This window comes from Rhyacophila brunnea, unplaced genomic scaffold, assembly GCF_057557595.1.
Source record: "Rhyacophila brunnea isolate RB1 unplaced genomic scaffold, BYU_Rbru_1.0 scaffold_11, whole genome shotgun sequence".
Classification (NCBI taxonomy): domain Eukaryota; kingdom Metazoa; phylum Arthropoda; class Insecta; order Trichoptera; family Rhyacophilidae; genus Rhyacophila; species Rhyacophila brunnea.
This window is the reverse complement of record NW_028232763.1, coordinates 326,561-448,456: the sequence shown is the minus strand read 5'-3', so window position 1 is coordinate 448,456 and position 121,896 is coordinate 326,561. Positions and strand designations below refer to the sequence as shown.

Genomic DNA, 121,896 nt, shown 5'->3' with positions numbered 1-121,896 from the left:
AAATAAGCGCCATAGTTTTCTTAATTTGTACATATGTGCAGTAGCGAATCAAGTCAAGTGGAGGCCCTGAGCTGTAAAAAATTCGGGGCCCCCAAATTCAAGTTAGAAAAAAAAAGTATTATACATAGAAACTCTCATTAATTTATTAACATAAAATATAACAAAGGTTATAGAAATAAAATTTAAAAAAACATATTTCTAAATAAATTTTCGTCTTGCTTTATTTCTTGCAAATTCGTCAATTATTGATTATTTTGGCAGTGTCAATTCGGTTTAAAATTTCTTGCTCTGTATTATACAAAATGGCCATACTATTTAACATTTCTTCTACCATAGTACTTCTGAAATAATTTTTTACACACTTTAAAACAGAAAACGATCTTTTACCTGACGCATCAGATAAGGGGATTGTTAAAAAAATTCAATAATATTTGTAGATTTGGGAATGTGCAAGACATTTCTGGCGTATCTCAAAATGTATTAATTAACATAGAAGATTTAACAGGACTGTATTTTTTGTCAGGTTCGCGATGTCTAGTTTACTTTCGGTGTCCTTAGACGTCAAGTCCCTCATGACCAGCAATGACACGTGCAGATTGGCGATTTAAATTTGAATTATAGGTAGACACATAGGTACTTACCTAATTAATTCATCCAAATATTTTTACCAGTCACTTGCGAGTTTCGAAAGTTGTCAGGTGTATTTTTAAATGTATTTGAAACCGTAGACTCACATTATTGTCTATTGAAGTAGAGATGGCATTTATATTAGATTTAGTGGTATATATTGTATATTTTGTTAGTAATGTACCTATCCATACAACACATTTATTTGATATTGGAGTCATGCAAGGATGATGAAAATACTGTATAACAAAATTGGGCGGCATTTTGGCGCTCCCTAGGGGCGGCATTTTGTTTTGGGACGTCTCTGGAAATGTAGGTCTACCGATTACATCATTGAACGTCATAATTAATTAGGTAGGTACCTACGTATTTATAATATAATAATATGTTCATATGACCGGGAGATTTTTCTTTGAAAATATTTATTTCTAATATTGTTCGTGGATTCATTTACAGCAAGTATTCATTTTCATATTCAGATGCTCAATAACAGGGATAACCAAACTCAATGAGGATAGGAGCTACTTTTGTGGGTGAACTATACATACAAAATAAATGCATAATTACGAAAGTAAATCATTCTCTATATTTTAACCTCTTGTAGGTACCATGGCCCGATTTTCGTTTTAGTAATCCTTGGGCTAATAATAAATTTTGGAGCCCCAAAAGAAAAACATCAACTTAATGTGTCCATATGTAATTGTTTTAAATGTGCAAATCATTTATCGTTTCTGACTCTATTGTCATTATAACATGCACAAATATTTTTTTTATTTCTGACAATCTGGAAATCGACGTCGCATTAACAATTAGTTAAAGGTATATAGAAATATTCTAGAATTTATAATTTTTGTACATTTTTTGACTGTTCTAACTAAAATACTACAAAATTGTACAAACTCGTGATTTTCCGTCAATGTGTTTTTAGGGCCCCGTGTTCTTTGTCGATTTGGGATCCCAGGGCTTTGGGAGCCCTTTCGACGACTTATAGTAAATCCGGCGCTAGCAATAACTGACTAATTATGTACAGATGCATCAAGTATATACACAACAACAAAATATGAGAAATAATTACAAGATAAAAAGAACTTTTTATATACCACGTTTTTAAATTTTCTGTTGAATCATATAAACTTGACAATTCTATTAATAAATACTTTTTTTGTATTTGATAGAAATACTGAATAAATACAGAATACTTTTTTACATTTCATATTGATTTCCATAGTAACGCACGTATATATTAATAATTTAGTTGCTAGGACTGGACACACAAGAATACGAGCTAATAAAAACGTGGTAAAATTGAGGATTTAGTACTTTGTTACACCCATTCGAATGCAGTATTACGATGTTTAACATTTTTCTATACTTGTCATGTCACTCTCTTAAAATGTACATAATTTAAAAAAAATGAGAGTTGCCAAAAAGCTTACAAGTTGTGGTTTGACGACCACTGATGTAGATTGTGCAGTTAATCTATTTAATTTTTATGAATGTGTTACATAATATGTGTGTGAATATTTTTTCTTTATATCTATAATTATATATTTTTTTAAATTTATAATTAATGTTCTTCTTTTTATTAGCTTTGATAAGCTTTTATAAGCTATCAGTGTAACGCCAGACTGCTGTAATTGTTTCCTGAATAAATAAATATCTACATCAGGCATGGCCAACCCGCGGTCCATGGGCCGCATGCGGCCAAAATGTAGACTTTTTGCGGCCCAAGGCCCAATTAAAGTTTTCGTCTCTCTATATTTTGCATTTAGGTATTCATACAATAAAAAAAATCTTGTAAATTTACCACGTCATTTATATTATATTTTATGAAATTAGAACTTTCTTGTTGTGCTGCATGCTAGTACCTGTTTTTATGCTTATGACGGCTCCACATACTCCGAACTTAATAGTGACCGTAAAGAGTTTTTTTTTTAATATTCTAATGAAGTCACAAAATTAATTAAATAATTCGATACCAGATTTGCATTTACGCAAAAGTATGAAAAACAAGGTCAAAATATTCTTAACTCCGTTTAACGTGGAGGTGGAGTCAGCGTCTCCAAATTTACAAATGGAGTCAGTACAAAAATGTCGCGAATAACTGATTCAAATTTGAAGAATTCTCTGCTGCTCTCAGTAACAAATTTTACACCAAACATTGAAAGACTAGCGAAATCCAAACGCTCAAAACCTCTCAGTGCTCCATCCCGCTCAGAGCTCTCTCTCTCCGGCAGCTGTAGCAGCATCAGCGGGGTCCACGACAGCGATCACCCTCTCGTCCAAGAGATCATTTCTGACTATTGTAGATTGGTGCTCCAATAAACGTGTTTTTGAACTGGCATACATTAATTAATTTAATTGCGTGATTGATTTATTCCTTTTCCTCCCCTAAGCGAAGCAGATCCTACCCCTACCCCTATTTTCCAACCCCAACCGTGAACGTAAGAAGGTAGAAAAGGTGCTTGGGTTGTATGGCGCATCTGAACTCGTCTATGAAAAAAATGGCGCATGGTATGCAAAAGGTTGGCTACCCCTGGCGTATACCATCACAATTGTGGCAGTAGAGTAGCCTTACATATTTATTATATAATTGTTGGCAGGCTATCAGCAGTCAGCACGTTTGATCGAGTTAGCCAAGTTAGCGGCCGCACGAAATGTCAGCCGTCCTTTAATCGTCGTCCTGCCTTGGACGTTGTCCGCGCGCGCCATTACAGCGGACCCACTCGCCGATCGCCGTCACAAAAGGATTCTGACAATACACAACATTCAACTATCTGGCGGACCAGTTTAACTGATTTAAATTTATTATTGTGTTCTTGAGGGCACTTACAGGCATAATTATTATTGTCTGAGCGACCGTCCAACCGCGCGTCACCGGCAGTGACCAGTTGAGTGACAGGTTCTAGTGCACACGGTAGCGATGGGTCCTCCGCGCCTGCTCCCTGCTATCTTAGTTTTCCCTTGCTATTTCCTTATCATCTTCGCCAGCAATGCTTTCGCAGTCACCGGTGAGTAATCAAATCTCTCTATATCTCGTTTTATGTCACCACGTCAGTCGTCACAGGTTGGTCACATTCCAGCTTCAATCGGAATCCGGATAAAAATGTCGGTATCGCACATTTAATTTACAATAATATGAACGGCGTTCTGACTAATTAAAAAAAACTCATTTATATTATAAATGACAAAAATAATTGTTGCATAGAGCTAAAAGAGGTGATTTTTTACCTAATACACGCAACCAAACACAATGACATACTATACATATAATGTACTGTCGTAAAAAAGGATCGTAGGTGCATTCAACTTTTATACGAACGGTGCGGAATATCCAGCCTTTTGAATTTATCCATTTTTTCCAGAGCAAATCCTTTAATTTGTTCATCTTTTATGACTTTTATTTTAATATTTAAATAAATATATTTTATAATACCAAACAGTATAATTTTTATCGAATCTACATTCTCACCGTACATGACACCATTTAGTTTATAAACGACAAATACCCATCTAGAGGTTCAGCTGAATTTACGGACCCCCATGTTATATTCAAATTCCTTCTTATTACAGAAGTCGGTGAAACATTACATAATTACAGTCGAACTTGGTTATTACGAGGAAAATGGGATCGACTGAATTTGCTCGTTATAATCGGTACTCGTTATATCAGATAAAAGGTATTTTTAAATGAGCGGTCACATAACAAAAAAACTCGAAAATAAAAAAATCTGAAAACCATCGTAAAAATCCCCGAAACACAAAAAAGTTGTTTATTATAATGAACGCTGGTAGGTACCTATGGACTTCACAAACCTTGAATTTTTCAACCATGTGCGTGGATACTTTTTCATTATTGTCGACGAAAACAATAATTAGACACTTAACTAGTGTCATAAACTTAATCCGTCCCCCGGCGGCATCCTGTCCGATTGGATTGTATTGCTTAGGGTCTAAATATTTTTAAACGATCGACCCATTAACAGTACTTTAGCTCGGTATATCCGATAAGTGGCTCGTTATAACAGTGAATATATAATATACAGTGAATGTATGGAGAAAAATACATTTATGATACATTTATACGCGGTATCCTGCAAAGCTTTAGGAAGCTGTTCAAAGCCTTCGATTGAAAACGAAAAGCTCGAACAATCTTTTTTCACGATACACAGAGCCTTTAAATTGTGATATCTTAACCGAGTGGATCCCAATTTTTGGGTCACAGTACATTATTTGAAATATTTAATTTTAGCGAAACACTGAAAAACACTTAATATGTGCCCACCTAGTTTTCTTTTTACATTTTGTGAATTTTATCTAAAACAAATAATTAGATGCAATTATTTATAATTAAAGTTTTTAGTAATAGCATACTATATTGTTTATACTTTATAGAAACCATATAAAGTAAAAATTATTGTATGTTGGCAAGCAATTAATAATCATTGTGGATACAAATGTGTATTATCAGTTTATTTTAAAAGTCTGGGTCGATGCTTGATATGCTTCTTCTCTTTCCTCTGTTTCCTGGTCAACAAACAACTTAGCGAATCTAGATGGTGATCTTTCACAATATCTTGTGGCACACTCCAAATCCCTCACGCACACTGGTATGTACACCAGCGTTCCCTCTGATTTATGCAGTTCATAAAATTGTATCAAAAATACATCTTGGTGATAACCTACTTGACACACACATCGATAGTAAAGTTATGTGTTTTAAAAATAAAAATTGTATTTTATATATAATATATTAGGGGCATATCTCTAAAGCCACGTCTCACCTCACCACGCCACCAATACTATCTTCAACTTTACCTAGTGCGTTATTTACGAGAAGTTTTATGTTGTAACTTCGGAACCTTTTCAGACATCGAGATGAACTCTTCTTAATCGATATGAATAATATAGCTGTGCAAGTTTCATCAATAGTGGCCCAGTAGTTTTGACGGAATAAACAGATAGACAAAAAATAAAGAAGAACTATATATTGTGCCATGGTATCAGGGAATAGGTTGTGCTGATCGGAAGACAAATATTTAGAAATCATAGACAGACCGTTCAATTTCATTATTAGTACACATTGATTCAGTTTTTTTTTCAAATTTTAGTTTACGACAATTACAAGCCAACATATAAGAGGCTCCGCACCGTTGGGGAGTTTGGGTCTACATTCCAGCAACATTTCACCATCCTGCTTTGGTTGACGACCGTCGAGTACAGTCCAATCTCGACTAACATATAAATCAAAGTATTAGTTAATTGTTATTTACTAAGCTTACGTAAAATATGTTGGCGAAAGGCAGAACATGGGTTGCTTAGGGGTACCATATTCTAAGAAAGTTGAAAATTAAAATGAAAATAATACAACTGGTGAGTGTAGATTTTATAAAGGTGGCAAAATATGTACCTGAGACTCTAAATGTTGATGATTAAGGTCGGCCCTTCGACTGCCTACTGTACTTCATGGCTGCTATATCAATCCCTTGCAGCTTCGTTTCGGGACAAGGAAGTGTGGCACTACAATCTTTTCATTCTGACACGTTTATAACGTCATGGAAGGCGCTCGTGCACAAATCGCGACTACATGACGGGTGGAGATGGTGTAACTCAAATTATTATATATAATTAAAATATACTTATATAATTACAAAAAATATATAAAATATATACTTAATTAAATATTATCGGGGGTTCCCGAAGATTTTAAAAAATTCTTCAAGAGTTAAATAAGCCACGTAAAAAGATTGGGAATCAATGACTAGTAGCCTACAGTAGACCATTGATGCTATGATGTAGCCTACGTCATAAAAACATGTTATATTTTCTTTGAAATATATATGAGAATTTACGTATAAATATTAACAATCGCTGGTTACCAGAATATGGAAGAGATAATAATAATAAAAATATGAAATGGAATAATATATCTGAAAAAGTCCGGATAAAGACAAAAAAATCTGAACAATGTTGCCAGCCCTGGAAAATTCGGAAGTGTGACAAGCCATTCCTCATTATAATATTACCTAGTAGGTACGTATTCAGCTTATTAAAAATAATTACAAGATAAAAAGAACTTTTTATATTCAACGTTTTTAAATTTTCTGTTGAGCCATATACACTTGACTTGACTAGCTTAAACGATCAAAAAAATGTGTACTTGACATGTCATATTGATTTCCATAGTAACGCAAGTATATATTAATAATTTAGTTGCTAGGACCCCAGACCAGCAACCAATAATGGTAGGTCGAAATAACTTTTCATACAAAACAGAATTAACTGAAAATGAATTCAATTCTACTTAAAGATGGCTAAAAGTATTAAAAGAATGCATTGGCATCGTGTTCTGATATATTCTAAAAGTTACAAATGTCTAGCTAGTAAGGAAGTTAGTTAAAAATCTATTGCAAGATTTATACCGAACAAACAACCACCGGACAAATAAGAATACGAGCTAAGAAAAACGTTGTAATTAAGAAGAGCTGTAACTTTTACATATTTTCTTTTACCTACACGATGTTATATGAACAGGGTTGTGAAAATTTGAAAGCATCAAAAAAATCGTCAATGAGGCATTTTAAAATTTTAAACGTCTTATAACACATAATAATTCAGTATTTTCTTTCATTAATTAATTAATTAATCAATCAAATAATATAAGTACATATAAACTGATTTTAAAAAACAGAACAAACATCATTTTATATTTTTATCAACTGTCACTTTCATAAAAAAAATATTAAAGGGAGATTCAAATGAAAAATGTGTTAAAATATTTTATTGATTATTCAGTTAGGTAATAATTATAATGATATTATATAGATTTAAAATAATTATTTCAAAAGACGTGCGTAAAAATATACGAATTCAAATTAAACAAACTTTAGTGCGTTTATATAATATGGTTACAATACTTTCAGTGTTCACTGATTATTAATTAATATTAGAATAATTATTTAACTTCTTACAGTCCAATTCATCCACTATTGTGTCGCATCTCATCATCAGCCTGCATTACCTCAAGGACTTTTTCTTCTTCGTTAACTTCGCTGCTTATCTCTTCAGAATTAGATGTTCGTCTGTTAGCAGAAGCCGGAACCCATACTTTGTTTTCTTCTATAGATAATTTATCTGGTGCAATCTTATTTTTTGGCCGTTTATTATTTATAAAAGAAACATCATCGTTTACAGCGTACATTTGTCCACTACAAAATCTCTGCAGGCCAATATCAACGATTGTACGTGCTTTTCCCCGCATCATTCGATAAATCATCACGCATAGTCCCACAACTAATAATCCCTCTATAAGTAAAACAACTATGACTCCAGGTCTCATATAATCGCAGAATGAATAGTTTTTATTTTGATGTGTATTGAGCGAAAAGCAAAAATCATTCAAACCTTCTTTCTTCAAGGCTTCTTTAACCGGATCGATCATTGGTTCTGTTTTACTGTCGATAAGTATTTTCAACGCAGAGTTGCAAGAAGCACGGACATCATCTTCATTGACGGATTGCTTTCCATGTCTTTCCTGTGGAGATACGTGAATTTGTTGCATCGCACTATTTTCAGCAAAATTCATCATATAATCCGCGGCGCATTTTAGATGCAGGCTGTCAAACTTTGATTGCAATTTAATGGTAATATTTTGAGCCGCCCAACCAGGTTTGAAATTACTGTCTATAATCGTTGTCTCATTAGTACCATGCATCAGTTGCTCGCTCCCCAAAAACCATTTGATCTTGGATAATACTAATCCTTTTTCCACGACGCACCTCGCTTGAAGAATATCTCCGGCTTTGAAGGTTTCTCTGTTTCCATCATGGATTCAAAAATTTTCGTTGGTGATGGTTTTTTCAGAGCAAATAATTTAAAATGACCGCTATCTTTTTTACAATCCACTCTTGTCACAGTGTGTAAATATTTTCCAGTGCGAGTTTCTTCAATATATTCGATGATGATGCTGCACTGGTTTTTGTCTATTCTTATTTGTACTCCGTTTACTAGATTTGCGATAGTCACATTTGAGGCTTCAACTATATGATTCCCTGGTATTTCTACGAAGCACTTAGCAATTGGCACAATGGCGGACAAAACTATTGAAACACTTTCACCTACAATACCCTTTGTAAAAGTACTATTTGAATAATTGTTTAGAACAATACTTTCATTGGACCTGGGAACATTGACTATTATAATCGTAGCTAAAATATGGATTATGATATTTCTGAACCTGAAAACAGTCACGTTCTTCATTTTATACGAGAAGTATGTATACCAACCACTACTATATAACAATGATTCTTGAAATTAATTTCCAACAATGAAGAGTTACTCGGTATTTATAAATGAAAAAAACTGTGAAGAAGAATTAATAGACGGATGATCACTCTACAGCAGGTAGTCAACTTTTGAAATCTGACTATATACAATAAATGACATAAACGCGGAAAATTAACACAGTGCATTTAATTTGTCATCCGAATTATATTATGACTAATCCAGTGATTTCCAAACCATATCCGCGGAACCCTGGAATTCCACGAGAATTCTCAAAAGCTTGCGAAAAAGGAGAAATTGGAATCTATTTTATTGATAGTTTTAATAGGTACGCAGCTAAAAATATTCCAATGTTTTATTTTTTTTTAATACAGTTTTTTTAAAAATTCATATAAAATGTGCGTTTTTTGGTAGTCCGTTTTTTATTAGGACGTCGTATTATTTGAATAACCAGATTTACTTAATTAATACCGCCAATAATGAAACTGGAGATCCTCAAATCTCCCGGTTTTAGCATGATTATTGCAAGAAATATTATCATAAAACGAGATCCAAATTCAATATTGACCTCCCACATCCTGAAGCATCTTTGGCGAATACCTAACATATCCCTGTTAGGGATATATTATAATGCTATACAGCAGCGTTTCCCAAGCGGTATTCCGAGGAGCCCAAGCGTTAGGTTAGGTTAGGTTAAATTAAGGGCATTCCGAATATTTTTAGCAATTTACTATACATATTTTTAAAATAAATTCACTTGTATAATTAAGTTTTCACATAAAGCACTAGGACCCAACCTTTTTCGTGTCGGGAGCCCCTTTTGCTTTCTAATGAATTCACATCACAACTTGCATTACTGAAATTCACTTTTTTAATACGATTGTTTTGATGTTAAAAGCTAGGTCAATTCAATTTAATTATTGAAGTTTTGAAGAAAATCTATTAAAATTTAATTTAATTATTGATCATATCTTCAATAAATAATTTTGCGTTTAAAATTTTGTTCGTATAAATATCTAGGTAAATTATTGTATATTCTGGACCAGTTGACGATGTCCAACTAAAGTGGATGAAACCGATCCTGATTATTATTTAAACAAGTAGAATAAGTATAACATAATATTGTGTACTATTTTAATTAAAAAATGTACATAGTTAATTATCGACCCACATAATAATCAAAAATTGAAAAATACGTAGGTAGTACAACACGTCACGCAACCGCTTTTTTTATAAATATATGTGAAATAAATTACTGCCAACCGCGAATTTGTTTACCAGGCTAGAACCCTGTCAGCCTCCTCTCATTATTTCTGAGTTCCCTGCTCCCACCCCTTTATGGGGGTCATGGTGCTATTGAAGTAGGGAGTAAAATGACGTAAACGCGCGTGTTTGAACATGTGCCGTTTAAAAAATATTGGTTAGGTGCATGTTCAAACACGCGCGTTAACATCATTTTACTCCCTACTTCAATTATAGTTTGTCAATTTGTGGCTACGGCCGTATGTTGTAGCTTAACCACTGGGGAATGCCAAAATAAATTGCGTATTTCAAAAAAACACTACCTTATCTATTCTTAGGTCAATAATTATTATAAAGCAATCAGTTTTATAAATGCGTTTAAAAATTAATAAATGTAAAAATTCTTAACACCACTGCACATTTATGTACTGAAATATGACTATATTCTAAAAAATTAGAGCGAGAGGTTTAAAATAATACTATTTTATGTAATAAAAATACTTTATCTTCTTTTCTTCTTTGGCCATATCCGCCCCTTAACTGGAGCATATGGACACCACGTGGCGCCTCCAAGAATCCCTGTCGCTCGCCAGTCTTCTTGCTTCGTTCCAGGTCAAACCAGCATCCCACTCTCCTCTGTAGATTGTATTTAGCGACCTTCCAGGTCGCCGGAATCCGGTCGGCTTGAAGAACAGGCAAGCCAGGTTAAAGTTCTCTTCTGGCATCCACAGCACGTGGCCGAGCCAGGTCCAACGTCGTCTCTTCACTTTCAGCGTGATGAGAGGCTGCTTGGTGCGTTCTCTTATCTCCTCGTTGCTCCTAAAGTCATACCACCGCACACCCAGTATTCGTCGCAAACATCTGTTTTCGAAGCTCAGTATACGGTTGCTCTGAGCCTTCGTAAGGTGCCATGATTCGCTACCGTAAAGCAACACCGTCAGAATGCAAGCGTCGAATAGGCGGCATTTGGTTTTGACCGAGTACAATCGTGAACCCCAGACATTTCGCATCGAGTTGAATGTTGCTCCAGCCATTCCCATTCGGATAGCGAGCTCTTTCTGCAAAATGCCGTCTCCCGTGATGTGTACCCCCAGGTACTTGAAGCTGTCGACGCTCTCGATGTTTTGTCCATCGCTAATCAGAGGGAAATATGGATCAGGACAGGTGCTATTGCACAAGACGTTGGTTTTCTTCGCGTTGATATTCAAACCAACGCGAGAAGAATTGTTATGCAACCTGTCGATTGTCTCTTGAATGCCCTCGATTGAGTTGTCGAATAGGACAGCATCATCGGCGTATTCCAGGTCGCATAGCTTCACCGTGGGGGTAACAGGTATGCCTCGGTCGGGCGGTATTGACTTCCGTAGTATGAAGTCAAAGAGAATGATAAAGAGAAACGGTGCAAGGACACAACCCTGTCTGACTCCGGTCATGACCCCGAACCATTCCGTGACAGTGTCTCCAATTCTGACATAGCATTCGCTATTCTCGTGCAGGCTTTTGATTATGGCAATGATCTTGGGAGGGATCCCGTATGCTCCCAGTATCATCCAGAGGGAAGGGCGTTGCGGACTGTCGAAAGCCTTCTCATAATCCACAAAGCAGCAAGCCATTGGACTGTTCAGCTCATGGCTCTGCTGGAAAAGACATCGAAGGTTATGGATTTGGTCTGCACACGCTCGACCAGGTAGAAACCCGGCTTGGTTTTTCCTGAGGACGTGCATTATTGGGTCCCTTATTCTCATCAAAATGATGTTTGCCAAAATCTTTCCCGGAACACTGAGTAGTGTAATGCCTCGGTAATTGTCGCAGCTTAAAGGGTCACCTTTTTTAAGAAGTGTGATGATTTCACCGTTCACCCAGTCCCTTGGGCAGCGCTCTTCTTCCCACACATTTGTCATCAGATGAAACATAGGGTGCAGGATTGCGCTCAAGCTGTACTTGAGGAATTCAGGATGAATTCCGTCTCCTCCCGGTGCCTTTCCATTCTTGAGCCTTTTCACAGCCGATTTTATCTCGGTGTGCGTGGGCGGGCAATCGGAAATGCCGGTCGCTCAGGGAATGTCCAAAAGTAAAGCTTCCGCAGATATGTCAAAGGGATCCAAAGGGGGTAGACGGTTCAGCACTCCCCAAAAATGATTCTTCCTAATCTTCTTGACGCATTCTGCGTCAGACTCTATTGCTCCACTGGGACCACGAATTGCTCCGGGAGTTGGTGGTCGCCTGCCGCAGACTTCACGGGTGATTCGGAAGAGTTTCCTGGTGTCATTTCTGCTTGCTGCCTCCTCTGCCGCTTCAATTTGCCGGTTCATAAAATTGCGCTTGTCCAACCGCAAGGATCGTTTGACTACCCTGTCTTGGGTCTGGTAGTCAGTCCGGCGGTTCTCGGTTCGGTCGGGGTCTGTATCCTCGTCTCTCAGGGCTTTCAGCCTGGCTTGTTCACCAATTTCAACCCACGTTTCGTCAGACATCCATTTTGGCTGCTCACTCCTTCTGGTACCAAGGACGGTACGAGCCGATGACACAATCGCACTCTTTATGAGGCGCCAGTCCGCCTCAATGAGGTCGGATTCAGATTTATGCCGCTCGTAGATACGATCTATACTATCTCGTACAGCAGTTTTGAAGTCAATTCGTTCGCGCTTTGGAGGCGTCGCCTGACGACTGAGTTTTACTCGAATGTTTCCAATAAGTAACTCATGATCGCTATAGATATCGGCGCCTCTGTAAGTACGCTCGTCGAGAAGTTTCTTTGGGTGCTTCAAGCTGTACAAGAAGTGGTCAATCTGCGTCCTAGTGCGTCCTTCAGGAGACGTCCACGTATATTTGTGAATGTCTTTGTGGGGAAAAACAGTGCCTCCGATTGCGAGCTCGTTCAGAGTGGCGAATTCTACGAGCCGCTCACCATTATCGTTGGGGTCACCGAGGCCGTGTCGTCCCATCACCGTGGGGCCAAGTACCGGGTCTGCTCTTACTCTCGCATTATATTTGTAATTACAATCACGCGGTCTCTTCGGGGGATGGCGGAGACTGGCGCGTGGAGAGAATCGTAAAAAACATCCTTTATCTGCGCGTCGGCATCCTCAGTGGGGGCGTAGCACTGAAAGACGGTCAAGGAGCTACCAGGCGTCTTGAAAGAGGCACGTATCAGTCTCTCCGAGATTGGTTCCCATTTCACGAGGCAACGGGCCGCTCTCTTTGACATCAATACTGCCACCTACTGGCGATGGTATTGCTCCTGACCTGAGTAGACAAAAGAGTAACCCTCAATCAACTTTCTCCCGGCTCCTTTCCAGCGCACTTCGCTCAGCCCTAGGATGTCCACACCGTAGGTGTGCATGATGCTTGTGGCGTGCAGGTCCTTTCCGGGGGTACGCAGGGTGCGAACATTATATGTCCTAATGCGCATACTCGAGTTGTTAGAGAGGATTACTCTACCTGTTTCATTGTCCATTTCCATGCAAGGTCGTCGTTTTACAGAGCCGGTTGTCGTCCGAGGCTGCTGTGTAGGTGTTTTGTTAATCTGCTTCGTTTAAGGAGGCAAGGTGATTAGCCCAGCGCTCCCGAGGCCTGGGCCACGAGGGCCCTGAAGGTCGGCTCGACCAGGTTTTTCTGTCGGGGATGTCCTTCCCTTAGCCAGAAGGCCAGTTTTATGGCGCCGGTCACTCGTCCTTCGCCCCCTGCTGTTAGCTACAGCTTACGCTGCATTGCCCGGAGGTCGCCGCGGGGAGGCCAGCAGATGGGACTTGCTGGCAGTTTAGCATTTCCCAACATTTGCTATGAACACATCTACTGGCGTCAATGTGTCCACTTGGGGCCGACCAGCCGTTGACCGCCTTAATACTTTATGCAGTCATCAAATGTTTAAAATAAATATAAAGGATAATAAGGCTTCACAATTATATAAATAGATTATCTACAACGTTTAAGGTATGTCCAGGATCATGCTTTGAAAATAGAACAAAAGCTCCATTTTGACCTACGCTGAGCATGTCCCCCCTTAATTCGACACTTTCTGATATTAGTAAATAAATTGTCACATAAAAGTACATTGCATCTAAGTGACATTCTATATTAATTATTTTATGAATCTTTTATAATATGGAACGTTATATAGTTTCTTGTAATTAAAGCTTACATAAAATAAGTATCAGATGTTCGGAATAATTGAATCACTAATTATTATAAGATACTTAAGTCCAAAAAAGGATATTCAGAGATAATCAAAGAAAACTGTCTATTTCACAAAAAAAATGTTAAAAATATAAAAAAATTGTGAGCTAATACTTACTATAAATGAAACATATTAGATTGTATAAAAATATTTATTTAAAAAATAATCAACTAGAGAGAGCTGTTTAAAAATGCTGAACACAGGTGTTTTCATTATTAAGCAAAAAATATACTAAAATAATAACATTGATTTTACCTACATATCTTGAAAAACTACTTTATTATCATTTTTAATAATTCTTTAACACAGTGAACCTAAAACTTCGACGTCGTGTCTTTCTGTCGTTTTCCAGTTGATTATTTCATTGTAAAAATCAAGTGCAGTTAGATAAATATATTATTTTATCAAGCTTTTTTCTTGTTTATTGGTACATAACCTTGAGGATAGGCCTTAGAAGTAGGCATTGTTACTGGAATTCTGCCATCCTTCAACAAAATAAATGTTCTGCAGGACTTCCCATGAATGTTAGTCTAGGACTTGTGTTGTTTTAAAAGTCAACAGTTTTAGCATGGAACATGCTTTATCCGTAATCACCCAAGCGTAATCGTTACAAAAACATCCCAACAACGGTGACGGCGCAACGGTAACGAAAATAAGTAATAAGTCACGAAAGTAGCGGGGCTGCGGGGGGTTTCAGAGTTTAGTCGGTCGCGAACGGCGCATCCTTATATATGCGGCGCATCGGTAATGTAGTCTGTTACGCGCCCTGCAACCTCAATTACTTCGATGAAATTGTTTCTTAAAATTACGTCTAATTTCAGCTGTCATAAACCCATGTCCATTACTTCTAACGATTATGTGGAGCAAAAAGAAAATAAAATCATTTTACGTTCGGTAATTTCTTTATTCATAGTTAGGCACCAACATTACTATATGAATTCATAAATTTTAATTTTCAGAAAAGGAAAAATTGTTTGAATCATTTGGATTCGGTTACTTTGACAAATAAATTTTCTTTCGTATTTGGACAACCAGCATTCAGAGAAGCAATAGGCAAAGCGTGTTTCATGTTTAACTAACCAGGCCAAGCCGTCAGGGTTTAACTAACCATCATCTGAGGAGTCAGGGGGCGAAGCCCTCCCCCCCCCCCCCCCCCCCGCGAGTTGCAAAGCATTGAGTTTTCATTCATAATTATGAAATGTGAAAATTTAAAAAAAAAATAATGAAAAAAAAATTGAACTCATTTTGTTTTGGTTTTATAGCAAAGATATGTTTGGCTGAAGTTGTTTTACTGTAGAATGGTAGATATTTATTGAGTGAAAAAAATATTATGAAATGTGAAAAAAAATTATGAAAAAAAAATTGACCTCATTTTGATATACTTAAGTTTTTTTTGTTTTGGTTTTATACCAAATATATGTTTGGCTGAAGTTGTTTTACTGTAGAACGGTAGATATTTATTGAAAATATTTTTTTAGAATATATATATTTAGAATATAATCCGAAATATTTAATTTTGTGACTTAGATATATGTTCTTTTAATTATAAGTGATTCAATAATTACTGTATGTACTGTTGGAATAACGAAAACGGAAGTGATTACATATATATATATATATTATAACGGAAAACACCCCTTATGATTATAATATATATAAATATAGTTAAATTAAAAGTTAGTTAAATTTAGTTTTCATTTAATAATAGTTTTTCAAATCGGATTCGTTTTTACATCATGTCTATTTCATATCGTGTACCAACTAAATATAATATGTATTTTTTTTAATTAACATTTTACACTGTTTATATTTACTTACACACTTGGGTCCCAATTATTTACACTATGAGTTGAAGGTGGTCCGCATGTCTGATAAGGTTACCTACCCCTGATAATAAGATTATCTATAAAGGGTTTAGCTGTCCAGTAAAATATTTAGCTCTCACAACTGTCATCCACTCATTGACGTATTAATCGACACAGAATCTGAAAAATATAGGCGCCCTCGTAAACGACGCTGCTCATAAATTCGTCAATTATTAAGGTAATGACGTCAAAGTAGTCAGTACATTTTACCTCAGATAAGTACCTACCTAATTTTTCATTATTTGTAGCTAAAAATGTATCGTCAAGCTTTTTATTTCACAAATGCATTAAACTAAACACAATTAATTTGAAATGTAATGCACCCAAGCTTGTTGTCAAGTCATTTCATGGGTGTACATTGTACATTGTTTTCTCTTATAACACGGTTTTCAATAAAATATGGTAAAATTCTTTTGGGCAAATAAACCAATTTATTGTTCATTCAAAAGACAGTATTTTCACAATAATCCAATAATAATGAATACCTATGCATAATTTGAAAACATCTCGGGTATACAAACCAGAATTATTATTTTGTTTGACAAAAAATAAAAATTTGTTGAATAGAAGAAATAGTTTACCATAAATAATTATTATTTTTTTGAACACACATAATTTTGAAAACTTCGGAGAAAATATAATATAACTAATAGAAAAAATCTTTTTTGAAAAAATACGACACCCAGCAGGATCGAATCTGCGTCTCTCGGGATTCGCGCCCACGTACATCGACGACAATGCTATAGGCATCGTATCTAATTGCGAGAAATTTTAACTAATGGCTATTACAATACTCTCTAAAGTGCTTTCCAAATTGAGTTACTATTGGCAATCAGCTTTTGAATTTTTAAATCAAAGTAGGTATTAATTACTTTAACTACTAACCGACATCACGGATCACCTCAAGATTTTTTGTTGTAACTTACTTGAACTTGCTGATAATTTCCAATAACAGTTTTTCAAAATTATGTATGTTCAATAAAAAGAATGTTACATTCTTAAATGTTGTGAATTATTCATTAAATAAAAAATAGTTAATTATATTATTTTTATATTCAATATTGAATTTTGGTACACGAGATTTAAAGAATTTTAAATTCTTCATTTTTTTTTATTTATTAAGGAAACAGCTACATTTCGATAATTAAATTTTGATGACAAAAATATGTTTAAATAATTTTAAGATAAAAAGAACTTTTTATTTTTCTGAAGATATTAACAAGGTTATCAAATTTTATGTGTATTTTATAAACATAAGTGTGCTAGATTTTTTTATATCTTTATATGACATATCTAGCTCAGACGCTCAAATTATTTTGTCCGTGAGACGGAGCGATAACTTTACAGATTTCACGAACCGGAACGGCGCTCCGGTGCGTTCCGGTCCATTTCGATCCCTGCCTATATTACGCATTGGACAGTACGAGTTGATTGTCGATATAAACTGCTATATCCGTAGAAATGCGTTATTCGATTAATCAAAATGGCTGATGCACATCGATGCGAATCGAGATTAGAAAATGATGACAACTTCAATGTGTGCAGATTGTGAAACAAATTATATATTTTGCTCAACGTGGGTGGCTTCACAAATTAGGATTCCTGCATCCGCTGAGATAACTCGCACGCGATATCAACTTCTGTTTATAAGGACGCCCCCGCTGCACTGATTTTTTATAGGTCACCCTGTCGATGTGTTTCATTGAATGCATCACACCCAATGACATTAATAATGTCATTGATCACACCTTATATTATTATCTGTGCGGTTCGAAATCAACAATTGCCACCCTACAGTTCTTTTATGATGTTTATGAAATTATGTTTAAGGCTTAAGCCATCCTCTCATGTGAATACTCAAAAAGGACGAGACTAAAACTCCAGTACCTATCTAGCTAATGTATTTCAATGGCGGTTCGCTGACGGCAAGACTGGAATCTCTCAGTTTCAAATCGCCCGCAACCGAGGAGTCGCGACATGCTAGTCTCAGAGTCTCTCAGTTGCCAGTCACCCATTCAACAGTGGTTAGATTCGATGAAAAATCATATTTCCTTACCAACATTGGTAGCAGTGAACTGAAATACACAAATAATAATAAGTCAAGACGTCAAAATTTAAAGATCGGCGAACCAATTTTTAATTTTAAGTATGTGGCAGATATTGAGAAATACTCCTGACTGTATAATTACAGGCTGCCAGAATATTCCCGTACAGATACTCGTATTACCGAAAAAGCTTAGAATGAAGTAGAAAAGGCAATGGGTTTGACAGTTTGAGGTCATGAGATTATTGGGTTTCAGTAGCCCCGTGTGCGAAGCATCAATCATTGGCCAGTTTATGAATTCCATCATCAACCAGTTTGTCGGATTTTAGTTTCTGCGTGAGAGGATGGCTTTAGGGTAACTTAGCGACGTCCAAAAAACTACTAAACATTCCTACAAGTTCCCACAAGCAGGAATTCGCAGGTTAGGTGTACATTTTGGGGTCTATTATAATGCGGAGATATATACAGCGGCCGGTCGGTATGAGCTGCGGCGCGGCTTTAAGGGCGGACGTGCTCAGCGTGGGTCAAAATGGAGCTTTTTTCTATTTTCAAAGCATGATCCTTGATATACCTTAAACGTTGTAGATAATCTATTTACATCATTTTGAAGCCTTATTATCCGTTATATTTATTTTAAACATTTTATGACTGCATAAAGTATTTTTATTACATAAAATAGTATTCTTTTAAACCTATCGCTCTAATGTTTTAGAATAGTCATATTTCAGTACATAAATCTGCAGTGGTGTTAAGATTTTTTACATTTATTATTTTTAAACGCATTTATAAAACCATCAGTATAATTTATATTGACATTATTATAGTGAAATATTTACGATAAAAATTATATTGATAATCTCTGTGATCCCAAATTTGACAAGAATTAGGCATTTTATTTTTCAAAAAATGGGCAAGATTGACACATTTGAAGATAATTCTAAAGATAGTAAAGATACCAATTATAAGCTATGTCTTTGACCACTCAAGTGTGATAAACTTCCTACGAATAATGATTGCTTTATAATAATTATTGACCTAAGAATAAGGTAGTGTTTGTTGAAATACGCCATTTCTTTTGGCATTCCCCAGTGGTTAAGCTACAACATACGGCCGTAGCCATAAATTTTACAAACTATAATTGAAGTAGGGAGTAAAATGATGTTAACGCGCGTGTTTGAACATGTACCTAACCGAATTTTTTAAACGGTTTTAAACGGACATTCACAGAAATTAATAGTTGAAAAAATGAGTAGTTTTGTCAATAAAAAAGTACGAGGAGCAAATAAAGGAGACCATAAATTTAACTTTAAATTACGATTTAGTAAAATGTTTTTGGACCCCCCCCCAATATGCATTATCCCAAGGCCTCATCAAACGTAAATCTAATCCTGAATGTCTTAATGTCGTAACATGTAGTAGTTGTCGTGTGCACGTAGCCTTAGAGTAGCACATTGTCGTATGGAAAAGTGCTTGAAAAAGCTTGGAGCTGGAATGGAGAATAGACTCAGCTTGGAGAGGCCTTCATCCAACAGTGAATTAATACCACACCCCTTCTTTTTTTAAATGATTCAGGGGGGGCATGTATAATATATATATATATATATATGTGCATAATGTTTAGATACCTACATAATATGAATAGGCAACAGCTATGACTCAGTGACAGCAGGACTAAAACAAGGTGACTCCCTATCACCAATGCTGTTCAACTTAGCTTTAGAGAAAGCCGTTAGAGAAGCTCTGAAAGCAGAAGGTGGAGTTACCCTGAATGGGTCCCATAAAATATTGGGCTACGCAGATGATTTGGTGGTGCTCGGAGAATCTGAAGAAGAAGTCAGAGATATGTTCACTCCTCTGGAGGACACAGCGAAAAGGTTGACCCTACGAGTAAATGTGGGAAAGACCAAGTATTTGAAAATGACAAGAGGCATTGAACCCTCTGGAAACATTGGAATAAGAAACTCCTCGTTCGAGAGAACCTCTCTCTTCAAGTACTTGGGCTCCAACATTACCTCTAAAAATGAAATGTCCCTAGAGCTCGCTGACCGACTGAGAAGTGGAAATGCAGCGTACTTCGCGCTGAGTCGTCTGTTCAGGTCCAAAATGCTGTCCATCAAAACGAAATTTCGGGTGTATAACGTGGTCATCAAACCAATCGTCATGTATGGATGTGAAACGTGGGGTTTAACAGAAAAACAAGAAAAGGCGCTCCAAGTGTTTGAAAACAGAATCCTCCGGAGAATACTTGGACCCGTCAATGAGAATCACCGGTGGCGCATCCGCACAAACGCTGAGCTCTTCGACCGATACCAACCTAGAATTACTAATATTCTGAGGTCAAGAAGGCTCAGATGGGCGGGCCACGTTGTACGATCTGAAAGATCTAGAACTCTCTATAGGATTTACAAAGGCACACCAGCTGGCACTCGACCTCTTGGCCGCCCTCGACGGAGATGGGCGGACAACATTCAAAAGGATGCGGAAAGGCTGGGGATAGTCAACTGGGAAGAGAGAGCGATGGACAGAGATGCCTGGAGAAACGTTGTGCAGTCGGCCATGGACCTGAACGGCCCCTTGCGCCAGTTTAATAATAATATGACTCAGTCCTAAACGATTAAAACTAACGTTTAGCTCGCCTATTTATTGCAAAGTCCGTTTTTGGGTTGGACTATTGCCGACTCAAGTAGAAAGCCGATACATTCACAACGACTGGTCCTACTTTTTCCGACACTTCTACATCGCCTGTCATTGTTCTATAGAGTGCTCATACTGACGTGTATGTCGTGTACACATAGGGAATGGTTTGATACGGATATATGAGTTACATGATAAATAATACACTAGCATTAACACACCTACAAATTTAATGCATAGATCAATGTTACATTTTTTTTGGAAATCGATATAACTACCGGTTTTTGTGTGAAGGACTATTCTGACTTTGACAGCTGATGAATAACAGGAATGTATGTTATTTATAAATAACACTGATAGTTAAGAGGGGGTTCAAGAGAAGGAGATTGAAATATAATCTAGTATAAAAAGGACATCGGCGTCGTTTAAATCGATATTTTCGCAAAAATCACTAACCATCGGAGATTTTATTTAAAAAAAAATATATTATTGGTATTGTCGGCCGTCTTATACATTATTATTTGATAAACAACTGCACGTGTCGGCCGATCAGAAAACAGGGCTGTCAAAATATTATATGGATTAATATTTTTAAAATGTTAATTTCGTCATAGTTTTTAATCAAACCTGTAAGTACATACTGATAACTTGGGTGGATATCGTAGCAAACATACTATTGATATATCTACGGGTATATTATTATTATTACCTAATTCAAATTGAGCATAGGTTGATACTCAAATACTATTATAGTATGTTTATGATTTCGAGAAAATAATACGATGGTATATAATCCATATCAATTATTTGAAAACATTACATTTGCATGTAGGTACATGTATAATATAGTGAAAAGGTCAGATACCTGTTTAATTTGCAAGATAACATCAAAATTTGTATATACTTACCTAAATGAAGAATGACATTCATGAGTGAGCACGGCTCAAAGCTTGGAAAATGTGTTTTTTTCAATTTGAAAATATTTTAATTGTATATTATTTTATTACAGATTCATAATACATTATATAACTAATAGAACATGCTGTTTTTTTCTATGAATAAAAAAGACTAGAAGGAACATATTGTGTCACGGCAATCAAGACCGGAAAATATGGCCAACAATGCATGATACACAAACAAAATTACCTATTTAAGTTTACCGCACACGTGCAGACCACGCGATATTTGTTTACGCAAAGTCGTCGCATTCCAAAATGGCGAATTTGGTTGCCAGTTTTTATGGCGATGAATCAGTATGTTCCTTCCTGTCTTTTTTTATTCGTAGGTTTGTTTACTATGTACACCAAGAAGTTTCCATTTATAAAATCGGAAATGAGTTTTGGAATATAATGCAACTAAAACTTCAAAAATTCTATCATGGGTGTTTACTTCTTGAATTAGTTGACCCCAGAAACAACAGGTCCATTCCACTACCGTGAATCACAGTGGATATTATGCCGGGTCCACATTGGCAACATGTCGCCGGCAATCACGTTAAATTTTACGATAAGTATGATAATTATCGTAAAATTTCTTAAGCCATTATGATAATTATCGTAAAATTTATCGAGGTTGTCGCGCGACATGTTGCCAGTGTGGACCCGGCATTAGATGCACAAAACTTGAATAAAATATATTATAAATACAATTTAAAAAGTACAAAATAATTAATTGCGTCGACAGCCCTGGCGTCATTTTTTTATACGCCCGCCAGTCGGATGGACTAATAAAAAAATAATGTGTCTAGTGACTGTATGTTAATAATTATTTTTAGGCACTCATGATATAAATTATTTCGCCCATTGGCTTTATATACAATTACCTACCACTTGTTTCACTAGTATAAAAGTGAAGTTGCGCAGCCAATAAAAAGTCACTTTCTTTTTATAATAGGCAGACACTAAATTCTACGTTTTAAAAAATATGCATTAGAATTCAACAATACCTATTATTTTTAATACCTAGGTCCTAAACATTACAAATAAACACTATTCATTAGTAATGTTTTTTGGATAGCACATGAAATAAAAATGTAGGTAGATATGTATTTCAACATCCTTCGTATGTTTAGTTCTCGGACAATTTCAAGTTAAAAAGTTAATAATATATTATTAAGTTTATATCGTGGCTAACACATAATCAAAAAAAAATCATATCCATCATATCAGTTGCAATACTTCCCACCAAAGAACTGATAAACATATTGAATTTAGTAACATTTTATTAGAAAGTACTATTTTTTGGTCACCCTATAGCTTCACTTCACAAGCTTCACTTGGAGGGAGTTTATTGAGACAAACATTGGCGGCAACCTTTTATATTAATTAGTAGACCAGTTATTATGGACCACATGTAAAAAAATCATATTTTCAATTTTCAAGGCCGATTCTGTAGAGCGTCCCCTTAATATATTTGATTTGAGAATTTTTTTATAATGTAATTTGAAACGAGAAAGGGCGAATCAATATCATGCAATCTGGGATCTGATTTTGACAGCTGAATAGTGGACCACTCGTAACTTATGCAAAAAGATATGCTCATGCTTTATTAATCTATAGATGGCGCTGGTGGGGCCGAATGGGTTGGGTGAAGGCTCCATTCCACGTTAAGCAATCAATCTCCATTCTGTCCCACTAATCTCCTGCTTGTAGTAGCTTGAGATGTAGGATATAGATAGATGTTTATGTAAGTATCAAAATCATGGGTTATCGAATTAGAGAACGATTATCTAATAATTGTCGAGATATCACAGGCAATTATCTATTAGAGATGATACACTATGACTAGTGACATCCCTAAAAAGAATGCCGCCCCTAGGCAGCGCCAAAATGCCGCCTCATTCTTTATACAGTATTTTTATCATCCTTTCATGACTCCAATATCTAAGAAATGTGTTGTATGGATACATTACTAACAAAATAATATAGACTGTAATTATTCGCAAATCTGCTCTTGTCGTTTTTGGTCACCGCGGATGCCGAAGGGCAACGGAAGTAAACTAGACATCGCGAACCCAACAAAATTATTACAGTCCTGTAAAACCTTTCATGGTAATTAATACATTTTGTTTTCAACTGGTACGCTGAATTTTTAATGGTATTTTCGTTATTACTTAGTTTAGGTAGCTATTTCTCCTCGCTTTGCCGCCCTTCGAGTAACTGCCGCCCCAAGCGACGCTCAATCTGCCTATCTCCACGAGACGTCACTGACTATAGCGTATTTACTTTATGCACTATTTACGTATATGTCAAGAATTGTTATTAAAATGTCGGCTGATAAGTAGGCGCACTTTGTCGCGAAAGGGCTTCTCTTTTTTGACACTCTAGGCATTCTAGGGCTAGTTGCTGACTAACTGTTATCTTTTTCATGAAGCCACGCGTATGTGAAACTGTACTTCTTTCAAAATTCGTGGATTTTTTTTTATTAATGCGCCAGCTAGACGGCAGCGACTTGCCTGCGCGGTATAGACTTTTACAGCGCTTTTTGGTTTGCGCGTGCTTCAGTTTTCCCGTCCATACACACGGGCTTCCCTATACAAACCGGTTTGCACAGGCAAGCTTGTCGTAACGTAAAGCATGAGCGTCTAGCCGGCGTTTTATCGTTCATACGTCTATCGTCCTTCAACCGTTTCGTTTCGAAGTTACAAATATTATTACAAGTTAAATAGGTACGAGTATCTCCCTAGTTCTGTCGATTGCAGAATTTAGGAATTCATTACATTAATTAGTATCAATACATAAATTTTTTAGAAAAATGGGTACAGTTCGGTTATGAGGAATACTGCGGAAAACACATTTTGAAAATACCCGATATACTGGATTATTTGTTAGTTTGGGTTAAGTTAGGTTAGGTTAGGTTAGGTTAGGTTAGGTTAGGTCAGGTTAGGTTAGGTTAGGTGAGGTCAGGTTAGGTTAGGTTTGGTTTGGTTAACCTAACAAATAATCCAGTATATCGGCTATTTTCAAAATGTGTTTGCCGCTGTATTCCTCATAACCGAACTGTACCGAAAAATGTACTTATATTATAATTTATTTATTTTAATTTCACTGCATTATTTCATACTTAAAGATTAGGTACATGTAGTTAATGTACCGATTAGTACGTCGTTCTTCTCTTAATCAGTGCATTTAAAATATTATTGAAATAAAAATTAGCAATACTATATTGTAATTATTAGTGGAGCCCACTCACCCCATGCCACTTTTCATAACCCAAGCCCTTATTTTCTCGAAAAATAAATCCATTTGATGCACATTTATATAATATGGAATCTATTGATTCAGGTTTGAGATCGAAATCGTCTTCTTCATACAAGTTAGTTTTTAATAACATTGTAGAAAGCCCGCATGTTTGGAATATCAAACCGCCTCCAAAAGTTCACAGTCATGGCCCCCACATCCTAAAGCGGGCCCTCAAGCTAGAATCTTTAAGGTTAAAGGTAGTGTGACGCACTACATGACTACATTAACGTTTTTAAAATTGTGTTTTAGGTCAAATTAAGGGTACCTATTTAGTGTATTAGCGTTTTTGTTTTCTATTTTTAATAAATCTACTTTATTCATGGAGTTGTCGAGTATCGACACACAATAATAGAAATTACATCGCACAATCATATACTTTTTTACTGTTAAAGCAAGTTTTTTATGTGTGTTTATCTCACTTATCTGGTCAAGGGCCGTGGTCACAGTATTAGCACTTGTGTACCGAATTTCAAATGTCTGGGTAGATGGAAAATATACCAAAATTGAGCTTGACAGAATTTTTTTATATTGTAGAGTATAATAGATATTAAAAATTGTAATATACACCAATAATGTCTTAATAAGTAGGTACCTATTCATTATTATTTAAATTGTTAGTAAAGAGATGACTTATTTTATTCTACCAGAATGTTCTTAATTATATTTTCAGCCGGGGTCGATCCACTGCTGGATGAAGGCCCCCTCCACTCTTCTCGATTCCTTGCTTTTTTCTGCCACGTATTTCCACCAAACCTGACAAGTTCGTCAATCCAGCGGGTTTTGGGGCGCCCCTGTGGCCGCTTAGTGCCCCTCGGGTACCACTGAATGACTGTATTCGTCCAGCGGTTCTCCGTTCGCCGTGCGATATGTCCGGCCCACCGCCTTTTCATCAGTTTGGTGACCTTTATCACATCTCCATTATCTGGACTTAATTCCAAACAATTTTTCATACTTTTAAATAGGATAGAAATGCGTTGTGGCCGAAAATATTACTACAAAATTCATTTAAGTATCATTTTTCTACCCAGACCAATTATTGATTGGGTCGCCCTCGATAAACGTAAACGAACATATATAGAGAAGGGCGTCAAAAAATCATGAGGCGGCCCTGATTACGTCATTATTGTAAGATATGATTGTGTGTTGAGGACAGATTGGGCACAAGTTGACATCAATCGTAATAAAGTCGTGGCCAAATGACAGAGCAACTTCGAAGACAGGAAGCCGCTCGTTGTTGGATTGAGACGACAATATTATCACATTGGCCCGTATTGCAAGACCTGACTAAATTAAACCCGACCCAGAGACCCGAGATGTCAGTCTTGAATCGTATCTATATATATATATATATATATATATATATCGATAAATTGAGCATACATTACACAATATAAGTAGTATTGTACCGGAACTATATGTAGGAACATTATTGAGGTATTGGATATTAAACGAGAACAAGGTGTCACAAATAATTAAAAAAATAAGTTAGGAACCATTTTCACACCACTATATATTTATAAATGAAACAGGATTCAAAAAATTACATGATTAGGTATAACTATTTTATTCCCAATACATCATGGTGTAAAAAATAATGTGCGTAGGCAGTTATTATTTTCATAGCAACCGATTACAATTTGAATATTTTGGTTTGATTGTCCTCCTTCAATTACTAAACAAATATTAACGTATAAATATTTATTTTTTGCAATGTCATGTCATGATATTTATTCATTTTCTTCAATATGTCAGTGTAATAGTTTTTTTAATAAGCTTGTGAATATTTCTGCGCGTGCAATGTAGTGTACGTCTGCAGTAGATTGTGGAGTTTTAATAATGAAAAATGCTTTTCTGTAAAATTTGCCACAAACTATTCTAAATTGTATTTTCACTTGAAAAATATTTGTGATTCGTTTTATTATTTTCAGTCAAAATATTGAATAAAATCCTGAGACTATTATTAACACAGTCGTCAATATGACAGCATTAGTTTTAGATAAATATTTTTTCATGTAGGTATATTGCTAAGCAAAGATCGTTGGAAGGGAATGTATTATTCGCGCCTCGCATATAATATATGCTCCAATTGGGCCTCGTACTTGATAGAACCGACCCTGAATGCACAACCATCGACTCATATTATGAATTACACATCAAATTATTGGCTATCTTCTATGTAATTTCCAGGCAGGAATTTCCAGTCATTTATCGAATTTTCAACGTTGCATACCATTTTAGTTGATAATATCGAAATTGCAGACGGAAATTTAACAATCACTGAGGATGAACATAAATAATTACTGCACAGCACATACAATTATCTATATATTATTATCAATTATGTTATAAATAACATTTTATGTGCAACCAATATTATTTCGCATGCATGAATAATAATGAATGTATGAAAAATCTCCTTTTTCGGCGCAGCATGGCGTCATAGTGTTATAAATCTTTCTGTAAATTTAAAACTTTTCCTCTCTGAAATATTGTAAATAATATTATTTCTCTATTCGGACCAAGTAAGTACATATACTTCGTGTTATTTAGTTCAAATAATAAGAGAAAACTTTTATAATATTATTTTTATTATCTATATTAGGGTTACCATTCATCCTATTTTTTAGCAATTGTGTCCCTTTCAATTTTGATCCGGCCGAGTTTTTGAAATATGTCAAAATGTCCTTACGTTTTTAATTTAAATATTGCTGCTGAGGTCTGCCGGTGAGTTGCACAATATGCAGTTTGTCAGTCTCTGTGGCAGGAGTGAAGGATTTACGCTTTATTAACGCTGTGCAACAATTTGAAAATCAAACAAGAAACTATACATCGATACACTCTTCAGATATATACATGTGAATGTAGAAAGACAAAATAATATTATATAGGAACTTCAATAATATGATTGTAGGTAAGTATTTAAAATATACGAGTGAGGACTTATAGTATGTTTGTTTTAGCCAAAAACTTAACCTAACGTTTACAATGTATCCTCGTATACAAATGACCAGAATAGAGAAACCCAGATAATATTATAGAAAGCCTCCACTTCATACCGCGGAGACATACAGGTCTTTGCGTTTATACTTACGTATATTATATTGTTAGCGTCATTTTAAAACTATTGACAGCGATGATTGTAATAATGCGATCAGATAATGTATAAATGCAACAAACATAATATTATCACTTAGTTTTCGTATTGTGTCGGGACCTAACGCTGTTTACCATTAGGGCTTGTTTGCACGGGCTTAGTATTAATCATTAGTGCGAGAAGTTATTACTAATGATTATCACTAAGCCCGTGTAAATAACCCTAAAACTACTGAAAGTTGACAGAAAATAGATTACGGATCTCCAACTAGGAACTTCTAAATGTAGTGTATCTTTATTTTTTTTTTATGTATCCTTAGTTTAATTATAACTCTTATATTTTTAAATGTCACGATTAATAATATTCTATTAAAATCATAACAAATTATTTAAACCAATTATTAGCTGACATAATATTTCATGCAGTCATTTACCATGTATGAAGTAAAAACGTGTAGAATTTACCTCGAATTTCCATATGAAATAATATGTTTATATATGTATATTATTGTCGGATTGTCTTAATAGTGGTTATTTTACTACAATACATAGATAGAAGAGGGTTTTGAGATAATTCCATCAACGTTATTGTGATACTACTTTTACAGATCAAACCTAATTAAATGGATCATTTCGTATAGATTTTGAATAATATATATTTTATAATAATATGTCAAAATCTAAAATTCAACATTTAAAAAAAGTGATCAGGTATCATTTTTTTTTATATAAAAATGGCCACGGATCAAAAAATAAACTATATTGTTTGTATTAATTGTTGGTGTATCAGACGCTACATCTGAATCTCAGCCTTCGCCTCCGGCTCCATGGAACGTGACGTTCACTGACACCCTGAAGAGGTCTCTGCTGGCAGGGTACGACAAGTTCGCCAGACCCTCACATCATCAGGTCGCCACCAACGTCTCCCTCGGTCTCAACTTCTACCACGTCGAGCTGGATGATGCGGCCGCCGTTATGACTCTGCACGGTTGGATTAAAATGGTTAATACCTGAAAATCTATCACAAATCCGACAATATGTTGAAACGTTTATTTTTTAATTAGTAACAAGTATTTTTGTGTAAATATATTCCTAATTAGGTGTGGGCTTACTCTGCGTCAGTTTTCACAATTTATTGTTTAGATTTGTTTTGACTTACTCTCGGATACCATGGCAGCTTTTTTGTCAAACATGATATTATAATAAATTTGCCTTCCACATCGCAGATCCACAGCCGTACCGTTGATGCTACTCCACATGTGGACATCTATTTCTAAGCATGTCAATCACGTCAGTCGTAAATTATTATTGATGCACATTTGCTATACAAAGTCGTGCGAGAAATGATTGTTTCAAGCATTATATCCTGTTTACACGTGCATGGATTTACTGTTGACAGTAAGTATTATCGCGGCCATAACAATAAAATGTTTGGAAGCTTCTGAATTTTCATGCGACAGTAGGATTTTAGGCGCCTGCGCAGTAGAACAATTGTGGCGAACCTACCGGCATAAAAATGAACTACGAACGAATTTTCAGGTTGACCAATTTTCACTACCTATCAAATGGTTCGAAATAGTACCATAAAATGACAACATCGCTTCTCGCTCACTCTTAAAGAATGAATTGGAAAGACAGTCAGCACTTTTACGTGTAAACAGTTCTTGTCACGATAGTTTAAAATACTCACTATTGCTGCCAATAAATCCATGCACGTGTACAGGCGCTATTAGTTTTACAGCCAAATCGATAGTAGATATAATAATATGACATTATTATGTATGTAGGTATTAATAACGATATGAAATATGACTATGAGCAACAACTATATAAAAATAAATTAATGCTCTTTGAATAAAATGTATCCTTGACATAATAATCAAAGAATTAAAAAATATTAATAAAAATAAATAAAAAAAAAATATTCTTGAAAGATTTTTCTGTTTATCCTTAAATTGAGTTTCAACAATTTTTAAATATGTAATAATTTTAGCTAAGTACATTTTCCTCTCAGAGATTTCAATATTTTAATAGTAATTATTTATTCTCCCTCCTTCTATCTCTAAAATGTGTATGATTTAGTTAGGTGTTATAAGTATAGTATAAATTCAAATTTACATCCATTTTTTTTATCAAATAGTTGTTAACTTTTTAAAATTCTTTTTAACTCGTCCTAGAACCCGAACACCCTGCTCTTTAAGTTAAAAGTCATCCGATGGACCGACGCCATCAATGATATCACCAATGTTTTAGGTACATGCAACATTCGAAAATAGTTAATATTAATTCACTTGATTTGAATTCACATCACTAGGTTCTAGGTGTAGGTACATCCTGGTATACATACACAGATTATATCATGCTACGGTTTTGAATATTCCAGGCATGGTTTGATGAAAAACTAACGTGGAACGCTTCAGACTACGGTGGTCTTCAGAATCTGCATCTTGCTGACCATGAAATATGGCAGCCTGATGTTGTGCAGTACAACAGGTGAGACTCAGAAGGGCTTACATTTTAATGATGCTTACTGCTCAGTTTCATGGAATCTACCATCGTGGTTGACTATCTTCACTCTGTAACTGTAATAAAATAACGATCTACGTTACGGAAACAGCAGGTAACAGAATTTTACGTTAAAGAATTCGAGAGCAATGGCTACAAAACGCAATCGACCACAATAGCACGTCTATTAAAATGACAGTCTGCCGACAGCTGTTTTTTTCTGGTTGGTTTCGTTTTTGTTTTCGGTTGGTGATTATCGACTCTAAGGCCATCCGCTCACGTGAATACTCAAAAAAGACGGGACTGAAACTCCAGTATCTAGCTAATGTATTTCAATGGCAGCTCGCTGACGGCAAGACTTGAATCTCTCAGTTACAAAACGTCCGCGACCGAAACCGAAGAGACGCGACATGCTAGTCTCCCGGTCTCTCAGTTGCTAGTCACCCATAAAACAGTGGTACCAATATCATTAGATTCGATGGAAAATCATGTTTTCTTACCAAAATTGGTAGCACTGAAACAAGCAATAATAAGTCAAGGCGTCAAAAGTGAAAGATGGGCGAACCGATTTTTAATTTAAAATATGTGGCAGATGTTGAGAAATACTCCTGCTTCTATAATTACAGGCTACCAGAATATTCCCGTAAAGATATTACGGAAAAGACTTAGAATGAAGTAGAAAAGACAATGGGTTTGACAGTTTGAGGTTATGAGATTATTGGGTTTCAGTAGCCCCGTGTGCGAATCATCAGTCACTGGCCAGTTTATGAATTCCATCAGCAACCAGTTCGTCGGATATTAGTTTCTGCGTGAGCGGGTGGCCTAATTGTATGAAATGAATATCTAACTAAATCTATTGTAATAATATTTTGCCAGCCACTGTATGCTAGTTTCGACTTAGGGCAGCAAATTTAATGCGTCGAAAAGTGTTTTTGGCTGAAAATTCAAATAGAAAAGCAGAAAACTTAAATCAATTAGGACATAAAATAGTATTGATTATTTTGATGCAAAATTGAATTTCAAAATTATTTTTTATCTATCTTTGAATATGTTTGAATATCATACTAGGGTAAAAAATAATCTTTAATGCATTTTTGTGTCATTAGATTAACCTAAAAATCAGAGAATTTCACTAGATGTGAATACCAACAGTTTCAGTATACAATACTTGATACAAATGCGACTAATAATAATATATTATTATATTCGCACTCAGAAACAGTCAATTATCGGTGGAATAGTCAAAAATATTATTCAAAAGATTAGAAAAAGTGTCATGTTTGGCAGTCAACCAAAATTAAATCAAATACAATATTTTCTAATTTAATTTATATCATTATAATATTATTCTGTGTCCGCCTGATATTTGGGACCATCGTTTATTTGTTTTTTGTACTTATTGTGATTGACCTAAATGAATTTAAAAAATATTGATAAATCCAGTTCGATAAAGTGTAATATTTACCAATTAATAGAAAAAAACTAGTAGGTAACATGTAATGTTTGTTGACTCACATGACAAAAAAATATTACAAATTCACATTCTATATAAAATGTGAGGATTGATAATCCACATAGGTAGGTATACCTAATATTTAATTTTATAATAATTTGTATGTCTCAATTATTAGAAATTCATGCTTATGTAAATGTGATAGGTGGGAAGGGTCGGAGAATACTTTCCACTTTTCAGTGGCGAAGGGTGGAGGTAGGTTGTTAAGATCCGCCATAAATAGTGCACACTAAACTTTGTCGGTCATACGTAGGTATTTGTTTTCATCGAAATAAGACTACAATTTACAGATGGTGTTGGTTAGTTTTTTTAAATTCAAGTAAACCCTGCGAAACCAAGTCATAATAGATAATAGTCAAAAAATACTCCGTCTATCTATAAATTATCTAAATTTATGCAATTAAATCATACCTAACTTTGAATATTTTATAGATAGAATAATATTTTTCATCTATTATAGTTTGATTTAGGCAGTGTTTAATAAATTTAAAAAATGAACCAACAATATGTGTAATATGTATTTTAACCCATAGGCGACCAAACACGTGTAATTCTCGTGTTTGAACATGTAGATGGTAATGTTTTTTTTTACAGTACAAAAAAATAGTACAGCATTTTAAGTATTTTTTTAAATTTTCTGTTTGTGACATCTGTTGATTGAATCTTTAGTACAATATTTCGTAAAACAGTTCCCTGCCCAGAATAAAATTACGTATTCATGTGTCTGTGATCAAAATCAGTTCAAAAATAATAATATCAAAGTTATTGACCTTTTTTTATCGGCGTCAAGAATGAACATCTGTGAAAATATGTTCAAACCTTGGAAGTGATTTTAGATACAGGATAATACAGGGAACAATTTTATTACATTATCATTTGTATTTTGAAGATCGGAACAAAAAATCGTAACTTTTGAAATTTCAGAATAAATTCGCGAAATTTCACTTATTGCTAGAAATGCGAAAAGTACGGCATTTGTCAATAATTTTCAGATATTTTATAGGTTATCATAAGAAAATAGATTACCCTATACAATACAAGCAGTTTTTTTAATCTTTAGGACGTAATTTGTTTTTTATTTATCACTAAACTTAAAATTCTGAAGAAAAATTAATGAAAGTTTTCATTTATTGGACTTTGAACCTCCCTATCTCGCTTTAAATATATTTTTTTTCTTTCATGTCTTTCAAATCATATTAGAGCATCTTTTTTTATTTATATTTAAAAAATCAAATAATTCAAACACACACTTTTTGAGTTATTAATATTTGATTGATGGAAGTCAATTTTGTATTCTATGTACAAAAATAAACTCGGTCACCAATAATGTGCACTGTTTATGTCGGATCTTACCAGCATACTTCCACCCTTCGCTACTGGTATAATATACTATATAGGGTTCGCGACTTAAGGAACATTGGGAGCATATTATCAGCTCAGTGTAATGTAGTAATATTGATACCTACAACGTTTTTGACCTATATTAAATTGGATTAAATGTATTTTTCATTTACACAAAGAATATTATGCAAACAACAAATGCGTTTGAAGCGGATATGGACATGGGCATCACTGCACCTAATCCCAATGATTGTTTGCATGTTCTATTAAATAATTTTATACGCTTTCAGTGCGTCGGGAAGTACGGTGGACCAGTATGGAAACACACACTGTATGGTGAGTGATCAAGGAGCGGTGTTTTGGGTGCCCCCCACCAAACTGACAACATTCTGCAACCTAGACCTGTCTCGTTGGCCCGAAGACGAGCACACTTGCTACTACGTCTTCGGCTCCTGGACGTACGACGGCATTCAGATCAGCTTGACAGGATCTCAGGAAGCCGAAATGGACAGCATTATCGAAGTAAGAATTTGTTATGTATATAACCATGATTTAACATAACTTAAAGTTTACAACTACATATTTATAATTAAATCGTATAAATATTTATGGTCGTATTGTATTAAAAAAAACGTCGTCTCATTTACTCAGTTCCATACAATTGCCATGTTGGCAACACTGACATTGAAGGCTCTCGACCATGACCATGACCCCCATAAGGAGACATCCTTACTTGAGAATGTACACTAAAACTGGAAAACCAATCTGAGCCATACCTATATTTAAGAATCTGAGTCTAGCCCACAGGTACATCCAGATGAACATAATCATCGTATTTGTTTTCTTGGCTAGTGTGTTCAGAGTTCTGTTAGGATAATAAATTTAATACCATACGATATACTTATACAAATAAACAAACATCGTTTTAAAACTTGGAAGTTTTTAGAAGGAAGAAAGAAAAAAAATCGAGATGAATTCTGGCCGACAATTTTAATTTAGGCAGATAAATTTATCTAGTGAAGATTTTCTTTGTAGGAAGAAAAAGCCAAAAAAGTACCTACTCAACTTTGATTCTGGGTAGATATTTTTTTTGTGACGAGAAACCATCGAGAAACCCGCTCGGACGGAAATAATGGATGAAAAGCTAATAAAAAATCTCTCGACTTTGATTTTGGACAGATTTCTCTACGACGGCGTCCTCTTTCTGATAAGAATAATCACCATTATCATCAGCTGGGGTTCATCCACTGCTGCATCTATCCATCGAACTCTATGAATTCGTCTATCCAGCGGTTGTCTACTCGATGAGCAACATGCCCAGCCCATTGCGGTTCATCTACTTAGCGACATCTATCATATCGCGTACTCTTGTTTGCATTCTTATACATATGTTTATTTTGTGGCCTTTCCACGTTACGCCCATTACAGCAGAATCAATGGGTTCCGCTGAAAATAATTTGGGAAACGCTGCTGTAGAGCAGCGCCCGGCAACCTATGCCACGCGTGCCACTATGTGGCACGCCTCGAAAATGACAAATTATTTAAATTTTCGGTACTTTAAAAATTGTACCGTAATACGAGGGTGGGTCAATAAGTCCTTAGAAAAGCCGACAGGTGGCGCGACTAGTACTGTAAGCGGTTTGTTTTCATGCAGCGGCACTACCGATTCAGTATGCTGCGAAGTTTCAATCAGATTGGTCGGGTTGTTGTGTGTTTCTCGTACAATTAAAAAAAAAATTTGCTTGTGGAAAATGGAAAAATGGAAAATGGAGAAAATTGAGTTTAGAGCTGTTATTAAACATTTTAATATAAAAGGGTTAACAGCAAAGGAAATAAAAAATGAGTTGGATTTAGTTCACGGCATATCTGCTCCTTCACTTGGAACTATTTATAACTGGTTAAATGAATTTAAACGTGGTCGTACATCAACAAAGGATGAACCACGCTCAGGACGTCCTGTAGAGGTGACTACACCAGAAATGATCAATAAAATCCACGATATGGTGTTAAGTGACCGAAGATTAAAGTTGAGTGAGATAATTGAGGTTACAGGGATCTCAAAAGGTAGCGTCATTTCTATTTTACATGACAAATTGGGCATGAAAAATATTTCTGCAAGATGGGTGCCGCGTTTGCTCACAGTCGACAATAAACGCAATAGGGTGGTGGCCTTTAAAGCCCTGTTTTCGCTCATGCAACGCAATCCGGATAAATTTTTTCGTCGCTTTGTGACTGTAGATGAAACATGGATACACCACTATACTCCCGAGACGAAAGAACAGTCAAAGCAGTGGATTGCGAAGGCAAACCATGTCCAAAGAAGGCGAAAACCGTAAAATCAGCTGGTAAGGTTATGGCTACTGTATTTTGGAATGCACGTGAAATTATTTTCGTTGACTATTTGGAAAAAGGAAAAACAATAACAGGGGATTATTATGCATCTTTATTGGACCAGCTAAAAAACAAAATTGAAGAAAAACAGCCTCATTTAAACAGGAAAAAAATCCTCTTTCATCAGGACAATGCCCGTGTTCACACATGTTTACGATCAATGGCTAAAATTGAAGAATTGAAGTTCGAATTGGTCGACCACCCACCGTATTCGCCAGATTTAGCCCCCAGTGACTTTTTCCTTTTCCCAAACTTAAAAAAATGGCTAAGTGGACAACGTTTTTTTTCAAATGAAGAAGTCATCGATCGGACAAATGCTTATTTTGAGGACCTTCCGAAAACTTATTTTTCTGACGGTTTAAAAAAAATTGAGAAACGTCTAACCAAGTGTATTGAGCTCCAAGGAGATTATGTTGAGAAATAAAAAAAAAATACAAAAATCAAAACTGTTTTAATGCTTTTTTCTAAGGAATTATTGACCCACCCTCGTATTATATTGTGATAATACACTGGTTGTCGTTTCACGAGCCGATAATTGCGGATACTAATTGAGAAACACTCACCAGTGTTTAAATATATTTTGCAGCCTGCCATTAAAGACAGTTACAAAATTGATTAAGAATATTTTGAATTATTGAACATTGAGTAGGTATGTTTATTTAGAGATAATCGAATTTAACAATTCTGAAATTTGGAAATTAAACTTCAAAACTGCTAGAGATAAAATAATGAAAAACGAAGACAATTAATTATCTTGACATGATAACCAAACTCCCAGACAGAGTTTACTGTATGAAAAAAATCGCATTTGCTCTTTTAAGTGTTTTCGGTACAACGTACTAATGTGTGCAAACATTCTCAATTATGAAATATAATAATTATAAACCTGTATCGAAATCGTTTACCAGAAGAAAATTTGGAAATGAGCACTGTGAACCAAATATTGAGGTGTTAGCTTCCAAAATTAAACCTCAAGAGAGTCACTAATGTTTAAATATTGTAATTTTTATGTAGCGTGTATTATTATAGTCAGATAAATTTGTCTTACAATAGATTTACTAGTTTATTATAGTGGCACGCTGAGTGTTCAGTATTTTGAATTACCTGTTTTGTGGCACGCCAATGCATTTGGGTTGCCGACCGCTGCTGTAGAGCATAACACTGCCCTCAACCTTAGCGATAGCCCCTCTGCATAGGGAGGGAGCGGTGCCATATAATATCGTGGCCTGGGGGCCCGCTTCAGAGTGTGAGAGCCATGATGCCATTGTAACTATTTGCTTTCACCAACATTGTAATAATTGAATTTTAATGTCAATCTTTGCTTAGAGTAGAAGAGAAGTAAAAGACATCATTTTGTTAATACTGGTTTTCCTATTCAGTCAGACCATTATATTGAGAATGCGGAATGGCAACTGGTGAACGTTTCCATTGACCGCCTGGAAAAGTACTACGCCTGCTGCGGGGACGCTCCCTATCACAGCATCGAGTACGGCGTCGTGATCAGGAGACGAGGAGGCTCGCGGGCCATGCTGCTGAGGCTTCAGGCGATGGCGGCGGTGCTTTTGGCGCTCCTGACGCACTGGCTGCCGCCCACCAAGGCCGCGCCGAAAGCTCTGCTGAGTGCGGCGCCGCCCACGATCATCGTGCTGGCACTGTTTTACTTAGCGCAGAGATTACCGCCCACTGCTCACTCGCCAAATATAGGTAGACATGCAAACTGATGAATTGCAATGTTTCTATAGTTTTCGTGCTTAGAACTCCATATAAGTATTTCAATCTTCCTATAAAACCCCTACTATATTTTTAGCATGAAACATGCTTTTTTTAATCCCAAATCGATACTAAGATAATATGACGATGTATTAACTCGCTACTAGGGAATCCAATCCCGGGATCTCGGACAATTTTTGATGCCTATGATTATTATGCGGAATTAGTAAACATAATCCCGAAACCTTCGGGACTAATTTTTTTATCAATCACAATCAATTAGTATGTGTATAAAATTATGTTAGTGAAGTGTATGTACCTGCACATGACACAGGGGGAATCGCCGGATGCTCACGGATAATAAATAACCATTTTTTGTTGTCATACGCAATCGTAAGAACATCAGAAAAATAATAAATTCGTTTATTCGTTCAGCTAGACGCCACTAACGTTCTGGCACGCGAACGGCGTCTAATCGCCGGTGCCACGGAGTGCAGGTAGGGACTTGTTGCTCGCCGAATTTTATGAATATCTTTTCTTAAATAAATTTAAAAAAAACTGTTTTTCATTCACATTATTACTTATCAATATATTACAATAATATTTACCCCATTAAACCCATGTATTTCCAAGATTGAACCTACACAATATTAACAGTAAATGTCTTAAACAGTTTAAATTATACAGAGATTTTTGACCGATTTTATCAATGCTATTTTTGTATAAATAAAAAAAATATTAGGTAGGTAACTATCAAAAAATCGCCAATCCCGGGATCGTCAAATTGTAATCCCGAAATCCCGGGATCAAATTTTTGGCTCGGGATTGGATTCCCTACTCGCTACGGTATCACACCGTTGATATAGGGCATTTCGTGGAACATTTTCAATTTTCAACAAGAACAAAAAAATGCCATTATACTTTGAGAGACTTCTTTCTTTCGTGGGTCATATAATCAATTTATTAACTAATTTTGACAAAAAATATAAGAAACCCTGCACTAGATAGAGTGTACTTCATAATCTCTTAATAATCCAAGACCTTCAGCACATTATATTGAGGTTCAGATGACTTTTTTCTATGTGCATATAGCGTTATAAATTCAATAGGAGTTAAAATAAATAAAGTGCCAAAAACAAATTTAAAATGTAGAAAAAAACTGTGTCATCGCCGAAAAATAACATAAACACATCCTTATCCCAAAGTGTAGGATATAATCAATTGAGTTAGTTACCTAGAGTCATAACTCATATTTTCCATTTTTCTCATAATGTGATTACATAGTGATTCTAAACGCATAAATCTATAAAAAATAGTTGCATATCAAAAATCACTTTTAATTATGTAAACACCATTTCCAAAAATTACTCTTTGGTAAATTATATTTTTGCCCTTAAGGTCGTTGTAACCAACCAATAATCTGTAGTTTTTCTCACACTATCATGACGAATTTTACATCTTAAGAAGGATACATAATGAGATCCATATTATAATATACTTTGAAAAAGATCAGATCGACAATTATTTCACTCATTAATATTCATGATAATACTACTAACTTACTATTTTGTGATTACAAAAAATTGTGGTCTAGTGTTTTTTGCGATTTATTCAAAACTTGATTTTTGGAGAATGTGAGTTATGACTCTTGGCCAATGCTTCTCAAACTTTTTCACACTACTACCCCCGAAATCAGAAAAAAAATCCAAGGCACCCCTCCCCAAAAATATTAGTCTTTAATGACCAACAGTACTTTATTTACCATTAATTATTATTATTTGTACATTTTTATTATAAATAATAGAACATTTCACTTACCACTTGCTAGTAAAGTAAAAAATAATTTTAAAAAAATTAACAAAAATTAACTTTAGCCTACAAAATTAATTTAAGGAGAGGGGTGTGATTGCACAATTTACATAATAAATCAATATACTGTACAATGTTTCAAATACTAATTCCCAGGGTTTGCTTCAAAGTCTCCGCTGAACAGTGATGCCAACCGTACTATAATTATAGTACAATACTATAATTTTGATTTCGCGAAAAATGTAAAATACTATAATTTTAAAGGATTCAAGACGAAAAATGTTCCTGTACTATATATTTTTCAGAAATACTATAATTTTTACGCCTTTGTACTATAATTAGCATAAAAAAATATGGCAACACTGCCGCTGAAAGACACGACCTGCGTTTATTTTTTATTACCAGTAATAATAAAAATGCTATTTCGCATAAGTATGCTGTCGAAAAAGGAATTTTGATTAACAACGCTGCTTTGGAGATTTACGGATATTCTGGATGTCGCCTTATCCAAAATTCTGCAAGACTTCTTTCATTAAATTCGATTTCAAAGGAATTATCCGATCTAATGCCAACCAATTCTTCTCGAGCTGCGCACGTAATATGAACATATTTTAAGGATTCAGCAAATCCAATTATACTCTGGTCTTCATTTAAGTTTGGAAAATATTTTCGTCCAGTTTTATGTTTTTTTTTTCAAATACCTAGATACTGAAATATTTCATGGCTCCTTGGCAGGAGCTCCAGGGCCCCCGATGGTGCCGCGCCTCCCAGTTTGAGAAGTACTAGGCGACTCAATTTACCAATGACTAAATTGTTTTTTATATGTTTGATCAGTGATGCTGTACAGTGGATGCCTGTATCTGTGTTGCGGTTCAGCTATTGTGTCAGTATGCGTGCTGAACCTGTGCCGATCTAAACGCACTCTGCCCTGGTCAGTGCGACGCGCCCTCACCTCCAAGCCTCTCCGATGGATCGCGCCGTCATCCGCCTTGCAACACGACTCCGTTAGTACATTTTGTCTCCAATGACATTACCTCACGTGTGCATTACAGATTCAGCGAAAATAATATCATAACTTATTTTAGTTGAGAATATACCTACGTATGTAATCAATCAATCCGATCATTTTCTATCGTATAGGATCGTATGGACCTCGACAGAGTGGAGGTTTGTATTAACAGAATTTTATTTTTACGAGAAATTGATGTCAGCCACTTGTTCAACCTATTAATTACATACTCTGACTCAAACACAAATTGAAAAACAATATGTGTACTTGCCAGACCCAGGATTCGAACCTGGGACCCACGAGGCTATTGGCCGACGTGAAACACTTTTAACCGGTAATTAGGTGTAAATATTTTAAAGTAGAAGTCATAATTATTAATTATCTATTTTTTCTATTCTACTTAATAATGTAACATTCTTTATTGAGCATACGTAATTTGAAAACACCTCAGATATACCTATACCGAGATAGGTCAAATAAAAAAATAACTGGAATGTTTTAAAATTATATTTATGTTCAATCAATTCAATCAATATTGTGAATTATTGATTGAACCAGTCACAATATTAGTGATAGGTACTATTTACTATTAAAAACGTACCGTTTTCTCATCGGTAAAACGTTTGAACTGACTAATAATTACTGATAATTACCGTTGGTTGATTTCAGTCTGCCAGCGAAGAGCTACAATCTGCAAGCGCTGCAGAAGGAATGGAGTCATCGACGATCCCTGACACCTTCAAGTCACCACCGGCACCGGCGTGGCTAGCCCTCGCCACCGTCATCGACAGAATCGCTTTTATTATCTTCCTGCTGATTTTCTTCATACTCCTTGCTATCTATGGATTCTGAATATACTTACAAATACTGTATATTATGTAACTACCAGTTTAGAATTACATAGAAATGAACCATAGCACGAGTATGGGCAGAGTTGATTTGTTCCGCGTGATGTTAATTCGTTTCTTTTTAATATGAGACCTGAATAGTCATATACTACATTTTTAAATGCTTGAAGCATGAATAATAATATAATGCAGTAGTTTTTTTTAATATGTTAAGTACTTAGTTGTTGATTTGGTATCTTTTTCAATAGCCCGAATGCAGGCGGCTCTCGTGGTGCAGTGGGTAAGGCGCTGGCCTTCCGCCCGAGAGATCCGGGTTCGATTCCCAGTGAGGACACAATATTTATGTATTTTTCTCAAAGCTTGGGTGTTTATGATTGTTCAAAATTACTAACAACCACCTTGTACGAAAAAGCAAGGACATGGTTATTAATAATTCTAAAAAAAAAACCCCGAATGTGGGATGGTTCTTTTCTGCTTAATTCCGCCCATGTACAAAGAGAAACAGCTTCTGCATGTGATTTTGTTTAGATTCTGTATGCACCTATATAATGTTCGTACGTGAGGCATTTTAATATGAAAATTACTCTTGAAATGTATATACTTAGTTACTAGTGTAAATATATTGCTGCGTTTCCCATAGTCAATTAAAATGTAATATGAAGTTCTTCAGAAATGAATATCTCCCGTTTTAGGGGTGTATTTTATATTGCAAAGCATGTAAATTTATTTCAATCAAGTATTTTTCAAGTAGGGTGGGTTTTAATAATATCCAAAGTACACAATTAAATATTGATAAATTACTAACACAATTAGCACATTTTATTGTCACGCTTTTCCAATAATCCCAAAAGATAACTTAGTATGTCATATAATTATGTACCTACTGATGTTCACAGAAAAAATTGCTTGTCCTTTTCTTACATCAAGAATATAAAATATTATTATCAGACATGTGCCATTTAATTGTTTCTGAAAAAATATAAATAATTTGGGATATTTTCCAACCAAAATGCAAAAATATTAATAACACTTAGCTACTACATACCTTAAAACTTAGCTCAATAATTACAATACCATTTTTAACGAACAAAACTTGCACTTTTCGTGATAGTCATGCAGCAGATCATTCTTGTAGCGCCGTTTCATTGTGAGAGAAGGACGGTGGCGACGATTTCAAACTAAATAAAGTAGCTTCTCTTTTAACAAATTATTGAAATTTTTTTACCGGAAAAAAATCCGTATGAAATGTAATGAACTAATAATAATAAACAGAGACATTGATAATAGTTATTAGTTTAAAATATTATAAAAACGATACATACTTTTGCACGGCATGAAAGAAATCTTTAAAAACGCATTGAGTTTTTGACGTTATCTTATCTATCAATTATCATTTTTGTAAATAGTTATCTCTAAATGTGATACTTTCTATTCTTCTATTCATGCATAATCATTATAGATATTTTCATCTAAGTAGTTAATTAAAATTCTGACTGTGGACTAAGTAATAAGCATGTGCAAACTTCTAATTAGGTACATACCTCCTCAACATGAATATTTTTATCGTAGTATATTCTTGGGTTTTCACCGTGTCTCCTTCTTTACTCGACGTTTCAGGCTCGTTGCAGAGGCCATTATCAAGAGATATGTTTTATGATGAAATGTAGTGTAGGTATGTGAATGTAAACGTTGCTCTTAGAATGTCAAAAGGAATCCGATTATCTAAGAGCAAACGTTGCTCAGAGTAATCTGTCAATCGTTACGACTTACGTTACGACAGATTACTCTGAGCAACGTTTGCTCTTAGATAATCGGATTCCTTTTGACATTCTAAGAGCAACGTTTACATTCACATACCTACACTACATTTCATCATAAAACATATCTCTTGATAATGGCCTCTGCAACGAGCCCGAAACGTCGAGTAAAGAAGGAAGAAGGAGACACGGTGAAAACCCAAGAATATACTACAGTAAAAAACAACCGTGAAAGCCTCATACATTATATGAATATTTTTATTTATTCATTTTTGTTCTCTACCCTTTACGACTCTTTCATAAAAAGAATGCACCTCAATCTAACCGTCAATTAAAATTTGAAAAATCTACCAGTTATCCATCTCTCACATTATTGCGATCACCACTTTTCTATAATCTTCTGAGAATTTATAATATATATTTTTTACTATTTGAAACTGGAGTAGTAACCTATAGATTTTTGTTATTCATAAGTGTAAAAATAAAATTAAAGAAATTTTATCTGTAATTCATAGGTACAAAGCAATATCATAGCAATTACCACGAAATAAATAAGTATTGAATCTATTATTTTAAAAATATGTCTACTCACTAGCAATTTTAATAACCACGAAATACGTTTTTAAACAACTCATTCTTTTTACTAGTAGTAATCTTTATCGTTATTAGAGCTTGTTTACACGGGCTTAGTACTAATCATTAGTACTCGCTACTTGAACGTCTCGCTTGCACGTCCGCTCACGTGAGTACTAAAAAAAGACGGGACTGAAACTCCAGTATCTAGCTATTTCAATGGCGGCTAGCTGACGGCAAGACTGGAATCTCTCAGTTTCAAAACGTCCGCAACTTAAACCGAGGATACGCGACATGCTAGTCTCTCAGTTGCCAGTCACCCATTAAACAGTGGTACCAATATAATCTTACCGAAATTGGTAGCAATGCACAAGAAATAACAAGCCATGACGTCAAAAGTTAAAGATCGGCGAACCGATTTATTAATTTAAAATATGTGGCAGATGTTGAGAAATACTCCTGCCTGTATAATATGAGCCGTTGCCCGGAATAACGTTGTATCCAACAATATTCTTGTTTTGAGAAAAATGGAAAAAATAAACCAGTTATGTTTTGTTACATTTTATATTTTAAATACAATAAACATACAATTATTAAGAGTTTTAAATGTAAAGTGGCTAAGAAAAGCAATTAAATTTGGATTTATTACAAAAAAATATAGTAAATTAGTGGAAAAACGTTGTATATGAAAATTTCACATACAACATTATTCTGCAAAATGTATTTTATTCATTCTGCTTCACTCAATAGTGCCTTAAAAAGGAAGTATGCTCATCTAACATGAATTCACACATGTCATTGAGGTCTTTGAGCTTAGAATTATCTTCGTCTGCTTTCTGAACATAGTGTCCGACATTCGACTCTCAATACATGTGACGAGATGACGACTTTGTCCATTGTGATTCAGTAACCTGAATGCTAATTGAATATTTGTCTTGATATTGAAATCGAAAACACATCCCGGATTAATTTTTTTTTGGCACAAACGCGACATTGCAAAATAGAACTAGGAACGATTAAGAAAAATTGAAACGGTATTAGATTAAGTTACAATATATAGAGCACTACAATGCCAGCATTATTATCAAATAACATTTCCAATAACAATATGGATACATCAATTGAATACAATCGATTAACGTTCGACATATTAATAGTATGTCGAACGTAATAATTTTATTGATGAGATCAACAGAACCGTCAAATGGTATACAACATTATTCCACAAAACTGTTTCGACGGGTAAATTGCAGGCTTAATGATATTTTTTCTGGATAAATACTCTTTTTCTACATCCTTCAGCTTCCTAGCTTTGATATTTGTCCAGTTTAAAACATTAGATGTCCGTTTTCTTCCTTTATTCAAGTGAATTATACCACGCTCCGTGATATTGACGTATGGCGACGCCATTTTGACAATAGCATATACAACGTTCTTTCACAAACCAATAACTTTAAAATGCTGCCACAAGCCTAAATATTTTTTCTTTGCCATACTACCTACCTTAAACGATGCATAAAAACATACTTAACACTATTCCATCAATAACTCAACATTGACAATTTTGTTGGATACAACATTATTCCGGGCAACGGCTCAATTACAGCCTGCCAGAATATTCGCGTAAACATATTACGGGAAAAGCTTAGAATGAAGTAGGAAATACAATGTGTTTGACAGTTTGAGGTTATGAGATTATTAGGTTTCAGTAGCGCCGTGTCATCATCACCATAGCATCAGTCACTGGTCAATTTTCAGTTTCTGCGTGAGCGGATGGCTTAATACCGACACGTGGAAACAGACCGAATACTAATGCTTATTACTATTTCGGCCCGTTTACAAGCGACGGTATTAGTGCTAGTAGTGATAACCATTAGTAATATGCCCCTTGTAAACAAGCCTTTATGTAGGTAAATAAGAATGTGTTGTTTCATGTAATGAATATATTAATCCTACATCATAATAATTGTAGTTAAATTGTAAAAAGACGATAGGTATTAGGTATCTACTTATTTATTATACGTATCTACATTTACTTTATTAAGTAATATTTTTTTGTATAATTTCTCTTGCTGTTGCTTCACATTAATTTGTTAAAAACATATTTTTTTGGTATGTGGTACTTACGACTTTTTTGTTAGTTATTCATATCTAAGTTATTTCTGAATAAGCTGTAATCGTTCAAATAAAATAATATAAAATATTGCTTTTTTCACACAAATGTTTTATTTTTCAATTTTAAACATGTTGTTATCATTACAAATAATTATTATTGATTTAAGACGTTCACAATAATGTGACATCGTAAAAATAATTATTAAATTAATTAATTACGAGGGTGGGTCAATAATTCCTTAGAAAAAACATTAAAACAGTTTTTATTTTTGTATTTTTTTTTTATTTCTCAACATAATCTCCTTGGAGCTCAATACACTTGGTTAGACGTTTCTCAATATTTTTTAAACCGTCAGAAAAATAAGTTTTCGGAAGGTCCTCAAAATAAGCATTTGTCCGATCGATGACATCTTCATTTGAAAAAAAACGTTGTCCGCTTAGCCATTTTTTTAAGTTTGGGAAAAGGAAAAAGTCACTGGGGGCTAAATCTGGCGAATACGGTGGGTGGTCGACCAATTTGAACTTCAATTCTTCAATTTTAGCCATTGATCGTAAACATGTGTGAACACGGGCATTGTCCTGATGAAAGAGGATTTTTTTCCTGTTTAAATGAGGCCGTTTTTCTTCAATTTTGTTTTTTTAGCTGGTCCAATAAAGATGCATAATAATCCCCTGTTATTTTTTTTCCTTTTTCCAAATAGTCAACGAAAATAATTTCACGTGCATCCCAAAATACAGTAGCCATAACCTTACCAGCTGATTTTACGGTTTTCGCCTTCTTTGGACATGGTTTGCCTTCGCAATCCACTGCTTTGACTGTTCTTTCGTCTCGGGAGTATAGTGGTGTATCCATGTTTTATCTACAGTTACAAAGCGACGAAAAAATTCATCCGGATTGCGTTGCATGAGCGACAACAGGGCTTTAGAGGCCACCACCCTATTGCGTTTATTGTCGACTGTGAGCAAACGCGGCACCCATCTTGCAGAAATATTTTTCATGCCCAATTTGTCATGTAAAATAGAAATGACGCTACCTTTTGAGATCCCTGTAACCTCAATTATCTCACTCAACTTTAATCTTCGGTCACTTAACACCATATCGTGGATTTTATTGATCATTTCTGGTAACACACCTCTACAGGACGTCCTGAGCGTGGTTCATCCTTTGTTGATGTACGACCACGTTTAAATTCATTTAACCAGTTATAAATAGTTGCAAGTGAAGGAGCAGATATGCCGTGAACTAAATCCAACTCATTTTTTATTTCCTTTGCTGTTAACCCTTTTATATTAAAATGTTTAATAACAGCTTTAAACTCAATTTTCTCCATTTTCCATTTTTCCATTTTCCACAAGCAAATTTTTTTTTTAAATGTACGAGAAACACACAACAACCCGACCAATCTGATTGAAACTTCGCAGCATACTGAATCGGTAGTGCCGCTGCATGAAAACAAACCGCTTACAGTACTAGTCGCGCCACCTGTCGGCTTTTCTAAGGACTTATTGACCCACCCTCGTAGTACATTTTACAAAAAATATTGGCAAACGCTCTCAGAGTTTATTTAGTTTTTTTTGTAATATGAACTGACGATACCTGCACATAATATAATATTACAGTTGTCGCCAATTGAACAAATTATTGCCTCTGAATACTTAAGCGCATGCGATTATCAAATGATTATTGAGAACACATTTGTATCGAAAACGATGACACCAAATTAGTTATCAAAGGTGTTGGCTAATGCAATGTAGTCATAATAAACGATCATTCAATCGCACAGTATGAGAAATTGGAGAAGTCTGAATTTATATTAAAGCCCTTTAGCTGCTATGATCTTTTTCAAATTCCCGGTGAGAAATTTTACGATTTATAATTTATTATTATTGTAGGTATTATTTATAATCACCTTAACATTGCGTGCGGGAGACTAATAACAATAACACCATTTGATAATAAAAATACAACCCATTTTAGAGTATTCAGCTCAAAGATTTTATCTACAAACGGTCACAATAATTATCCACTTAATGTACGATTGCCACAACACATGGACATTTTGTACAATAACAGCATTACTTATAATAATAGTATATTGTTTCAAAATCGAATTATAACTATAAAATTGAATAGAGGATTGCTTAATTGCATAAAAATTTGCCAATTGAGGGTAGATAAATCTACATTCATTCTCTGTTTACACGTGATATTATACTGTTTTTAATTTTTCACACACGTATTTTCTCTTTGCTCGACTTCGAAAGTTTATGACACGAGTCATTTAAATGATGTTAACAATAGAACAAAATAATGCAGAAACTAAATTCCCATCAGTATAATTCTGAGTTTATTTGAAAAGATAATTGTCGTTAGCCTCAGATTGTTTACTATTGATTACGTTGTTTCTGTATTTTTTTAATTTTATTATATTTAGAATATGATACAATAGTAATGTGTTGTACAATTGATGATACTAATGATCCATTAAGCGCAACTTATTAATTGAATCATCTATTGACATTTATAAGTTTTCTAATAACATGCGTGGATTTTCCAATTTATATACCTATAACTTTAATTGTCAATAAATAAATCATCTAACCCACAAAATAAGTATTAAAAAGGGTAATTGAACGTGAAAAGCAAACAGAATAGTTAGGGTAATGGTGCAGTAGGAAGTTCCCAAAATAATTTACCATTTCAATTAGTATTATGATGTCAAAAATCATTTCTTGCAGATATTATTAACAACAATAATATACGGTTCATCTGCATACAAAGGGTATTTATGGTCCATAATTCTTCGAAATTCAATAAATTAGTCACATTTTGAAACTGAGAAGTTTCGATATCAATTATTTAAATCACTCAAGTCAATATCATTAGTAATTTTTCAAACTTTTATCAATTGTATCAATTTTTCTAATTAGATTGCCTGAGTTACTCTTAAATAAAGTATGCTCTGTTCTCTTCGGCTACACATTGTTTACTTCTTTCTAAAAGACACTGTTAGCCATTGCTGACTATATCCACTTTTAAACTCAGTCTAATGTAAGTAAAATAAATTATTGTACCAATTTAGGTACTATATCAATAGTGAATAAATTAGTTTGTTTAATCAAATTGTATTAATAATGGGACGATAATAATTCTATGGTTTAATCAATTTTAATCACTGATTCTGCCAATTTTTAATATTATAGGATATATATATATATGAAGACACGATATAATTACAAGAGTTAAATGTTAAAACAATGTAAACCAAACAAAAAAAATCTATTTTTTATATATTCACTGTTTCCTTATCATCGATGATATTGTCAGTCCATCGAAGCATTAACTTTCCAACGATCTCTGCATTTCACCACTCGCGTGGTTAAAAGTGTAGACAACGGCGAAGGGTGGAGGTAGGCTGTTAAGATCCGCCATAAATGGTGCATACTAAACTTTGACAGTTATACGTATTTTTTCATATAAATAAGGCTACAATTTACAGATGATGTTTGTTAGTTTTTAAAATTCAACTAAACCCTGCGAAAACCTAGCCATAAATACCCAATAAAATATCTCAAATTCTTCCATTAAACCATACATAATGTTAGATATTTTATAGATAGAAGAATATTTTTATCAATTATGGTTTGGTTGAGACAAGGTTTCATGAATTTTAAAAAACTAACCAACACCATCCGTAATATGTATTTTTAACTAAAACAAATAAGTATGACTGAAAAAGTGTGCACTATTTTTGTCAAATCGCCTATAACATATCTAAACTATTGTGATTCGGTTTAGGCAGGGTTTCATTGAATTTCAAAAACTAACCAGAACCATCTGCAAATTGTATTCTTAATGAAAACAAATAAGCATGACTGACAAAGTTTAGTGTACACTATTAATGTCGAATCTTAACAGCCTACCTCCACCCTTCGCGATTGATGTGAAGTATTCGATTACGTACAAATAAATTTCCACGGGAAAATTATTGCAAATTATTTTACATTTACTTCTATTATAAATAAATATTAATGAATTGTATTGTGAAATTGTATTGATGCCTCTATAATGGACTTCGGTTGTCTACACTCTACATGCTACTTCAAGTCGTAAAGTACAGACGTGTTTTTCTTAACGCATTTTATAGATACGTTGCGGTACCAAGATGGCCATAGTCTACTTAGCTGCCGTCTGATTGTCAGATGGCCAAATTTTTTCCACTCGTTTTTTTGAATACTCGAAAAAAAATGCCTACTGGTCAACTTGAAGAATTATTATCGTCGTGTGAAAGAAATAATATCTGTAACTAAATAAAATCATATTAAACGGTAATGATTGGGTGCTAGATTCTACGACTCCGCCTCAGCCGCCTTGGAATGCGACCAACACGGACCTTCTGAAGCGATCTCTGCTGGCAGGATACGATAAGTTTGCCAGACCCTCTCATCATCAGATCGCCACCAACGTATCGCTCGGGCTCACCGTCTACCACGTTGACCTGGATGACGTCGCTGGCGTCATGACGGTCCACGGATGGATTAAAATGGTCAGTTAAACAGTATAATATTCTAATTAATTTAAGTTTTGTCATATTCCATTCGAATTGTTTTTAACGATCCGGATATTGGATTTTTGGAATATCATTGATTTTTAATAATGTTGCATAATAGAAAGTTCGTTACCTACCTGAACATTTCAAAACGTGGACGGTTCCTATACCTAATTAGAATAATTTTATTTATTTAAAAATTAAATGAATATGTTTATTGAATTATCATATAAGCAGTAATTACCTAATGATAATCTGCGTCTGTACCCATCCTATAATTACATACGCAGAACAATGAATCATCATAATGATCGAGTGAAACTGTTTTGTTCTCTTGCTCCTTTTAAATTAAGTTGCTCCAAAATTTACCACAAACGGATGACCATATTTTTTATTGATTTTTTTTATATTACTCGTCTTCTCTTCAAATATATATTTTTTTTAATTTTTAGTTTATTTTATTTCTCATTCTCTTATAAGCAACTAGTTACCCATGTGTTTTTCTCTTTTAATCGTTTTTAATAGTAAAGTTCTCGTACATCATTTAACGTAAATATATTAAACTTTTACATCACTAAAACGACATGCTTATAGGTACGCAAGAAAGATTATAACAATTTAAATAATGGATAAAATATGAGGGCCACGATGGCCGCGCGAATTAAGCGTCGGTTTATAGCGTCGTGGGTCCCAGGTTCGAATCCTGGGTCTGGCAAGTACACATATTGTTTTTCAATTTGTGTATGAGTCAGAGTATGGACCTAATAGGTTGAGCAAGTGGCTGACATCCATTTCTCGTAAAAACAAAAATCTTTTATTACGAACCTCCACTACGTGGAGGCCCATATGATACTATTAGAATCGGACATGGTCGAAAGAAATAATGAAGAAAATATGAGGATGTTTTTTTAAAATCAATGTTATGAAGTTATAATCCACTCTCATCTATTTGAGTATGGATAATAACTTTAATAATTATCGTAGTATATTCTTGGGTTTTCACCGTGTCTCCTTCTTCCATCTTTACTCGACGTTTCGGGCTCGTTGCCGTTGCTCGTTGATATCATCTCTTGATAATGGCCTCTGCAACGAGCCCGAAACGTCGAGTAAAGAAGGAAGAAGGAGACACGGTGAAAACCCAAGAATATACTACGATAAAAAACAACCGTGAAAGCCTCAAACATTATACTTAATAATCGTTTATTTAATTATATATTATAATATACTCAATTGAAACAAGCATACCTACATACATCGATTTAAAAATAATATCTACAGTGATATGACTAATATTTTTGGAATGCTCTACCTAGAATGTTAATAATTTTCACCGTTAAAGTTATTTCAATCGGAAATAAAATTAGGTAATATCTTTGGTATTTCTATATCACAATCTAAACAATAAAATTTAAATCATTTTGACCGATTCATGAAGTTCAAAAAAAATATTTTTTCAGTAAGTATTATAATATATTAGTGGGTATTATGAATAACTCATCATTTTTTTCATCAGCCAATCATTATTTTCACCATTAGCCTTCTGCGAGAACCAAATATATTGAAGAAACCATTTTTGCAATGCTTATTAGAGCTTTGTATATAAAAGTAATGCTATAAACGGGTTACTAAGGCGAATGATTAAATTAGACACAAGTAATTTATCATTGCAGATTTAATTATAGCAACCTTCACACAGAGCGAACGCGCAGAAATGTATTTGTCACGTTCTTAGATAAAACGTCTTGTATTCGTACTACAAGCAGCCAATAAGTTTTTAAGTAATTATTCATGTAACCATGACAAAGCGTCAAAACAGACTGCCATTTTCTTTTAATAATATTTTTTTTAATATTAGGTAGGTACTATTTCTTAATTCTTTATTAATATTATTATTTCTTAATTACGAATATATTTACAACTATTACTAAAATCGTTCTGTGAACGCTATCAAAATATTATATTATTGTAATGCCTACTTACTAATTTTTCCCCAAACTATATCAAAGGGTTATCAAATTAGTAGGTACTATATATTTTTTCTGATTCCTACCAAAATTAACATTTGTATTCAGTATTGTTTGGTAAATCATCATGGAAAGATACACAAATTGTTAAAATTTATGGTCGAAATAATTGACCTACAGACCTTACTATTCGTAATTTAATTGGGAAATTCGAATCAAATGATAATGTCTGTGGTTTAAAAAAACAAACCCTTCAAAAACGTAATTGTACTGCTAAAAATATCGATGTTGTGAATCAAAGTGTGGATAAAAATCCTGAACGATCATTTACACGTCGTTCTCAAGAACTTGGAATTTCTTATTGCACTACATGGAATATTCTTCATTAAGATCTGCATTTGAATGTGTAAAATACAGTTAATACCAGTGGCGCACCCAGGATTTAATATGGGGGGGGCTAAGGAGGAGAATGTAAATTAGTCCCATAGGCTCTTTTTCTTCTTCACAGCCTAATTTCTCATTTATCGGTCTTTTGTCTATTTCACTCGGTGTACCTATACCATGGTCCCCACATCCTGAAACGGGCCCTCAAGCTAGGATATTTGGTGGGCCCCTTACCTAGCGCTAAGATTAAAGGCAGTGTGAAACACTAAAAACAGGGCCCCCTGCCCCCCCCCCCCCTGGGTGCGCCACTGGTTAATACAAATACTTAAACAGAATGACCATTTTGACGCGTCTAAATTCTGTTTATTGGGCTTTAGAGCAACTTGATTAATTTCACAAAACAGCTCATTTTTGGTTAAATGGCTTCATAAATAAGCACAGTTGTTGCATTTGGAGTAAGTAATCAAAACCCACATACTATTCATGAAACATATTCTTTATATCCACGAATTTTTTTTTTTTTAAAAAACAGTTTAGTGTGGTTTATGATCTGGAGGTATAATTAGACCGTATTTTTTTTAAACGCAAATGGCAATGCAGTTTCTCTCAATGGAGAACGCTACAGAAACACGATTACTGATTTTTTTCTAGCATGAAATAGAATTAGATGATTTTGAGGCGGCTCTCATGTAAAATTATTATTTTGTAAATTTCTCAGGAATGGTATGATGAGAAGCTGCGATGGAACTCGTCAGACTTTGGTGGTCTGAAATCCCTTCATCTTGCCGACCACGAAATCTGGCAACCAGATGTAGTACAGTACAACAGGTATTTTTTTCATTATACTTACATTTAAATGAACCAGTTATTGATTATACATATTTTGGAGCATCTTCTTTACTTACTAAATGGAACTTGAACCCATATCCAACACGTAGCAGTCAAAGTTAATACATGGCTTAAATTTACAAAATTTGATTGCGATTATAGACGGAGATCAGGACTTTTTAGGAAAAAAATCCTGATGAAATCACATCAATCGGTAGCCCAATTTCCATAGCTTTTCGTATATACATATTTCTGAGATGGTGCCAAATATAGGTAAATCGTTTTACAGTGGCACCATGGGTACGGCAAATGCGGCTTGCAGTTGTAGTGGTATTGTTTGCTAGCATTGAAACAGGCATTGTCGCAAGCAATTCAATACACGCGCGAATCGCCTATGGTGCCACTGTAGAATGATTTACCTATACATGTATACTCAATATAGAACATTGAATTATATTTTGTGCAGTATTCAGTCCTGAATAAAAAAAAAATAGCGAACACCATGTATTTTCTTTACTTTAAGGCTGATTGTAGCAAGTAAGGTAATGTATAGGTACGCGATAAAATGAAATATATAACCATCAATTGACAGAAAAATATATTATTTGAAACAATACAACTAAGTATAGTAAATAAATAGGTTATATATAAATTGTGGTTGAGCTTTTTAAGTGGACTGTAATTATTTTAAGGGAGGTCGGATCTAGAGGTGGGGGCGACGGAACAGAGTGGCAGACACTGACCTTTGTGATGATTTATGATGGCTACGTGGTCTGGTTTCAACTTTCGCTCGCGCGGTATAGTTGTTTTGGGTCACCCGGTTCGTACACTCCCGCACTTTGTGACACAGTTTTATGGATTATATGTGAGGGTGTATGAATGATGATGATAGTTTATGAATGAGTCTGTATCTATTGAGCCAATCACTTAAGCGACGGAAAGCTATTAGAAGCCCGCACGCGTCCGCTGTTGAGATGCAACTGAATGTTCTTTGTAGTACCGTCTCTCCTGACCCGTAATTGCTTATTGATTGTCTGGTGACAATAACACTGGGGATTAGGAGGTGGGTGAGGAGATAAGGAGTGGAATGGGAACATAAATGGCCCAACCAAATTGCTTTATAAAACAATGATTATAATATTATTTTCGGCAGAGTAACTCTAATCAATTGGGTATTCATTTTAGACCATTTTAATTAGAATCACTACAATACTTATAATTAAATTAGTAATGCTATAAGCATACCACATAAGGGTGAAGTTCGATAGTTTTGATGGAAAATATGACGTAGTTAGAGTAACGCCGAGCCATAGAAAACGATGCAATAGGCTCCATGTACGGGCAGTCGGACGTAATAACGGTAATAATAATTAAATGTATCCTATGTAATTCATGCGCAGTAGAAGAAATTGTAATCTGCAGGTATCCCAAAAATTTATAAAAATAATATTGTATGTTAAGAAAAAAAAATTATATCTACCATGTACCTATTAATTTTAAGGTACTTTTCAGTAAGTATATTACGAATTGCACCTCTCAATGTGTACATCTAATATTTATATTACTTACAAACCCCCAAAACTTAAATGAAACTTTACTGTGCGTTTTTTTTTTCATTTTATCGTAAATTTTACATATCGATCATATTATCCATTTCGTTTCTCGCTCTGCATTAACTATTATCATGAGAAAAACAAAAAGTGACAAATCTATATACTGGTCATTAAAAGTCTTATAAACGTCTTACATTGTCAAGTCCATATAAATTATCAGAAGCAGATATGGAGAGATATATTTTATTATAATTCTCTGAATCCAGTATTAACATTGGGGTTTTTCCCTGTGACAGAATTATTATAATATGTTTATATTCACAATAATTATACTATAATTTACTTCCTTCATGAAGATACTGGCTATCGGTAGATTACTGGTTCAAATTCAGCGACTCCAAATAGCTAAAAACTATTATTAGTAATAAAAAGACTAGTTTTAATAAAACCACAAGCCAAAATCCTCACGAATAGTACCTAAAGCCAATGAAAGCATAAAAATTCACTTATTCAATTTTCATATTGTCTTGTCAATATTTTAAAAAGTTTAGACTTTACTCACTTTCAGTGCAAATTGATTAAAATTTCGATCAATTCTCCTGTTATACCTATAAATTCATCAGTTTATATCCTTGAATTAAGGTTTGCAGAAATTAACGTATTAATATTGACAATTGCTAAATGAGCTTTGGCGGTCTGGTATTTTTCAGTGCGTCAGGAAACACGGTGGACCAGTACGGCAACACGCACTGCATCGTGTCGGAGCAGGGTACCGTCCTCTGGGTGCCTCCGACTAAGCTGACGGCCTTCTGCAACCTGGACCTGTCTCGCTGGCCCGAGGATCGCCACACGTGCGTCTACGTCTTCGGATCTTGGACTTATGACGGCGGACAGATCCATCTCGCGGGAGATCCGGCCAGCAGTAATATTATAAGCGACGTGAGCTTCACAATTATTATTATTTGAGAAAATATCAAAGAAGTAATACGCCCAGGGCAGAATTATTAACCATAGCATTAAAGAGGATAGCCCAGGTCCCCCAAATTGCAAAGGTTCCCAGTGGTCTGAAAATAGACATGTCAAGAACCGTTGATATAAGAACGCTTACGGATAGGGGAGAGCACTCATTTTGTTAGGTTAAATTAATATAGTTATTTAAATAATTATTTATGTTCTTTGTTAGTCTTAATATTTTCCAGATTTGCTGACCTTTGTTAGTTTGGACTAGAATGTATGTTTAGTTACACATAATATTTAGTTATTATAAGTTAAACTGGTCCGAAAGCGTTCGTATGTCCATGGCAATTCTGCATATTGTGGCGTCTGTTTAATACTTGCACTTAAAAGATTTAGCAAGACGTGGCTAACACCCATTTCTCGTAAAAACAAAAACTTGTTAATACAACCTCCACTCTATGTGGAGCCACATGATTCTCTTAGGATCAGATATGGTAAAACATACATAATTTTGAAAAATACTTCTGAGAAAATATAATATTAAAACCAATAGAAAATAATTACAAGATAAAAAGAACTTTTTAAATACAACTTTTTTAAATTTTCTTTTGAATCATATAAACTTGATTTGACTAGCTTAAACGATCAAAAAAAATGTATTTGATAGAAATAATTCTGAAATGTCATTTTTACACTCATATTGATTTCCATAGTAACGCATCTATATATTAATAATTTAGTTTGCTAGGACCCCAGACCCTTAGCAACCAATAATTGTGGATTGGATTACGGATTTCTTCCGAAATAACTTTTCATACAAAACAGAATTAACTGAAAATGAATTTAATTCTACAAAGATAGCTAAGTATTAAAAAAATGCATTGGCATCGTGTTCTGATATATTCTAAAAGTTTCAAATGTGTAGTTAGTCGGGATGTTAGTTAAAAATCGATTGCAAGATTTGTACCGGACAAATAAGAATACGACCTAATAAAAACGTTGTGATGTAAAAAATAGGTAGGTATCTACTACTTTAATTACTAACCGACGTCACGGATCCTTTCCAATATTTTATGTTGTAACTTACTCGAACTTGCTAATAATCTATAATTAACTATTTCTTTTAATTCAAAGAATAATGCACAAGACTTAAGAATGTACCATTATAATTATTGAACATACATAATTTTGAAAAACTCTTCTGAGAAAATATATAATAAACATAAGAAAAAATCTTTTTTTGAAAAAAGTAAGACACCCGAGAAGTGTTTTTCAAAATTATGTATGTTCAATAATTTAAATACTTAATACTAATAATTATTTTTATCTTCATTTAGATGGAGAATTACATCGACAACACGGAATGGGAGCTGCTTAACATCTCTTACGACAGACACGTGAAGTACTACGCGTGCTGCGAAGACGCTCCGTACCACAGTGTTGAGTACACGGTTCTGGTTCAGAGACGAGGAAGCTCCAGAGCGCTGATCCTCCGACTGCAGGCGGCTGCTGCGGTTCTCCTCGCGCTGCTATCCCATTGGCTGCCGCCCACTAAAGCTGCTCCGAGGGCGCTGCTTTCTGCTGCCCCTCCCGCCATGATCGTGTTGGGGCTTTTCTATCTAGCACACAGATTTCCATCTACTCCGCATACACCAAATATCGGTAATTCTTTCTTTCGACCATGTCCGATCCTAATAGGATCACATGGGCCTCCACGGAGTGGAGGTTTGTATTAACAGATGTTGCTTTTACGAGAAATGGATGTCAGCCACTTGCTCAACCTATACGGTCCATATTCTGACTCATACACAAATTGAAAAACAATATGTGTACTTGCCAGACCCAGTATTCGAACCTGAGACCCACAACGCTATAGGCCGACGCTTAAGCCGCGCGGCCATCGTTGACAACACACAACAAATTAATTAAATAGAAATGAAAAAGCCAGTCACCATACCCAAAAGTTTTACGGCAGTCAGAGGTTATGAGATTATTATTTCAAGTGAGTTCCAGTAGCGCTGTGTGCGCAGCATCAGTCACAGGCCAGTTTAGAGTTACATCACCAACAGTTCCGACGAATTTCAGTTACTGCGTGGGAGAAGGGTCTAACAATGGAAGAAAATTTCATAGACATGGAAATCGATTCTGTGCACAAAGCCTCATTTGACTAGCTAGAGTTGTCAAAATTTTCGATTTTGGTTTAGAATCAATATCCTTGATTAGCTACTACAGTCATTAAATGTCTGTTGCATAATTATTATATTGACTATATTTGTCTGACGTATTCTCAATATTATTTAATTGATTTGTTTTATTCATATTAAATAGGTACTATATTAAATTTTTTGGAGGATTTTTATTTGATGTGCCACTAAACAAATTCCACTTCTCCAGTGTGCCGTCAGGTAAAAAAGTTTGGCAGACACTGCTCTAGAGTCTAGTGCATGCTAACAAATATTTTACGAGATTGGAATACGATGGCGTATTTCTCATATTTGATAGCGGTTACTAAACTATATTTACTAACTAATAAATTTTACTACATTTCAGTAATTCTGTACGGCGCGTGTCTGTACCTGTGCTGTACATCAGCTGTAATATCAGTGCTGGTGCTCAACTTGTGCCGGTCGAGGCGTCCTTTGCCCTGGGCAGTCCGCCGCGCCCTAGCCTCCAAGCCGCTGTGCTGCCTCGTTCCCAACAATGTCACGCAGCATGAATGTGTAAGCAAGCATTAATCCTCACATATTCTTATTTTTTTAATGGAGCTGCAAGTCGAAGATAGCATCCTCACAACACATATAAATAATTATCTGTTGGGAAAAATATCACTGTAAATTTGTATCAGCTAAGAAGTGCCGTCTAAATGGATTAAAGCGGTAGTGATCTTTATTTACTATTTGTGATTTAAGCAGATACTATACAGTAGGGAATCAAATCCCGGGATTCCGTACAATTTTCGATACCTATGAATTCCGGGATTAGTTCTAAATATAATCCCGAAACCTTCGGGATTGATTTTTTATCAATCACAAGCAATTGGTATGTGTACAAAATCATTATGCTGGTGACGTACAGTAGCGCACCCAGGATTTAATATTGGGTGGGGCCTAAGGAGGAGAATGTAAATTAGTCCTATAGGCTCGTTTTCTTCTTCACAGCCTAATTTCTCGTTTATCGGTCTTTTGTCTATTGCACTCGGTGTACCTATACCATGGTCCCCACATCCTGAAGCGGGCCCTCAGGCTAGGATATTTGGGGGGCCCCCTACCTACCGCTAAGATTAAAGGCAGTGTGAAAAACTACATTAACGTTTTTTTCAAATTGTGTTTTAATTCAAATTAAGGGTACTTATACAGTGAATTATTGGCGATTTTTAATACATCTACTTTAATAATGGATCTGTCAAGTATTGACACATAATAATCAAAAAATATATTGCACAATTATATAAATAATTGAAAATGTTCATGGACATGAAGTATAATAGCGCCGCAGGCGACTTTTTTACTATTAAAGCTAATTTATGATGTGTGTTTATCTCACTTATCTGGTCAACCTGACACGCCAGGCCCCCCACAGCCCGGGCCCCCAGACTAGAGCCCTGTCATCCCTCCCCAACCATGATCTACACCACTCCGGAATTCGGGTGGACACCGAGAATTTTTTGACAGTTCCATTAGGGATTGGGTTTCTACAAAATCCTGACAGTATTTCGAAATTTTTGTTAGAAATTAAAATCTAAGAATTTTTTCTAAAAATGGTGCTGTAGAATTATTACAAATCATTTTTTTGCCGTGTTTTTATTTGTCTAAGCCCAAAGGTATAGTTTATTGGCTTTCAATTTCAATGTATAAAATCATTCTGATAATTTTCATTTTTGGGGGGTGCCAGGGCCCCTTGCCCCCCCCCCCCCTGGGTGCGCCACTGGTGACGTGTATGTACCTGCACATGTAACAGGGTGAAAGCCCGGATGCTCACATCAGAAAAATAATAGGTACATTCGTTCATTTAACCAGCTTGACGCCACTGACGTTCTGGCACACGAACGGCGTCTAACCACCAATGCCATGGAGTGCAGGCAGGCATTTGTTTCTACTGTTATGAATTTTATCTTTTCTTAAATAAATTTAAAAAAAAAACTGTTTTACTTTCACATTATTATCTATATTACAATAATATTTACTCCATTAAACCCATGTATTTCCAAGATTTAACGTACACAATATTAACATTAAAATGTCTTAAATAGTATGAATTATACTAGCCATTTTTGACCGATTTTATCAATGCTAATTATTGTATAAATAAAAGAATAAAAAAACCAATCCCGAGACCAGTACCGGGGTCCCGGGATCGTCAAATTCTAATCCCGAGACCCCGGATCAAAATTTTGGTTCGGAATTGCATTCCCTACTATACGGGTGTTATTATGGTCAAGTTAATTTATAGTTTAACTATAAACAATGGTGATTAATATATTTTCAGTCTGCAAGCGAAGAACTACAGTCAGCTGGAGGCAGCGAACTGTGCGCAGAAAGCGGTACAGCAGCAGTGATGGACTCTTCGACGAGGGTCAACTCCTTCAAGTCGGCACCAGCCCCCGCCTGGCTCACCCTAGCCATCCTCGTCGACAGGGTTTCTTTCATTCTCTTGCTCCTCATCTTTATACTGCTTCTCTTTGTTTATGGTTTTTAGATCATCAATTTACTCTCTATTGTTTATAGATTCGATTTTACCGATTGTCTTTGATTTCCAAGGCTGGGGGAAGTTTATTTTTATATTGAATATGTGTGTTGAATATTTGTCTTTAATTTAATTTTTAATATCCCTAACTAACGCTCACATTCAGAAATTATGTTGTATTTTTTAAGTTATCCATAAAATGTTTTTATTAAATTGTGTTCAATGCCATACATTTCCTATAATATGTATGTACTGTTACTACTACCACCACATGTTGAAATCCCATATCAACAACTTTGTTAAAAAAATAATCGAAATAAATATCTCTTTAAAAAAACTTTTTTTTCCATTATATTCTATTATTTTTTAATAATTTATAAAACAACTGTAAGAAATTATAAACATCTAAGTATCCTATTTATGTGCATGAATTTTAGCAAGATGTGAAAAAGAATCTTATTACCATATATGAGATTCTTCAAAAGTTGTACGATGTATTATCATCAGCCGGGATGGATCCACTGCTGGATGAACCACTCCATCCTCTCTTATCGGTCCCTACTTATTCGCTGCCACGTATATCCTTCACATAAAACTTTATGAGTTCATCTATCTAGCGGAATTCAGAGCGTCCTTGGGTACATTTAGTACCCCTTGGGTACCTCTATATGACGTCTTTTGTCCAGCAATTGTCCGCTCGCCGAGTAGCATGTCCAGTCCATTGCCATTACCTTTGCACACACATATATTTTTTGTGTGTGTGTGTTTTGCATTTGGCTGTTATCTTCATACACATAACTAGAAATCCACGCGCAAAAATAACCACTAGACGTTGCAACAAGTTCACTAGGTACAGGGACTACGGTCTGGATCTTCCCGTGATACTCTCGATTAAGACCGAGGGTGGTACGGGGCGGGTTTGGTGGAGGGACTTTAACTTCAATGGTCTGGACATGGGATTCTGACGCGGAAATCCTGCACGCGCGGAACTTCTACACATAAGGATATAATATTATATTATGAGGAATAGCCAGTGTGTTAGAGCGTAATCTGTATATTTCACTTTCATTGTTTAAAATATTCTAAAATCTAAACTATAAAAAAACAATCTTCAACAATGTCAAATGTTTTTACCTTTTCCCAAACGTAATTCAGTTAAATAATAATGATAGCTTATTGAAATTCAAGAAATGAGAAATAAATATATCACTATATTAATCTTGCTGAGCACCTCAGGCAGCTACAAATTAGTTAAGTAATTTATTATTTTATTTCATTAGGGATAGATACATTGACTAAATTATTTTATTCCTACAACATGTATAATAAGATGATACTCTGAAATGAGTAAATATGACAGTGTCATAAAAGGTCAAGTGTTAAAAGATCGCGCAGTAAGTCTTGGTAATCACGTGGAAAGCCCCGGAAATCCTTTGCAATGAGCAAAGTCCGGCGAAGCTGTGACCGCTGTCCACTTTTCATACTCCACCACCACCTTCCATTTAACCACACCACTACCACTAAGATTATGGCCACCGATTTACGACTTCTCGCGGGCCTATCAAAGACATAGATCACCAACAGTCGGTTGACTGACTATTAAAAATATATTATTTCTAATTTCATAAACAACAGACAGATACTATTAATTTATAATAATATAGTAGTACCTAAATACCACTTGGTATTCGCCACATCTAAAATAATACGATAACGTATTTCGTTCACCTGGTAAACTTTTTTTTTTTTTTACATATAATTGCATAAAAAATTAAACAAATAAAAACTAAAGTTGTAAAAAATAAAATTGTGAAATCATCATGTACTTGAATAAAAGTATATAGTGATTTATACGGCCCCACATCCTGAAACGGGCCCCTAGTTGAGGATCTTTGGCGGGCCCTCTACCTATCACTCAGGTGAAAGGCAGTGTGACGCTCTATAGTAGCGTTTTCAAATTGTATTCGAGGTAAAATTAAGGGTATTCAGTCATTCAGTGTATCAACAAACAACCAAAAATGCAATTACACAACCGCATATTTTAAAATGTTAATACGCATGAAGGAAATTAACGCATTAGGATATTTTTATGATTAGAGCAAACTCGTGATGTGCGTTTATCTCACTGGTAAGTTGATGGTTGATCCCCCAGGCTAGAGCCCTGTTAGCCCCCCTTTGTGGGGGCCATGCTGATTTCCAAAGTTCACTCCAATTCTCGTCTGGCAAATCGTCTCGATTCCTTTTCTTCGTGTTAGGGTCTATGGCCGAATGTCTTCCACTGAGTAACCACCGATCAACGTATTTTGAAGGATCGTAAAGACAAAGTGTCAACGGTGGTCCGACTAGTTTGATGAACAAAAGTGCCGAAACTGTTTTGGTCTTCAACGAAGCTCTTATTGGGGTAATAATTTGATTCATTTGCGAAAATTCGCGTTCACATTCATTGAACTTGTACCTAGTATGTGAGCGCGAACATTGTTTGGTCTAATTGGTTTATGAAACATTAAAAATACCGTGAAAAAAGATGCCGGAACAGAACGCCGTTCCACCGCGTTACTTGATAAAAAAGCCCTGTACTTACGTAACTTTAAAGATAGTCTCTATTTTTCACGATAAACAAAGAAACTGCACTACTACTTATATATTATATATATATTAATGACTAGTAAGTGTTGATAGTTAAATAAATAAATTTCTTTAAATTCAGCCTGTGTCACCACAATATTTCTTGTCGGTTCACTAGTAAAGCACGATCAACGTCTTAAGGCCATACTTCAGTTGAGGCATGGTCTAAAAAGATCGTGGCTATGCGATGCGCGGATTGTGCAAATAACGCGTGCCGAACGAAATATAATTTGTCATAAAAATCCAACATGCGTCCATTTAATGTTATGTTTATTGTTATATTACTAATAATAATAGTACATTCATTGACATGTTTTCTTTTTTAAGTACATACCTACGTAAAGTTTTTTAGTCATCTTTACACGATTTAAGAATATTTTCATCTGACGACATGACAAAACAAATCGACGTGCGGACATCTCGACGGTCGGTCTCCGATTGGCGACTAGTGAGAAATTTCGTCGCACCTACTGTTGAAAATTATTTGCCGTTTCACTGAAGTACGCTCTTCTTAAATTTAATACTCATGAGTATTTTATAAAACTATTAATATCTGTCGTCGTCTATCTAAATATATTAATCTGAGAATAGTCTACACAGTTGTACATTTGGCGCTATTCTCATTTGACAGTGAAAATGTCTTGAACGTATCATAATAATATGAATGAATTGTTTTAAAAACAGTTTGTCGACCACTGTCATCCTAGCTAATAATAAAAAGGATGGAGAATAATTTGAGCGCCGGCCGCCCACTTGTGAGACTGCCGCCCACTTAGCAGAGCCGCACTCACTCGAATAGGCGCCGCTAAAAACATCTTTTGGCGCCTCACCAAATGACCTTCACAATACGACTGACAAATATACTTATTTTAGATGTTCTCGAATGAAACAAAACAATCATGTTTGTCTCGTTACCGAATTGAAAGACAAACAAAATTTGTGCATCCATTAGGGATAGATCACGAGTATAAGAAAGGTGGGTATTATTTTTAGTTTTACTAATGCCATCCATTATCCAAATGACACATCAAAGACCATGACACGCAATATTTCAAGGAAAATATAGGTATTTACATAATATTATAATAAAAAAAAATAATAGAACTAAGTATTCTATTCGTCAATTCCTTGCAAATATGACGTACCTACCTACCGGAAAAAATCCCTTTTTTTAAGCCGCCGGACCACACATTTCATCATCAGCCTGTATCTATCCACTGCTGCATGAAAGCCTTTCCAAGCTGATTCTACTTCTCTCGGTCCTGTGCGTTGCGTTGCCACGTACTTCCGCAGAACTTTATCATTTCATCGATCCAGTGGCCTACCTTGCGGACGTTTATTACCTCTTGGGTACTACTGGATGATTAGATTTGTCCAACGATTATCCCTTCTTTGAGCGATATGTCCAGCCCATTTTTAACCACACATTTAAAACGAATAAATGTAAAAGAATAATACGTGACATACAATAATTATTGTGTAACACAAACCATCTTTTGTCGTTTACTACAACATCAAAACATCGCTTTTTCCAATATTCAACGTAATTATGGCAAAGTTCTCTCATATTTATTTATTTCATATTTAGTGCCAATTTAGGATACCATTTGCAACTAGGCGCTGCAAATATTTATCTTTATCATAATAGTTTCCACGTCTTTCCAGGTGGTACGGAATCAAAACATCTCTCTAATTATTCCTTACTTTGATGTAGGTTTGAGAGTAGGTATGTCGATTGTTTAGGCACCGTATCCGTTGATGTACGGTCTATTGTCATTCTTAATATCGTCGTTTACATTGCAAAATTGTATAACATACAAAAATTGCATTTTCGTTGAAATTATGAAAACCTTTTTTGAATTGATTCAAATGCTATACATTTTTTAAACTGTTTTTATGCTCCCCTGAAAACTTGAGATTTTGCAGATAAACAATTTTGCGACGGAAACGACGATATTATATATTCGTAATTGTTAAATTGATAGTTTACATTATAGATGACAGACACCACTTTTGGGGTTAAACATAACACAATAATTAAGCTGGGGATACTTGGATAGTCTGAGGATGCTAGGATGTCGGTATCTTGACTAACTTGCAGCATAAATTTCCAAATCTCCTGACAAAATATATTCAGTTTATATAATATAACTATTGACTGCTTAATTTTGTGTGCACTATGGTGATTATCTTTTTAGTAGTAGTAAGTATGAATGTTGTAGATGTGTTCAACCGTTTTCGTTGCAAAATTTCTTGCCGGCGCTGTTTACCCCATATAACAGAATGCCGCCCTCTGGCGCCGGCTCCCGCGGGATTAGACCATTAACCTTATCGCAGTTCCGACCCTTCACTCCACTTAACACCTCTTTAATTCCGGGAATTATCTTCCCTCCGGATCTCCGGCCACTGTTCCGCAGCGAGAACTGAATTAAATAAAAACGGTTTGCCGGACGATAATGAAAATGCAATACGACTGACCCTTGCCCAGCACAACACATTCGCATCGCCAGAGTTATACCTATCTATGATTGCATCGTGAAAATGTACGTATAAATAGCAAATGATTCTTCTTCTTTTCAATTTATCGCTTATCTACATCAGATTTACTGTCTGTTACAGTCGAAATCTTAAAGTTATTGTTATTAATTTCTTTTATTCAACGAATTTTTCAAACGAGATTTTAAGAATGTACCATTCTAATTATTATTGAACATACATAATTTTGAAAACACTCATGAGAAAGTATAGCCAATAGAATAATTACAAGATAAAAAGAACTTTTTATGTACAAAATTTTTAAATTTTCTGTTGAATCATATAAACTTGACTTGACTAGCTTAAACGATCAAAAAAATTTGTACTTGATAGAAATAATACTGAAATGTCATTTTGACATTCATTTTGATTTCCATGGTAACGCACGTATATGTTAATAATTTAGTTGCTAGCAACCAATAATAGCGGATTGGATTACGGATTTCTTCCGAAATAACTTTTCATACAAAACAGAATTAACTGAAAATGAATTCAATTCTACTTATAGATGGCTAAACGTATTTTAAAAAAATTAGCTAGTCGGGAAGTTAGTTAAAAATCGATTGCAAGATTTGTACCGGATAAACAACCACCGGACAAATAAGAATACGACCTAATAAAAACGTTGTAAAAATTCGAACCTGCGTCTCTTGGGTAACGCGCCCTTTGAATTACTAGGTACTATGATACGACTGCCATACTTAATTGCGATAAATTTTAACTATTGGCCTTTTAATACCTGCTCATAAGCGCTCTCCAAATTGAGTTACGGTAGGCGATAGGTTTTGGTATTCTAAATTAAAGTATTTATTACTTTAATTATTTACCGACGTCACGGATCGCTTCAATATTTTCTGTTATAACTTACTTGAACTTGCTAATAATTTTAGTTAACTATTTGTTTTGTTCAACATATCAACATAATTTTGAAAATCTCTCTTGAGAAAATATAGCCAATAGAAAAACACAGGGCGCTATACCCAAGAGACGCAGGTTCGATTCCTGTCGGGTGTCTTTTTTCAAAATTATTATTGTTATTAGATAATCTTCAAATTAGTCAAGGCATCGGACCAACAGAGACATATTATGCGCGAGAATACATCATTTTCGTCATATAATTAGATATTTTAAATGAGAATACAATAGTTAGTAGGTACCTACCTACCCATATAATGTTTTTTTTTTATTTCCATTAACTTGAATAAACAATTTTGTCAGGTGTGCGAAATCGAAACGGTGGTAAGTCTTAAAAATATAAATTAGTTCAATACCTATGCCAAATTATCCGTTACGTATATTTTATTTGTTTATTTGTTTCTTTATTAAACACCACAACAGGCCGTTAACCCCAATAATAGGGGCAAAACTCCCAGGCTTGAGGAATTTACATATTAGATTATGTAAATATATTTTAACCTTACTGGGAATTGAACCCAGAACTCCGTGATGGAAGGCCAGCGCCTTGCGCACTATATACGCGCAATATACATAAATAAAAAAAACGAAAGGAAAGGGATCGAATCTATGTCTCTGAATAATTATTATTAACTGCCACATGTAGGTATAAGAGTTCCCACACAATGTGGTCCAAAATGGCTCTCTTGAAAAGTAGCGATGTTAGCATTGGCGAAGGGTGGAGGTAGACTGTTAAGATCCGCCATAAATAGTGCACACTAAGCTTTGTCGGTCATACATATTTGTTTTCATTGGAATAAGACTACAATTTACATTATGCTGTTGGTTAGTTTTTAAAATTCAATTAAACCCTGCGAAAACCATGCCATAATAGACAATAGTCAAAAAATACTCATCTATCTATAAAATATCTAAAATTATGCATTAAAATCATACATAACTTTGAATATTTTATAGATAGAATAATATGTTTTATCTATTATAATTTGGTTTAGGCAGGACTTAATGAATTTAAAAAATGAACCAACATTATGTGTAGGGGAGCGTGGGGTAATGGGAGCTTGCGGGTAATGGGAGCGACTGCAAAAGAGGTATCATCTAACACTAAAATGACTCGGAAATAACCAAAACATCTTCGTCAATCGACGGCTAAGCCCGTCGATCGCAGTCGGCTGCTTAGTGGCACGTGCACGCGCGTGGCGAGTGGAAGTGTGTTTTGGGCTAGATGCTTATATCAATTTACAATACATAAACATCAACGTAAGTACTTAAAATTTTACTTATTTTATCATATTTTGTGTCCATTGTATAGCCAGATACATGTATTTTTGTTTATTAGTTTCAGAATCAAGGTTTAAAATGGTTTGGTTGAGTTATTTATCAACCTTCAAAGTGGTTGACATTCGGGTAATTGGAGCCTAGGTGGCTCCCATTACCCCTATATAAATTTCACACCTCTTTTACTAGTAGAAAAGATTTTAATTGTTCCAGATGCCCAGAAATAGAAAGCTGACGACTTTCAAGGCTGGTTGGACGGTGACTTCGTTGGAAAATGCCCTCCGAAACCAGAAAGATTATATTTGTGTTTTTTGCTTAGTTTCATAACATGACGTATTGATTCTTTTGAAATTTTTAGTACTAGAGCATATTTTTGTTGAATTACATTAGTAAATATTTAACATTTTATTGTACCTATGTCTGTTATAATGTGTATAAGTGTTTGTAAGCAAATTAAAATATGAAGCTCCCATTACATATTTGGTAAATTTTTGGCTCTCATTACCCTACATGTGGGGTAATTGGAGCCAAATGTGTTTTTTGGGAAAACATTTTTTTTGTACCTTAGTTATAGAATTTTTGAGTGGAAATTGCAGTAATATTATTACTATGTAACCAAAGGACTCTGTTTTTTATGATCATAAAATATATCTCTTGATAATGGCCTCTGCAACGAGCCCGAAACGTCGAGTAAAGAAGGAAGAAGGAGACACGGTGAAAACCCAAGAATATACTACGATAAAAAACAACCGTGAAAGCCTCAAACATTATATTATTGTTTGGTTTTTTTTTTTGTTAAACCATGTCCGATCCTAATAAGATCATATGAGCCTCCACACAGAGGAGAAATGAAATACGAGAAATGGATGTCAGCCACTTGCTCAACCCACTGACTCACACACAAATTGAAAAACAATATGTGCATTTGCCAGACCCAGAATTCGAACCTGAGACCCACGGCGTGATAGTCCAACGCTTAAGCCGCGCGGCCACTGTGGGTGCTATGGTTTGGTTTAGGCAGGGTTTAATTTATTTTTAAAAAATTAACCAACACCATCTACAAATTGTCTTCTTAGTTCAATGAAAACAAATAAGTATGACTGACAAAGTTTAGTGTGCACTATTTATGTCGCATCCAATCAACCTATCTCCACCCCTTGTCACTGGATTGTCTTGTCTGCCTTTTCCTTTCACTTGTAAAGTTATTATAGTTGGTTTTGTGCTATCACGGTAAGCTCCTCAAATTGTTTACAATTACAACTGTGAACGTCTAAACCAACCCTGTCAGTGTGTCGAAACTCCAAGTACCTAAAACCGTCACTGCTGATGGGTCACTATCAGCGAACTCCAGACTCTCCATGTGTTGTCATATTGCTTACAAGGATGATGACAAATTGTAAAAACTCTTGGTACTCATTTGAAAAGGTCAAATCGATAATGTCAAGGGGTTTCCACTGATGAGAAGAAAATGCAGGCAAATCATCGAGTCAAACATCAGATCCTGATGAGAAAGCTTGGTATTGATATAAATTGATTTAATATTGAGGTACATATTCAGTTGTCGTGTTTAGGTGGTGTCATATCCCTCCATTTACGAAAGTGAAAAGATGCTGTTACTTTTATTCTTTTATGGTTTTTCGTCTGGGTTCGGGACTTGGAGGTGGACAAATAACACACCGGAATTGTGGTCAGAAACGACGAGTTTTATTGACGTTAATATCTACTAATGGTTACATTTATATAATTTTCTTTATGCGTAGTGCGAGTTAATAATGTTTACTCTTTGACTGTCTGCAGCGTTCTGTCCGCCATTTTATATCCCGCTCTCAGCGAGAAGCGCCGTTTTTCGACAGCGCTTTCAGCGACCTCTTCCGCTGAAAGCGGTCTACAATGGCGACGTTGCAGATATTTTTGAAACGGCTGCGATTTACAGCATTGTCGGCTTTATTATTATTTATTTTCGTGATCAACCCTTACTATTTGTCTTGGCTTGATACCGATTCGGGGTTATCCGGATTCACAGAGACATCCCCAAATGGGGACCATTTGGGAGTGTAACAGTGGGTACTTGCAAAAATAAGTACCTACATTATTTTAATATACATACATAATTTTGAAAATACTTATGAGAAAAGATAATATTTTAACCAATATTATAACTATTTTTTTTATTCAACGAATAATTCACAAGATTTAAGAATGTAACCTTCTAATTATTGAACACACAATTTTTTGAAAATAGTAGCTCAATTTGGATAGCACTTAGTGGTCTATGTGCGTGGGCGCGATACCCGAAAGATGCAGGTTCGATTCCTGCGGGTTGTCTTACTTTTTTCAAAAAAAAATCTATTGGTTTTAATATATTTTCTCAGATGTATTTTCAAAATTATGTATATTCAATAATTAGAATGCTAAATCTTGTGAATTATTTGCATAAAAAAATAGTTAACTAAAAAGATACATTGTTTCTTTATTATTTTAGAACTAAATATCACTTTCTACATCTTGATGTAAGGCCGATCTTCATCGTATCGTCTGCTATCTGGAACAATTCAGTAAATCAGCACTCTTACCAATAATGGAGGTCTTTCGCCTGACAAATGCAGCGACTTTCTTCACAACGTACCTATACAGCCAGTTTTATCTTGGATAATATGCTAAGAAATGGTGATTTCTCGTAATGTGACCGAGGTACTGTAGTGTTCCAGTTTTGCTGGGATGTCACCTTGACTATTCCAAGATAATTTGTGGATACACCCTCCATAATATTTCCTTGTTTGGCACAATAACCTACACCAATTTTTGTTATTTACTATGATATCTAGAATACAACTTCAATAAAGGAAATTTAGAAAAACGCTTCGGTCTTTATTATGTGGTTTTGACATATTTTTATTCAGCATGTGAACACGTATCTTCCCACATAAATGATTTTCTGTTCTGATTTAAGTTCTGCTCATTTTAAGCAACTCTAGTGGATAGATATAGGGATAGAATATATTTTAAATATAAAAAGAGAGATATGATTTTTTTTGAACATAGAGAAATAAAACAAACAAAATCAACATAAAATAAAAGTTTATTCAACATTGAGTAGGTACATTGTAATTGGTGGCGAATAAATTATTATAAAATTAGCTATACAATTTATTCCGTCATTTCACTTCGTCATTCACCATGCCACGTTTCGTCTTCTCTAAGGAACAAATAAAACATATTTTAATATTAAACCTAATGATTCCTACTTAAAATGACTTAAATCGAAAACTATTAACTAATTAGGTATTTAAAAAAAACATGTGATTAAATATATCTATAAATGCATACGATTTAATGTTATTTCTATCTAGATATATCATAAAATTATGTATATTATGTAGATGTATGTATATATAAAAATTCTAATGTTATTATTTTGGAGATGTTCGAAAATAATTGCGTTGAAATGCTTTATAAAGTCACAGACATATTAAAAACAGAATACAATATTATATAATATTATGGATTTCGTTCAATTTATAATAATTTATTAATATTTGAGGGGTTGAAGGCACAATTTAAATAAGTCCGCTTTCCAAAAACTTGTTTTTATATTCTCATTCAATTAATCAATACGTTTGTAAATCCAATAAGACGAATGATATTTTTATAGATATTATTATTGTCAAAATAAGCGAAGCTCGATTAAAAACAATCAACAGGATTGCAAGGGAAGATTGCATATTTTATTTATCTAGAAAAAAATATGTTTTCTTAATAAAATAAATAATAGTATTATATTGATATTTTGATTGATTTAAAAACTCTTATAATGATTTTTATTGAAAAAAAATAGAAAAAGTGTTCAGATAATATTATTAAATGATTAATTGAATGAATGCACAGTTTTTTAAAGGAAGATTATTTTGAATATAGAAAAAAAATAATTTTCTTCTTATTGCTTTTAGATACGTAGGTATGTATTGCTACATTATAATCACTCTAAAAGTATTTTTTTCTGGAAATTGTATTTAATGTCTTGATTTTTAATTACATCATAAAATGTATCTTGTGTTGTAATACTCCACACCTTAAATACCAGCATTATTTATATAGTATATTTATTAAAAGGAAATTATTTGATCGCCCGTGGACTCATTCGGGTTGTGCCGTCAAACTCCCATTCACATTTATGTAGGTATATTATAGTAAAATAATAATTCAAATCTAAATTCCTTCACATTTCTCCATAAAAGGGTGTCAAATATAAAATAATTGTTTAAATTAATTACAATATACAATACTTAAGTCGCTTTCTAGATAATTTCTAATTTACTCTAAGAGCAGTTTACAATGGGTGAAATTTGTAATAATATTATGATATAATATGATGAACGTAAAAGAAAATCGGGGTAAAAAAGATCCTAACCAAAATTATGGTTAGGTATTCGATATACATAAATACTGCACAATTACTTAAATAATTAATAAATGCCTAAATAGGAACATTTAATAAATTTGGAATTTACCTATAATACAGTAAATTATTTAAAATTTCCAAAAAAGTACGAGGTAAAGTAGGTGCACACCAGACAAACTGGACTAAAACTACGTAAAAGAGATTCACATAATATCATATTTTAAAAGGGATATTATTATGCAGGAGAGCGTTGTGTCTACAACCATACCTTCAGACCGGCTTACCTGAAGGAGTACGATTGCCTGCATGGGAAGTGAATCTAGCCTCTAAAGGTCTCAATAATGACCAAGGCGAGCAGAACAAATCATCCCTGAAGCCAGTCTTGAGTACCAAACAGACTGAGAACCATAGAATGGCACACTTAAGACAATATAATAAAATGAGCTTATCTAATGACCAAGCCTGCAAGTAGGTATACTATTTACCTGTATACCTATTTTCGTACAAGACTAACACACTAAAATTCAATTTCATCGAGATTCTATAAGCTGACTAAAATGTGTTAGATTTGTTAATCTGTGGGGCGACACCATCTAGAATCTAGATTCTAGATTCTAGACATTGAATTTAAGACAGAAGGGACAATATTTTAAGACTCAAATGAAGAAAAGAATAGCTACCTACGTTTATATGAAATCACAGTATGTACATATAAATGCAATCTATCCTTACTAACTTTATTCGAACTTTACGTTTGACTTCCGGTTTAATAACGAGGTAAAGTCCTTTAATATTTTTGTCTGATAATCGATTTTCCGGTTAAACCAAAGCAGCAATGAAAATAAACAAAACTAAACAATTATTATAATATTCTTCACCGCATGAGCTTACTGCGTCTCGTCGACAATGTAGCGAATTTATTCATCCATGTACAAAAACGATTATAATGAAAGTGTTTTGCTTTTTTTAATCAACAAGCCACCTAGTTAACATAAACCACAGTAAATTGAGAGACAACTGTATTATCTATATTTAAAGTCAGATGGTTTTTTTATTAATTTGCCAAACGCCTTGATTAAATATTATATAAATTTGTGGTGGTGATGCAATGACCAAACACACATCCGTCAGTTATGAAAATAGCGCATTTTCAGTGACGTCCCTTGGAGGTAGGCAGGTTGAGCATCACTTGGGGGCGGCAGTTACTCGAAGGGCGGCAAATTGAGGAGAATCATTTGGTATATTATATAGTATTCAGTTGAAAATGTCCCTCTGAGGCGGACGAAACCGGTCCTAATCTATTGATTAAAAGTGGAATAAGTACTACAATAAAATGCGTTTTATTAAATAAAAACAACAATACAATGCAGTTCCACCATGAATTGACAGTTAACAAAATAAAATAAATTATAGAAATAGCTAACTAAACTGAGTACTTAATAACGAAAATATGTTTTCTTTAAAAATTCCGCTCACTGGTTGGAAACAAAATGTATTAATTAACATAAAAAGTTTAACAGGACTGTATTCTTTTGTCGGATTCCCCAATGTCTAGTTTACTTCCATTGCCCTTCGACGTCCTTGGTGACCAGAAACGACACGAGCACGGATGATAAAAATATTGTAGGTATAAACAATGGGGTGGCATTATGGCACTGCCCAGGAGCGGCATTTTGTTTAGGGACGTCACTGTGCATTTTGGTTGTGTTTGTTTTTTTTTTTTATAATTATTAATAACCATGTCCTTGCTTTTTCGTACAAGGTGGTTGTTAGTAATTTTGAACAATCACAAACACCCGACCCGAAAACACATAAATATTTTTGTCATGACCGGAATCGAACCCAGAACTCTCGGGTGGAAGGCCAGCGCCTTACCCACTGCACCACGAGAGCCGCCTGGTTGTGTTTGTTAGATATCATCATTTAAACTGTACTTAATATAATTTAACTTATTCTGTTAACCTATTAAGTGAGCATAGATTTCTCTCAGCTAAGAAACATTTAATTGTATTATCCCTCAGCCCACATATAGGTAGCATCCGTAAAGCCATAGATCGTTGGGATATGGGAAGGAGGTTTCTCTATTGGAGACAATACAATATTTAACATTCGTGCATGCGTAGTGAAAAGGATAATAATGTGTGCAATCTTCTTGGGCGGGTTGACAAAGAAACCGCTTCCAAATCGAGCGACATCACAACAAGATCGGCGCAGGATCGCTCCAGGTGGAAGGTAGCTATTTAGCAACGCTTGGATTTTTATTAATAACCACCCTCAGTAATGAGGCATTGGTTATGAAAACAGAGCCCCCGCACAAGGCTAATTATTCTTGTATTAATACTTTCGACCGAAGGTACTTGATGGAATTAGAATTATTCTTGTGTTAATGTTATTGTGCAATGGATTATTTAATATTATTTGACTTGCACCGAATTCTTTATATTATCGTCCTACTATGTTAAACAGAATTCATATAACTAAACATAAACAGTGCTTTACTAACAGTTTTATTTTTCCTTTGGATCAACAATCTTATATTTAAAATTATAAGATATACCTACTTATGATAACACAAATAAAATAACATATAGCGTAATTTCTAGTATGTTGTTTTAATAGAGGAATGCGTAGTAAATGGTCCCTTATATTGTGTAAGTAAATTATCAGAGAAATCAGACTGACTTCGTAAATCGACAAACACTTAGCGATAATAATTTATAGCAGGGGTAGATAATCTCTATTACCGACGGCAAAATTTATTTGCAGCTCTTTTTCAGTTTTCATTTTATTATAGACTGTTGAAAAGCGAAACCATACAAGTTATTATTGCTAAAATTTTAATAGATTAAAAATAATGTTCTGAGTGTAATTAAAATTTGTATCCATGTGATGTATTAATTAATTGGTGAAGTTCCCAGGTGCTCTAAATTCCCAAAAAAATAGATTTAGGGGTATGTTACAGATCCAAGCCAAAGATATCTACCTATATAATTATAATGTCATATATTTTCTCATAATGTGATACAACATTTATAAAATATATTAATACCATACTTAAAACCTTTAAACACTGATCTATTCCAAATTCAGAAAAATGTTATATTTAACATCCGCGGACATACGTCGTTATATCATTTTTTCAAATTATTCTTTCGTTAAAATGCGTATTGTGCATTTTATTTAATGTTCATTTAATCATATATTACAGTAAAATGTATTCGATAAAAGTTTATACCTATTGTAGTTTACAAACGTTTTTTATGCCATAATCAATATATATATTGATTCCCAGCATACAACTAATATTTCATGGTCTACCTTAATCCGGCAAATGGGCCATTAAGTTGTGAAAATAATAACTGAATAAACATGAGGAATATTCAATGTGCTGATTTGACAGGCCAAAATATCAAACGAAATTATGAAGATCGTTCCAAAATCAAAAAAAAAAACGAAAAAAATTGCTTATGACTTTCAATTGTCGACATGATTATCACAAAACATAAACTTTACGAGTAGGTACAGAAGTATTTCGTAACATAACGATTTAGAAAAACTATTTCTTTAGTGTCTGAGTTTGTAACTAATTAAATATTTTTTCATTTTGCTCTTATTAATGTTGCAATTTTTTCCTTACATCATTTAGTTTAATATCCTCAATATAGATCCAAAGTAGAGGCTGTGAATTTTTTTAATACATTTAATTGACAAATTACATCAACGTCAACTTAATAAAAAATATCAAAATCAGTACGAAGCCCTAATATACTACTTACGTAAAACAAAATTTAACCACACATCATAATATTAAATGTGTATAATCTACTAGCAGTTTTCAATACTAACTTATTTTTATTAATGTATCGCTTGGTATTGAAACGGATAACATGGTCTAAATTAAGTACATAAACAAAAAGGTCAAAGTTTTCGTAATAATGTTTAACTTGTCCGACTTTTTAATAGCGATTTAATGACGTAAGAAAAAATAACAAATGAAGCTTCACCAACCAGAAAATAAACTCCAAGATAATTATCATGCAGGATAAGAAGTAGGTAGATAATTAGGATGTACCTACAATCATAAATCCCCAATTAGCATAGGTACATAATATTTATATTATAATCTATAATAGTATCTACGAACAAGCTAAAGCTACCGAGTGACATATTTATTTTTACAATACATTTTTTTATATCTACCCATACCTTAACGATAATTACTTAGGTACTTATATTAAAAGCCTTACAATATACGAAAATTTCATGACTGCATCGACGATAACGGCTGCTCATTATTTAAAACTAATAAGTAATATTTTCAATCTTGCTGCCAAAATTAATATCATTTGTTATTGATAACTATGTATAAGATACTGATAACAGAATCCAGCATCATGTATGTTTAATGGTTTAGTTATTAATGTAATTCTATTTATTTTGTTACCTAAGTAATTATACTTAATACATTTTAATTTCAATTGGCACTTTTCTACTATCATTTCGAAGAACTTCACGGGTATTTTTCACTATAGCGTGTACATGTTTATTTCATATACCGGGTAAACCGAAGTTACTTTACTACACTTTTCTCTAATGTTTCCTATTTAATTGTCATACAAATAAACTTTTTTTAAATATTTCATTTTTTATGTTAGCAACATTAAAGCTTATACAAACTACGAGTATGTATTTGAAACATTTATTGACATCGCCTTTTTAAAAAAAAACCTGTAGGTATATTGGGGTAAAGTAGCCCCTTGAAGGGGGTTACTCAAGATATTTACTTTTGTCATCAAAATCAGTATTTCATGCTAATTAAAAGTTACATCGGAGCTAATTAGTTTCAGTAAAGTCATCTATAAAGTAAAACTAATAGGTATTCGGTTGTATTAAGTTGGGTATCACATTAACGGGTGACGTTAAAAAATATTGTGGAGTAAAAATACCTCCACTGGAGTAAAGTAACCTCAGTTTACGTACATATTTTTCGAATTTCCAATATAAGCATTTTAACTTTTCTCCTAATGATAATGCATATATCTATCGAGGTACGTTGAATCATTTCCAATTATAAAATCATAACACATGGTAAAACATCATTTTTCATATGCATTACTATAAACTAAATCCATTTCGACAACTTTAAACTGTATTGAAATGATTATTTTTTCCATAATAATTCAAAACTGTATAAAATAATTACATTACCAACTGGAAAATTAGGTAGATAATAAATAAACAGTTACTCAATATTGTAAGAAATCACATTTAAATATGTCAGAAATCTACCTGAGTTTATCAATTCCAAAGATTTGATTTTTTTTTAATAATTTCAGAAAGCACTTTCTAATTTCGTATATGTATCTAGACCATAGAACATAATTACGTTCGGTATATTTTTAATACCACATATTTCAACACTAAACATTATTAGAAAGGATACGGATTAATAATCACCACATCATAGTTATCATAGTACGTAGATACTGACAGTGACTCAGTCCATGTGATTGATATATTAAAATAGCTACTATGTATCAATGCATTGTCATTTCCATTTGCCTCCAAGGATCTCCGTCGCTCAGCAATAATGTTGTTGCATTTTGTCAGTACACTCCATGAACTGCATTTTTGCATGAATGCATGAACTCAAACGGTTTTAACACGACGCAGATAAGATTCAGATTATCATTAGGCGTAGAGCCCAGATAATATAGTGGGGCGTTCATCCATTTTATGCATCTAAGTGAAATGGCACTGGCAATGAGAATCGTATTTTACCAAAAACAAACCTTTTTGTCATCTGAAATCTTCAACCATCTTAATCTTTTTCCAGATATAAATGTAAATATATGCCGTCGATATACTTTCTGAGATAATTAAATGCGGAATGCGGTCTCTTGCAGTGTGACTTAAGCTTCTCACAATATGATCTATCCGTCAGAATCAAACAAATTCCACAGCTCATCACGCCGCCTTCTGTGTGCTCCTGAGGCATCCATAGCATACGTCCGAGCTAGATTCGCGCTTTTATTAATTATCACATCTCAATTATAGGAGTTGGGGTGCGGCGGAAAGGAGTGCGGCTGGTAGGGCCAGTAGGGCGGCGGCAGGGTAGGGGGAGGCGGCAGCGCGAGAAGGGCGGCGTCGGCGCCGGCACCCCCCGCCCCTCCTCCCGCCGCCTGCGCCTGGCAAGCAGCCATCAGGCCGTGGAAGTCGAACTTGTACGCGTACCGTTTGCCATGCACCTTGCTCATGATGTTCTTGTCATAGTAATACCTGAAACAATATTTGTATTTAAAATAGGTATTCATCCTTTGAAACAAGGTTTTTCTGCAAGTCTACAATTTTAGAGTTCATTGAACATACATAATTTCAAAACGCTTCTGAGAAATATACAACCACTAGAAATAAGTTTTTGTGTAGGATATCACAGAAGTAGGGTTTGCAATACCGAATAAAAATACCAATACCGGTATTTCCTATTGAATACCGGTATCAATACCGGTATTTGTGAAATATATGAAAAAAACAGAAGTATCTACCCATAAATATAGATATAAAAGTCTCTTTAAAATATTAATATTTCATATCTAAACATGTACATAATAATATATTATGTAAACGTTTACAAATGATAAAATACGGTAGAGATACTGATGTTCACAAATACCTAGTAGTTGAACTATTGGTACTTTCTTCTTCGAATGATCTTTCAATAAATTTATATTATGACGTATAAGCTCCTATTTAGTGGATAAACATAAAAATTCGGCACAGGCAATTTTAGTGTATAATTATTATTCCATCATGAAATATTCGCCACTAGAGCTGAGGTCCACACAATACTGAATATAACGGTATTGTCTTATTTTTGAAACCGGTATTTCGGTAACGAAAAATAATGGAATACTGGTTTTAAAATACCGGTATTGCAATCCCTACTCAAAAGGGTTTTCTAATTATGTATGTTCAATAAAATTATGTTACATTCTTAAATCTTACGAATTATTCGTTATTATTAGAAATAATTATTTTAAAGACAGACCTAAAGACGTTCTGAAGATGAATTTTATATGCTGATTTAGCTGACAACTTCGTTATTTGAAATATGATAAAGTTCTAATTTTATATAAGAAGAATTTGTATGAAAATCATATACGTATTTTGCCGAACAATTCCCACTATCTTTGTATTATTGCTCTAAGGTTTAACGAATGGCTAATAACCACTACCTACTCCTAAAAAAGTTTAATAGTGTAACATTTATTCCTTATGCTCATACAGCTGTAATTGTTCATCACTCTCCGTTTCGATTACCAATTGTTGTTGGTTACCAAAAAGTTGTTTGGTATTTTGATTTGGTATGATGTCCAACTAGTAAGTTTAATTTTATATGGATATTGGATACAAATTGGATTAATAAACACAGAACTGTTTTATGGTTGTTTTATTGTATCCATTTGTACACTATATTACATTTTAAGGATGTATATTTTTAGATAATATTAATTTAGTTATCTATTTAAATTTAGTATTTAATAGTTTTACGTCATTCTCGGACTAACACAGTATTCGTGGAACGGTTATTCAATTGAGAGATTATTATTTGTGAACTGCTTGATTGAAAGGTTTGATATTGACAAAACATTATATCGAATACAATCTAAGTTCAAGAGTTGAGTAGGTACTTAATTATCGTCAGAGATCGTTAGTTCTATTTTATGTTGATAGACGTTACTATATGGCCCACTTCGAAAATGATAGATTTTTAATATTCAGGTAAATTCAAGTACTGCCTACATAATATACTTATTCTTTAACAGGTAATATATGTACCTAAAAAAATTGTTTGTTACGTCGTATTAAATATAGTTAAAATTGTATCTGTGATATTGATATCGTTGAAAAAAGGACTTACCTAAGCGCTCGACTCAGTTTATCATAGTTCATATTGGGTTTGGCCTTCCTCTCGCCCCAGCGCCTGGCGACTTCGTCGGGGTCTGAGAGGCGAAACTCTCCTTCAGCGCCCTCCCATGCGATGCAGCCTCCATTGGACGCATCGGCCAGCAGCTCCAGGAGGAATTGCCACAGCTGGATCTGGCCTGAGCCCTGCGCGACCAGGCGATGAGAGGCCGCATTCAGCACCTGATACGGATCTAGAGGTATAACAAACCAATCAAAAAATTAATTCAGATGTTACCGCACGTAGTTCTATTCATTTAATACTACCTATACAATATCAGATACAATATTTTAAAATAAATGCATGGTTTCTACGTTTGGCAAAAAACTATTTGTATGTGCGTGCATGGATTTGCTATAACACAAAAAGCTTAAACATAAAATCATCATGATATCAATATTTTTATATAAGAAAACATTTTTGATTGAAATCGGACAAATATTTTGCAAATACTTCCTAGATGGTAACAAATATAAAATAACAATCACCGCGAACATTAAATACTTTATGCGTCAGAAAATGCCCTACTCAAGGCGTAAGCAAAACGGGGTATATTCTACTGTATGACCCACAGTGGGTTAATCTACTATACTTACGTCAGAAGGTATCGGGATATAATGTGAGACTAATGCCAGGCTTACTCTAGCAGCTTGCCAGTATTAGAAAAGTGAGGATCATGTGATATTTCGTAACGGATTTTGATCTCACATTCACTTACTTCAGGCGTTCCTTATAGAACATAGTTTAAAAAAAATTCACTTCAAAAACTGAATGTGAGCGTTCGAAAATATAAATGCCTAGATAAAAATTAGCCTTATTACAATACATAATAAATAATCAATATCAAATCTATCAATCCTGCGCATCTAGTATATACACAAGACCCTACGGCAGCTATCTAGGGTAGGTTTGTATCAAAGTATTCGCACTTATTAGAACAATTACAATAAGTTAGCCGTCTAAACAGTCAAAACTGTCTATCTCGCTCTAAAATTTACCACAAACAAAAGAGGTGCTGCTAAAACATAGCACTTATTGTAACAATTACAACTAACTTATTGGAATTGTTACAATAAGTGCTAATACTTCGATAAAACCCTACCCTAGATAGCTGCCGTAGCGGCCGAAAGCAGTCTTGACCTTGTGTATAGAATAGATGCGCTGAATGAGTACGTAAATTACTGTAACGTTAAATACGTATATAATATACTGAAATTTCTACTACTGTAGCATATTACCTACACAAACTAATACTAAATCTTATACTATTATATATTTCAGCTTTTTTGGGCTTTCATTGGCTTAGCGTAGCAGTTCATCTCATTTCAAAAGTCAGAGGATGTAATTATGTTAAACTATAATCCACTCTTAAAAAACGTATAAAAGTTATTCGGGAACCTTATTTAAAATCCATGCTTTGATGATGCCACAACTATGCTACTCCCCAGATCGCGTTCTGGTAGGGTCAGATTTATACATGAAGAGGCCCTGGGCTAAAACGTAATAAGAACTCCAAAAGCACAACTGATCAAAACGTATTTTTTTTTAATGATGCTCAAAATTACTTGGATTTTCCGTTGATTTATTTATTCGGGCTGAGGAGTCCCTACCAATTTGTGACTCTGAGCTATAGTCCCTTTAACTCTATTGTAAATCCGGCCCTAAGTCGTTGTCTAGAGAATTATCAATGAAAATAACATATCATTGATAATTAACATTAACATAATAATTGAATTCTTAGGTTATCACCTTTCCAATCCTCTTCGTCCCTTCTCTCTACTGAGGTACGTATTTACCACGAAAGTCATAACAAGACGATAATGCATGCATTTATTATTATCTATATACAACATTCAAACGATAATCAATTAACAGTACAGATACGCAGGTTTTTCATTATTAATTAATGTATTTTTATGTTGTTTTTACGCACCATAGAAATGGTGGGGCGGCGCATGTAGGCGGCGAGCAGCCAGCCATAGGCGGCCGCTAGTCTCCGCGCCTAGCTGCATCTGCATGCCAGACACCGAAGACATCCATAGCCCCGCCCCCGCCCTCGTCGCATCCGAACTAGCAGCCCTTCGCCTATCCAAAACACCCAAGTTCAACGAAATCTCCACCGGGCATTTGTCCCTCGCAATTTTGAGGCTTCCCGATTCGATTATATCACGATTTTTCCATTTCAACCGAAAAAGACAGTCCAACAATCTTATTAAAGTGGTTCTTAGAAAAGACAATCCAAAGATATGCCTATTGCTAAAGACACCAAGTCACTTCCTTACGAACACTTTAATAACTGCGTACTAGATACAACTACCATAATACGTGGCTACTATTAATTAACATAGCATATTATTAAATACTTCACTTTTGTATCGGAGAGTATTAATTTAACTTTCTGAATTTCTTATTTACAGTAATTTCTTTAACTAAGTAATATAACGCACTTCATATTAAAACATCTGAAAAATGGCCACATCAAATGGAGAATTTTTTTAAGTATATACCTACTCATAAATACTGCAATATGTATGATCTGAATAATAAATAATATATTGAAAATAATGCTATGTAGATATTTCAAGACATAACCATCGATTATATTGGGAATGGGACAACTGGACGCCAGGACAATTGGACGCCGCACTGTCGTAGACACGTATACAGAACGTAGACGAGGAATTTTAATCAGTTTCTATCTACTACTTAGTAGTTTTAATTCATTTTACTCTTAACATAATGTTTTTTTTATTACGGATTGAGAATTACCATGCCTAAGGTTTTATATAAAATAAAAAACTCTTTTTTCGTTGGAACTTAAACATATGCACGATTAAATCATTATTTACGTGTGAATATTTAAATTCTCACCAACTATTAAATCATAATTTAATATTTTAAATATAACTAATATTATTAAATATATTTTTTTAAAGAATCTATAAGTACCTACCTAACGTCTATTTAATTTAGAACTGTGTGGCGTCCAGTTGTCCCGGCGCCAAATCGTCCTAGACTCATTATATTATGTATATTTTCCTATTGCGATTCAATATCAACCGAATATAATAAATAAAAGTGTATAAATCAATAAGTATATTACAATAATATTTTGTTTTCACGAGACTCTTTACATTTGAAAATATATATTATAAATTATGAAACACATCGTCCCTCAGAAATAAATTATTACTATTATATTTGATTGCATTTGCTTGTCGTAGAACATTCGTAGAACCAGCGTAGAAAGTAAAAAGACAGCAGTAGAATTTTAAATATATTTCACAATCACGCATTTTCATCGACGTTTACTATAGAAGATATAATAAGAATTAATGTTGTCAACTGTCACTGAATTCAATCAACCAGAATAATCTTTTCAAAATAGGTAGGTACATAATATCTTCGATAGGTATTTGACATTCGTTAAGTATTTCATTCAATATCTTGTAAACATTTCGAACGACCCAGTATTACAAATCTATGTTACGTTATATTTTTTGTTGTATATTAATGTACCTATTTCAATTACTATATACATTATTAACTTGTATTGTTTAGTAAAAACTGAAACTTTTATCAAGATTAAAACTTGTCAATAATACCTACAGGTTGTATTATTTTTTATAACTTTATAACCGATTTTACTTTAAGCGAGATATTTGTTTTCTTGGTTTATATCATCAAATTTTATAAACCACACTCCACTAACCGATGTATTTAGTTTTTTTTTAAGTTTTCATTATCACTATAAGTTGTTAAAATATTTTAAGCAAATGTTTCACTACTATCAACTTTAGAATAAAGTTAGTTGAATGTGATAGGGAGACGAGGAAAATTTGACAGCTGCTTGCGAAGTTTGGTTCCGGATGGAGATACAAATAAACCGGTAAAGTGAATCGGAAGTCGCGGCGCTTGTGACGACGTCCGGCCGCCCACTGCCGCCTTTCCGCTTTTCACATAGGCGACGCCTTTTTCCGACGCCCCCGCCCTCGTCGACAACTTCGTACAAACTAACTGTCTAATCTCAACACCTCTTTATTGTAACACTCATAAACATGGTGTTTATTTAGTATACCTATCTTTCCGTTGGATTATTTTGACTTCGTCAATAAACATTTACGCTTAAAAATTCTTTTTCAATGAACTAAAGAAACCTATAATACCCCTGTGGGTCTATTCTATACTTACCGACCGCTAAAGTGATAAATACTATCAAATTTAGGGTAGGTTTGTATCGAAGTATTAGCACTTATTGTAACAATTACAATAAGTCGGTTGTAATTGTTGCAATAAGTGCTATATTTTAACAGCATGTCTTTTGGCTGTGATAAAATTTAGAGCGAGGTTTTTGACTGTTTAGACGGCTAACTTATTGTAACAATTATAATAACTCAATACAAATATGTAATAAATACTATCACTTTAGTGGTCGATAGTCGCCTTGTGTATAGAATAGACCTGCTGTCTGCCATTTTTTGTAGCTACTAATTAAAAACTACAGGCAAATTTTATTAAATATCATTATAATTCTATATCAAATCTACTTAAAATATATACGTAATATAAGGCAGCGTTCTTCAAGAGAATCGCCTGATCAATATTAATGGAAAGATTTGCCATTAAACTCGCTAGAATGGATTATCTTTGGTTTCCATTGTATACATTTATTAATTAAAATTTAGTTGGTAATATTTCATTGAAGTGGAACTGGTCATGATAATTGTTAAATTATTTAGAATAATATGTACCAAATATAATATATTGAACATATAAAATAATGCTTCTTACAAAAAAATATGTCTTCAATAAGAATATGGTAGTTTGATATTATAATATTTACATATAATCAACATTTTTATTTCATATTCCGTTATGAAATTAAATTAAACTTTGACGATCGATATATTTATATTCTTTCACACGCATATGTGATTACGTGTGAAACATGGACCCTAAGTAAAAGAGAGATCCAGAAACTTAGAGTAGCACAACGCGGTATGAGTGGATAAGGAAACAGACAAGGGTTTGCGATATAATAGAGTTCACTAAAAACCTCAAATAGAAATGGGCTGTACACATAGCTCGAAGTAGGAACAATCGTTGGACAAGTCTAGTCTTCGAGTCTAGTCACGAGTGGTAAAAAACGTCCGCAAGGTAGACCTAGAGGCCGTTGGATCGATGAAATGATTAAGTTATGCGGAAGTACGTGGCAACGCAACACACAGGACAAGAGAGAAAGCATGGAGAGACCTTTATCCATGGTCGTATTATAGTAGTCGCCTATCTTACCAATTAAATAATATTATAGTAGCTGCCTACTAAAACGTCTTTGGGCTTTAAAATAATCTTCCAAAGAGACAGAAACTACATTATATGAAATAAATGGATACTAAGACTAATTACCTAATTAGTTGCAAGTCATTTCGTATAAAGGATACATTTCTGTGAAGTTCACGCGTTTGCGCTTTTATGAGAGTTAGAGTTAGATAAAAAAAAACGTTTATCATTAATATAACAAACGTGAATAATCAATATTTAGATGAAACTACATAAAAAAAATTATATGAATAATCCTTATAGGTATAGTTGGATGGAATGGTATGTTTTGGTACGGTTATCTAATAATATAAAATTGATTACTGTTATACATTTTACCTATTAAATTAATTCACATAAAATTTAATCGAATAAGATCGTTGGCGCCAAAAATATGTACATAACTAAGTATATGTTGAAGAACGTCTGGGTCACATTGTAATACGACGTGTTAATTAAATTATATTTTATCATGAATGCTTATATTATTTTGTCTTGTCTACGCGGATTTTTGTTTCATTTGACCAGGCGTGTTCAACCCACCATGCGGCCCAGAGCAGCTACGAGTACCTACTATCTTATCTTATCCGACCATGTCCGATCCTAATAGGATCGTATGGACCTCCACAGAGTGGAGGTTTGTATTAACAGATTTTGTTTTTTACGAGAAACGGATGTCAGCCACTTGCTCAACCTCTTAGGTCCATACTCTGACTCATACACAAATTGAAAAACAATATGTGTACTTGCCAGACCCAGGATTCGAACCTGGGACCCACGGCGTTATAGTTCAATGCTTAAGCCGCGCGGCCACCGTGGGCACGAGTAGTATAGCGGCCCAAATAAGTAAACAGGAAAAAATATGTTGCACCTTAATTCTTTATTTAAGAGGAAGGTCCTTTATTTCAGCATGGTATTTTTTTATGAAAAACACAGTTTTGTCGGTGTCTTTCTGTTTTTTCTTAAAACGTACTTTTTCGTTAAAAAAAAAAACAGAGGTTGATCTGGTATTTAGAGGGTTTTTGAGTAATCGATGTAATTAATAACCAAAAATGCCTTTTTTTAAATATTGAATGTGCGGCCCAAGTAAATTCATCTTTATTCAACGAGGCCAAGCAACTCAAAAGGTTGGACACCTATGCATTAGAATTTAGTTTAGCTTAAGAATTGTTTTTATTGTAAACGACGTCCAAACAGTATTAAAATCTAGGATTACCTTTTACAGATGTCACATTTTTTTTTCTTTTTTTCTTTTGAATGAATTTTAAATGAATCGAGTGCATTAAGTCGTCATTTTTGTTAGCAAATAGGTATTTTAATAACATAATATTATTATATATCCATAAAAGGTAGAGAGATACATTAGAATTTCAATGTATGTGTTTTATCATTTTTCTCGCTTTGCTGATAGAAAACCACATAATGGCAATTATTGTAATATCTCACTTTCAGTTTTGGCTACTAATGTATTGACATCCTAATTGGCCTTGCGATATGTCAAATACAACGTACGCGCCTTCCCTATGCGTATTCAACTAAAACCTTATTACAAATAGTAAAGCATTGAGTTTTGAAACTATAAACACAATAGTTGGCAACATCATACAAATGGCATCTCTACTCGGATCGTCCATTAAATCTTAGAATAACGCAATAAAAATGATGATGTTAGCACTTTAAAATTATATAGGTAAAGTAAAATAAAATAATATTTAATACATATTTTTTAAGATTGTCAACTCTGTGTGTATACGGCTTAACGTCAAAATTTCAAACTGTTATTATTTAGTGAATGGTTAATACAAAGGCATCAATATACTGCAGTAGCGAAGGATGGAGGTAGGCTGTTAAGATCCGCCATAAATAGTGCACACTAAAAAATACGACTAAAATTTATAAATGGTGTTGGTTAGTTTTTAAAATTAAATAATTAAACCCTGCGAAAACCAAGCCATAATAGATAATAGTCAAAAAATACTTTTTTATCTATAAAATATCTAAAATTATGCAATTAAATCATACATACTCGTAAATTTGGATACCTATCTTATAAATAGAATAATATTTTTTATCTATTACACTTTGGTTTAGGCAGGGCTTAATGAATTTAGAAAAATGAGCCAACAATAAGTGTAATATATATTCTTAATCCAACAAAAACAATGAAAAGTATGCATAATTTTGTCATATCGCCAAAATTTTACCAAAACACGGTTTAGTTTAGGCAGGGCTTAGTTGATTTTTGAAAACTAACCAACACCATCTATAAATAATTGTAGTCTCAGTTCAATAAAAAAATACGTATGACTTATAAAGTTTAATGTGCATTATTTATATCGAATCTTAACAGCCTACATCCACCCTTCGCCACTAATACAATGTTTATGTAAGTAGGTACCTTCAACGAGTGGCGCGTATTGTTATGATAGCGTTGCGATAAATAATTATTCGTCGCTTAATGAAAAGCATCCTCATCTCCATAGATATTCAGACGTCAGCAGACAAAAGTAAGCCATCATCATTCCATTGTGTCAGGGCTGAAGAGGAACGGGGGGTGGGAAAAGTTAAGCCTCGCAGCGAGATGGGGGTTGATTCACACTTTACATTAGTCAAATTATAGGAAAGATCACGACAACACTTCTCCATATACATTAAAAATTCGATACTAAATTAATATAGCTACGCATGATCTTCTAGAAAATGTTAGATTCTCCATTATTGAAAATATGTAGTTTTGAAAGTCGAACTTGATTATTACGAGGAAGATGGGACCGACTGAATTTGCTCGTTTCAAGCATGACTCGTTATATCGTTATATAACATTTTTCGCGCCACGTTCTATTTAAGCATAGAACATGAAAAAATTGAAAACCATCCTAAAAATCCCCGAAACAAGCATGGCATTCATAAACTACAAAAGAAGTTGTTTATTGTATATGGAGTGCTGAGCCGCCGGCGCTGGTAGGTACCTACTGACTTCACAAATCTTGCATTTTTACATGCGATTTCAACCATATGCGTGGATACTTTTCAATGTTGTCGGCGAAAACATCAATTTGGTACTTAGACACTTAGCTAGTGTCATAAACTAAATCCGATCTCGGCGGCATCGGTCTAGTTAACTGCCCGGTCGGATTGTATTGCTTAGGGTCGAAAATGTTGTTTTTAAGCGATCGACACATTAACAGTTTTGCTAGGTAACCTAGGTTACCCGAGAAGTAACTCGTTATACAAGTGAAAATATGTATAGAGAAAATCATATGCTAAATGTCAACGAATGTTTCCTCATTACATCCGAGATCTCCCTATTTCCGTGATCGTAATAACCATGTTCGTATTTTAGAAACATTGTTTTTACCATATCCGATCCTATGAAAATCATATTTCCTTCACAGAGTAGATATCAGTGGCGAAGGCTCCATACTAAGCGATTATTTAAAGCTTACCTTCTATTTTCAAGTTTTTAATTTAAATAAATAAATATCTATATTGTCTAGGACTAGGTTATAATAAAAATATTGATTGTCATCTATCGTCGGTATTTAGAAGTAGAGCGTTTAATTTAGTCAAGTTTCGAATCAAAAATAAATGACGGAACGTCACAACGTGAGTGCTATTTTTAGAATTATGTCGACATAATCGAAGCCGAATTTTCTACCACAATTCAGTTGCCAACTTCATACATGTCTGCGTTTTTGTTCCAGACTTGGAAGCGTTACAGGACAAGCTTACGCGCTATGTTGATTTGCTTATTGTCTATGATTATCTTTTTAAGCAAATAATAAATAATAAAGATGATTAAAAAAAATAACTATTGTGTTCGATCACATATAATTTATAAATTGTTATTAAAAACAAATATTGTATTAATTCGCGATTATTATTTAGGTTACTTCAGTCATAGAAAAACATAACATGCTATTCACAGTTCATGTCATATTAACATTTCAAAGCGGTGATAGTTTTATTTTATAATACAAAATTCAGTGTGTTACTGTGTTTTGAATGTGGATAAATTATCTCATATTGTACCGAAATCATTCGCCAGTGCTTTAAATATATAAGTATTTATTAAATTGTGTAGTGTCCCGATCGAAGATGTGCGAACGATTGCATTTTTAAAAAATCATTCCCGAGTTTGACGTTTCTTCAAAAATTAAAAATTATCAAAGCTTGACCTCTCAAGCGTTCATTTGGATTTGAATACAGCAAAAAAACTTATATTGGACATTTTCACAACAATTTATATGATAAATATTTGTTTTTAACTGGCAGTTAGGTATACATTAAACAAACTTTTTTGTTGGCGATGCGTATTGTTTGCTAAAGAAAAGTCTGCGTGGAATTCTACTGCCATAAGTGATTTAAATAATTTGACAAATTCAGCGGTGAAACCTATGACCAGTGTTTCGTTGTCATTAGTGTGCACCTATTCATCAGTAGTAATATCGTAAGTATTATCTTCTTATTTCCCGTAAGTTACCTGACAAGTGTGCTCTTTTTCTCTGATCTCCACAGCTTACCTCTTTCCAAAAGTCACCCTTCGCCACTGGTAGATATAGGTTGTATTAACAATTTTTGTTTTACCAGAAATGTGTGGTAGCCACTTGCTTAACTTATTCGGTCCATACTCTGGGTCCAAGCGCACATTGATAAACCACATGTCAATTTGATAGATGAGGGATTTAAGCACGCAACTCTCGAGAAACGAGCACTTAAGCACTAGTCCATCGTGAGCGCTTAATATAATGCCTAATGGTTGAAATTCAAATTTATTTATTTTTACATTCCGTGAACATTACAAATTATAAATTTAAGACGTTCACAACATGACTTTTAAAAACAAAGAAACAGTGTAAAGAAGAAATAAGTATATGCAGTATCACAAACACAGTATGAAAAGTAAAGCAAAGCATGGAAGCACACCGAATGAGCTAAGTGGACCATATTTTAAGAATGTATAAAACAGCGTCCACCTATAATACTCATCCTCAGGTAGGTGGAATATATCAACATCCGAAACGATTTGGTTGAACAGAGTTATTGCCCTCCCAATTGGCATCACCAATGGCGGGTTAGTTCTGCTCCTCGGGAGAACAAAAAAATGATGCTCCCGATTTCTAAGATAGTTATCAGGGATACACAAGTCCTACATCGAATAAATAAGTCGAAAAAAATTCGTGGCCAAATATTGATCTTCTAGCATTTAAATTTAAACTACAGTATGTAAGTATACCTAAGATTGCTTAATATACCTAAGTTGCACATTATACGCCCACGTTGTCCGAGCGGCTAACGCGTCAACTTATAATGTCGTGGATCCCAAGAGTCTGGAAAAATCAAATATATTCTTTTCGTGTATAGAGTATAAACGTAATAGATTGAACAAATGGCTAACAACCATTTCTCACAAAAATCTATTCATACAACCTTCACTATGTGGGGGTGTGTGTATTCACATATTATCTCCTTAGGATCGGACACGGTCAAAAAAAATGTATTTCCTAACTGGGTGCAAGTAAATGGATAGTGTATAGAAGCCACGCGGGCAGAGAGTCGTCCAGACCTCCCGCGGCGTGGCATCAGGAGTCAGAGTCCTCCGCCCTCGACGACCCCTGCATTATCATTTTATTACTTTCACCGGATTATCATATTTATGTCGTATATTGTCGAGAGCGCACCCGTCAACCAGAAAACACCACACTCAGCTAGAGGTAAACCAAACAGACATTCCACCATCTCTCCTCGCCTTATGCTACATTATTACGTGTATTTATACTCATGTAACATATTGTTTCGTTTAATTATTTGTCATAAATTACTTTTATATAAGTCGCAGTCATCGTAACATTCATAACTAACAGTGCTCCAAATTTATAATGTTTATTAAAGAATGTATGGTAAACAACTCAATCCGTGTCAGCATATTGATCGGCGATATTAAATATATATATTACCGAAATTACAAATTCTCTAATAATATCCATTTACTGGAGTGTCCAATTATGGCAAACTCAGTAGATAGCTGACTGCAATGATTGTTCCGCGATATCCATTTTTCCACATCGTCGACTATATCCGACGACGCTAACTACATATAGTAGCCGACTCAATTATAATAACAATTTCCTAAATATTCTTTTCAAGGTATTATTTTGATTGTGAGTATGTCAATAAATAGCAGAGCATAATTCATTGGACATGTCACTCGAATATAAGTTCTCGGTGTGGTAGTATCTCTCTGTGGTAGTAGCTCCGCACAACATCTCATTCTACCGAGATCGGACCTCGAAATAATATCATAAGTATGGTAACATAACTACTGTAACATACTCGTGTACCGACTGTTTACGCTGCAAATAAAAACTCGCTCCTCCATCCATCGGAGCAACCACCAAATCTCGACTTCTCATCTCCTTCTGACGACTTCATCATCAATCATCCATGGCTCCCACAAATGCTACATACCTAAATCTTGTAGGTATTATTATTCATTCCAATGCTATTTCTTTGTTTTTTCATGTCAAGTAGTGAACGCATTGAATTTTTAATTTGCAAAGTTCAGTATATGTAAATAAATAAATAAATAAATAATTCAAAGTGATAATCAGATAATAAAAATAGTTAAATTAAAAAATATTGGCGAGTACCTTACATATACGCAAAATAAAATTTAGGGTATAATCGTGACGCCGTTTAGGAATTAAGATACGTAGGGACCTGCTACCCACCGACCTATTGTTAATACATTCACTGCCAGGTTATTACTGACCAGTTAATTACCTTTTAATTACCACATTTAAATAGCATGTTAATTATATCTAATGGCCAACTACTGCAAATGCGGCAGTCACGTTGTTAGCACTAAATGAGTAGGTGATTTAAAATCATAAAAGATTCTTCTGAGGTGTTTAGAATTATGTAGGTATGTAAAATAAAAAAAATAGTTGAATTAAGTATGCAAGTACATAGCACTAAAATTAAGAGAAATCCTGATTCCATCTATGAATCAGAGTTACTATCTACTTACATTTATGTATCATCAGCTATGTATATTAGCAGTGCTATAATAGCGATGCATTTAATAATAAAAACGTACATAAAATTGATTAAGTAGATACAATCCATAGTTATAGACCATTCTATGTTCAAAAACCTCATCTCACAGAATGCATTAAAAGCCTCCGCTTAATACGACGGTCAGCGTCTGCAACACGACGCATCGACTAGTAGGTGAACTAACCACCAGACGTTTTTAATGAATAGTAATCCCTATACACCTACTTATTTTGTACTGGTTTTATAATACGACTAAATAGAAAACGAATAAATAGTTCTTTGTTTTTATCCCCATGTCATGTTGTGAAGTCTTGGATTTGTAATTTGTAAAAATGAAAATGTAACCATATGTAATACACATATACATTTGAATTTAATATAAGGAAAGTGATTAATGGACACATACTCAACGTTAAATATATAATAATTACTTATGGTCATTCATTACAAATAAATCAACCAATCAAAACGTTAGATACCATAAATTTATGTGAAAAACGATAATGAAACTTCCATCAATGCACCATGATATTGTATTTCATTAGAATTAATAAAAAAACAATATTATTAGTTGGTTGGTTTCGAATAAGAGTTTGTTTAAGTGATAATCACTGATGCCATCACATGTCTGAATGTCACTCTGATATATAATTCTTAAATTATACGGATACTACAATTCCCGATGGACATCGGTTGCATTTATTCGTGGCGTATGAGAGTTGCTAGTGAAACCCTCAACATTATACAGACGTGTGACAGTTAATACCTATTTATACATTTTAAAATCTGGAATATCAAATATTATCTAGTTAACGTAATATGTTTATTACACCTATTAAAATGTATAGTAGTTACTCTGTTAAAAATATGTAAGAGAAAAAATATTCACCATAAACATAAATAGGTAATATTTAATATGTTTAAATATTGTGATCATAATAATATTATTATGTTGATTATGCATAAGCATCATCTTATTTTTCAATATACATTTTAGCATGGATACATGCTTTTGTCTTGACCTCCCGGGCGGATTCGATACGAAAAATTGCACAGACGTAACGAAAAATAAAGTCACAAAAGTAGAGCGGCCGCGAAAGACGCTTCGGGAATGACGTGTAAACCCGCGCATTTATTTTTATTTTCTTTCGATTTTGGACAACCAGCATTCAGAGAATCAGTAGGCAAAGCATGTTCCATGTTTAATAATTTTAGCCGTCAGGGTTTAAGTGTTCTTTTTAAATATTTTTTTATTTATTTATTTAAATTAATTCCCCTTTACATTCATATCACACATGCTGACAATTTTGTGAATGTTTAAAAAAAATTAAAACAATGCAATAAAATATCTTTTATTCCATTTACCGTCCAACCTTCTACTAGTCTTCATATTATATTGAAATTAACTTCAGTTGGCAACACTGTCTGTCAATGGCTATTTTTCAATCAGAGCAGCATTACATGGGTTTCAATTGATTACGTGTATATTTTTATATATAAGCGGTCAGACGAACTGAATCAATAATACACCATATGTATCTACATGCACCTAATATGTAGGGCATAACTAAAGAAGTTGCAGAAACCCTCGCACATAGGGATACGATAATATTTTGTTTTTAATTTTCAATAAATATTTATATTTGTTTTAAAGATATGAAGAAGTCTATCACAATTAATATTATTAAACAAATATTCAGTAAGTCCATTGTATAGCAGTTTTTTTTTTGTTAAATTTATGATATTAAAGGCCCGTTTGAAAGCAAATATTACAAAGCTATTCATCGCAATGAGAACAATTTTCCCTTTATTCAATTCATTTCAATTTAATAATTTTTACATATTGTGGACATTACAAATTATAAGTTTAAGACGTTCACAACAAGAAAGTAACAAGAAAGAAAAATAAAGTAATAAAAGGGATAAAAATGAAATATAAAAAGAGAACATAGTATAACATACAAATGCAGTGAAAATACAATTATACATCCATATAAGTTCAAAGAAGTACACCGAGTTTGCTAAGGAGACCCTATTTTAAGAATTTATAAAATAGCGTCCACCTAACTCACCCTCACGCAAGTGGAATATATCAACACCCGAAGCAATTTGGTTGAACATAGTTATCGCCCTCCCAATTGGCGTTACCAGTGGCAGGTTGGTTCTGCACCTTGGGAGAATAAACAACTGATGCTCTCTATTTATAGGTACATCTCACTGATACTCTATTTCACGAATTATGCAATAGATTATCGATGAAAGAATAAATGAAAGAAAATTGGATCATAGTTACGTATTGAATTGATTGCGATTGAATTCCATGGTTAATCAAAAAAAAATATTTAAAAAACGGTTTGCTATATGAAAGATGCTTTGCGATTGTTTGCGTTACTATAACATGATAGTATCGTCCTTCTCCCCAGCTTCTAATAAAAACGCCTCACCTCGCCTCACTTCATTTCACCAAAAGTCAATAAACGAAATCCGCCTGTAAATAATTAATTCAACAGGAGAATGCGAACATTTTAGAGCGGCAAAGTTATTGTTGCGCTCCGTAGGTAAAAGTAAACCGGGAGAGCGGAGTCTGTCCTCATCAGCAAAACAATATGGCGGCGTCCCGCGGCGCTGTAATCCTTTCCCGGGACGCCGGTGACGGGCGGCGTCGGGTCGCGTCAAGCCGTCGTCGGCGTCGCCCGTAGAGGGGTGCTACGCAGCGGCCGCGGTCGCATAATTATTACAGCTAGGGTAAGCTCGGCGTAGTGCCGGCTGGCTTGTAAAGATTTGTGACCGATTGTTGGGACAATTTAATACTCTGTCTATCCAAAATAAATACTTTACAAAAATTATTCATTGTGTTAATGCCAATGAAAAAATCGAAACGTATTTTTACCTAAGTTATAAAAGTGAAGCTTCAGTAATTTATTACCTACAAGTCCTACAACAGTATAACTAATATTAATTATGTTGGTATTTATAACTTCCATACAAAGTTATGTCCTGAGACAAAGTGCCGCCCCTAGTTAGCGCCAAAAAGCCGCCCCATTTTTTATACAGTATTTTTAATCACCTCTTCATGACTCCAATATCTAAAAATGTGTTGTATGGATACATTACTCACAAAATATATAAGTACCACTAAAACATACAAAAAGCGAACAAAATATTACAAGCTAGACACTTCCTCAAGTCACAAGATCTGAGGTTTATTTGGTTGATATTTCTGACACATTTAGTTTGTACAATTTAGCAGTTTGCACATTTTGTTACCAACCAGTGAGCTGATATTTTTAATGGAAAGATATTGTCGGTCTTACTAAGTTTAAGTAGCTATTTTTATAATATATACCAAATGATTTTCTTCGATTTGCCACCCTTCGAGTAACTCCCGCCTCCATGCGACACTCTATTTGCCTACCCCACGGGACGTCACTGTCCATACCATGGCCCCCACAAGGGGGGGGTTGACAGGGCTCTAGGCTGGGGGCCCGGGCTCAGGAGGGGCCCGGCAAGGCGAGACGACCAGATATGTGAGATAAACTCACATCAAAAATTAGCTTTAATTGTAAAAAAAATTCCTCCAATAATATTATTATTTAAAGTTATGTGGTTGTACGATACAATTTTTACTCCATAATTCAAATGGATGTATTAAAATATACAATAAAACACTAAACATACACATTAATTTTACCGCGTGCACCATTTGGAAAACGCTACTGTAGAGCTTCACACTGCCTTTATCCTTAGCGATAGGTAGGGGGGACGCCAAAGATCCTAGCCTGGGAGCCCGCTCCACGATGTGGGGCCCATGGTCCATACATTAGTTATTTTGTCGATAATTACACTTACCTATTAGGTACCTAAACTTAGTAAGACCGACAATATCTTACTTTTAAAAAAATCAGTTCACAGGTTGGAAACAAAATGTGAAAACTGCTAAATTGTACAAACTAAATGCGTCAGAAATATCAACCAAATAAACGTTAATAAATGCAACATCTTCGTAAAATGAATAAATAATCTGGGAATTCATAAACGACGTTGCTTATTATTAGGTATAGATGATTTTGCTACCACATAATTCCTTCTTTCGTAAATAGATAAATTACCTTCATATTAATCTGGTTGAAAATTAACTCCACTTACATCTGGTTTCATAATTATGTTTAAAAATGAAAAATTCACCTAAATTTTGATAAGGCCGAACATTTAAAAATTTGTTTCCTCTTAAAAGTCTCTTCAACCTATTTCTTCCTAAGATTTACAGTGGTGTCCCTAGATAAAATGCCGCTCCTGGGCAGCACCAAAATGTCGCCTCATTTTGTATACATTATTTTTATCATCCTTTCATGAGCCCAATACCTAAGAAATATGTTGTATAGATTCATTACTAACAAAATATCAGACTAATTATTCGCAAATCTACACGTCATGTCGTTTTCGGTCACGAAGGACGTCGAAGGGCGACGGAAGTAAACTAGATATCGCGAACCCGACAAAATCAGTGAGCTGATTTTTTTATGGAAAGATATTTTCGCTATTACTAAGTTTAGGTAGGTAACTATTTCTATATATTCCAAATGATTTTACTCGATTTTCCGCCCTTTGAGTAACTGCCGCCCACAAGCGACGCTCAATCTGCCTACCCCTACGGGATATCACTGATTAAGATTGTTAGTACTTATCTCTCTACATTTGTATTATGTATATAGATCGGTTTCCTCATTGATTCTCAGATGAAGATTCGGTTGAAAATGGCTATTCAGTAGGAAAAACCGCGCCAAATACAAGTAAAAACTCGTCGAAGGTATTAACTATATGTTAGTGTTTTAGGTGGGTGTGAGATGTACATAAATATAAGTTTGCTGTGTCCGTAGTAAAATTAGTCATTGGAATGTTTTCTTTGAGTTTGAAAGGCTTTTGTGGAAGACAGTAGGCGGAGCTGTTAATTCTCGGGCGGAGTTAGAGAAGGCCCGCCTCTGAAAGCTCCTCCCAATTCCCTCTCGACCTCTCGCGAGCGAAATTCCCTCGCAAATAATTAATAAATTACTGTCAGCCTGAAACGTTTCATCTCATACCTGTTTGTGTTTCTTGGAAAATGTGTGGTTAGGATTTCTACTTCGCTGAGTGATAAACTAAACTGACCAGACATGCTACAGATTGTAGATAAGAAATAAAATTGAACGATAGAATTTTAATCCTATTTTTATATTCACATTAAAAAAACCTAATACCTATAAAAGCACTTTAATTAAATGGGTCTAATTCACTAGCAGGCAGGGCCGGATTCACCCAACAGGAAACCGGCACAAATCCCGGTAGGCTGATGAGTTCTAAATTATTTCTTGGTACCTAAAGACTTCTGTTATGTGCAAATAGATTCGAAATACCTATAGGTATCACATAAATTTAAAACTGTTCAATAAAATTGCGTGCAACGATTCCTGGCGCCTAGTCATGTTGTACCTATTTATTATTTTTTTTCGTACTCCGAGCCATTCAGTATTCGACAGTAGGTCATTCTAGTGACGTCTCGTGGGGGTAGGCAGATTGAGTGTCGCTTGGGGGCGGCAGTTACTCGAAGGGCGACAAATCGAGGAGAATCATATTATATATCCCTTTACTGCATAGTGTCGCAAATTTGCGACAGTTCAAACTATTTCTATATAGCCAATGTCATCTGTGTAAATTATCAAATAATATTCTTTTTTGATGTCTAAAAAACTGTTTTACCATAAACATCCTACTTTACCGATTTTGTTTGGACATTTCAAGAAATAAAGCATTTCTGCATTATAGTCTCTGCATTTCTGCTTTGACAGTTGACGAATTCGTATGTACGCGAAAATCCGCATTTGTAAATAAATAAAAAAAAATATACAGAAGATTGAAATTGGTTGAATAAAAATATCTACACATCAAATAAGGTGTGTACATTAGTTTTTTATAATTGTTTTCATTTGGTTTTGTATTTTGTCATACTAAAATGTAAGATTTCTAAATGTCGTAAATCTGCGACACCACGCAGTAACATACAAAATTTAATGAAATTTTCGAAAAATATTTTTTTTATTATTTTTCCTTCATTCACAAGGCATTTTGACACCAAGAAAAAATAAAAATTTTCCAAAAAAAAAAATCATGCAGTAAAGGGATATCCCTTATATCTGATTATATATCTGATCTGATCTGATCTTATATTAGAGCTGATATAGATATATCAGCTCACTGGTTCAAACGGTTTAACAGGACTGTAATTCTTTATCGGGTTCGCGATGTCTAGTTTACTTCCGTTGCCTTTCGACCTCCTCGGTGACCATAAACGACACGTGCAGATTTTCGAAAAATTACAGGCTGACTTATTAATCAGTGCGCACAGAAGTTGTGTTGGCCTTCAAAACTAAAGATGCACCCTCTCCTTCTGAAGCCACTGTACCTATTACCAATATCAAAAAAAAATCCCTACATTTGCGAAAAATATTTATAAATTTATATGTTGTATGTTTAAGTGGTATAAATTTTGTTAGTAATGTATCCGTACAACACATTTCTTAGATATTGGAGTTATGAAAGGATACAAATGATAGAATACTGTATTATAAAATGGGGCGGCATTTTGTCTAGGGACGTCACTGGGTCATTCATTAGCATGTCAACACTAGGTAGGTATGCCATAAGTAGATATCTACTTAACTACCTTTGTCTGTTTAATTAAATTTTGATCCGATTGATCAGAAATTTTTGGTTTCAGTCCACCAATCTTAAATACTCATATCTGAATGAATCGTAAAAACATATTATACCTACATAATTGATAAAGGCTGTGTGTGTATCTACGTGGGTACCACGTGCTTCCCTTCCACCACCCGCCACATCTCCCATACCCTTTCAAACTTACACCATTCATTAAATATTAATGAAGAACCAAGCAATTTAAATTTTGAACGGTTAGTAGGTACCAGAAGCGAAGGATAGAGGTAGGCTGTTAAGATCCGCCATAAATAGTGCACATTAAACTGTATTATTGTGCACATTAGACTTTAGTCATACGTGTATTTATTGAGCTAAGACTACAATTTACGTATGGAGTTGGTTAGTTTTTAAAAATCAATTAAACCCTAACTAAACCAAACCATAATAGTTTTGGCATATTTTGGGCGATACGACAAAATTGCGCACACTTTTTCATTCGTACTTATTTGTTTTCGTTGGATTAAGAATAGGTACTTACATCAGTGGCGCACCCAGGATTTAATATTGGGTGGGGCCCAAGGAGGAGAATGTAAATTAGTCCCATAGGCTCTTTTTCTTCTTCACAGCCTAATTTCTCGTTTATCGATCTTTTATCTATTGCACTCGGTGTACCTATACCATGGTCCCTACATCCTGAAACCGGGGCCCTCAGGCTAGGATATTTGGCGGGCCCCCTACCTACCGCTAAGATTAAAGGCAGTGTGAAACACTACATTAACGTTTTTCAAATTGTATTGTGTTTTAGTTCAAATTAAGGGTATAATTATTATGTATAGTAATAATTTTCATGTTTAGGGGGTGCCATTCCCAAAATTATCGCTCCGTCTCGTGGAAATATTAATTTGACCATCTGAGTGACATATGCCATATAATAAAAAAAATCTAACACACTTATTTTTTTAAATACATATACAATTAGATAATAATGTTAGGTAATATTTTCGTAAAAATATCGAGCGCTCCGGTTGGTTCGTAAAATTTTACATTTCGAGCGTTAGTACCTATCTACCTTCCTACCAATGTTCCAATATCTTGCGAGAAGAGTCATTATTTACATTAATTTGATGATGTTTATAGGTACTGTAAAATTGTGTTATATTGAGTGTTAAATTAAATTTATCATTAACAAATATAAATTTGGACATGAAGGTGTTAAAGGCCGTTTCTCTCGATGCAAATAATATACCGAAAGAATGTTGTTGACTCGGTTCTCACTCATTCAGACCCACGACCGACCAGAAACGCAAAAACTTCTTTCGGAGAGCATTCCTAGGCATGCGTGTACCTATTATTATTAGCCGATCTCACCGGATGCAATGGCTACATTAAATAGGTATTAACTTTGGACCATGTTTTTTTCGCAACACCTACCTACCTGAATCATTTTCAATCGAGTCTATCTCTAGCAGCTAGCAAAGCAACATTCCTCAATTTATTCTGAATCATCAAATTCATTCCCAAATGTACATTATCTTGTATGTATCGCAAGACACATGGGCGTAGCGAAGAACTTTTTTACGGATACTTAATTCAATAATCAAAAATCGGCCGTTTGGGTCATTTTTACTATGCCGTGTGGTAACTTTTTATTATCCTTAAATAACTTGTAGGTACTTCTCTAATACATACAAAACTTAAACTGCTTGATCATTTTGCTAGTTCCAAGACTCTGGGGCGATTCGGCGCCGGGACAACTGGGCGCCACGCAATGAAATGATATACCTATATAAATAATGATAGAACTGTGGATATATTTAAGTTCCAACGAGAAGAGAGTTCTTTTATTTTTATATAAAGCTTCAGACATGATAATTCTCAATCCGTAATAAAAACATTATGTTAAGAGCAAAAATATTAAAACTACTAAGTAGTAGATTAAAACTGTATAAAATTCCTCCTCTACTTTCTGTATAAAACATCTATTTATTTCATTCGACAGTGCGGCGCCCAATTACCCTGGCGGCCAATTTTCGCATTCCCAGTTCCGGAGCACATATTATGAACCCACATTGTGGTATCAGGTTTTTTACAGTAATTGTTAAGATTTCATTTTTAAGATTAAGATTTCGTTAATCATTAAGATTTTAGCAACAACAACACATTATACCTATTTAAAAAAAAAATTAAACCATCCAAGATTTTCAAACCGAATATACACTTAAAGGGTGCAAGGGCTAGTGCATATCGGATCAAAAAAATATTTATTTATTTTAAATTGTCAAAAAAACATGAGCGATGTTGAAAATTTATCTTGGTATCTTTGGGTACTATGTGAAAAAAGACTTTGACTGGACAATTAATTCATTGTTTAAGCTCCATTTAGCAAATTTATGTTCCCCTGGGATTTAACCCCTTTAGTAAATCTCTGCCTGTTGAAACAAGAGGCTAATATTCTACTTTATGCTCGATGGTGGTTGCAGCATTATTCTATTTGATAACTAAAAATCACGGTACCTCAATAATTATGTCAATTGACACATATAAAAAGAAACAGGCTCCAAACGGTGCTACGAAGCGCATCGGTTGCGGATCATGGCAATACACTAATTATTAGCCATGCCATTAATCAATTCTAACATAACTCAGCACTCGAAATGAAAAAGTTTACGAACCGGAGCGCTCGACAAATTTTCTGAAGATATTTACATAGTCATCAAATCGTATGTGTATTTTATAAAAATAAGTGTGTCAGATTTTCTATTCTATGGCCTATCTATCTCAGACGGTCAACATATTTTTTCCACGAGACGGAGCGACAATTTTACAAATTTCACGAGACGGAACGGCGCTCCGGTGCGTTCCGTTCCATTTCGAGCCCTGACATAACTGGAAAGAAAATGTACTTACATAATATTGTTAAGTATTTCATTTAAATCCTTAACGGCCCACGTGCTCGTCGTACGTCAAAATTGAGTTTTTATTGTATTTTCAAACCATGATCCTGGACACTCCTTAAACGTTTTAGATAATCTATTTATATAATTTTGAAGCCTTATTATCCTTTATTGTTAATTTTAAACATTTGATGACTGCATAAAGTATTTTTGTTACATAAAATAGTATTCTTTTAAACCTCTCGCTCTAATGTTTTAGAATATATCTAGTCATATTTCGGTACATAACTATGCAGTGGTGTTAAGATTTTTTACATTTATTAATTTTTAAACGCATTTATAAAACCATTAGTATAATTTATTACGAGATAATTTTTGTAAAATATTCACTATAAAAAATTATATTGATAATCTCTGTGATCCCAAATTTGACAAGAATTAGGCATTTTATTATTCAAAAAATCGGTAAAATTAACACATTTGAAGATAATTCTAAAGATATTTATTATAAGCTATGTCTTTGACCATTCAAGTGTGATAAACATCTTATGAATAATGATTGCTTTATAATAATTATTGACCTAAGAATAAGGTAGTGTTTTTTTTAAATACGCCATTTCTTTTGTCATTCCCCAGTGGTTAAGCTACAACATACGGCCGTAGCCATATATTGACAAACTATAATTGAAGTAGGGAGTAAAATTATATTGACGCGCGTGTTTGAACATGTACCGTTTAAAAAAAAATAAAAAAAAATTCGGTTAGGTACATGTTCAAACACGCGCGTTAACATAATTTTACTCCCTACTTTAATTATAGTTTGTCAATTTATGGCTTTGGCCGTATGTTGTAGCTTAACCATTAGGGAATGACAAAAGAAATGGCGTATTTGAAAAAAACACTACCTTATTCTTAGGTCAATAATTATTATAAAGCAATCATTATTCATAAGATGTTTATCACACTTGAATGGTCAAAGACATAGCTTATAATAAGTATCTTTAGAATCATCTTTAAATGTGTTAATCTTGCCGATTTTTTGAATAATAAAATGCCTAATTCTTGTCAAATTTGGGATCACAGAGATTATCAATATAATTTTTTATCGTGAATATTTTACAAAAAATATCTCGTAATAAATTATACTAATGGTTTTATAAATGCGTTGAAAAATTAATAAATGTAAAAAATCTTAACACCACTGCACAGTTATGTACCGAAATATGACTATATTCTAAAACATTAGAGCGAGAGGTTTAAAAGAATACTATTTTATGTAACAAAAATACTTTATGCAGTCATCAAATGTTTAAAATAACTATAAAGGATAATAAGGCTTCAAAATTATATAAATAGATTATCTACTACGTTTAAGGAGTGTCCAGAATCGTGGTTTGAAAATACAATAAAAACTCAATTTTGACCTTCGACGAGCATGTCCCCCCTTAATTAAATTGTTATTTTTATATCTCTATTGCTATAATATAAATTCTTTGCTAATTTTATGTGTCGTTTTTACATAACAAACAAAGCTTGGAATTTACGCCCACCGATTCTTTGAAAACTCGTTCATTAAAAAGTTGGATTCAGTTTGACAGCTCGAATAAAAATATTCGAGATCATAAAATAGTTGACCTTTCTTTCATTGACTCATCAAATTCTTTAGCTGCATTCGTAATAGTAGGTGTAAATGAAAAATGATAACCAAAAATTAATTATTTAAATTTAACAATAGTGTCATAAAGACAAATTGAGGGTACCTACCTATCTACTTATGCGAAATCAACTCTCGTGTTCGCAACAATGTTGCCAACTATCATTGGCAAACATATACCAGCACATCTATTCTATACTTACAAATGACTGCTTTCGGCCCGCTACGGCAGCTAAATAGGGTAGGAAAATTTCGAAATATTAACACGTATTGTAACAATTACACTAAGTTAGCCGTCTAAACTGACTATCTCGCTCTGAAAGTTATCATAGCCAAGAAAGGTGCTGTTAAAACATAGCACGTATTGTAACAATTACAACTAACGTACAGTACAATAAGTGCTAATATTTTGATACTTTCCTACCCTACAGGTAGCTTGATATAGCTGTTTTAGCAGCCGAAAGTAGTCTTGTGTATAGAATAGATGCGCAGATAGGGTAAGAAAATAATTTATAGTAGGAAGAAAGCAATGCTAGATTTTTTTCGCAATAAAAAATGTCTGAAATCTATCATTTCAAGATATTAGTCATAATTATGCATATTGTGCTAACAAAAAAAAGGTCGAAGAAGAATTTATTGTTTCGCAACTAATAAACAAGTCATAAGACTAAAAATAGAAGTAAGAAATTTTGTGATCACCGTGCGTTGTATTTATTTTAATTGTATGATATAGGGCCGCTATTTAGAAAGGGTATAAATAAGAGTAGATACATTAGCTTTTTTAAAGAAGTTTTAAGTTGTTTTAATGCTTGATACCACCATATTATAGTTAACACCATATAGCAAATGCGTGTGTCAAGCTCAAAAATTATAGATCCAGCAAGAAAAACGATAAATTGGCAACGCTTCATCGCAAAACACTGTTTCCTCAACGAATTGTTTGTAATGGCTAGAATGCAGTCACGTTCGAATTCAGTTTGATTATTTTATAATTTCGCAATATAATTAATTATACACGTATTCATTTAAATTTTCATTAAAATGGTGCATACATAACTTCAGTGGGTTGGTATTACTATATTTGTGTTGTCTGAATCGAATTTCGAAGTTTTTCAACGGTGGACTCGAACCCATAAATCACTGCGTTAGATTGCAATACCGGTATTTCAAAACCGGTATTCCAGTATTTATCAATACCGAAATACCGGTTTTAAAAATCCAAAATACCGGAATTGTCGGTATTAAGAAAGCACACTCGTTTACATTTTTTGAATATGAATTATAAGTAGTGTGCTGCCAAAATGCAAATATATTGAGTGAATCCAACAGAGGTGAAAAAATAATAAAACAATTTTCATCAAATTTATATAAGTAATTGTCGCGATGAATTATCATAATATTATTTCGAAAAAGAAAACATCCTTACAGAATTCTACCAAGTAAATGCTAACTCAATTAATAAAACATCCTTGACAAAAATGTGCAATTATTCTATAATTATTGCAATACAAGCGATGAATTTAAAAAGCTTTTCCTGCAGCCGGACTTATTTTCACTTGATGAACTTTTGAGGGCTTTAGTTAAAATTATCAATAAATATTTTTAAAGTATTTGTAAAAAATCATTAGTTCTACAATTATCATCAATACATATTTTTAAATGTCAACATAATAAATGTAGGTATGTAGGTTTTTGCTATAAGGTAATAGCTATTAAAAAGATTTTAATAGCTATATTGATTGATAAGCACCTACTTTTGTTTTTTTAATGTTTATTCAATAAGAAATACCGAAACACCGGTAATGACATTTTCATTCGGTATTGCAATCCTTAGAAAGGGCCGCTCTACGAACTACAATATGGTGGGTGATATGTAACAGTCATAATTTTAGTATATTTAAAACACATACCCATAATACATTTAAAAAAATCTTCAGCCGATTGAGATTCGAATACACAATTTTCGCTTTCCGGGTACCTAATCGGTTTATCTATTCATCTACCGAAACATTTGCTTTCTGTAAATATAAGTCAATAACTCCGAAGGTACCATCAGTTTTTATATGAATAAGTATGTACCAAATACGCTTCTAATTAAATAACTAACTCAATGTTCTGAGTTTGTGAGTTTTATGGATCGATACTTCGGCTGAATCCTAGGGATGACTCCGTTACGAACACTCAAAGTTGCATCAAGGCGTATCGTCTTGTGCGGGTGGCGGATAATATCACTGAGCGATGTTTCGGAAATGTCTTCGACAGTACAAGAATCCACCCTCCAACTTTTCAACGGTACTACAATAACGATCTGCTCATGTTTATCACAACAAATGGCGCAAGGCGTGGCACTGAACTGAAGAACATAATAAAAAGGTTAGTTGCCTTTTGCTACAATGGTAAAGCAATTAACAGTGAATAAAATTTGTACCTATAATACTTTTAAAATAATGAATATTTTTAACACACGATAAGAATAACATAGTTTTGTAAATTCATTCCCAATATACCGTTAAAAGTCACACGGACTTTAAAAATCATTACGGAAACTTTCCCAGTGAAGGAATGGAAGAAAAGTAGCGGCGCTGGCGATATCAGTAAGATAGCAAGTAAGGGGCAATAAAAGTAATGAGTCGATTTGGAGTCTGCAAGCTTAAAGCTCACCTAAAGGGCGTATAGTGGGGGCGCCCTCCTGCGAACATCCATTCTGGAAGGATCTTCCGCCGGAAGTCGAGCAACGGGGGGTGGGAGAGGATAGTTGTGAATTCAGGACATAATTGGCCCGATTAAAGCGGTGAACAATTAATAGATATTCAACATATATAATTTTGAAAAACACTTCTGAAAAAATATATTATAACCAATAGAAAAAATCTTTTTTGAAAAAAGTAAGTCACCCCGGCAGGGAATCGAACTCTGCATCTCTTGGGTTTACGCCCCGTCCGCGCATTTATCCTTTATGCTACAAGGCGACGTACTAATTGCGACAAATTTTTAACTATTGGCTTTTTTAATACCTGCTCAAAAATGATTTTTTCTATTAGTTATAATTTATAATATATTTTCTCAGAAGTGTTCTTCATAAAACATACTTACCCGCATCCTGAATAGGTTTAATAACATTTTTTGGGATAAATTGTTTAATGGTTAATAACTATTTTCTCAATTAAGTTTATTATCTGGTACAAATACCTACACATTGTTAGTTTTCCAGACGCTGGTTTTGAACATGCTACTCTCGATCTCAGAAGCGGATATTCAACCACCCGACCGGTAGACGCCTCGTTTACCTTCGTCTTTGTATAATAAACACAATTTTCTTTCGGCCGTGTCCGATCCTAATAGGATCATAAGGTTTTGTGAGGTTTTGTATTGACAGATTTTGTTTTAACGAGAAATGGATGTCAGCCACTTGCTCAACCTATTAGGTCCATACCCTGACTTATACACAGATTGAAAAACAATATGTGTACTTGTCAGACCCAGGATTCGAACCTGAGACCCGCGACGCAATAGGCCAACGTGGGTGTAATAAACACATAGTAATATGTAAACAACATGATTTATTGTCAACACTAGCGATATGAAAAAAGTTAAATGGGCATAATTGTGTAGATTTTGGCTCTGGTCATAGAGGGAGGGAAGGGAGTGACGAAGGTTAAGAATCGGGAGGTTGGAGGGAGGAAGGCAAGATCCGCATTTAAGAAAAGCTCTTGGCTCAGAGGTAAAGACATATTGAATAAATTTTAGCTACTGATGACGACCATGCCTACAAGGCTCTCTCTGAAGGGTTCATATCTTACCCAATCAAATCTAGAAATATTTCGGATATGTTTTTAAGAATTACTTACAACTGACATAAATGTTTTTTTACTTATAGACATTTTTGCAGTTTTATGAAATTACATGTAGGTACATATTGGTTTTATGATTCCCAGTTTTAGTAGTGGGTTCGAATCTTGCGGCTGGATAAAAACAACATCTTTTCGTAATTAATTCGTATTTAGTTTTTACAGATTGTATGACTCGACGAAATGGCTGACAACTAATCCTTTCAAAATTCAGTTAAAATACCTTCACACTAAGGAGCGAAAATAGTTATTTAATCGTGTATTGTAGTTTACATGATATTATTTATTATTCTATATTCGATCCTATTAAGGTCATATTGACCTCCATAGATTGGGGGTTGATTCAACAGATTTTTGTTTTTTTTTATGAGAAATAGATGTTAGCCACTTGCTCGGCCTATTAGGTCCATACTCCAAAACTCTAATTGAAAAACTACATGTCAATTTTGCCAAACTCAGGATTCGAACCCGGAACATTATAAGTCGACGCAGTAACCGCTCGGCCATAGGGGACATAATATTACGTGACCGTGACACTCAAATCACTTATAATAAAGCGCGTCTCTTAACGTGAAACGACCAAATTTGCGTAATTTTACCAAAGCCTTCAAATGTCAGACATTATGCACTGAACTTGAAATTAAATATACCCATACATACATAATGTACCTAAGTATCTACATACGTATGACTTACTGGCCTACAGATTTTTGACATGTGGCACTTAATGAGTCATGCAATCTAGTCAATCTGTCAGTTTTCGGGTTGAATCATAATTCTCCAAAATTTCTTAAAATTCGTTCTCTTAATCATCAACAATATCAAGATAAATAATGGTCGACAGGATGTATTTAAATGGTTAATTTTCAAAACTACGTACCTATGTATAATAATTTATGTTATGCGCGATATTTGTTACGCGATACTGTCTTGTGCTCAGTTTTGTTCGCTGCTGTCGATGTCGTGACGAAAACATATATCTTTTGAACATAATTTAAACGAAATGATACCTATTAACGATGATGTTATAATAAATTAATAATACCCTTACATACTTTTAAAAATGTATGAAAACTTTTCAATACACAGAACAATCGCCATAACTGTTTTGGGTTTGGCCAAAAATTCACCAATACCAAAAATACAAAAATACCTTAGTAGTTTTAGGAGAATAATACAACAGGTACGGATGTTATGAATTACGTTTGAAGAATATTATTTTCAGACACAATAAAATGCATTTTTGTTTTAGAAGAAATTAAGATAGTATACTTTCGTTGAATTTAAGAGTAAATGAACAAATAAAATTGATTTTATAGATCATGTTTTATTATACTTAATGTAGTTTTTCATTAGGAAATAATTTCAAAAATTAATTATTAATGAATAAAAAGCAATAGCTATATTAATAAAATTGTGCTCTTAAACAAAATAATTATTTCATTGATAAGTCATAAGTCAGTCACAGTCCAATCACTTATTCTTATTAATTTAAATAGGGCTGCATAAATTCATACTTATTATAGAATTTCATTACTCATAATCTTTTCCATTTTACATGTTTTTTGTAAATCCAACGGAGCGCATGGCAGACCAGGAACTGAGATAATATATTATTTTTACCGTTACCGCATACCCACTTACATAAAGACAGTCATCTCGTCGTTATTCGTGGACAACTTTCGCAAGGGGAATCATCCACATTCCTCAACCGGCCAGCCCTACAGGGCTTTGATTCGTGTTATTTTAATTAATTAATTAAAAATATTATTTTTCTGACATCTTCAGAAATGGAGTGGACTTAATCGAGATGTTTTGTAAATTAAATATTTCAGCTATTCGTCAAATCCATAAAATGAATAAGTATTATTAATTTTCAATAAATATACTAGTCCCAAGACCGTGTGCGAATTTACTAATATTTTTGTTTGAACCTCGCCTCTTTTATATTTAGATAAAATGTGGAATTCGGAATAAAAAAAATACACCCAAAGTCATGCGTGAAACACTGATAATAAATTAGTAATAAGTATTGGTACAAGTAGGTGCTTATCATTACAGGTATAAAACTAATAATATCAAAATAATAATCATTCGAGATTTCCGATAGACCTTTATATCATATTTTTGAGATGACATCAGTGAAACCTGGAAACAAAGTATACTGTAGATTAGGGTTGGTGAACCTTTTTACGTGCGCGTGCCAAAATTTCCCAAATATTTATTGTTCGACTGTTTTACGTGCCGTGCGTTTATGGGGGAAAATGAAAAAAAAGTTTTTAAGAATTCTATTGAAAAGGTTTTAAAATTACAATTGAGTTCTTGAGGTTCTATCTGTCGCGGTGTTTTTCCGAAGGCATATCTTTTATTCTATGAATATTTTTTTCTTGTTTTCAAAATTTTCAAAGAGATTGTGAAGGCATTTTAACGACGCTTCCTTCACATATTCCCCATCACTGAACGGTTTTCCATTTTTAGCGATTATATTTGAGGCAAAATAAAGCAGCTGTTGTATTTGAATGATTGCCGATATATTTTATAAGGTTTGTTAATTGCCCGATCAATAAACTATTAAAACCTAAGAACCGACCTATGCAATTATATATTTACATCAAACATTTCTTCTTGAAGAGTATTTGTCTGTTATTTTTTATACAATGCAATCTGTCATTTATGCATGAATTTTATCGTTTCCGTTTGCGCATCTATTGGTAACAATAATATTAAAAACCGATGGAAATCCACATGGATATGTTATCATTACCTTTTAATATTATGAATATATTTATTTGTTAATCTTTTTGTGATAAAAATATTTTAAAATTAGTATTATACTTCCCATCTCAAATCTCACGTGCCATAGCTTCGCCATCACTGCTGTATATTGAAAGAACATTAATATGACTAGTATCGTAATGTACGTACGTACATATTATAAAATACCGCCGAATTATTATAAATATTTTATAGGTAGATATCGAATAGTTATTCCTATAATTTATGTTATTGTTATTACTGTATAATTTGTTCTGAATCATAAACAAAAAAAATGTAGCACTGAAAGAGTATTATGCGTCGGCGAGGTATTTGGTATTGTGTGAATGGGATTTTTTTTAATTTTTAGCGATCTGAATTTATCGAATCGCAAAATTAGTTACCTACCTACCTGCCTCAATCATATCGATCTCATCTCAGAGCTGTGGCGTGCTTACATACTAACCAACTAACCGGTAGGGTGTCGTGAATCGGATGCATATAAATATCTGTCATGTCCCGTCTTCCTAAACTCTGGAGACGCAAAACTATTTTGACAAACAAAATATATAATAATTACAAGATAAAAAGAACTTTTTATATACGACGTTTTTAAATTTTCTGTTGAATCATATAAACTTGACTTGACTAGCTTAAACGATCAAAAAAAATGTACTTGTTAGAAATAATACTGAAATGTCATTTTGACATTTCATATTGATTTCCATAGTAACGCACGCATTAATAATTTAGTTGCTAGGACCCCAGATCCCTAGCAACCAATAATAGTGGATTGATTACGGATTTCTTCCGAAATAACTTTTCATACAAAACAGAATTAACTGAAAATTAATTCAATTCTACTTAAAGATGGCTAAAAGTATTTAAAAAATGCATTGGCATCGTGTTCTGATATATTCTAAAAGTTTTAAATGTCTAGCTAGTCAGGAAGTTAGTTAAAAATCGATTGCAAGATTTGTACTGGATAAACAACCACCGGACAAATAAGAATACGACCTAATAAAAACGTTGTAAAAAATGAAACATCTTTATCCGCCACTATTGCCTAAATAAACTTTGGAAAGGATATTTAAAGTTTCAACCACCTTTCTATTAATCTTCATATGTAGACACAATATGTTGAGTTTATCAGGACTCGAGGGTATACTGACAGAAAGCTTTAAGTCATGAGATAATCGCAAAAAGGACTTTTTTTCAAAGCGTATATTCCATGTAGATTTTTTTATGATTTAAAAATATTTGTTTACATTATAAAGAATAACCTTTTTGGCATACACTATATAATATTCGATGTCGATGTTCGTAACTGCTGACTTTTTTAATATGAAATCTTATTCTCAAAATCTCTATTCTTCAAATCTCAATTTTGGAACTGTTGTAAATACCTTAAAAAATATTATAAGGTAAGCATTCATTACTGAAACATTCATTTTTTCTCTATTACCGTTTTGAGGATTTATCTGTTTCCATATTTTTCTCTTTGAAATACTTTCGTCAATTACATAAATCATTTTCAGCAAAAAGACCAAGTTCCTCATCAAGAATAACATCTTTACTAGAATTTTCTTGGACTAAAGATGAGTTATGAATTTCAGGTTACCTACCACCTGGTGTTCTAAATATATGAAAATTAATAATTTAATAAATGTTATGGGTTAAAACCTTGTTGTTTTTATTTAGTAAAACGCAATTTTTTTGTAGTACTTATTCCACTTTTAATCAATAGATTAGGACCGGTTTCGTCTGCCTCAGAGGGACATTTTCAACTGAATACATTTAAAAAAAAAAAATTTTAAACAATATTTATCAAACAAAATCCAAAGCGACAGCAATAATATAACAATAGGTACATAAATAATTATCCGTCCAATAATACCTTCCCAATAACAGATTAATTTAAAGTTAATGAGGTTGGGTTAGGTTAGGCTAGGTCCGGTAGGTCCTAAACTGGTCCTAATCTATTGATTGAAAGTGGAATAAGTACTACAAAATAATTGCGTTTTATTAAATAAAAACAACAATACAATGCAGTTGCACCATGAATTGACAGTTAACAAAATAAAAGAGGTTAAAACCTTGACAATCCGTAAAGTTTTAACGATATATATTTGTTTTTATAACAATATCTGTATTCTAGGGGTATTTAGTACCTATACTAGACACTAATATGTCAAATTATATTATTTACCAATTGGAAGTAATAAAATTATATGGGAACATTATTAGGTGATTATAAGGTATACTCTTTCATAATGACACGGGTATTATAAATATTTTATCAGAACTTACATAGATATTAAACCATTCTGATTAAAAGTAAATGCTTCTCTAACATTTGTATTATATATCTACGTAACTACTTTTTTTACAATGTTGAAACTGAAAACCAATACGTATTATTGAAATGTTATATTATATTTCTTAGAACTTTTGACTTTGTTTAAATATTGCCCCCATCCGGAAAATCTAGTCAGTCCGCCGTTGGACAAGTATAGCCTAGAGCGCGATCTTAATACTTTCCTCGTGTATTTATTGGTCCGCGGATTCCTCGCATTCTTCTCACAGTCTGCGATGGACGAAGAGGTGGCAGTAGTTGGCAGAGCTGACTATGACGGCGCATTCCTGAGGCCTCCGCGGGCCTCGGGCTACACCCGCCCCTCTCCACGCTTAGCTCTGCACGGCTTCCCAACATTCTTCCTCTTTCTGTGCGTTTATTATTTACGTACAATATGTATGTTACTCAGGCGATGAAAAGTAAAGAACAGTGATATTATTTTTCTTTTTTATACAAAGTAGATAGTAGTCGTGTTCATTCTTAATCTTTGACAAATGCTCTTAAAGCGTCGCAGGTTGAAAAAAATCTATTTAATCTTTATTCAATGCGCTGATGTACGATCAAATCGATAGATAATTTGCATCGAAGGCTGCTTTCTTTGGGTACGAAATGTAAACTACTCTTCCCTTATTGCTGTGGTAATTGTCACATGAGGGTCCCAGGTTCGAATCATTGGTCTGGCAAATACACATATTGTTTTTCAATTTGTGTATAAGTCAGAGTATGGACCTAATAGGTTAAGCATGTGGCTGACATCTGATGACAAATTAAAATCTGTTAATACAAACCTCCAATCTGTCGAGGCCCATATGATCCTATTAGGATCGGACATGGTCGAAAGAAAGAAAGAACTATAGGTACAACATAATAATTATAGCTACGATAGCAGTATTTTCTTTTAGCCTTATAAATTTATTTTTCTTTAAAATCCTCATTATAATATGTCCATTACTTCAAAGACCAAACTGTTTCTGTTAAAAAAAATGTAAAACGGAAATATTAAAAAAAATATTCCTGATAATATACCTAAGAGTACACTTTTAATTGGCAAGGTTTTAAAAAGTTTCGAAACCTATTTTGAAGGGTAAATTTACAAATGGCTGCTGAGAACATACATTTCAGGATGCCGTGACATAATGTTTATACACTTGGCGCAGTGATACGAAACATTTATAAAACCATAGGTTTAGCTAGGCTTAGGGATTTTATGGATTACTCTCGATTTATTTCCAGCTGCAAACATTTGCCGTAACTCTTGTAGATGGGTCACGGGATCAAATCGGTAAAATTCACTTGGTGTTTTTAGTACTATGTAATTTTATCAAGGGCATGATCCGAAGAAATAACTACCAACCACTCCTCACAGAAAAAATAGTTAGCATTGATCGGAAATGCTAATTACCATTTGTGATCGCATTTAGCGTAATTTTATCAACCGTGTATAATAAAATAATATCGATAATATGTATGTTTGACTTTTGTACGTCGTTTATGTATATATCGCATTATAAGTTGTACCTATCAATTAACGCGTATATTTAGTACATATAATGCATTGACGTCATATTTTCCTCTGCGGTTTTTGTCACGATACTATCCTCCTCTCATTGAAACGTCAAAGTTCAAAAGTATTCATTAATCACCAAACTCATTTCAAAGGTTAATAAATCATTTTAGTAAAAGTTTAAAAACTTATCTCTATGAAAACCGAAGAATCCTCAAATGTTTAATAGCCCTGATATTAAAACTATTTGAACATAAATTGTTTTATATCTAAGGACGTAGATACTACACACGGATCTTTGATAATAGTGATTATTATTTTGAAAGCTTGATATTAAAGAACAGCTTATTATTTATAATTTTAATGGAATGAACAGCTTTCTACTTGCTAATCTGGGCGCATTTTTTAATTTAGTAGCAATAAAATCAAATGCATAGCCTGCGGCTAATTTGTTGGGTAGATATTATTATCCACCAGGAATTTTCCACTGTGGGAAATCCTGATTCGGTAGGTAACAAATCTTATTTACTTCCATAGAAATTGGATCAATGAAATAAGAGCAATACTCAGAGTAATAATAATATAATACATTGTCATATAAATCTACTACTTCTGTATGATTGATTCATTTCGCGTCATAGCGCCGCCCGCGCCGGTCAAAAAAACCTATTTCGACGGAACATTCTCTCCAAAGCTGTATTAATTCAGGGCTTCAAACCGTTATTTTTTTCGTTTCAGTTTTCGTTCCGGTTTAATTAAAAAGAATATGAGTAGGTATAGCGGTACGGTTCCGGTTCTCATTCCAAAAAAAATAACGATTTTTCCGGTTTTCGATTTTCGGTTTAGCTCCGAGTGATTGATTCCTAAATATTTTTATTTTTACTTAATAAAATTTTATTTTCTGCCATAATTTAGAATATTTTATGTATGATGGCGCTACGCTCCGAAATCAATGGTTATGCTGCACCGCACGGTGGTAGCCATAAAATTTTAAAATACATATTATTTCTTTTCTTTCGACCATGTCCGATCCTAATAGGAGCATATGGGCCTCCACAGAGTAGAGGTTTTCTATAAACAGATTTTGTTTTTTACGAGAAATGGATGTCAGCTACTTGCTCAACCTATTAGGTCCATACCCTGACAGACACAAATTGAAATACAATATGTGTACTTGCCAGACCCAGGATTCGAACCTGGGACCCACGGCGTTATAGTCCAACGCTTAAGCCGCGCGGCCACCGTGGGTGTAACTTATTTTTAATTACTACGTATTATTAATTATGAGAATTATGTCTAGATGCGTCACACAATCGTGAATGATTTCTTTGCGCATTGAATTTGACACACATATTTCAAATGAAAAACTAAACCGAAAAAAACCGATATTTCTTCCGGTTCGGTTCCGGTTTTCGGTTCAGTCAAAGCCCTGTGTATTATACTTTTATATTCTTTTATATTATATCACTTATGATATACCACATCTATATGCAGAATATGAATTGTAATATTCATAAAAATTGTGAAACGAACGTGTATTTTATTTATTTTAGATTTTATAATCAAATACGTATTGATTAATTATAAACGTTTATTAATATAGTGTTTCAGTAAATTGTTTTTAACAGTACCTACCTGTTCCTCCTAAGTCCGTTAGGCTTCGGCCACATAGGTAGGTGCTTCGCTAGTGCTGAGCTAGGTGCTATGCTTGTCTACTAAAAACACAACTGCCACATTGTATGCTATGTGCTTAGGTACAAATTCATTTGACATTTGAGAACGCTCAAGTCAACAACGATGTCACTCTCAAAACTAACCAGAAAGCTACTTCTCACAAAGAATTTATGTTTAAAATTTCGAAAGTCTCGAATTCGAACTTGTTGGGTGCATAATGTCAATTTATCCTATGCATCATTATGTTTGACGTTTGTCATACTGAAGAAACATTCGCCATCTTGCAAAATCACCAGGTGACATAATAAAAATAACCAACACGTTTGTTCGCCGGGAGACTCACTAGGTGACTAATAATCAGGTAGCGAGGCGCGAAGCGTGCAGTGTGGCCATTGCGATAGTATTGTGTGTAATGACATTACTATGGACGAAGCATCTGGAAAAAAATGACACTAACTCTTTGTCGGGTCTGCCGAATGGCATAATTCATATTTTAATATCAATACGCCATTATAATAAAGGTGTTATTGCTATAAATTTCAGATGCTTTTTATCGGTCTGCCGAATAGCATAATTCATACTTTAATATCAATATCGTTCGCTCAAATGAACAGTGACATTAGAAACACGCTTCTAACGCCATTACAATAAAGGTGATATTGCTGTAAATTCCCGATGCGTGATATGCGCCTGACGTCTACCTATACATGTACGAATGTAGTTATGCGCGAATTTACTTTCTAGCTACTGTACTGAGTGCGTTGTCCATTAATAATGTTAATAATGTCATTGATTGTGTACGTCTGTTCACTAGGATATGTCACCTAGCACGTAGCCACCAAGCAAGGCACCTGCCTATGTGGCCTTAGCGTAACTAGGTGTCGTTAGGTTTTTTACATACATTACTACGGATATTTGAAAATAATCGTCATTCACACGATCGTGCACAATGCCTGAGAGGCTTTCATTTCGCTGATTTTGAAATGGTGGAAACGTAAATAAGTAGGTGATTAAGTGAGTCATGCGGTAATGAGTGGTGATTCGTCTCTATTTTCGAGGAAGTGAAATGATTCACGGGCGATATTAAAAATGTTAACAAGACATTATTATTACACTGTCTCGCTCAGTTCTCGGCGGCCGGAGAAAGACAAAAAAACCGGAACTCAACGAGAAAAAAAATTTAATTCCTTATATGAGCATGATCCGAACCGCGCGATTCATTCAAGCCACGTGTGTCAGTTTTGCCATGGGCGTGCTCGCTATTTTGCATAATATCTGAGTGGGCAGGCACCCTCCCATGACCGGATTTCGCTGTTGATTCACAACTTAGTATCTTTATTGAACATTTATTGATTTTACAACGTTTTTATTAGCTCGTATTCTTGTTTGTCCGGTGGTTGTTTGTCCAGTACAAATCTTGCAATCGATTTTTAACTAACTTCCCGACTAGCAAGACTTTTGAAACTTTTTGAATATATCAGAACACGATGCCAATGCATTCTTTTAATACTTTTAGCCATATTTAAGCAGAATTGAATTCATTTTCAGTTAATTCTGTTTTGTATGGAAAGTTATTTTAGAAAAATCCGTAAAAAGTAAAAGACTATTATTGGTTGCTAAGGAGGTGGTCCTAGCAACTAAATTATTAATATATACGTGCGTTACTATGGAAATATGTCAAAATGACATTTCAGTATTCTATATTTGTTTGTTTGTTTGTTTATTTGCTTCATATCAAGTAAAAGTTTGAGCATATTGATCATAATAATTCAACAGAAAATTTAAAAATTTTGTTTATAAAAAGTTCTTTTTATCTTGTAATTATTTTTCTAATATGCTTTTTTGGTAGTTCCAAATTATGTAGATATGTACAATAAAGAATTTCGCATTCTGAAATCTTGGAAATTATCCATTAATTTTTTTTTTTTTTAAATATATCATAATTGTCTAATTAATTATATGTAAATCATATTAGATAGGCTTGTCAATATTACAAAAATGTCTACAATTCGTACACTTCTATATTATGAATCGTTATTCGCTACACAGATTTTGGCCTACCTATGTATGTTCAGGCTAATGGATATTATTTAACCGTATAATATATTAATTGAGTTATCATTTACTTTGACGTGTCGTCGCCCAATGGCTGAGCGGCTTAAGCGTCGGTTTATAATGTCGTAAGTCACAGGTTCAAATCTTGGGTCTGGCAAATACACGTATTGTTTTTCAATTTGTATTTGGAATCAGAGTATGGACATATAGGTTGAGCAAGTGGCCAACATACATTTACCTATCGTAAAAAAATAGTATAATTTCTTTGGAATAATTCCAACCTTTAACCAATTTAATAATAGGTACCGTATTATTCAATTCCACAAATTAGTTATGAGTTAGTAGCTACGCTTGTCCATAATGATATAATTGAAATGCCATTAGAAGAATTACTTCCTGGACATCCTCCGAGAATGGTTCAGTTGCACAGCAGAAATACTGCTCAAAAACAGGTCCCATAGGAAGCAGAAGTTAAACATTGCATCAGAATCAATGCATTTCTATCTCATATATTCGTCGTATTTCATATTCATGTCCAAAGAATCCATTAGGAGAATAATATATTTTTTTTATTAAATCTTCTTCGACCATGTCCGATCCTTACAAGATCATATGGAGCTCCACAGAGTGGAGGTTTCTATTAATAGATTTTGTTTTTACGAGAAATGGATGTCAGCCACTTGCTGATTGATTCTGGATTCGAACTGGATTCGAACTGGATTCGAACCTGGGACCCACGACTCTATAGTCCGACGCTTAAGCCGCGCGGCCATGGTGGGTGTAGATTGGTTAGTTTTTTTAAAAATCAATTAAACTCTGCCTAAACCAAACCATAATAGATTTGGTATATTTTGGGCGATCCGACAATATTGTACACACGTTTTCATTCATACTTATTTTTTTTTTCATTATTCTAATTTTAAAAACTAACAACACCATCCGTAAATTGTAGTCTTAGTTCAATGAAAACAAATACGTATGACTGACGTAGTTTAATGTGCACTATTTATGGCGGAGCTTAACAGCCTACCTCCACCCTTCGCCATTGACTGATATAGTATCATACTGGCTGATGAATATCAAACTCTCTTCGTAGAACTGTTTTCTGATTAATCGTATTATCATGTACCTATCACTGTCAAAAAAATCCGAGAAACTAACGTAAAATTCGAGCTAAACGGAGACAGGCCTAGCGATAGCCTTGTGAACAGAAGCTATTTTGATAACAATTCGATTGTACAATCTGTGCTACGAACCGCGAAGATTTCTCTCGACGGTGATTCAGTGCGGAAGTTACGGAGACGACATGCTGCGGCCATATTGTCGTGCAGACGATGTCTGGTACACCTAATCCTTTTGTCGAATTCTCAGACGTGGTATCACTAACGCAGAATTACATGAATCGACATAGCAATTGTGAGAAATCGCATTATCTTTATATAACCACGCTTTAATTAGTCACCTTCGCACAAGTAAAAGACCTCATCCAGGGGGTACCTTAGTATGGCTGACAGCTACAGTCTACTTAAATTGAATGTATTACGAACACGTCATATCTATATACATATATCCAGTGGCGAAGAGTGGAGGTAGGCTGTTAAGATTCGCCATAAATAGTGCACAGGAAACTTTGTTAGTCATACGTATTTGTTTTCGTTGAAATAATACTAAAATTTACAGATGATGTTAGTTAGTTTTCAAAATTCAATTAAAACCTGCGAAAATTAAGCCATATAATATAACAGTCAAAAAAATCGGTGCGTGTACTTATGTACGCGCGTTAGAAGTTATACTTCTTCGGCGAAACAAAACAAAAACAAAACTTGTGATAACCAAAATTCTTCGACTAGCTCTTGATAATTATCTTGTTATTTCTCGTTGTTTTAATTTTTAAAGTAACAACTGTCACTCTGACGTTTAATCGCTTGTTTACGTAAGGAATTGTAAATGGCCGACAATAATAAATTTGTTGCCTAGGCAACGGAAAGTTTATACTATCCAACTTGCGTTTGTATACAGCTGACTGATTCGCAGCGATCTTCATACTGTCGTAGCTCTCAATTTCACTCTCGCCCCAAAAAAAGTATAACTTCAAAAATACTCGTCTATCTATAAAATATCTACACTTATGCAATTAAATCATACATAATTTTAGATATTTTAAATTTATAATGATATTTTTCTATCTATTATAGTTTGGTTTAGGCAGGGCTTAATGAATTTTAAAAAAAGCCAACAATATGTGTAATAATGTATTCTTAATCCAACGAAAACAAATAAGTATAAATGAAAAAGTGTGCACAATTTTGTCATATCGCCCAAAGTATACTAAAACTATTATGGTTTGGTTTAGGCAGAGTTTAATTGATTTTTTAAAACAACCAACTCCACCTGTAAATTATAGTCTTGGTTCAATAAAAACAAATACGTATAACTAACAAAGCTTAATGTGCACTATTTATGGCGGATCTTAACAGCCTACCTCCACCCTTCGCTACCGAATCTTAGATTAATCATAATCTAGCATTTGATTTAATGATAACTAGATAGTTTGATCTTTGGATTAACTAAAGAAGTTGACAGAGATTGTTCCAGTGAATGCACACACGTTGACGTAGCAATTAAATGATGTGTAAAGTAAATAATAGATGTGTGCTTTTCAAAAAATTATAAAAAATCAATACATATTCTCTGCATTTACGGTATTGTTTATAAATAAAGAATAAGAACGAGCTTTGCTTTGATCTCTTTGGTTAATTATAGGGATTGCAATACGGAATGAAAATACCAATACCGGTATTTCGGTATTTCCTATTGAATACCGGTGTTAATACCGTTATTCGTTAAATATACGAAGTATCTACCAATTAATATAAATATAAAAACCTGTTTAAAACATTAATATTTCATAGAAAAAATATCTAAATAAGTACGTACATAATATTATAATATGTAAACCTTTAAAAATAGGGAGGTAAGATATGGTGGACATGTTGATGTTTACAAATACTTGGTAGTTGAATGGTTGGCACTTTCTTCTTCGAATGATCTCTCAATAAATTTATTGAAGTGATCATAAATGTGTATGTGCCCCAATGATAATTACACGTAATGTTTTATTAGTTTATTGCACTTTTTACACTTACAAGTCGAATGGCAATGGAAGTAAAACAGACATCGCGTAACCTGACAAAAATGTACAGTTCTGTTAAGCCTTTTATGTTAGTTAATAAGTTAATACATTTTGTGTCCACTTTCAATACCGAATATATCGATATTGTCTGATTCAAACCGGTATTTCGGTATCGAAAAATACTGAGATACCGGTTTTTGAAATACCGGTATTGCAGTGCCTATAATTACGTGCATTTATTATTGTCATTTACGATTTTTATTCATTCCTTAAATATCATTTCATTAATTTACATAACAATACTACAGTATTTATAATAAATCTGTTTTGGACCTGGAACACTACCGCAAAGTATTTTTTATCTCCTTTTAGTTCTGGAAAATAAATCTCAGAGGACATTAAATTTAATACTGTATTTTTTTCTATAAATGAATCTGAAATTACAAATGGTGTGCGGATAATATAATCATTAGCCTTAGTAAATAATATTTTTTTAGCTTTTCTTATATATTACTTATATTTAAGGTGCATCTTAAGAAAAT

The 121,896-nt window shown here is 34.1% G+C and overlaps 2 protein-coding genes across 3 annotated transcripts; one reads left to right on the top strand and one right to left on the bottom strand.

Moving 5' to 3' along the window:
- The first annotated feature begins 3,516 nt into the window (after positions 1-3,516).
- Positions 3,517-61,045, top strand: nAChRbeta3 (nicotinic Acetylcholine Receptor beta3). 2 transcript variants are annotated; one of them, XM_085957841.1, is made up of 7 exons: positions 3,517-3,638; positions 50,122-50,321; positions 53,391-53,500; positions 55,764-55,992; positions 57,348-57,672; positions 58,561-58,730; positions 60,496-61,045. In XM_085957841.1, exons 1-7 carry the CDS (start codon positions 3,551-3,553, stop codon positions 60,703-60,705), a joined length of 1,332 nt encoding a protein of 443 aa, XP_085813967.1. In that variant the 5' UTR covers positions 3,517-3,550; the 3' UTR covers positions 60,706-61,045. The 2 variants fall into 2 exon arrangements, with proteins under 2 accessions (XP_085813967.1, XP_085813974.1); XM_085957848.1 differs by lacking the exons at positions 50,122-50,321; positions 53,391-53,500; positions 55,764-55,992; ... (1 more) ...; positions 58,561-58,730; positions 60,496-61,045 and adding exons at positions 28,994-29,205; positions 30,587-30,696; positions 33,853-34,084; ... (1 more) ...; positions 40,307-40,476; positions 41,151-42,557.
- A 17,447-nt stretch (positions 61,046-78,492) lies between these two features.
- Positions 78,493-82,447, bottom strand: LOC147078257 (DNA-binding protein D-ETS-6-like). Its single transcript, XM_085960449.1, has 3 exons — positions 82,345-82,447; positions 80,367-80,604; positions 78,493-78,724 (listed from the first exon to the last, which is right to left on the bottom strand). The coding sequence occupies exons 1-3, from the start codon at positions 82,445-82,447 to the stop codon at positions 78,493-78,495; spliced, it is 573 nt and encodes a 190-aa protein (XP_085816575.1).
- Between the last annotated feature and the right edge of the window lie 39,449 nt (positions 82,448-121,896).

What these genes read in the sequence shown, in the direction of transcription:
- nAChRbeta3 (XM_085957841.1), top strand. Translation starts at nt 3,551, where the DNA reads ATGGGTCCTCCGCGCCTGCTCCCTGCTATCTTAGTTTTCCCTTGCTAT. An exon ending in GATGTAGTACAGTACAACAG is followed by an intron (nt 53,501 to 55,763) that starts GTATTTTTTTCA and finishes GGTATTTTTCAG; the next exon opens with TGCGTCAGGAAACACGGTGG. An exon ending in ATGTCACGCAGCATGAATGT is followed by an intron (nt 58,731 to 60,495) that starts GTAAGCAAGCAT and finishes ATATATTTTCAG; the next exon opens with TCTGCAAGCGAAGAACTACA.
- LOC147078257 (XM_085960449.1), bottom strand. Translation starts at nt 82,447, where the DNA reads ATGTCTTCGGTGTCTGGCATGCAGATGCAGCTAGGCGCGGAGACTAGC. An exon ending in GCCGCCCCACCATTTCTATG is followed by an intron (nt 80,605 to 82,344) that starts GTGCGTAAAAAC and finishes TTATACCTCTAG; the next exon opens with ATCCGTATCAGGTGCTGAAT. An exon ending in AAACTGAGTCGAGCGCTTAG is followed by an intron (nt 78,725 to 80,366) that starts GTAAGTCCTTTT and finishes ATATTGTTTCAG; the next exon opens with GTATTACTATGACAAGAACA.